The sequence below is a fragment of the Hyperolius riggenbachi genome, chromosome 2, assembly GCF_040937935.1.
Source record: "Hyperolius riggenbachi isolate aHypRig1 chromosome 2, aHypRig1.pri, whole genome shotgun sequence".
NCBI lineage: Eukaryota > Metazoa > Chordata > Amphibia > Anura > Hyperoliidae > Hyperolius > Hyperolius riggenbachi.
In genome coordinates, this window is record NC_090647.1 from 131,330,007 (window position 1) to 131,474,185 (window position 144,179).

A 144,179-nucleotide genomic window follows, 5' to 3' on the forward strand; every position below is an offset into this window, starting at 1 on the left:
TCTGCCTCTGAAATCTCTGGCTAGTAACTGCCTCCTCCTCCTGCCCAGGCTGAGCTCCCATAAGCCCTTGCTACATGGAGCGCCAAGGCACTTTGAGCTGTGGGCGAGGCTTGTTTATTTTATAGGGAATTAGAGTATAAAAAAATAAGTACCGTATTTGGCTTGAGGAATGTCCTATAAACTATATGTAAGGAACACAATTATGCAATGAGTAAAAATTTATCTTGGATCCACTTTAAGGAACCATGAATGCCAACATGTATGGTGACATACTGAAGAAGGGCAGAATCCCCTTTCTTTGGAACACACCTCCAAGACAGCCGCTGCCTTGTTAAAGAAACTGAGGGTAAAGTTGTTTGACTGGCTAAGTGTAACAAATAGCGGACCCGCTGCCTGTATGCACGTGGCAGCGGGCTACGCATTGCAAGCGGATACCTCCGCGTCCTTACCAGCGGGTGGGGCTGTGCGGCTGGCGGAGTCCGCAAGTCCGGCGGGCTCCGTCGCAAGGTCGCCATCCGTGGGGTCGGCCAGTCCCTCCGTGGCCCATAGTCTCCGCAATACGCGCGCACGCGCGAGGATACATGAACTTTATGCTTCCAGACGGGGAGTCAGCTGACCAGGTCGGTCAGCTCACTTCAGTAGGTCCTTGGATTGGCTGGGGCTCTGGGGCGATGCTGGGCAGCTCTCTGGCTACATATAGGGCTTGTGTGTCAGTAGCAGGTTGTCTGCTGTCGTGAATACTTCGGTGTTAGCACTCAGACCTTAGTCCAGTTTCCTAGGTGTTGATACCAAGGACGTCACACCTTAGATTAGGATTGTATCTGTATATTTACCTGTGTTTTGACTCTGGCTATCCCTGACTACTCTTTACTCTAATCGCTCTTGTACTTCTGCCTATCTGATTCAAGTTGCCGACCCTGCCTGATTACCGACTCTGAATCAGCCTTCCGTTTCTGTACTGCTGCCGCCTTTCTGTTGCCAAACCTCTGCTTGTCTGACCTTTCTCCCTCCAGTGGAACGTCTCCCACTGGTGGGTTACCTCTGAGGCTTGCCTCTCTGAGACGCCTGCCCTAGCAGACTGTTGCTGCCAGTAGCTGAGATTCCTCTTCTGGCCTTTTAGAGGATCTCACATACGGGGTTCCCATTCAGAGGTAACCACACCTCTGAGGAATCGCTGTGTGGTGGATATTTCCACGATATTGTTAATTGATACTGTCTTTATTGTCATTACTGTTTTAGGTGTCCAGAGGTTAGTTACACTTGTATTATTGGTGATTCTGCAGATCATCAATAATCAGGTTGCGTCTGTATTCTTGGTGATACTGCAGATCACCAGTAATCAGATCCTCTCTGTTCGCTGACACCTATCTTTACACTAAGCATGTCTTCAGGAATTTACCCTATTGAACATCTGTGGGGCATCCTCAAATGTAAGGCAGAGGAGCAGAAGGTTGCTAAAATCCACTAGCTTCGTGATGTCATCATGGAGAAGAGGAAGAGGATTCCAGTGGCAAATGGCAATGTGTGAACCTCTTGCGCACTTTATGCCCAAGAGAGTTGAAATTAACCTGAGGTGAAAATAAACTATTTAGATAAACAATTAGATCTGCCCTCCCACTCGTAACAAATGACAATTTTTTATATATATCTCATTGGGTTTTTTTTATGTATACACATTTACAAAGTACAGGAACAACTTCTTCCCCTCAGCTGTCAACTTGTTTAACTCTATGAACTCAGGAAATTAGTAGCACATGATTGCACTTCTGCACGCTGTACATACTCTATAGTCGAACTCCGTGTTAACGTTATTTTGAACTGTTGTTTAAATTGAAAGATTAATCCGATCTCTTCTTGTATCTTCTTGTTCTAGTCCACACTAGCCCTGCACATACCAAACCTAATTCTGGGCACAACCCAGATTCTGATTCTTATTCTGAGATTTCATGTTTTATTCTTTATTAATTTTATCTCTCCCCTGCTCTCAGAAGTTGTTCTGTGCAGTACAGATTTTCTCCCTCATCAGTGAGGGTTACTCTATAATCCCAGCAAGGTAGTGAGAGAAGCTGTCACATGCATGCCTGAAGTTTAACTTTTTCAGGTAGGAAAAGAAAAAAATAAATGTTATTAACTTGTTTGACACAGTACATACACATGTTTATCTCATCATGTCATCTCGGGTACATCAGTTAATGCAAAACGGATGTTTTAAAACAATCATTTTGCATGAAGGGAGGATGGTAGTGCACCTGCGGGTGACGCAGGATGGCGCACATGCAAACATGTATGCGCGCACATGTATGTGCAAGCGAGGCTGCTTTTCACTGCCAATGGGCTGGCGTTAAAGGAGTTCTGTGGGGGGTTGCGGAGGAGAAAAACAGACACTTACCTTGGGCTTCTATCAGCCCCGTGCAGTGGTAATGTCCCACGCCGTCCTCCTCCCATCTGCCGTTCTCCGCCGCCGGCCCCGGTCTAAGCGGCATGGGATCCATCTGCGGCTGTGCTATAGTGGCCGCGCACCCGCTCGCTTCCGCCTGCATCATCGGAAACTTACTGCGCAGGCGCAGTACAAGAAACCGTTGTACTGCGCCTGCGCAGTAAGCCTCAGATGACGCAAGCGGAGGCGCGGCAGCGCGCATTATTCGTCTGTGTGACAGACGAATAATAGCCCGGTGCCGGCTGCGGGGAACGGCGGATGGGAGCAGTACGGCGTGGGACATTACCGCTGCAGGGGGCTGATAAAAGCCCCAGGTAAGTGGCAGTTTTTCTCCTCAGAAACCCCCACAGAACCCCTTTAAGTGGTTAAGGCAGTGTTGGAAAATAATGGTGGGCACACAAAATATTGACACTTTGGCCAGAAGTTTGACATTCTTCACTTACGAGTGTTCTCACTTTTTTGCCGGCGCTTAATACATTAATGACTCTGTTGATGGGACAGCACATTTACACTGTAATACAAGCTGTACACTGACTACTTAAAGGGACACTTAAGTCAAACAAACAAAAAATGAGTTTTACTCACCTGGGGCTTCCAATAGCCCGCTGCAGCTGTCCGGTGCCCTCGTCATCACCCTCCGATCCTCCTGGCCCCGCCGCCAGCCACTTCCTGTTTCGGTGACAGGAGCTGACAGGCTGGAGACGCGAGTGATTCTTCGCGTTCCCAGACACATTAGCACCCTCTATTCTGCTATATGGTATATAATATATATAGTATCATAGATGGCGCTATTGTGGCCAGGAACGCGAAGAATCACTCGCGTCCCCAGCCTGTCAGCTCCTGTCACCGAAACAGGAAGTGGCTGACGGCGGGGCCAGGAGGATCAGAGGGAGATGGCGAGGGCACCGGACAGCTGCAGCGGGCTATTGGAAGCCCCAGGTGAGTAAAACTCATTTTTTTTGTTTGACTTAAAGGGAAGGTTCAGGGAGGGTGGGTAAAAAATCAAAATCAATTTTCACTTACCTGGGGCTTCCTCCAGCCCGTGGCAGGCAGGAGGTGCCCTCGCCGCCGCTCCGCAAGCTCCCGGTGGTCTCCGGTGGCGCGCCCGACCTGGCCAGGCCGGCTGCCAGGTTGGGCTCTTCTGCGCTCCAAGGCCCGGAACTTCTGCGTCCCACGCCGGCGCGCTGACGTCATCGGACGTCCTCCAGGCTCTACTGCGCAGGCGCAGAACTACTGCGCCTGTGCAGTAGAGCCCGGAGGACGTCCGATGGCGTCAGAGCGCCGGCGTGGGACGCAGAAGTTCCGGGCCTTGGAGCGCAGAAGAGCCCGACCTGGCAGCCGGCCTGGCCAGGTCGGGCGCGCCACCGGAGACCACCGGGAGCTTGCGGAGCGGCGGCGAGGGCACCTCCTGCCTGCCACGGGCTGGAGGAAGCCCCAGGTAAGTGGAAATTGATTTTGATTTTTTACCCACCCTCCCTGAACCTTCCCTTTAAGTGTCCCTTTAACATTGTATAAAAGTGTTTAACCCATTCGCGTTCCCTCGTTTTAACGTGAGAAATGTTCACCTCCCATTCATTAGCCTATAACTTTATCACTACTTATCACAATGCACTGATCTATATCTTGTTTTTTCCGCCACCAATTAGGCTTTCTTTGGGGGGTACATTTTGCTAAGAGCCACTTTACTGTAAATGCATTTTAACAGGAAGAATAAGAAAAAAATTGAAAAATTCATTATTTCTCAGTTTTCAGCCATTATAGTTTTAAAATAATACATGCCTCCATAATTAAAACTCACATATTGTATTTGCCCATATGTCCCGGTTGTTACACCGTTAAAATTATGTCCCTATCACAATGTATGGCGACAATATTTTATTTGGAAATAAAGGTGCATTTTTTCCATTTTGCATCTATCACTATTTACAAGTTTAAAATAAAAAAAAAATATACAAATATTTCATCTTTACATTGATATTTAAAAAGTTTAGACCCTTAGGTAAATATTTACATGTTTTTTTTTTATTGTAATGTTTTTTTTTTTATAGTAAACATTTTATTTGGGTAGTTTTGGGAGGGTGGGAGGTAAACAATAGATTTATAATGTAAATGTGTGTTAATTTTTTTTTATTTTATTTTTTCAGGTGTAGTATTACTTTTTGGCCACAAGATGGCGGCCATGAGTTTGTTTACATGACGTCACTCTAAGCGTAGCACGCGCTTAGAGTGACGCATCGGGAAGGAGACAGCCAGAAAAAGCACAGCTTCCGAGAGAAGCTGTCGCTTTTTCAGCGGGGGAGAGGAATCTGTGATCGGGCACCATAGCCCGATGCATTGATTCCTTGGCTACCGAATCCACGCACGATCGCGCATGGTTCCTGGACGTAGAAACTATGTCCAGGAACCAAAATAGGTTAAAGAGGAGCTGTAAGCCATACTATCTCAGAAAAAAACACATATATAAGTAGATAAATACTTGCTCTACTTACATAACATATGTATTGCTCTGTCCACGTTTTGTTTTTAGTGATTTTTGTACAGTAAAAAAAGAGAAAATCCTTCTGAGCATTTCCCATTTTAACTATGGCTATTTTTAAGCTAATCCGTATGTAATTTCCTCCCTTACTCTCCTCTGCCTGAATGTGTATGTATTGCCCGCCCTTTACTATAGAAAGTGCATTGTCTGAGCATGATAAATATTGGCCAATCAGAGAGGAACAGAAGTGTGGGAGGGGAAAACAGGTGAGAAAGAGGCTTCAGCCAATCAGGCTGCATTGGATATGTCTGAGGGGAAGTAGAAAAGCAAAAAAGGCTAACCCAGCATGCCCTGCAACTTCCTTTGTGTGTACCAAATGTTGTGTGTACCAAATAAGAGTCAGGTAAACTGGGGAATGATCATTTATCAACAAGAAAAGTAATAGTGATTTTAACTTTTGGATTTTCTGGTTAGCATCCTTATCACTTGTTTACCAGATAAAAATAAAGAATTGATTTTATGCCCAACAGTTACACTTTAAAAGTGTCATATCTTCAGTGTTGTTGCATGAAGTCCAATCAGCAGGATCAAAGAATTCAGATATTTCAGGGTAACCCTATAAACTAGCTTTAACTGTCTTTGGGCCATATGCAATTCTCTTTTTCACCCGAGTTTTCTCCTAGGAGATAATATTTAATCTTCTATTTAAAATAATTTGCCAGCACTTTTCAACTAAAAAAGTATCAAAAAGCAAATGAAAAAGTACTATGAAAATTATTTGGAGTATTTTCTTGCTTTCTGGTGGCTTAAAGAGACTCCGTAACAAAAATTGCATCCTGTTTTTTATCATCCTACAAGTTCCAAAAGCTATTCTAATGTGTTGTGGCTTACTGCAGCACTTTATACTATAACTGTCTCTGTAATAAATCAATGTATCTTTCCCCTGTCAGACTTGTCGGCCTGTGTCTGGAAGGCTGCCAAGTTCTTCAGTGTTGTGGTTCTGCTATGAACTCCCCCTTCCTGGCCCCTCTCTGCACACTGCCTGTGTGTTATTTAGGATTAGAGCAGCTTCTCTCTTATCTTTTACAAGCTGGATAAATCGTCCTCTGAGCTGGCTGGGCTTTCACATACTGAAGAATTACAGACAAGGGCAAAGCTGTTTGCAGGAAGAAAAGAGCAGCCTGAAACTTCAGTGCATGGGGGAAAGAAACACACAAATGATCTATTGAGATTCAAAAGGAATGCTGTATACAGCCTGCTTGTGTATGGATGTATTTTCTATGTGTGGACATACTGTACATCAACCTACTTCCTGTTTTGGTGGCCATTTTGTTTGTTTATAAACACACTTTTTAAAACTGTTTTTAACCACTTTAAATGCGGCGGGGAGCGGCGAAATTGTGACAGAGGGGAATAGGAGATGTCCCCTAACGCACTGGTATGTTTACTTTTGTGCGATTTTAACAATACAGATTCTCTTTAAAATGCATTTTATTGACAAGCTTAAAAATATCCCCTAGGAGAAAATTCAGGAGAAAAAGTGAATTCCATACGGGCCTTTGTGTTAGACAGCGAGATTCTATAAGTTATCATTGTAAGAATGGCATAGCTAATTTGCAGAAGTCTGTGCAGAGCTGTTTAAGGCTTAATTGTGATGTAAGTGCTGAGGACATTAAGCTATCCTTGGCTGCTGCCATGATGTGGGCAGCTTAGTCCGCTGCATGGAGAAATTAGTTAGATTTTGTGGCTGGCACCCAAGGTGCTGTTGTTATGGTTTTCTGAGGCATAATTTTTGTTAATCATTTGCTGTTTTTGTTTTTTAGTTTAAGAAAATGTTCTTGTGCGCAAACAGTATAGTAAAGGAGTTAGTAGTGGTGTCATTTTACTGCATGCAGTGCTTATTTTCTGTAAACCAAGTATCGGGAGGTTATAGGAAATCAAGCCAAATGGAAGGCAGCCAGTTTTTTTCTGAGCTGCTAGTTGAGATGTGGCGGCTGTGGGAGAAATCTCTTCTAATCTTCTTAGGAGGTTACACTGTTTAGAACTGCTCATAATTTAGAATTCTTTCCAGTGCTGCAGATTTCAGGACCGGTTACCAGCATTGAACATGGTGAGTTCTCCTTTCATTTTCCATATATGTTTAATTTGGATAGGGTAGATATGCCATAGACTCCAAAAACAGACTCAAATTTTGTGGATTAGCCGATCAACAGTTACTAGATCAATTTCATTTTTGGGATTTGCAGATTAACAGTTGCCAGGGGATTTTCATTTTCGGGATTTGCAGATTAATAGTTGCCAGATAACTTTCATTTTTCGGATTTGCAGATCAACAGGTACCAGATAACTTTCATTTTTGGGATTTACAGATTTAGGCATCATTCACACTAAAAGCGCAAAACTTGCGGGAGTGATTTTTTTCCGCGATTTAATGTGGAAAAATCACTGGACATTGCAGCGATTTTTCCGCGATCGTGTTTAGCTCTTCTATAGCACTGAAGCGTGATCGCCAGGAAATCGCTTGAAAATGGTGCAGGCTACACGTTTGCGTTTGGCAATTTGCATTAATCACCGTCGATTAACGCAAACCACCAAAGTAAGAACGGGCCCATAGGATATTATAGCACTAGCGCTTTAAAAAGCGCTAGTGCTTGAGCGTTTTGCCGAAATCGCCGGCAAAACGCTCTAGTGTGAATGGGGCCTAACAGTTGCCAGAGAATTTTCATTTTTGGGATTTGCAGATCAACAGTTGCCAGAGAATTTTCATTTTTGGGATTTGCAGATTAACAGTTGCCAGATAATTTTCATTTTTGGGATTTGCAGATTAACAGTTGCCAGAGACTTTGTATTCTTCGCATTTGCAGATTAACAGTTGCCAGATAATTTTCATTTCTGGGATTTGCAGATTAACAGTTGCCAGAGAATTTTCATTTTTGGGATTTGCAGATTAACAGTTGCCAGATAACTTTCATTTTTGGGATTTGCAGATTAACAGTTGCCAGAGAATTTTCATTTTTGGGATTTGCAGATTAACAGTTGCCAGATAATTTTCATTTTTGGGATTTGCAGATTAACAGTTGCCAGAGAATTTGCATTTTTCGCATTTGCAGATTAACAGTTGCCAGATAATTTTCATTTTTGGGATTTGCAGATCAGCAGTTGCCAGATAACTTTCATTTTCGGGATTTGCAGAATAACAGTCGCCAGATAACTTTCATTTTTGGGATTTGCAGATTAACAGTTGCCAGATAATTTTCATTTTTGGGATTTGCAGATCAGCAGTTGCCAGATAACTTTCATTTTCGGGATTTGCAGAATAACAGTCGCCAGATAACTTTCATTTTTGGGATTTGCAGATCAACAGTTGCCAGAGAATTTTCATTTTTGGGATTTGCAGATTAACAGTTGCCAGATAATTTTCATTTTTGGGATTTGCAGATTAACAGTTGCCAGAGAATTTGCATTTTTCGCATTTGCAGATTAACAGTTGCCAGATAATTTTCATTTCTGGGATTTGCAGATTAACAGTTGCCAGAGAATTTTCATTTTTGGGATTTGCAGATCAACAGTTGCCAGATAACTTTCATTTTTGGGATTTGCAGATTAACAGTTGCCAGAGAATTTTCATTTTTGGGATTTGCAGATTAACAGTTGCCAGATAATTTTCATTTTTGGGATTTGCAGATTAACAGTTGCCAGAGAATTAGCATTTTTCGCATTTGCAGATTAACAGTTGCCAGATAATTTTCATTTTTGGGATTTGCAGATCAGCAGTTGCCAGATAACTTTCATTTTCGGGATTTGCAGAATAACAGTCGCCAGATAACTTTCATTCTTGGGATTTGCAGATTAACCGTTGCCAGATTCATGCTGTCAATGGCAGGACCCACCTCACCATGATTACTTGGTGCTTTGATCAGCAGGCATGGACAGGGGTGATACTTGAATGTTGCCACTCATTGAGTCGCCTTCTACAATGAGGTGTTGCCACTCTTGCTCTGCCTTCACACTCTGCCCCAACACAGAGAGAGAGAGAGAAAGAGAGAGAGATAGAGAGAGCATTAGGGCCTTTGGCTCTCAATAATAGCACTATCTTGGCATATGTAAAGCGGTCTAACACCAAGCATTTCAACTTTGCTTTAAAAGATTGCTTACATCTTAGAAACTATTATGCCAGTTTTTTCTTAAGCAGAAATTCACTGAATGAGTTAAACATGACATTTTAGTTTTGCATTTAGCTAGAAATCCGCATCTGTGCAGAGGTTTAGCTACAAATGTATCTTTGTTTGGAATGCAAATAGACCTCTGAAAAGCCTGTCTGGGAAGCCCTCTGTGCTCTCTCAGAGAGGTGTTTGTTTATTTACATTGTAAATAGATACATTTGTATCTAAACCTCAGCACGGATGCAGATTTCTAGCTAAATGCAACACTAAAATGTCATGTTTAACCCATTCAGTGAATTTCTGCTAAACAAAAAATCTGGCATAATAGTTTCTAAGCTGTAGGCAATCTTTTAAAGCAAAGTTGAAATGCTGGGTGTTAGACCACTTTAACCTTGTTTGGGAACAGTGTCATACAGGCCTTTCTTGTAGCTGTATACTTGTATTTTGGTAGTTAGGCAGTCTTTGTGTTTTATCATGTGGCATGACTATTGTATAAGTACTTATACAATACATACATTCTACCTTTCTCTATACTTTTTGAGAACTTTAAAGCAACAGCCAACAACTGGAAAGCCACTGACATACCTGCTGTATACTCTATACTCTCCAATGTCAATGTTATGATTAAGAAGAGAGATAGTATCATAAAATGTTTAACATTTAGTGTGGGATGTTAAGGTTAGGTGATGGGTGGAAGGATTTCATTACAAAAGATTGGTTACTGTTAGCTGATCGACAGCAACAACAAAAGCGCAGCTGAGAATAGCGTTACAAAACAGAATCATCATGACTGCATCTAATGAACAGTGCTGAGATGACCGTTTTACAACACAATATATCATTTCATTACTTCTGAGTTTCCATAAATGGAACATAACTGCCTATTAATTGATTCAATAAAGTGATGCACGTATTCTTGAAAGAATTGTTTGCCCGTGGATGTTCCTGAGCGTGTAATAAATGTTTAACTTCTGTTTAACAGCTGTTAACTAGGTAACTAGTGGCTTCAGACCCCAGCACAGCTTGTTAGCAGCGGGAGTGTAAATTTCACATCTAGCAAGTCTAACAACTCTGACTTGTTCTTGGTTGCTGCCCTCAACAGGGTACAGTATGCTGCATATCCTTGTAAATCAATTTTTCAGTTATGTATTAATGTTTAAATGTGATAGATACCATAAAGGGAACATAGACATACCTGAAAAATGAATTTCTGAGCTTTCCTGGGGCTTCATCTGGCCACCTGTAGTCCTCTGGATTCCCTTTGTTCTCCCGCTGGCAGCTCCATTAACTGCGCAACTCGGCTTGTGTCCAATTGCGCATGCGCGGCTTGTCCGCGCGCCCATCTTGATCGACTCGAATGCACATGCGCAGTTCTCAAAAGTGTGAAGCACACATGCACAGAATGCTCCCGGCACCGGGGACCCTGTGTGGTCCACCAAAAAATTGTCATTTTGTGTTTGACACATGCACTAAAGAATAAACAGCTTAAACTTGCAAACGGTGTGTTAACTTTCTGAATCTGTTTGTAATTCGGAACACATTTCCTCCTCTGTCCTCTGTGCCTTTTCTGTGCCCCTTTTTCCTCCACTGTCCCCCTCTATACCACCTCTGTTCCCCTATGCCTGCTCTGTGTTACCAATGTTTCCCCCTGTGCCTTCAGTGTCCCTGTTGTCCCCTGTGCCACCTCTTTCCCACCCTGTGCCCCACCAGCTTAAGAGTGAGACACAGCAGAAGCAGTGTTGCTCTCACTTCCCCGCTGAATCCAACAGTGTGTATGTATCCACTCTGCTCATGGCTTTCTCTAGTGCTGATATCTTCTGCATGTTGTGTGACTACACGGATACAGGAAGAGATGCTGGGCATGATTAGATTGAGCTGGAGGCAAAAATGACATAATTGTGGCCAGGGGTCTAGTCCTGGGAAAAGAGGTGAGTGGACACACCCGAAAACCCCCTGCGCCGCGCATAGCGCAGCGTGCCAAAAATGGGTGTGCGTAAGCATATTGTGGGCGTGGATATGAGTGGGGCCAAATATACATGACCTTAGCAGTGATGTAAATGGTCTGCCGGGGAAGTTTGAGCTCTGCCGTAGTGTATCTCCCAAAATTAGATGCAATCTGACAGCATTTCACCAAAAAGACACGTAATCTGGCAGAAGTTTCTCCAAAATACAGATAATATGGCAGTGGTTCCCCCAAAATACACAATCTGGCAGCAGCAGTTCCCCCAACATACACACAATCTGGAAGCAGTTCCCCAAAATACGCCAAACATGGCAACCGATCACCCAAAATACACGTAACACCCAAAATAAATTTCATCTGGCAGCTGTGGTTCCCCAAACATACACAATCTGACAGCAGTTCCCCAAAATACGCGTAATCTGGCAGCAGCCGTTCCCCTAACATACACATAATCTGGCAGCTGTTCCCCAAAATACACTTAATCTGTTAACAGTGGTTCCTCAAAAATACAGATAATCTGAAAGCAGTTCCCCCAAAATAGGTACCCCCAGCATAGGTAGCTAGGTGTATTGGTGTCCCCAGTAAATGTAGCCAAGTCTACAGGTGCCCCCAGTATAGCCAGGTCTATAGGTGCCCCCAGAATAGGTAGCCAGATGTCCCCAAAAGGAGGGGAGGCAGCGCAGAGAAGAGGGATTGGTGGGCACAGCGGGGAACGTCTCTTCCTCCCCTCAGGGCTCCCCCTTCCTCCCTCTCCCCCTCCAAAACTAAAGTGTGCAGGTGGCTGGCAGCGGCAGGACTTACCTTCTTCCAAGCGCTGAGTAAGTAGTGATGTCCGGTTCATTTGAGCCGGTTCTTTCCTTTGAGTTAAGTGATCCGGCTCATCACACTGAACCGAATCAGTTCAGTGGATGAGACAGGAACTGAAGCTGCACACTGTGTTCAGCTGCAGTTCCTTTCTCATCCACTGAACTGATTCGGTTCAGTGTGATGAGCCGGATCACTCAACTCAAAGGAAAGAACTGGCTCAAATGAACCAGACATTACTACTTACCCAGCTCTTGGAACAAGATGGAGGTTGTCAGGACCCGGCCCCGCGGCAAGCCTGCAGATACGGTTCCCGAATGTGGGTTTCCAGACATTTCCCATCTCTCCATATTATATTTACACACATCAAAGACGTATACCTACTCCAAGTTGTAGGTGACACATTGGTGACAGTATTTCCTAGCAGATCAAAGGTAAGGATCTGACTGGCTATTGAATAATTAGCTATCTCCTTGCCAGAGGCTAGCAAATTCATTTAGCATTTCCTGCTCCTATCCAGACCAAAGGGAAGCTGATAACCTGTATAGGCTTCAAAACAACTGTCTGATTAAGTGTTTCCTAATTAGAAGCAGACAATGGTAGCTTCTCCTGCTGGACAATGAATGCAGAGTTAATTTACATTTACATACAGGAACTCGCATGAAGCCCGCTGGCAGACTGGCATACATACACATCTGACAGAATACCCAGCGGACATAAAAATGGGAAGATATGGGTTCTGTATTATCCCAACATCATAACTAGCTGCGATATCATGACACAGGTAAGTCCCGACTCCCGCCGCGTCTATTTGAAAAGGGCTCCTGAAAAAAAGGGCTCCTGGTGTAGCCCATATATACCAAATTCACAAACAAAAAGGGCGCCTGGTGTAGCCCATATGCCAACTTTAGCTACAAAGGGCACATGGTGTAGCTCATATATGCCAATTTCGGCTACAAAGGGCGCCTGGTGTAGCCCATATATGCCAAATCTGGCTACAAAGGGCACCTAGTGTAGCCAAAAAAGCTAGTTTTAGTTTATTTAAAAGGATGCTGTTACAGGCAAAATTTGTTGGGCTATAAAAGGTCACTAGATATAGCTAGGAAAAGTGATTATTATGACCTAACTGCTCCCTACTCTCACACAGAACCCTCCCCTGATGGTGCCTAACCATAACCCCCTAGGTGGTGCCTAACCCTAAGACAATGTCCCTCCGTGTAGATGGGGCTTAAGATGATCCTTTAATTCTTCCTCTACAACTAGCTGTTCAAACAGGCAAGGCTGCATTCTCCTCTGAAAATCCTGGGTGAGGGAAGCCAATTTAAACAATCCTCTAGTAAACCTTGAGCAGATTTAGAGATTTAAAACATCCATTACCAGAGCTGTAGCTACTGAACCACAGGGCCCAGATCAAATTTAACACTGAAACTGATAAAGTCTTATTTGTAGAACTGAAGGTTCCAAATAAAATACAATGCATGCACATCAGAATAGCAACCAAGTTGATGAAAGAGAATGCAAATTGTAGAAGCAACGAAACCCTATACATGGCAATGCACAATCACCTGCCCTGGAAGCTTGGTGAGCTTCATTTTTTTCTGCTTAAATTATCACTATAATAAAGAAACTGTACGATTCAAAATACAGTACATGTATACACACACATACTGTATAAGAGAAACATTTGTCTCAGAGTCAAAATTAACTGCAAATGTCCTGAGATTTCACTTACACTAGGAACTTTATTCTGAATCTCTTAACAGCAGGTTTTGGACTACTTAATTTCCTCATGGGGGATTCTCAAAATGTCCTTCATTTTTAAAGGGACGCCCTGAATGTCAGTGGCCCAATCCAACTGTCAGAATAATGGAGACTGATGCTGGGTACACACGTTGCGATTTCCCACTCGATCGGGATCGATCGATTATTTCCGACATGTTTGATCGGGTTTCGATCGATACAGCCATCGATTTTGCATGTTAAATATGCAAAATCGACGGCTGTATTGATCGAAACCCGATCGAACATGTCGGAAATAATTGAATTGATCCCACGGATTGATCGGGAAATCGCAACGTGTGTACCCAGCATGAGTAGGCAGACTGGCCTACATATTTGTAGAGGTCTTTTTCATGGAATCCTTTTGAAAAACATAAAAGCATTAATGGTTACAGTGAAGCATACTTTTAATTGACTGAATGCTTCTCTGTATGTTACGCAATATGATGAGGGTGACGTGCAGTGCCTCATTCTCAATCCATTGTATTACATTCCTGGAATGCAGCGGTCCTTGTGAATGTGGCCTGGAGGGATAGGGAGGACACAAGAGGTGGGGAAATGTAGAAGGTTTACATTCAGGGTTGTTGTGTCAATGAGTCATATTCAGAATGTAGCACAGCTTGTCTAAAGGCTGAAGGAGTGATGTCTTACATTAGATTGTATGCTTGTCTACAAAAATGTGTTTTTAGGGAGCACTTGAAGGTGGAAAGGTTTGGAGAGAGGCAGATGTGTTTTGGAAGTTAATTCCAGAGGAAGGAAGTGGCTCCAGAGAAATCCTGTATATGCGAATGGGAGGAGGTGATTCTATGATATGATAGCAGAAGATCACGTGCCGAGTGGAGATTATAATCAAGATGGTACTTGGAGACTAGAGCGGAGATGAATGGGGAGAAATATTATGGAGCGCTTTGTAGGTTACAGACACAAATGAGGTGTAACAAACTTATCTGGTATGGTCTCTGGAGGCTGTTCTGATAGTGTGGAGCAGCTGGAGGAAGCTTCCTCCTCCTCTTTGGTTAAACGCATGCCCGGCTCAACTGTAGATGTGAATCAGCATGATGGCATCCCCGGCTCCCCTGTAGATGTGGGTTGGCGTATTGTTTCTGGCAGGACGCGCGCAGCTCAGAGCTGCCTTTATAGGCTGAGAAGGAGTGTCTGATGGGGTGTCAGCTGTGATGTCATCAGCTGACACCTTTTTGCAGGAGGTGGGTATTTAAGGCCAGAGTATTCCCTTGCTAGTTGGCCTTGATACTAATCAGTTCGCTGGTTCTTGGCTCTAGCTAGTGAGCTATTGAGAGCTACATTTCATATATTACGCATCAGCATCATATATATGTATTCTAGTCTGTCAGTCTTATTATTTTGTAGTATTATATATTTGTAATATTATCATATCGTAATATTGTATATTATCTGTGTACCGACCTTTTGCCTGCCTCTTGACCTCGCTCTTGCCTAGCCCTTCTGTACCACTGCCATCTGATATATGTGAATGACTCGGCCTGTCCCTGACTTTGCTACTGTTTGATCATTCCAATACGACTGCCATCTGACTTATGTGTATGACCCTGGCTGTTAATTGACTACGATTTTGCTTAACTTTATTGTACTTCACTCATCTGCTCTTGTGAACAACTTCGGCCTGACCCTGACTATGCCTTTCTCACTAGAACTGATATTTACACTAGTTATGCTAGATCTCTTCACGTATCAGCGTGATATTATCAAGGCCCATAAAATGGATGAGTTGCGAGACCAGATTTTGACACTCGCAGGAGCTGTCAATCACCTCACTGAGCAGGTTGCCACTCAGCAAACACAGTTGACTCAACTGTCTAACACGCTTGCTCAGATGAATCTTTTTGCTAATGTCAATAATCCGCAGACTCCTCCAACTGCTCCTATTCCATCTATCATAGAGCCTAAAATGCCGTTAACAGAGAAATTTACGGGTTCACGATCTGATTTTAGTAATTTTCGCAATCGTGTATGTCATACTTTGAAGTCAGATCTAGATCTTCTGGAACAGAATCACAGAAGATTACTCTAAGACCTTACTGCAGGGTGACTCTCAAACCTGGGCCTATGGGTTGAGTTCTGATCATGTAGCTCTTCTACTAGTGAAGAGCCCATGCAGCTGGGCTTCTCCAAACTCTCACCAACTGAGAAACTCAGGAGAAGGCAGGAAGGGCTTTGTATGTATTGTGGTGAGAAGGGTCAATTTGCACAGCCATGTTCTGCAAAGAAGGCTCCGGAAAACTCCAGCGCCTAGGTGAAGTTGGGGAACTCCACTTGGGCGAGCCGTTACTTCCCCTTAAAATAAAAAAAAAATTGTTGCCAGTTACCATACATTGGGGCGATAAGTCGTTCCACTCTGAAGCTTTTGTTGATTCTGGTGCTGCTAGTAACTTTATTGATATGAACTTTGCCGCTAATCTAGGTATTCCTGCCATCTCTTTGCAGAACAAGCTCTACATCACAGCCATTGATGACACTCATTTACAAACTAAACAACCAATTTTTATTACACCTGAAGTCTCGTTGCAGGTTGGGGCTATGCACTTTCAGAAGATCCAGTTTTATATGCTCAGGATGCCATCCAGTCCATTGGTATTAGGCCTGCCTTGGTTGCATATTCACAACCCCCACATAGATTGGTGTTCAGGTCAACTAACCAGTTGGTCACATCACTGTCAGGGGATATGTTTAAGGAGTGTTCCTCTTCTAACTCTAGGGGTAAAACAGATTGACTTACCACAACCATATCTAGATTTCTCTGATGTTTTCTCTCCTCAGTCAGTTGATAAGTTACCACCTCATAGACCTTATGACTGCCCCATTGACTTGTTACCTGGCACCATGCCCTCGCAAGGTCATCTTTATAACCTCACTGGCCACGAAAAATTGGCAATGAAAGAGTCTTGAGGTTTTATTAGACCTTCCACATCTCCAGCCGGCGCCAGCTTTTTCTTTGTAGAGAAAAAAGATGGGGAACACAGCCCCTGTATTGATTACAGAGGGATAAATAAAATCACTGTAAAAAACAATACCCTTTACCTCTGATCCATGATCTTTTCTCTCAGGTCTCAGGAGCCAGAATGTTTTCTAAGTTAGATTTGCAGGTGCATACAACTTGAGGTGCATACAACTTGATTAAAATACGCCAGGGGACGAATGGAAGACAGCCTTTAACACCCAGGACGTACACTATGAATAGATAATAAATAAGATAATCAATATTGAGTGTTTGGTCTTTTTATGCAGGTATCAGCACTGGTAACAAAAAATGAAAACAAACCAAAGAGCACAAACCAGTATATGTTGCTCTAAAACTGCACTTTATTGAAGAAAAATTTGTTAAAAAGCACACACACTCACTATATTATAGAATGTCATTAGATCAACTGACATAAAGAATTATTGCAAATGCAATACAAAGTGCTGTGACTGTTGAAGACAGTAGAAAAATCCCATTAAGAATAGTATAAGTCCCTACATCTAGTATCTGCCAATATGTTTTATGGCGAATGCCATTGGTGACGCCTATATTTCATTTCCGTGAGAAGACCTACTATGTAAATTCAATAAGGTCATAACCACTCACGGGGAGTAAAAGTAGGCGTGACCAAGTTTATCGGGTAGTACTATAGCAATGGCCTACAAACAGTGCCTCCAAAATATACCAATATATAAGATTATGTACTTTGGTGACGCCTATACTATACTGTACTCACTCCCTCTGTGAGTTGTTATGATCTTATTAAATTCCTCTATTGGTCTCCTCACAGAAATACAGTATAGGCGTCACCAAAGTGACGCCTATACTGTCAGTTGATCTAATGACAGTTGATCTAATGACATTCTATAATATAGTGGGTGTGTGTGCTTTAATAAGGATGCAGTTTTAGAGCAGCGGGTACTATGAATACCTGGTGATGCCCTTTGGCCTGTGCAATGCCCCAGCTGTCTTCCAGGACTTTGTGAATGTTTTCAGGGATGTATTGGGTAAATTTGTGGTAGTTTACCTAGATGATATTTTAATTTACTCTAATACTTTGTCTGAGCATCGGAGCCATGTCAGATTTGTATTACAGAAACTGAGAGAGAATTCGTTGTTTGCTAAATTCGAAAAATGTCTTTTTGAGGTCACACAAGTTCCTTTCTTGGGTTATGTCATTTCAGACACAGGGTTATCTATGGATGAGAAGAAACTGTCAGCAGTTTTGGACTGGCCACCACCTAAAGGCCTCAAGGCTATTCAACGGTTCATAGACTTTGCCAATTACTATCGTAGATTTATTAAGAATTTTTCTTCCTTAGTTGCCCCCCTAACTGATTTAACTAAGAAGGATGTAGATCCTGTAACTTGGTCCTTGCAGGCTTATAAGGCTTTTCCTGATCTCAAAACAGCCTTCTGTTCTGCTCCTATCCTCACTCACCCTGATGTAAATTTACCTTTCATTGTTGAGGTTGACGCCTCTGAGTTGGGTGTGGGAGCCGTTCTCTCGCAGTTTTCTGGTTTAATAGATTGCGGAAAAGCCACCGCGCGGACTGGCAGCGAGGCAGCTGGTTCCGCATCCAGCTCAGTGGTTTACACACGGCGGCATGCGTCTGAGGTGGCTGGGCCTTCTAGTGCACACAGATTGAGGAATACGCGCACGCGCGCGCTGAGAGGCGGAACCTTTATGACAAACGGAGAGGGATCAGCTGACCAGGTTGGTCAGCTGATCTCAGAGCGGGCGGCTATTGGTTGATCAGCACTGGGTGGCGCCGGGGAGCGCCGCTCTATATATAGTTATTGCTTGTCAGTCTCAAGTTGTCTGCCGTTGCGAACATTTACGTGAAAGCACTCAGACCCCACAGTGTGTTAGAACCAGGAGGACCTGGGAATTCACACTGAGCCAGATTACTACTGTGTTATTTGCTGTGTTATACTTTAGACTAGTTCCAGGGTGTCGAGACCACGGACCTCACACCCCAGCTTAGGATTACTGTGTCATTACTGTGTTATACTTTAGATCAGTTCCAGGGTGTTGAGACCACGGACCTCACACCCCAGCTTAGGAACTCTGTGTCAATACTGTGTTATACCTTAGACTAGTTCCTGGGTGTTGAGACTACGTAGTAATAGCTGTACTTTATCTGCCCATGTGTTGCCGACCTAGCCTGCCCGACCTCGCGAGCTATCACTCTCTCTAGAGAGATTAGCCTTCAGTGCTACCTGGGAAGCCCACCTTCCAGGGGTCAGTTAGCCATAGGGCCTTCCTGATATTCAGCCTCGGGCTCCATCCCCTTGGAAGTCTCAGGCTGCTGGAAGGTCTTCATACTTCTCAGAGGGAGGTATTCCTCATACTGCCAAGGGCCGCCCGCTCCTCGGGTGGTCCTACTCAAAGTCATTACTGTTGCACCAAACACTCACACTATATAGGTGTCCAGAGGTTAGTCATATCTGTATTATTGGTGATTCTGCAGATCATCAATAATCAGGTATACATCTGTATTCTTGGTGATTCTGCAGATCACCAATAATCAGATTCTCTCTGTGTGCTGACACCGATCGTTACATCTGGCCGTCCTGAGCAGTTGCATCCATGTGCCTTCTTCTCCAAGAAATTCTCTCCAGCGGAGTGCAATTACGATATAGGGAATCGAGAACTTTTGGCTGTTAAGATGGCTTTTGAGGAGTGGAGGCACTGGTTGGAGGGGGCAATTCACCTGATTACAGTTTACACAGATCACAAAAACCTGGAATATATTGAGGGGGCTAAAAGGCTTAATCCCAGGAAGGCATGGTGGGCGCTGTTCTTTTCCCGATTCAATTTTGTGATCACGTACAAACCTGGGTCCAAGAATGTAAAGGCTGAAGCCTTATCCACAACCCTTGAGCCCGAAATACCTCAGGTAGTAACTCCTGAAATGATTGTACCCTCACATTGTGTTCTTGCAGCCACTCACACTCAAGAATTTCCTGACCTGTATGATTCTCTGCAGTCTTTTCAACAAGACAGTCCTCCTGGAAAGCCTCCTAACGTAAATTACGTACCTTTGCATCTTTGTCTCCAAATACTTCAAGTATTTCATGAGTCCAAACTGGCAGGGCATCCTGGGGAGACCAAGACCTTGGAACTCTTATCTCGTCATGTATGGTGGCCTTCTATAAATAAAGACTGTAAAGCTTTTGTGGCAGCCTGTGCCACTTGTGCCAGAAATAAGGTATCTCGGGTTGCTCCCCGAGGTCACCTTAGGCCTTTATCTATTCCGTGTAGACCTTGGTCTCATCTATTGATGGATTTTGTGGTGGACTTGCCCTACTCTGGGGGTAAAAAAGTAATTTGGCTCATTATTGACCGTTTCAGCAAAATGGCACATTTTGTACCCCTCTCTGGTCTGCCCTCAGCTCAAGAACTGGCAAAGTTGTTTATAATTAATGTGTTCCGCTTACATGGAATTCCTGAAAACATAGTGTCAGACCGGGGGGTCCAGTTTGTCTCTCGCTTCTGGCGTGCATTTAGTACTCTCTTGGGTATTAACCTGTCTTTTTCTTCTGGATTTCACCCTGAAACCAATGGACAAACAGAAAGGACTAATCAATCATTAGAGCAGTACCTCCATTGTTTTGCATCAGATTGTCAGGAATCATGGTTAGACTTCTTACCCTTTGCTGAGTTCGCCTTCAACAACCTTCCTAGTTCACCTACCAAGTTGTCTCCTTTCTGGATCGTTACTGGTAAAAATCCTAAATTCACTTTCTTTCCATCCTCTCCTTCTCCTTTTCCGGCTTTGGAGGATTGGAGTACTCACATCCAGCAAATTTGGCCCCAGGTTCAGCAAAATCTACAGAATGCTGTTTCTCATAAAAAATTCTATGCTGTTGCCCGACGTTCACCAGAATTTAAATTTTCTCCTGGAGATCTTGAGTTGGTTTCCACCCGTAATATTCCTTTATGTCAACCTTCTGTGAAGTTGGGTCCTAGGTTTATTGGCCCCTATCCCATTCAGGAAAAAATGAATGACGTTGTGTATCGGGTGACATTACCTCAGTCCATCAAAGGAGTCAATTCTTTCCACATCTCTCTTTTAAAACCCGCTGCTAATATAATTTCATCTTCGGTTCCTCCACCTCCTGTCGAGGTGGAGGGAGAGCCCAAATATGAAAAAGAGAATTCTTGACTCTAGGAAAGTTTGGGGTCCTTACAGTATTTGGTGGATTGGAAGGGATATGGCCCTGAAGAAAGATGCTGGGTTCCTGCACGGCAAATTCATGCCGATGAATTAATTCAGGAATTCCATTGTCAGCATCCTGGTAAGCCAGGTGGAGAGTGTCCGGAGTCCACCCCTCAGGGGGGGTAATGTAACAATCTTATCTGGTATGGTCTCTGGAGGCTGTTCTGATAGTGTGGAGCAGCTGGAGGAAGCTTCCTCTTCCTCTTTGGTCAAACGCACCCCCGGCTCCCCTGTAGACGTGAATCAGCATGATGGCATCCCCAGCTCCCCTGTATATGTGGGTCGGCCTGTTGTTTCTGGCAGGACGCATGCAGCTCAGAGCTGCCTTTATAGGCTGAGGAGGCGTGTCTGATGGGGTATCAGCTGTGATGTCATCAGCTGCCACCTTTTTGCAGGAGGTGCTGTCAATTCTGGGGGCTGGGGTTTTTGCTCTGCCTCCTGGGTATTTAAGGCCATAGTATTCACTTTCTCGTTGGCCTTGATACTAATCAGTTTGCTGGTTCTTGACCCTAGCTAGTGAGATATTGAGAGCTACATTTCATATTTGCGCATCAGCATGATATATATGTACTCTAGTCAGTCAGTCTTATTATTTTGTAGTATTATATATTTATAATATTAGCATATCGTAATATTGTATATTATCTGTGTACCAACGTTTTGCCTGCCTCTTGACCTCGCTCTTGCATAGCCCTTCTGTACCACTGCCATCTGATATCTGCGTATGACTCGACCTGTCCCTGACTTACCTACTGTTTGATCATTCCAATATGACTGACATCTGACTTATGTGTATGACCCTGGCTGTTAATTGACTACGATTTTGCCTAACTCTATTGTACTTCACTCATCTGCGCTTGTGAATGACTTCGGCCTGACCCTGACTACGCCTTTCTCACTAGAACTGAGATTTACACTAGTTACGCTAGATCTCTTCACGTATCAGCGTGATATGAGGGGTGAGTGGGTAGCTGGGGTGAGGAGAGGTGGGATGGGTATAGAAGTGGTGGATGGATTTAAGTGAGGGCTAGGAGAGGTGAGATAAGATAAGGGGGAAGGGGGAAGAATAAAAGAGGGTGGGTGAGGGCAGGGAAAGTGCATCACAGCAGAAGGTAAGGCACAGTTGACTTTACAGCGAGTCAGCACTGGTTTGGGAACCTGCAGTGCATCGCCCCATTGCTTTGCATTGTCAGGGTACCACAAGTTAACAAGTGTTTGTGTGTGTGTGTGTGTGTGTGTGTGTGTGTTTATGTGTGTGTGTGTGTGTGTGTGTGTGTGTGTGTGTGTGTGTGTGTATATATACACAGTGGGGTGCGAAAGTTTGGGCAACCTTGTTAATCGTCATGATTTTCCTGTAGAAATCATTGGTTGTTATGATAAAAAATGTCAGTTAAATATATCATATAGGAGACACACGCAGTGATATTTGAGAAGTGAAATGAAGTTTATTGGATTTACAGAAAGTGTACAATAATTGTTTAAATACAATTAGGCAGGTGCATAAATTTGGTCACTGTTGTCATTTTATTGATTCCAAAACCTTTAGAACTCATTATTGGAACTCAAATTGGCTTGGTAAGCTCAGTGACCCCTGACCTACATACACAGGTGAAGCTAATTATAAGAAAGAGTATTTAAGGGGGTCAATTGCAAGTTTCCCTCCTCTTTTAATTTTCTCTGAAGAGTAGTAACATGGGGGTCTCAAAACAACTCTCAAATGACCTGAAGACAAAGATTGTTCACCATCATGGTTCAGGGGAAGGATACAGAAAGCTGCCTCAGAGATTTCAGCTGTCTGTTTCCACAGTTAGGAACATATGGTGGAAATGGAAGACCACAGGCTCAATTCAAGTTAAGTCTCGAAGTGGCAGACCAAGAAAGATCTCGGATAGACAGAAGCGACAAATAGTGAGAACAGTCAGAGTCAACCCACAGACCAGCACAAAAGACCTGCAACATAATTTTGCTGCAGATTGAGTCACTGTGTATCATTCAACCATTTGACGCACTTTACACAAGGAGATGCTGTATGCGAGAGTGATGCAGAGGAAGCCTTTTCTCCACCCACAGCACAAACAGAGTCACTCGAGGTATGTTAAAGTGCATTTGGACAAGCCAGCTTCATTTATAAATAAGGTGCTGTGGGCTGATGAAATTAAAATTTAGTTATTTGGGCATAACAAGGGGCCTTATGCATGGAGGAAAAATAACACAGTATTCCAAGAAAAACACCTGCTACCTACAGTAAAATATGGTGGTGGTTCCATCATGCTGTTGGGCTGTGTGGCCAGTGCAGGGACTGAGAATCTTGTCAAAGTTGAGGGACGCATGGATTCCACTCAGTATCAGCAGATTCTGGAGACCAATGGCCAGGAATCAGTGACAAAGCTGAAGCTGCGCTGGGGCTGGATCTTTCAACAAGACAACGACCCTAAACACTGCTCAAAATCCACTAAACTGATAAAGTCTTATTTGTAGAACTGAAGGTTCCAAATAAAATACAATGCATGCACATCAGAATAGCAACCAAGTTGATGAAAGAGAATGCAAATTGTAGAAGCAACGAAACCCCTATACATGGCAATGCACAATCACCTGCCCTGGAAGCTTGGTGAGCTTCATTTTTTTCTGCTTAAATTATCACTATAATAAGGAAACTGTACGATTCAAAATACAGTACATGTATACACACACATACAGTGGTGTGAAAAACTATTTGCCCCCTTCCTGATTTCTTATTCTTTTGCATGTTTGTCACACTTAACCCTCCTGGCCGTTTGTTAAAAAATCGCCAGGGGGCAGCAAATCTTTTTTTTTTATTTTTTTTTTTCATGTAGCGAGACAAAGTCTCGCTACATGATAGCCGCTGCTCAGCGGCATCCCCCCAGGCCCTCCGATCGCCGCCGGCGATCGGCGATCAGGAGATCCCGTTCAAAGAACGGGATCTCCTGGAGGGCTTCCCCCGTCGCCATGGCGACGGGGCGGGATGACGTCACCGACGTCATCGACGTCGTGACGTCAAGGGGGATTCCTATCCACCCCATAGAGCTGCCTGGCACTGATTGGCCAGGCAGCGCACGGGGTCTGGGGGGGGGGGGCGGCTGCGGCGCGACGGATAGCGGCGGATCGGCGGGTAGCGGCGGCGATCGGGCACTGCACGCAGCTAGCAAAGTGCTAGCTGCGTGCAGCGAAAAAAAAAAGTTATGCAAATCGGCCCAGCGGGGCCTGAGCGGTGCCTTCCGGCGGCATAGCCCGAGCTCAGCTCGGGCTTACCGCCAGGAAGGTTAAATGTTTCTGCTCATCAAAAACCGTTAACTATTAGTCAAAGATAACATAATTGAACACAAAATGCAGTTTTAAATAATGTTTTTTATTATTTAGTGAGAAAAAAACGTCAAAACCTACAAGGCCCTGTGTGAAAAAGAAATTGCCCCCTGAACCTAATAACTGGTTGGGCCACCCTTAGCAGCAATAACGGCAATCAAGCATTTGCGATAACTTGCAACGAGTCTTTTACAGCGCTCTTGAGGAATTTTGGCCCACTCATCTTTGCAGAATTGTTGTAATTCAGCTTTATTTGAGGGTTTTCTAGCATGAACCGCCTTTTTAAGGTCATGCCACAACATCTCAATAGGATTCAGGTCAGGACTTTGACTAGGCCTCTCCAAAGTCTTCATTTTGTTTTTCTTCAGCCATTCAGAGGTGAATTTGCTGGTGTGTTTTGGGTCATTGTCCTGCTGCAGCACCCAAGATCGCTTCAGCTTGAGTTGACGAACAGATGGCCGGACATTCTCCTTCAGGATTTTTTGGCAGACAGTAGAATTCATGGTTCCATCTATCACAGCATGCCTTCCAGGTCCTGAAGCAGCAAAACAACCCCAGACCATCACACTACCACCACCATATTTTACTGTTGTTATGATGTTCTTCTGCTGAAATGCTGTGTTACTTCTACGCCAGATGTAACGGGACACGCACCTTCCAAAAAGTTCAACTTTTGTCTCGTCGGCCCATAAGGTATTTTCCTAAAAGTCTTGGCAATCATTGAGATGTTTTTTTAGCAAAAGTGGTTTTCGCCTTGGATATCTTCCATGCAGGCCGTTTTTGCCCAGTCTCTTTCTTATGGTGGAGTCGTGAACACTGACCTTAATTGAGACAAATGAGGCCTGCAGTTCTTTAGATGTTGTCCTGGGGTCTTTTGTGGCCTCTCGGATGAGTTTTCTCTGCGCTCTTGGGGTAATTTTGGTCGGCCGGCCACTCCTGGGAAGGTTCATCACGGTTCCATGTGTTTGCCATTTGTGGATAATGGCTCTCACTGTGGTTTGCTGGAGTCCCAAAGCTTTAGAAATGGCTTTATAACCTTTACCAGACTGATAGATTTCAATTACAGTACTTTTGTTCTCATTTGTTCCTGAATTTCTTTGGATCTTGGCATGATGTCTAGCTTTTGAGGTGCTTTTGGTCTACTTCTCTGTGTCAGATAGCTCCTATTTAAGTGATTTCTTGATTGAAACAGGTGTGGCAGTAATCAGGCCTGGGGGTGACTACAGAAATTGAACTCAGGTGTAATAAACCACCTCTAAGTTATTTTTTAACAAGGGGGGGCAATCACTTTTTCACACAGGGCCATGTAGATTTGGAGTTTTTTTTCTCACTAAATAATAAAAACCATCATTTAAAACTTCATTTTGTGTTCAATGATGTTATCTTTGACTAATAGTTAACGGTTTTTGATGAGCAGAAACATTTAAGTGTGACAAACATGCAAAAGAATAAGAAATCAGGAAGGGGGCAAATAGTTTTTCACACCACTGTATAAGAGAAACATTTGTCTCAGAGTCAAAATTAACTGCAAATGTCCTGAGATTTCACTTACACTAGGAACTTTATTCTGAATCTCTTAACAGCAGGTTTTGGACTACTTAATTTCCTCATGGGGGATTCTCAAAATGTCCTTCATTTTTAAAGGGACGCCCTGAATGTCAGTGGCCCAATCCAACTGTCAGAATAATGGAGACTGATGCTGGGTACACACGTTGCGATTTCCCACTCGATCGGGATCGATCGATTATTTCCGACATGTTTGATCGGGTTTCGATCGATACAGCCATCGATTTTGCATGTTAAATATGCAAAATCGACGGCTGTATTGATCGAAACCCGATCGAACATGTCGGAAATAATTGAATTGATCCCACGGATTGATCGGGAAATCGCAACGTGTGTACCCAGCATGAGTAGGCAGACTGGCCTACATATTTGTAGAGGTCTTTTTCATGGAATCCTTTTGAAAAACATAAAAGCATTAATGGTTACAGTGAAGCATACTTTTAATTGACTGAATGCTTCTCTGTATGTTACGCAATATGATGAGGGTGACGCACAGTGCCTCATTCTCAATCCATTGTATTACATTCCTGGAATGCAGCGGTCCTTGTGAATGTGGCCTGGAGGGATAGGGAGGACACAAGAGGTGGGGAAATGTAGAAGGTTTACATTCAGGGTTGTTGTGTCAATGAGTCATATTCAGAATGTAGCACAGCTTGTCTAAAGGCTGAAGGAGTGATGTCTTACATTAGATTGTATGCTTGTCTACAAAAATGTGTTTTTAGGGAGCACTTGAAGGTGGAAAGGTTTGGAGAGAGGCAGATGTGTTTTGGAAGTTAATTCCAGAGGAAGGAAGTGGCTCCAGAGAAATCCTGTATATGCGAATGGGAGGAGGTGATTCTATGATATGATAGCAGAAGGTCACGTGCCGAGTGGAGATTATAATCAAGATGGTACTTGGAGACTAGAGCGGAGATGAATAGGAGAAATATTATGGAGCGCTTTGTAGGTTACAGACACAAATGAGGTGTAACAAACTTATCTGGTATGGTCTCTGGAGGCTGTTCTGATAGTGTGGAGCAGCTGGAGGAAGCTTCCTCCTCCTCTTTGGTTAAACGCATGCCCGGCTCAACTGTAGATGTGAATCAGCATGATGGCATCCCCGGCTCCCCTGTAAATGTGGGTTGGCGTATTGTTTCTGGCAGGACACGCGCTGCTCAGAGCTGCCTTTATAGGCTGAGAAGGAGTGTCTGATGGGGTGTCAGCTGTGATGTCATCAGCTGACACCTTTTTGCAGGAGGTGGGTATTTAAGGCCAGAGTATTCCCTTGCTAGTTGGCCTTGATACTAATCAGTTCGCTGGTTCTTGGCTCTAGCTAGTGAGCTATTGAGAGCTACATTTCATATATTACGCATCAGCATCATATATATGTATTCTAGTCTGTCAATCTTATTATTTTGTAGTATTATATATTTGTAATATTATCATATCGTAATATTGTATATTATCTGTGTACCGACCTTTTGCCTGCCTCTTGACCTCGCTCTTGCCTAGCCCTTCTGTACCACTGCCATCTGATATATGTGTATGACTCGGCCTGTCCCTGACTTTGCTACTGTTTGATCATTCCAATACGACTGCCATCTGACTTATGTGTATGACCCTGGCTGTTAATTGACTACGATTTTGCTTAACTTTATTGTACTTCACTCATCTGCTCTTGTGAACAACTTCGGCCTGACCCTGACTATGCCTTTCTCACTAGAACTGATATTTACACTAGTTATGCTAGATCTCTTCACGTATCAGCGTGATATTATCAAGGCCCATAAAATGGATGAGTTGAGAGACCAGATTTTGACACTCGCAGGAGCTGTCAATCACCTCACTGAGCAGGTTGCCACTCAGCAAACACAGTTGACTCAACTGTCTAACACGCTTGCTCAGATGAATCTTTTTGCTAATGTCAATAATCCGCAGACTCCTCCAACTGCTCCTATTCCATCTATCATAGAGCCTAAAATGCCGTTAACAGAGAAATTTACGGGTTCACGATCTGATTTTAGTAATTTTCGCAATCGTGTATGTCATACTTTGAAGTCAGATCTAGATCTTCTGGAACAGAATCACAGAAGATTACTCTAAGACCTTACTGCAGGGTGACTCTCAAACCTGGGCCTATGGGTTGAGTTCTGATCATGTAGCTCTTCTACTAGTGAAGAGCCCATGCAGCTGGGATTCTCCAAACTCTCACCAACTGAGAAACTCAGGAGAAGGCAGGAAGGGCTTTGTATGTATTGTGGTGAGAAGGGTCAATTTGCACAGCCATGTTCTGCAAAGAAGGCTCCGGAAAACTCCAGCGCCTAGGTGAAGTTGGGGAACTCCACTTGGGCGAGCCGTTACTTCCCCTTAAAATAAAAAAAAAATGTTGCCAGTTACCATACATTGGGGCGATAAGTCGTTCCACTCTGAAGCTTTTGTTGATTCTGGTGCTGCTAGTAACTTTATTGATATGAACTTTGCCGCTAATCTAGGTATTCCTGCCATCTCTTTGCAGAACAAGCTCTACGTCACAGCCATTGATGACACTCATTTACAAACTAAACAACCAATTTTTATTACACCTGAAGTCTCGTTGCAGGTTGGGGCTATGCACTTTCAGAAGATCCAGTTTTATATGCTCAGGATGCCATCCAGTCCATTGGTATTAGGCCTGCCTTGGTTGCATATTCACAACCCCCACAAAGATTGGTGTTCAGGACAACTTACCAGTTGGTCACATCACTGTCAGGGGATATGTTTAAGGAGTGTTCCTCTTCTAACTCTAGGGGTAAAACAGATTGACTTACCACAACCATATCTAGATTTCTCTGATGTTTTCTCTCCTCAGTCAGTTGATAAGTTACCACCTCATAGACCTTATGACTGCCCCATTGACTTGTTACCTGGCACCATGCCCTCACAAGGTCATCTTTATAACCTCACTGGCCACGAAAAATTGGCAATGAAAGAGTCTTGAGGTTTTATTAGATCTTCCACATCTCCAGCCGGCGCCAGCTTTTTCTTTGTAGAGAAAAAAGATGGGGAACACAGCCCCTGTATTGATTACAGAGGGATAAATAAAATCACTGTAAAAAACAATACCCTTTACCTCTGATCCATGATCTTTTCTCTCAGGTCTCAGGAGCCAGAATGTTTTCTAAGTTAGACTTGCAGGTGCATACAACTTGAGGTGCATACAACTTGATTAAAATACGCCAGGGGACGAATGGAAGACAGCCTTTAACACCCAGGACGTACACTATGAATAGATAATAAATAAGATAATCAATATTGAGTGTTTGGTCTTTTTATGCAGGTACCAGCACTGGTAACAAAAAATGAAAACAAACCAAAGAGCACAAACCAGTATATGTTGCTCTAAAACTGCACTTTATTGAAGAAAAATTTGTTAAAAAGCACACACACGCACTATATTATAGAATGTCATTAGATCAACTGACATAAAGAATTATTGCAAATGCAATACAAAGTGCTGTGACTGTTGAAGACAGTAGAAAAATCCCATTAAGAATAGTATAAGTCCCTACATCTAGTATCTGCCAATATGTTTTATGGCGAATGCCATTGGTGACGCCTATATTTCATTTCCGTGAGAAGACCTACTATGTAAATTCAATAAGGTCGTAACCACTCACGGGGAGTAAAAGTAGGCGTGACCAAGTTTATCGGGTAGTACTATAGCAATGGCCTACAAACAGTGCCTCCAAAATATACCAATATATAAGATTATGTACTTTGGTGACGCCTATACTATACTGTACTCACTCCCTCTGTGAGTGGTTATGATCTTATTAAATTCCTCTATTGGTCTCCTCACAGAAATACAGTATAGGCGTCACCAAAGTGACGCCTATACTGTCAGTTGATCTAATGACAGTTGATCTAATGACATTCTATAATATAGTGGGTGTGTGTGCTTTAATAAGGATGCAGTTTTAGAGCAGCGGGTACTATGAATACCTGGTGATGCCCTTTGGCCTGTGCAATGCCCCAGCTGTCTTCCAGGACTTTGTGAATGTTTTCAGGGATGTATTGGGTAAATTTGTGGTAGTTTACCTAGATGATATTGTAACTGTCCTCGGATCCTTGAAAGACTTTAAGAACATACCGCTGGTACAAAAATAACTTTCTTTATTGGTAACATCATCAGGGTAGGGAATCAGGAATAAAGATGATCACAGTTTTAGTAATATTGGTGGCTGAACATGGTAGAATGTGATCTTAGCAGTTTCAAGTGGTAGAAAGCGATTTCAAGCATAGAAAGCGTAGAAAGCGGTAGAACTAGGGGCAAACATACAAAAACAGTATTCAGTATAGACTCTAACATATAACCACTAACATTGTCATTAGCAGCATGAATCAGTACACATAAAACAAGATAGCTCACCTATTTTGGCCTCATAGGATCTTAAGGGCAGTTTCTCTGCTCTGTCTCTCTCATAAGCTCTGAAGATTCTGTCTGTAAGATGGCTGCTGGCATGTCTGGATAGAAGATTCTAGAAGATCTCAGAGTGAGGCTGGGTTCTGATTGGACTAGAGTGTCAGGTGACTGGAGTACTCAGATTAACCCTGAAATGTCCTGTGCTTAGCTAGCTATATTATAGCTGATGCTGCAGACTGTTACTCTACACACAAATAAACTTTAACAGCAGGCTAACTTTTCTGCTTATCATACAACAGACCTATATAGGTATATATGTATTGTTCTGTACAGAAAACTAGCACTAAATTGCTATAAACCTCTCTTATTAGCAGTGACTATGAATTATGCTGTTCAGATGTTTGATTGGCTTGGGCAGGCAGCTACACTCCCACCAAATTACCTCTAATTTATGCTTTAATTGTTGAGTTGGGTTGCATAAATTAAGGGAATTTTACTTCTTCCTTCTTGCTAGGCATTTTGGAATGTCCTTTATTATTCTCGATAAGTACAACCAGTTTTTGGATAGGACGTTCTAGTATGAGTGGAGTGGTGAGACGTTCTCCTCTCTTACTTAATTTGGAATCTCCCATCTGTAATTTCACTCTTCTCACCATTCCATCTTTGTCTTTCTGGACTTCAAGAACTTTAGCAATTCTCCATCGATTTCTGGGTATGTCCTCTTCTTTGACCATCACTATGTCGTTTACTTGAACATTTCTCCTAGGAGTATGCCATTTTTGTCTGAGTGTGAGATTAGCTAGATACTCCTTTTTCCATCTGTTCCAAAACTGTTCGGTCAGATATTGTACACGTCTCCATCTCTTTCTGGCATACAAATCTTCCTCCAGGAACTTGCCAGGCGGTGGCTGTATGGGGGTGGACTTTAGGTGAAGCAGATGATTTGGAGTCAAGGGATCCAAACTTGTTGGGTCATTGATATTATCAACTGTCAGTGGACGACTGTTCACGATTGACATAGCCTCATAGAATACAGTCCTCAGAGAGGCATCATCAATTCTTCCAGCACTCTGCTTCAGTACTGAACTCAGAACATTCCTTACAGTTCTTATCTGACGCTCCCAAACACCTCCTGTATGGCTTGCATCTGGAACATTCATGCAAAAGTCACATTGTCTCTCTGCCAGAAATATGGCTATCCTTTCTTCATCTACTTCTTCTAAAGCTTTTCTCAACTCATTCTTAGCTCCAACGAAGTTAGAACCTTGGTCAGATCTGATTTCTCTTACGGCACCTCTAATGGCTATGAAGCATCGAAGGGCGTTGATGAACACATCAGTAGACATATTCTCTAACATCTCTATGTGGATTGCTCTGGAGCTTAGACACGTGAAAAGTAAACCATATCTTTTGTGCTCCTTACGGTCTTGCTTGGTGTAGAAGGGACCAAAACAATCCATGCCACAATAAGAGAAGGGTGGCGATGGTTCCACACGATCAATGGGTAAATTTGCCATTCTTTGGTCTTCTGTCGGCCTTCGAGTCTTCCGACACACTACACACTGTTTTATGTGTTTAGCTACAGTTTTACTGCCATTCACAATCCAGTAACCACCATCTCTCAAAAAGCTCAATGTTAGACCTCTGCCTTGATGTGATGACCTTGTGTGATGATGATCAATTATTAGGCTTGTAAGAGTAGAATCCTTTGGAAGAATCACTGGATGCTTGACTCTGAAAGCCAAAGATGCATTTTCCAACCTTCCTCCTACTCTTATTATACCATCCTGTAGGATAAGATTAAGTTGATGCAAAGGGTGGTTGTTGGGAAGCCTTCCAGGTTCTTGACTGAGCATCTTCAATTCTTCCTTGTAAAATCTCTTATGAATGAGTTTTATGACTGTATCCTCAGCTCTCATTCTCTCTTCAACGTTCAAGGGTTCGACCTTCTTAGTTCGTCTTGCCAAACGCTGAATTCGTGCAACTACATTTACTACTGTAGTCCATTTAGAGAATCGGGATAGTCTTTCGAGCATGTCATCTTGGCACTTGGCTGTTGTGTTTAAGGCTTGAATGACTTTCACTTCAGGATCACACATTGATAGCTCTAGGAAACCTTTCTTGGGTACTATTTTCCTTTCCCATAGGAACTTTGGGCCTGTGAACCAGTTTGAGTCCTTCATTTCTGAAACTTTAAGACCTCTTGAAGCATGATCAGCTGGGTTCTTTTCTGACTCAATGTAGTACCACTGGTCTGGATTAGTAATTTCTCTAATTCTTTGAACTCTGTTCGCCACAAAGACATGAAATCTTCGAGCTTCATTATTTATGTAGCCTAGAACCACCTGTGAGTCTGTCCAAAAGTACTCTTCATCTATTTTGAACTCTAATTCATCTCTCAGGAACTTGCTCATTGAAGCAGAAACTACAGCAGCTGCTAGTTCCAGTCTTGGTATTGTGAGAACATTGGTAGGTGCAACTCTGGTCTTGGCCATGACAAGGGAGCAATGTACCTTTTCATCTCTTATCACCCTGATGTAGGAACATTGGCCATAACCGTAAGTACTAGCATCTGAGAAGTGATGCAGTTCAATTCTGTCATACTTTCCAAAGTTGTAGGGTGCGAAGCACCTCGGTATTCTGACCCCTTCAAGATCTGGCAAATCCTTAATCCAACTCTCCCACCTTGGCCTCAGTTCTTCTGTTATAGAGTCATCCCAACCTAGCTTCTGCCTGCACAGCTCTTGGAGTATTCCTTTTCCTCTGAGGATCACTGGGGCTAAGAATCCCAATGGATCATACACAGAAGCTACCATGGAGAGAATATTACGTCTTGTTGCTGGTTTCTCTTCAATAGAGACCTTAAAGAAGAACTCATCCTTTTCAACATCCCACCTCAGGCCAAGTGCATTCTGGACTGGAAGATCATCATAGTTGAGGTCTACATTTTCCATTGCTGATGCACGTTCAGATTCGCAAATGGATTCCAACACTTCTCTGTTGTTTGAGATGAATTTGTGAAGGTGCAGATTTCCCTTTGCACACAACTCTTGGGTTTCTTTCACTAATTTGATTGCTGAGTCAGCAGATTCCAGGCTTATAAGTCCATCGTCGACATAAAAGTTTTTCTTAATGAAGTTTGCTGCAGATGGATAACTTCTTTCGTTTTGACTGGCAAGGTGTTTCATACCATAATTGGCACAACCTGGGGATGATGCTGCTCCAAACAAATGGACTCTCATACGATATTCTACAGGCTCTGCATTAGTATTTCCATTCTCCCACCATAGGAACCTCAGGAAATCTCTATCTTCCTCTTTCACATGAAACCTGTGGAACATCTTTTCTATGTCACACATGACAGCAATGGGGTATTTACGAAATCTACAGAGAACTCCAGACAGTGTATTCGTGAGGTCTGGTCCTGTTAGCAGATAATCGTTCAATGCAACACCTTCATGCCTTGCTGAACAGTCAAATACCACTCTGATCTTGTCTGGTTTCTTCGAGTGATAGACACCTTGATGTGGGATGTACCAAACCTTTCCCAGGTCTGGTTGATTGTCAGCTCTTTCTGCATCTCCGTCTTGGATGATGCCTTCCATAAACTTTAAATAGTCGTTTTTGAATTTTGGCTCTCTTCCCAGCTTCCTTTCCAAACGTCTTAGTCGTACTAAGGCAAGATTCCTATTGTCTGGAAGATATGGGCGTTTTTTGAAAGGTAAGGGCATCTCTAGATTGCCTTCCTGATTTTGCCGAATGCCTCCTTCCAAGATGTGTAGGAATTTTACATCTTCTTGAGATATGCTCCTTTCCTTTGAGCTGGTGTCTGCAAAGTCAGACTCAAAAATCTTGATTACTGTAGCAGGACTTGGAGTTAGTGACATCTTGACAGAGATGCGATGACATAATCCGGTTATTTGTGTTGAGCTTGCAGCCTGTTGTGACCCTCCAACAATGCTCCATCCTAAATCCGTTTTGATGGCATATGGTTCATCATCCCCTCCTGCGATTATTTGTCGTGGCATCAGTGCTTTAGAACAGTCATAACCTATCAGGAGCCCAACACCATACTCCTTCAGAGGGGGTATTTTATGAGAGATTACTGATAGGTGCTTCCACTTTTTAGCTGTTTCACAGGTAGGTATGTGTTCACGATCAAGGGGTATGAAGTCTCTTGTATAGACCGGAGGTAGATCTATTCTGACATCTGAGCAAAGTCCCTTGACTTTTAGTCCTGTGACTCTTTGACCATCTTCCAATGAGTCTTTTCCCATAATTGTTGAGAGCTTAAGCTTCACTGGCTCCATGGCTACTTGCAATTTCTGACAGACCTCTTGGTCAATAAAAGTGTTACTGCTTTGTGTGTCTAGTAGTGCATAAGCAAGTACTTCCTTACTTTCTGTACCCGGAGATGAGATACACACTGGGATGATCATTGAAGTATTCTTGCTCTCACTTTCAACCATACAGCAGGATAGTGTGGATACGCTTTCTCCCTCAATTGGAGTACTGGGTGTTGAAGCTTTATCCTTCTTTGGGTGCTCCTCATGTAATGGGGTTGGGTGATGTCCTTTACAAATGCCACAGGTGGCTCTTCTCTTACAGTCCTTGGCACTGTGTCCCTTTCGTAGGCACCCAAAACAGAGCTGGTTATCCAGTATGAATTTTTTCTTCTCCTCTACAGACCTTTCCTTCATTTGTTGGCATTTGTAGATGGAGTGGTTCTCTCCACAGAACATGCATTGAAGAGATGTGTGACTATCCGTCTGTACTTTCTCTCTGTTCTTCACATCAGTGACCTTAGGCTTACTCTCCTTGGTATCATTGCCTTTATCCACTGCATTGACTGCAAATGAAGTTGCCTTTGCACACTTTACCTCTCTTGTTGGCTTTCCTTCCAAAGGTTTCAGAATGTGGAGGGATGACACTGGATTGCATGCTATGCGTGCTTCTGTATTGACAAACAAAGAAAACTCTGCAAAGCTGGGATACTCCTTGCCTTGGTCTAACTGTTTGGTTACATGACGATTCCATCTTGAGGTCAACCAGTCAGGTAGCTTAAGTAACATTTTCTGATTTTCTTCACAGTCATTCAGTACTTGCAAACCCTTTACGTATGGAATGGCGTTGCTACATGCTTGCAGGAAGTCACCGTACTCTCTAAGCTTAACATACTCTTTAGCGCCTATCTTTGGCCAACTGTTAAGTCTCTCTCTGAAGGCTCGCTGTACTACAAAGGTATGACCATACCTTGCATTCAGTTTTTCCCATGCTTGTTTGTAGGCTTCTTCATCTTTCCTGTAGAAGCTACCTTCAAGAGCACTCTTTGCTTCTCCACTAACATACTTCTGTAGGTAGAACAACTTGTCTGCTGAATTGGGGCAGCGACGTGCAATAAGTGCTTCAAAGCTTGTACTCCACTCTATGAACTTCAGTGGGTCTCCTGAGAATACAGTGGGTTCAGGAGTTGGAAGTCTTGTAAGAACCATTGTCTCATGTATTGCTTGAGCAATAGCTGCAACATTTTCTTGGTCACTATGATGACTTGTGGGGATAGAACGACAGGAATCTGTTCTCTCACTGCACACGGATTTAGATTTCTTTCTATTTTCCTCAGTGAGGACAGAATGACAGGGATCTGTTCTCTCATGTAGTGCTGCTCTGGATCCATCACCATTTTCTTTTATTTCCTCTTCAGCATATACTCTAAGTTTAGCTTCCATGACCTCAATGTCTCTTTGGTTTTTCAACTTTTTTAATTGTAGACGTTGTGCATCAATTGCAGCTTCCATCTCAATCTCAGCTCTTTTAGCAGCAAGTTGTGCAGATGCTTCTACCCTTTTGGCTGAGGTACTTGTGCACTTAGATAAGTGGCTAGAATGCTTGCTAGAAGAGGTTACTCTTGAAACTGTTGATCCATATACAGACTTGGCATAATCCCTTTTATAAAGCTGTAGTAGCCTTGTCTTCTCTGTCTCTGCATCAAAGTCGGTTTCAATTGATCGTATTCTCATAAGCCCTAATAAATCTGCAGTTATTGCAGTGCAGGTGTCGATCTTCCTCTTAATGTCCTGGGAGGGTGCTGTGTGTGACCTTAGCTCATCATATATTGTCTTCATATCTAACTCATGCTTCTGTACAGCATCCATCATGTTGGATAATTCATCCTCTGCACACTCTAGTTTTAGCTTCATGCGAACCTCATTGGTGTGCGTCTTCCATTTCATGTACATTTGGTTGAATTTCCTTTCTCTTTGTGCAGCCTCTTGTTGCATATATTCTAGCATTTTTGGGGTAGGTCTTCTCTCATGAGATGACTGTCTCAACTGGCCTATCTGTTCTAAGACTGCCTGAGACTCCCTAAGCTCAACTTCTAAATTCTCTATCTTAGACAGGTACTCTTTTAGGTCACAATTTATCCTTTCTATCTCTTCAGGATCTGTCTCTGCCTCTAAGGTTTCCCTCAACTCTAATACCTTCTGCTGTAGGGAATATCTCTCACTATTTAACTCTTCACCCTCTAACAATGGCATTGAAATACTATAAACAGACATTTTGACCTGAAATAGTTAAATAGCAGTTAAACACAAAGGAATAATAACTTTGTTCAAATACACATAAAGTCCTTATAATGCAAATGTCTCTTGATGTGCCAAATTCAGCACATAATCATCAATAAGGAATAAACAGGAAACTCTGACCCAGTGGCGTACCTAGGGCATTTGGCACCCGGTGCTGGGTATTAAAAGACACCCCCCCCTCCTAAAAAATGGGCGTGGCCACAACCTGCGGCGTGCTTCGCAGCAAAAAAATGGGCGTGGTCATGACCAGATGAGGGCGGAGCTAACTGTATTTTAACGTATTAGCTAGTATAGTTGCCCCCAGTATAGCTAGTAGTTTCCCCCAGTATAGCTGCCCCCAGTGGAGCTAGTACAGTTTCCCCCAGTATAGCTGCCCCCAGTGGAGCTAGTATAGTTGCCCCCAGTATAGCTAGTATATTTGCCCCCAGTGTAGCTGCCCCCAGTATAGCTAGTATAGCTGCCCCCAGTATAGCTAGTTTAGTTGCCCCCAGTATAGCTAGTTTAGTTGCCCCCAGTATAGCTAGTTTAGTTGCCCCCAGTATAGCTAGTTTAGTTGCCCCCAGTATAGCTAGTTTAGTTGCCCCCAGTATAGCTAGTATAGCTGCCCCCAGTATCGCTAGTATAGCTGCCCCCAGTATAGCTGGCCCCAGTATAGCTGCCCCCAGTATAGCTAGTATAGCTGCCCCCCAGTATAGCTAGTATAGCTGCCCCCCCTCCCCAGTATAGCTAGTATAGCTGCCCCCCAGTATCGCTAGTATAGCTGCCCCCAGTATAGCTGGCCCCAGTATAGCTAGTATAGCTGGCCCCAGTATAGCTAGTATAGCTGCCCCCAGTATAGCTAGTATAGCTGCCCCTCAGTATAGCTAGTATAGCTGCCCCCAGGTATAGCTAGTATAGCTGCCCCCAGTATAGATAGTTTAGTTGCCCCCAGTATAGCTAGTATATCTGCCCCCAGTATAGCTGCCCCCAGTATAGCTAGTATAGCTGCCCCCCAGTATAGCTGCCCCCAGTGTAGCTAGTATAGCTGCCCCCAGTGTAGCTAGTATAGCTGCCCCCAGTGTAGCTAGTTTAGTTGCCCCCAGTATAGCTAGTTTAGTTGCCCCCAGTATAGCTAGTTTAGTTGCCCCCAGTATAGCTAGTATAGCTGCCCCCAGTATCGCTAGTATAGCTGCCCCCAGTATAGCTGGCCCCAGTATAGCTGCCCCCAGTATAGCTAGTATAGCTGCCCCCCAGTATAGCTAGTATAGCTGCCCCCCCTCCCCAGTATAGCTAGTATAGCTGCCCCCCAGTATCGCTAGTATAGCTGCCCCCAGTATAGCTGGCCCCAGTATAGCTAGTATAGCTGGCCCCAGTATAGCTAGTATAGCTGCCCCCAGTATAGCTAGTATAGCTGCCCCTCAGTATAGCTAGTATAGCTGCCCCCAGGTATAGCTAGTATAGCTGCCCCCAGTATAGATAGTTTAGTTGCCCCCAGTATAGCTAGTATATCTGCCCCCAGTATAGCTGCCCCCAGTATAGCTAGTATAGCTGCCCCCCAGTATAGCTGCCCCCAGTGTAGCTAGTATAGCTGCCCCCAGTGTAGCTAGTATAGCTGCCCCCAGTGTAGCTAGTATAGCTGCCCCCAGTGTAGCTAGTATAGCTGCCCCCAGTATAGCTAGTTTAGTTGCCCCCAGTATAGCTGCCCCCAGTATAGCTGCCCCCAGTATAGCTAGTATAGATGCCCCCCAGTATAGCTAGTATAGCTGCCCCCCAGTATAGCTGCCCCCAGTATAGCTAGTATAGCTGCCCCCAGTATAGCTAGTTTAGTTGCCCCCAGTATAGCTAGTTTAGTTGCCCCCAGTATAGCTGCCCCCAGTATAGCTAGTATAGCTGCCCCCCAGTATAGCTGCCCCCAGTATAGCTAGTATAGTTGCCCCCAGTATAGCTAGTTTAGTTGCCCCCAGTACAGCTGCCCCCAGTATAGCTAGTATAGCTGCCCCCCAGTATAGCTGCCCCCCAGTATAGCTAGTATAGTTGCCCCCAGTATAGCTAGTATAGTTGCCCCCAGTACAGCTGCCCCCAGTATAGCTAGTATAGCTGCCCCCAGTGTAGCTGCCCCCAGTATAGCTGCCCCTCAGTATAGCTAGTATAGCTGCCCCCAGGTATAGCTAGTATAGCTGCCCCCAGGTATAGCTAGTTTAGTTGCCCCCAGTATAGCTGCCCCCAGTATAGCTAGTATAGCTGCCCCCAGTATAGCTGCCCCCAGTATAGCTAGTATAGCTGCCCCCCAGTATAGCTAGTATAGCTGCCCCCCAGTATAGCTAGTATAGCTGCCCCCCAGTATAGCTAGTATAGCTGCCCCCCACCCAGTATAGCTGCCCCCCAGTATAGCTAGTATAGCTGCCCCCCACCCAGTATAGCTAGTATAGCTGCCCCCCAGTATAGCTAGTATAGCTGCCCCCAGTATAGCTAGTATAGCTGCCCCCAGTATAGCTAGTATAGCTGCCCCCAGTATAGCTGGTATAGCTGCCCCCAGTATAGCTAGTTTAGTTGCCCCCAGTATAGCTGCCCCCAGTATAGCTAGTATAGCTGCCCCCCAGTATTGCTGCCCCCAGTATAGCTAGTTTAGTTGCCCCCAGTATAGCTAGTTTAGTTGCCCCCAGTATAGCTGCCCCCAGTATAGCTGCCCCCCAGTATAGCTGCCCCCAGTATAGCTAGTTTAGTTGCCCCCAGTATAGCTAGTTTAGTTGCCCCCAGTATAGCTAGTTTATTTGCCCCCAGTATAGCTGCCCCCAGTATAGCTGCCCCCCAGTATAGCTGCCCCCAGTATAGCTAGTATAGTTGCCCAGAGTATAGCTAGTTTAGTTGCCCCCAGTACAGCTGCCCCCAGTATAGCTGCCCCCAGTATAGCTAGTATAGTTGCCCCCAGTATAGCTAGTTTAGTTGCCCCCAGTACAGCTGCCCCCAGTATAGCTAGTATAGCTGCCCCCAGTGTAGCTGCCCCCAGTATAGCTGCCCCCCAGTATAGCTAGTATAGCTGCCCCCCAGTGTAGCTGCCCCCAGTATAGCTGCCCCCAGTATAGCTAGTATAGTTGCCCCCAGTATAGCTAGTTTAGTTGCCCCCAGTACAGCTGCCCCCAGTATAGCTAGTATAGCTGCCCCCAGTGTAGCTGCCCCCAGTATAGCTGCCCCCCAGTATAGCTAGTATAGCTGCCCCCCAGTGTAGCTGCCCCCAGTATAGCTAGTTTAGGTGCCCCCAGTATAGCTAATTTAGTTGCCCCCAGAATAGCTAGTACAATTGCCCCCAGTGTGAGGAAAGCCTGGAAGGAGGGGTGGCGGGGAGGGGGGCCGGACCCCCCACCTCCCTCACCTGGGTCCCCTCCTTCTGGCGCTTCCCTCGGAACTAGTCTACTTTAGGGGACCCACCGTAAATCCCCATAGAGAATTGGAGCTGTGCTGAAAACGGAACAAATTTTCCGCTTTCAGCTCTTTTAAACTCCCACAAGTTATACATGTATGGAAAGCTCAGAATCTGCTCTAACGAATGATGCCACTTTCGGTGAGAAGAAACTTAAAGTCACCGTGAACGAGGCGCCGAAAGGCCGCAATCGCGGCTCCGTCAGCCATCTTACATCTGTGCTGGCTCATATTGTTCTCTCTCCTCATTGGAGGGATTGTTAGCTGGGGGCGTGCCAGAGAAAAAAAAAAAAAACGTCAGTAGCTAGTTCTGCGTTTGTCTTGTCCGGGGAGAAGGGAGAGCAGTTTCTGACACGCCCCCAGCTAACAATCCCTCCAATGAGAAGGGAGAAAAATGAGCAGCACAGAAGTAAGATGGCCGACAGAGCCGCGATCGCGGCCGTTCCGGCGCTTCCTACATGGTGAGTTGCACCTTTTGCTCACCGAAAGTAGCATCATCCGTTAGAGCAGATTCTAACCTTTCCAAAGATCTATAGCTTGTGGGGATTTAAAAGAGCTGAAAGCGGAAAATTTGTTCCGTTTTCAGCACAGCTCCAATTCTCTATGGGGATTTACGGTGGGTCCCCTAAAGTAGACTAGCTACCTTCCCTCTCCTAATTAACAGCAGCGGGCAGGAGCGGCGAAGAAGACTCACTCACCTGCTCCTGGCGATAGCGGCGGCGCATAGCGTCATCCTCACGCGACGCTGGTCTCCGACCTCTCTGTCGCTCACTGTGCTTCCGCCAATCAGGAAGCACAGTGAGCGGTGGAGAAGGCGGAGACTAGCGTCATGTGACGATGACGCTATTTGCCATCGCCTGGAACGCAGGAAGGTGAGTCTCTTGCCTGCTGCTGCCCGCTGCGACTAATTAGGAGGGGGAAGCGCCGGAAGGAGGGGACCCAGGTGAGGGAGGTGGGGGGTCCGGCCCCCCTCCCCGCCGCTTTCCCCGCCACCCCTCCTTTCCGTGCTGCTTCCCCTCCTGTCTTGCACAGGCCTCTGTGGGAGGCCTTGATGACACCCCCTGGGGCGCCCGACACCCGGTGCGGGGCGCCCCTTGCCGCCCTATGGTAGGGACGCTACTGCTCTGACCTTATTATGAAGAGCAGGATACAGTGACTTGACTGCTGATTTAATATTAGTGTCTTTTGAAACAGAAGTTAGGAATCACTCAGGATCAGTCTTTGCAGATGTAGATGCAAGGTGAGGGACTTTGACTTGCTTGTAGTTGCTTACAGGATGCAGACTGTCTGTGTCTTTACTTGCAGAGATGCAGCTGTGAGTGTCTGTGTCTTTACTTGCAGAGATGCAGCTGTGAGTGTCTGTGTCTTCACTTGCAGAGATGCAGCAGTGAGGAGTGTTGCTCTGATTGTGTGCGGTTGCTCGAGGTGAATTGCAGCATGTGGTTGTTTCACTCTGTGCGTTGGTGCGCCTGTCGATATGTGCACTCTCACTGTGGCAATGTTGTGACTCTGAAGGCCGCAGGAAAGGCATACATCTACTTGGGTGCAATACTTGGCTCTATTTCTGCTTCTACTGTGGTGTTTTGTGAACTCTGTGGCCACAGGGAAGGCAGGTTAGCTTTAAAGTGCTTTTTGACCTTTTGTGCGCTGTCACTTTAAGGGCTTTGCAATTACACTCTGAGGCACACTTGGTATGGCTTCTGCTCTAGCTCTGATGAGGTGCGTCTTCTCGCCTCCTCAGAGGGTAATAGTTCTACTGTAACTGTCCTCGGATCCTTGAAAGACTTTAAGAACATACCGCTGGTACAAAAATAACTTTCTTTATTGGTAACATCATCAGGGTAGGGAATCAGGAATAAAGATGATCACAGTTTTAGTAATATTGGTGGCTGAACATGGTAGAATGTGATCTTAGCAGTTTCAAGTGGTAGAAAGCGATTTCAAGCATAGAAAGCGTAGAAAGCGGTAGAACTAGGGGCAAACATACAAAAACAGTATTCAGTATAGACTCTAACATATAACCACTAACATTGTCATTAGCAGCATGAATCAGTACACATAAAACAAGATAGCTCACCTATTTTGGCCTCATAGGATCTTAAGGGCAGTTTCTCTGCTCTGTCTCTCTCATAAGCTCTGAAGATTCTGTCTGTAAGATGGCTGCTGGCATGTCTGGATAGAAGATTCTAGAAGATCTCAGAGTGAGGCTGGGTTCTGATTGGACTAGAGTGTCAGGTGACTGGAGTACTCAGATTAACCCTGAAATGTCCTGTGCTTAGCTAGCTATATTATAGCTGATGCTGCAGACTGTTACTCTACACACAAATAAACTTTAACAGCAGGCTAACTTTTCTGCTTATCATACAACAGACCTATATAGGTATATATGTATTGTTCTGTACAGAAAACTAGCACTAAATTGCTATAAACCTCTCTTATTAGCAGTGACTATGAATTATGCTGTTCAGATGTTTGATTGGCTTGGGCAGGCAGCTACAGATATTTTAATTTACTCTAATACTTTGTCTGAGCATCGGAGCCATGTCAGATTTGTATTACAGAAACTGAGAGAGAATTCGTTGTTTGCTAAATTCGAAAAATGTCTTTTTGAGGTCATACAAGTTCCTTTCTTGGGTTATGTCATTTCAGACACAGGGTTATCTATGGATGAGAAGAAACTGTCAGCAGTTTTGGACTGGCCACCACCTAAAGGCCTCAAGGCTATTCAACGGTTCATAGGCTTTGCCAATTACTATCGTAGATTTATTAAGAATTTTTCTTCCTTAGTTGCCCCCCTAACTGATTTAACTAAGAAGGATGTAGATCCTGTAACTTGGTCCTTGCAGGCTTATAAGGCTTTTCCTGATCTCAAAACAGCCTTCTGTTCTGCTCCTATCCTCACTCACCCTGATGTAAATTTACCTTTCATTGTTGAGGTTGACGCCTCTGAGTTGGGTGTGGGAGCCGTTCTCTCACAGTTTTCTGGTGTAATAGATTGCGGAAAAGCCACCGCGCGGACTGGCAGCGAGGCAGCTGGTTCCGCATCCAGCTCAGTGGTTTACACACTGCGGCATGCGTCTGAGGTGGCTGGGCCTTCTAGTGCACACAGATTGAGGAATACGCGCGCGCGCGCTGAGAGGCGGAACCTTTATGACAAACGGAGAGGGATCAGCTGACCAAGTTGGTCAGCTGATCTCAGAGCGGGCGGCTATTGGTTGATCAGCGCTGGGTGGCGCCGGGGAGCGCCGCTCTATATATAGTTATTGCTTGTCAGTCTCAAGTTGTCTGCCGTTGCGAACATTTACGTGAAAGCACTCAGACCCCACAGTGTGTTAGAACCAGGAGGACCTGGGAATTCACACTGAGCCAGATTACTACTGTGTTATTTGCTGTGTTATACTTTAGACTAATTCCAGGGTGTCGAGACCACGGACCTCACAACCCAGCTTAGGATTACTGTGTCATTACTGTGTTATACTTTAGATCAGTTCCAGGGTGTTGAGACCACGGACCTCACACCCCAGCTTAGGAACTCTGTGTCAATACTGTGTTATACCTTAGACTAGTTCCTGGGTGTTGAGACTACGTAGTAATAGCTGTACTTTATCTGCCCATGTGTTGCCGACCTAGCCTGCCCGACCTCGCGAGCTATCACTCTCTCTAGAGAGATTAGCCTTCAGTGCTACCTGGGAAGCCCACCTTCCAGGGGTCAGTTAGCCATAGGGCCTTCCTGATATTCAGCCTCGGGCTCCATCCCCTTGGAAGTCTCAGGCTGCTGGAAGGCAGGGCCGGCCTTTGACCTGAGCGACCGGTGCGATTGCTCAGGGCGCCGGCTTCCAGGGGGCGCTCCTGTCCCCTGGCCGAATGTTTTCATTTGTATGCTCCCGCTCTGCCCCCTGGTGCCGCTGCTGGGGGTGATGGGGGCAAACATGTCCGTGCGACGTGATGGAGGGGGGAGCCGCAGCGCGAGGAGGGCAGCCCGACCTCTCCCTCCCATCCTCTCCGGGCTGCCCTCCGTGCTCCCCCCTCCGATTCAGACTGCAGCAGAGATAACTCACCTCCCTGGTTCCGATCGCCGGCGCCTCTCACTTGCAGTTGCCGCTGGTCTACTCTCTTCTACATAGTTACTGATGCACACTAAACTTCCTGCTTAACAGGAAGTTTAGTGTGCATCAGTAATTATGTAGAAGAGAGTAGACCAGTCCAGCGGCAACTGCAAGTGAGAGGCGCCGGCGATCGGAACCAGGGAGGTGAGTTATCTCTGCTGCAGTCTGAGGGGGGAGCACGGAGGGCAGCCCTGGGAGAGGAAGGGAGGGAGAGGTCGGGCTGCCCTCCTCGCGCTGCGGCTCCCCCCTCCACTATGAGGGGGGGCGGGCACCTACCTACCTACCTTATACTGGGGGCACCTACCTATCTAACCTATACTGGGGGGGCAGCTACCTATCTAACCTATACTGGGGGGCAGCTACCTATCTAACCTATACTGGGGGGCAGCTACCTATCTAACCTATACTGGGGGGCAGCTACCTATCTAACCTATACTGGGGGGCAGCTACCTATCTAATCTATACTGGGGCAGCTACCTATGTAACCTATCTAACCTATATTGCAGGTACCTACCTATCTAACCTGTACTGGGGGCACCTACCTATCTACCTACGCACTACTAAGCCCCCCCCATTAGTGTATGTGTGTGCTGCGCTCACACGTGAAGAGGATGAATGGGGGGGGGCACCAAAGTCTGGTTACGCTCAGGGCGCTGTGAAACCTAAGGCCGGCCCTGCTGGAAGGTCTTCATACTTCTCAGAGGGAGGTATTCCTCATACTGCCAAGGGCCGCCCGCTCCTCGGGTGGCCCTACTCAAAGTCATTACTGTTGCACCAAACACTCACACTATATAGGTGTCCAGAGGTTAGTCATATCTGTATTATTGGTGATTCTGCAGATCATCAATAATCAGGTATACATCTGTATTCTTGGTGATTCTGCAGATCACCAATAATCAGATTCTCTCTGTGTGCTGACACCGATCGTTACATCTGGCCGTCCTGAGCAGTTGCATCCATGTGCCTTCTTCTCCAAGAAATTCTCTCCAGCGGAGTGCAACTACGATATAGGGAATCGAGAACTTTTGGCTGTTAAGATGGCTTTTGAGGAGTGGAGGCACTGGTTGGAGGGGGCAATTCACCTGATTACAGTTTACACAGATCACAAAAACCTGGAATATATTGAGGGGGCTAAAAGGCTTAATCCCAGGCAGGCATGGTGGGCGCTGTTCTTTTCCCGATTCAATTTTGTGATCACGTACAAACCTGGGTCCAAGAATGTAAAGGCTGAAGCCTTATCCACAACCCTTGAGCCCGAAATACCTCAGGTAGTAACTCCTAAAATGATTGTACCCTCACATTGTGTTCTTGCAGCCACTCACACTCAAGAATTTCCTGACCTGTATGATTCTCTGCAGTCTTTTCAACAAGACAGTCCTCCTGGAAAGCCTCCTAACGTAAATTACGTACCTTTGCATCTTTGTCTCCAAATACTTCAAGTATTTCATGAGTCCAAACTGGCAGGGCATCCTGGGGAGACCAAGAACTCTTATCTCGTCATGTATGGTGGCCTTCTATAAATAAAGACTGTAAAGCTTTTGTGGCAGCCTGTGCCACTTGTGCCAGAAATAAGGTATCTCGGGTTGCTCCCCGAGGTCACCTTAGGCCTTTACCTATTCCGTGTAGACCTTGGTCTCATCTATTGATGGATTTTGTGGTGGACTTGCCCTACTCTGGGGGTAAAAAAGTAATTTGGCTCATTATTGACCGTTTCAGCAAAATGGCACATTTTGTACCCCTCTCTGGTCTGCCCTCAGCTCAAGAACTGGCAAAGTTGTTTATAATTAATGTGTTCCGTTTACATGGAATTCCTGAAAACATAGTGTCAGACTGGGGGGTCCAGTTTGTCTCTCGCTTCTGGCGTGCATTTAGTACTCTCTTGGGTATTAACCTGTCTTTTTCTTCTGGATTTCACCCTGAAACCAATGGACAAACAGAAAGGACTAATCAATCATTAGAGCAGTACCTCCATTGTTTTGCATCAGATTGTCAGGAATCATGGTTAGACTTCTTACCCTTTGCTGAGTTCGCCTTCAACAACCTTCCTAGTTCACCTACCAAGTTGTCTTCTTTCTGGATCGTTACTGGTAAAAATCCTAAATTCACTTTCTTTCCATCCTCTCCTTCTCCTTTTCCGGCTTTGGAGGATTGGAGTACTCACATCCAGCAAATTTGGCCCCAGGTTCAGCAAAATCTACAGAATGCTGTTTCTCATAAAAAATTCTATGCTGTTGCCCGACGTTCACCAGAATTTAAATTTTCTCCTGGAGATCTTGTGTTGGTTTCCACCCGTAATATTCCTTTATGTCAACCTTCTGTGAAGTTGGGTCCTAGGTTTATTGGCCCCTATCCCATTCAGGAAAAAATGAATGACGTCGTGTATCGGGTGACATTACCTCAGTCCATCAAAGGAGTCAATTCTTTCCACATCTCTCTTTTAAAACCCGCTGCTAATATAATTTCATCTTCGGTTCCTCCACCTCCTGTCGAGGTGGAGGGAGAGCCCGAATATGAAAAAGAGAATTCTTGACTCTAGGAAAGTTTGGGGTTCCTTACAGTATTTGGTGGATTGGAAGGGATATGGCCCTGAAGAAAGATGCTGGGTTCCTGCACGGCAAATTCATGCCGATGAATTAATTCAGGAATTCCATTGTCAGCATCCTGGTAAGCCAGGTGGAGAGTGTCCGGAGTCCACCCCTCAGGGGGGGTAATGTAACAATCTTATCTGGTATGGTCTCTGGAGGCTGTACTGATAGTGTGGAGCAGCTGGAGGAAGCTTCCTCTTCCTCTTTGGTCAAACGCACCCCCGGCTCCCCTGTAGACGTGAATCAGCATGATGGCATCCCCAGCTCCCCTGTATATGTGGGTCGGCCTGTTGTTTCTGGCAGGACGCATGCAGCTCAGAGCTGCCTTTATAGGCTGAGGAGGCGTGTCTGAGGGGGTATCAGCTGTGATGTCATCAGCTGCCACCTTTTTGCAGGAGGTGCTGTCAATTCTGGGGGCTGGGGTTTTTGCTCTGCCTCCTGGGTATTTAAGGCCATAGTATTCACTTGCTCGTTGGCCTTGATACTAATCAGTTCGCTGGTTCTTGACCCTAGCTAGTGAGATATTGAGAGCTACATTTCATATTTGCGCATCAGCATGATATATATGTACTCTAGTCAGTCAGTCTTATTATTTTGTAGTATTATATATTTGTAATATTAGCATATCGTAATATTGTATATTATCTGTGTACCAACGTTTTGCCTGCCTCTTGACCTCGCTCTTGCATAGCCCTTCTGTACCACTGCCATCTGATATCTGCGTATGACTCGACCTGTCCCTGACTTACCTACTGTTTGATCCTTCCAATATGACTGACATCTGACTTATGTGTATGACCCTGGCTGTTAATTGACTACGATTTTGCCTAACTCTATTGTACTTCACTCATCTGCGCTTGTGAATGACTGCGGCCTGACCCTGACTACGCCTTTCTCACTAGAACTGAGATTTACACTAGTTACGCTAGATCTCTTCACGTATCAGCGTGATATGAGGGGTGAGTGGGTAGCTGGGGTGAGGAGAGGTGGGATGGGTATAGAAGTGGTGGATGCATTTAAGTGAGGGTTAGGAGAGGTGAGATAAGATAAGGGGGAAGGGGGAAGAATAAAAGAGGGTGGGTGAGGGCAGGGAAAGTGCATCACAGCAGAAGGTAAGGCACAGTTGACTTTATAGCGAGTCAGCACTGGTTTGGGAACCTGCAGTGCATCGCCCCACTGCTTTGCATTGTCAGGGTACCACAAGTTAACAAGTGTGTGTGTGTGTGTGTGTGTGTGTGTTTATGTGTGTGTGTGTGTGTATATATATATATATATATATATATATATATATATACACAGTGGGGTGCGAAAGTTTGGGCAACCTTGTTAATCGTCATGATTTTCCTGTAGAAATCATTGGTTGTTATGATAAAAAATGTCAGTTAAATATATCATATAGGAGACACACGCAGTGATATTTGAGAAGTGAAATGAAGTTTATTGGATTTACAGAAAGTGTACAATAATTGTTTAAAGAGACTCTGTAACAAATTTTTCAGCCTTAGTTCTTCTATCCTATAAGTTCCTATGCCTGTTCTAATCTGCTCTGTCTTATTGCATTCTTTCCTAACTGCACTGTCTCTGTAATAAATCAATGTATCTTTCCTCTGTCCTGTTTGTCGGGCTAAGGCTTGATTGTGTGGAATGTGCAGGGCTGCTTGTGATTGGTAGAAGCGATACACACCCTCTGCAGGCCCCCTGCACACTCTGAATGACTCACACACTATGCTTAGCTGAGCCTATTAGAAGCTGGTTAGTTTGTTTGTAAACACTGCCTAAAACTGTTAATTACAAGCCAGGATTGCAGCAGAGAGTGGCAGAAACAGCACAGAGGGGCACAGGAGAAAATAATGAATAGAATGGCATGCTTTTTATTGTAAGAATATTAGAGTACAGATTCTCTTTAAATACAATTAGGCAGGTGCATAAATTTGGTCACTGTTGTCATTTTATTGATTCCAAAACCTTTAGAACTCATTATTGGAACTCAAATTGGCTTGGTAAGCTCAGTGACCCCTGACCTACATACACAGGTGAATCTAATTATAAGAAAGAGTATTTAAGGGGGTCAATTGCAAGTTTCCCTCCTCTTTTAATTTTCTCTGAAGAGTAGCAACATGGGGGTCTCAAAACAACTCTCAAATGACCTGAAGACAAAGATTGTTCACCATCATGGTTCAGGGAAAGGATACAGAAAGCTGCCTCAGAGATTTCAGCTGTCTGTTTCCACAGTTAGGAACATATGGTGGAAATGGAAGACCACAGGCTCAATTCAAGTTAAGTCTCGAAGTGGCAGACCAAGAAAGATCTCGGATAGACAGAAGCGACAAATAGTGAGAACAGTCAGAGTCAACCCACAGACCAGCACAAAAGACCTGCAATATCATTTTGCTGCAGATTGAGTCACTGTGTATCATTCAACCATTTGACGCACTTTACACAAGGAGATGCTGTATGCGAGAGTGATGCAGAGGAAGCCTTTTCTCCACCCACAGCACAATCAGAGTCACTCGAGGTATGTTAAAGTGCATTTGGACAAGCCAGCTTCATTTATAAAAAGGTGCTGTGGGCTGATGAAATTAAAATTTAGTTATTTGGGCATAACAAGGGGCGTTATGCATGGAGGAAAAATAACACAGTATTCCAAGAAAAACACCTGCTACCTACAGTAAAATATGGTGGTGGTTCCATCATGCTGTTGGGCTGTGTGGCCAGTGCAGGGACTGAGAATCTTGTCAAAGTTGAGGGACGCATGGATTCCACTCAGTATGACCAGATTCTGGAGACCAATGGCCAGGAATCAGTGACAAAGCTGAAGCTGCGCTGGGGCTGGATCTTTCAACAAGACAACGACCCTAAACACTGCTCAAAATCCACTAAAGCATTCATGCAGAGGAACAAGTACAACATTCTGGAATGGCCATCTCAGTCCCCAGACCTGAATATAATTGAAATCTGTAGTGTGAGTTAAAGAGAGCTGTCCATGCTCGGAAGCCATCAAACCTGAATGAACTAGAGATGTTTTGTAAAGAGGAATAGCCAAAAATACCCTCAACCAGAATCCAGACTCTCATTGGAATCTACAGGAAGCGTGTAGAGGCTGTAATTTCTGCAAAAGGAGGCTCTACTAAATATTGATTTCATTTCTTTTTTGTGGTGTCCAAATTTTTGCACCTGTCTTATGTTGTTTAAACAATTATTGCACCCTTTCTGTAAATCAAATAAACTTTATTTCACTTCTCAAATATCACTGTGTGTCTTCTATTTGATATATTTAGCTGACATTTTTTATTGTAACAACCAACGACTTATAAAGGAAAATCATGACGATTAACAAGGTTGCCCAAACTTTCGCACCCCACTGTGTATGTGTGTGTGTATATATATATAGATAGATAGATAGATAGATAGATAGATATCTTTTCTGAGCATTGTAGGTTGTATATAGTTATTTAAAATGAATATGTAATGCTTCTGGCACTGGCAGCTTATTTATCAGTGTATGCCTGATCAATGTTTACCTTTTCCCAGAAAATTAAGTATATAAAAAAAACACAAAAGGATACACTTTAGAGTGTGCATCTGTCATTGTGACACTAAAATGTTTGTTAAACAAACAGACATCCCTCACGGTTACAGGACTTGTCATCTCACTCTAATGATAATGCATGCATTGCAGAACTAAGTTTTACTGATGGCAACTGTATGATGAAGAAAGCCATTGTAATCAGCTTGCTTTTTTGACTTGTGTTAGCCAAAAAATACTATTATTCCAAAGATTTTGGCATTCGCTAATGGCTAATAAGTTACAATACTTAATTGCTTCTGATGGCAACTGTAACCAAAACAGTAAAAGGAGCATGTTGTCTATTGTTCATAGTTTGCTTAAATAGGTGGTTTTTCCTAATCACCTCAAACAGCAAACACCGGGCAGGCGAAGCGGTCACTATCTCCATTCTCTGCTGTGCTGTGATTAATAGTGGTGAGTAGCCAGAATTCATTCATCATTTGCTTTACTTTTACTAGCAACTTTACCAGTTTCTCTGCTCAGTTACAGTAAAAATATTTTGTTGCAATAAAGTTCTATATCAATATTTTATAAAAAAATGTAATGTAATGTGGTTATCCTCAGCAGTGGATCATATTAGTTATCTCATTGCATTATTTGTAGATGTGTACTTTTTAATTGTTCTGTGATGATCACTTTCCCAAATATAATGCTAGGTACACACCATAAAATTTTCTGTTAGATTTACCTGCCAGATAGATTTTTTTTTCAGCATGTTGGAAAAAAAATCTATCTGGCAGGTCAATCTAACAGTAAATTGTATGATGTGTACCTAGCATAAGTGCTGTCTGCCTGGCTGCCATGCTGATCTTTTGTCTTTGTGTTCTTGATGGGGAACATGTATAATGCTGAGAATACACCACGCGTTTATGAGGCAGATAGATGGTTCGACAGATAATTTCCGACATGTCCGATTTCACTTTAGATCGTTTTACTGCTCAATTTCTGATAGAAGTGAATGGAAATTGATAAGAAAAGATAAGATAATCGAGCAGGAAATCGAGCGGAAAAACAATTCAAAACACGATTGAATGGCAAATCGACTGCAAAAACGCATGGTGTATTCCCAGCATAATGCTGGGTGTCACAGTGAAGGCAGGTCAATGGTCTTCCTTTTCTTTCTGGCTAAAGGCTTTACTTTGCATTGATGTTAATGTCCCTTCCTTCCTCCCTCCCACTGGTCACCATGTGAGTTAAGTCTAATGATTAAAAATGCTCATAAGTATGTTTAGAATAAAAAAAAAACAACAACAACCAAAATGTTGCAGGCACATGATTTAGAGATGGATTGAGATGTAATGGGGCCCTAGGCAAGGTAGCAGATTTGGGGTCCCTTGTGGTCCTTTTGTTAGATGAAGTGTAGAGAGGTAAAGAAGGTAGCAGGTGGGCCCCTGGACACCCAGCAGGCCCCAAGCACTTACCTAGGTTGCCTGGTGGATAATCCTGCTCTGACTTGATTGCCTCTGCAAGATTGACTCTTTGGTCTGAGTTTTTCCAAGCTGCACTGCCTGGTGGCAGGTGAGGCATGACCAAGATGCTGCTCACCACAGCTCCCACAGTGGATATAGAAGGAAAGGGATGTCCAGCTTGCCACTCAACCACCCTCCCACAGGTAGTCAATAGAGGGGGCATGTCCACTGCAAAAGGGGGGGGGGGTGAGAGGGAGGAGTTTGGATCACAAGCTTTCACTATCTGCAAACAAGACTCCTCATCATTGGAGGACAACAAGGATCAGCAACTGTCACGTGAAGCCACCGCTATGAGAGGAGAGTATCAGATAAATAAAAGTGAAGTTGGACAGGAGCTTCATGTAGGTGATCACTGAGTGGCAAATGATTCTGACTTATTCAAATTTTGTTGCAGTTTGTGTACAGCTCGGAAATGGACAAATTCAAATTGACAACATTTCATTGGTTTATTTTCAAGCTGCATATCAGAAATATTAGCATCTTACTGATCTCTAGTTTTACTATGCATGTGGTGAGAGAGAGATAAAACATGCCATTGCTGGCCTTGTAAAAAGAAATAAATGCTGGTGGCTTCACTACTCTTCCTGGCAGGCTACCTATGGCTTTTCTTTTTAAATGATTCACCTGGAATAAGCATACAGATTAGGGGTCTGATTCAAATACAATTCCTAGTACAGAGTGTACTCTTGTTGTCTGAAGTAGTGTGTTTTAAGGTGCGCTTTTCGAGACATGGAGCTTGATGGACCATATGTAAGAGTTCCAAAGGAGGGTTGAGAGAAGTCTTCGATAAGAGAGGGAAATGAAAAGACCAGGGTGGGGCATAGGAAGTTTCATGTGCACAGATCAGGTAACATTCTTAAAAGGAATTCCTCTGAATGGAATTCATTTCATAACTTATTAGTTGGCACCCACCAAAAACTGGCACCATTGTATGTGGGAACATATAAGCTCCTCAGGGCAGGTTCTGAAGGGAATACGTAAATATGCTCTGAAAAGAGTTACACAAAAAGTAACAGTGTTACATAAATTAGAGTGACCAGATATCCCGGATTGCCCGGGACACGTCCCGGATTCGGGGTCCGCTGTCCCAGGCTGCATGAGGTCCCGGGAAACGTCCCGCTTTCAGCAGCGGGACGTCCCGGCCTTGGGACTCTGGCCACTCTATCCTTATGAACTGGCAGCGGCGTCTATAGACGCCTTGCCAGTTCATTGCACGCAGCCCCACTTCAGCCTCGTCTTCCGGTGTCTGTTCCGACACCGGCAGGTGAGCAGGGCTACGGCAAGATGGCTGCCGAAGCCCTGTACTGGAGACTATTTGTGTCTCCAGTACAGGGCTTCGGGCGCCATCTTGCCGTAGCCCTGTCAGCGTGGGAGACGAGCAGGAGGAGGAAGGTGGTCCCGGGAGCAGCGCGCCAGAGGCCGGAGACTTCTGCCAGGTGAGTAAATGCTTTCTTTTCCAGGTTAAATGTTTGCCCTGCATTGCGTTTCTTTTCCAGGTGAAATGTTTGCCCGCATTGCGTTTCTTTTTCAGGTGAAATGTTTGCCCGTATTGCATTTCTTTTCTGGTGAAATGTTTGCCCGCATTGCATTTCTTTTCTGGTGAAATTTTTGCCCGCATTGCGTTTACTTTCTAGTAAAATGTTTGCCCGCATTGCGTTTCTTTTCTGGGGAAATGTTTGCCCGCATTGCGTTTCTTTTCTGGTGAAATGTTTGCCCGCATTGCGTTTCTTTTCTGGTGAAATGTTTGCCCGCATTGCGTTTCTTTTCTGGTGAAATGTTTGCCCGCATTGCGTTTCTTTTCTGGTGAAATGTTTGCCCGCATTGCGTTTCTTTTCTGGTGAAATGTTTGCCCGCATTGCGTTTCTTTTCTGGTGAAATGTTTGCCCGCATTGCGTTTACTTTCTAGTGAAATGTTTGCCCGCATTGCGTTTCTTTTCTGGGGAAATGTTTGCCCGCATTGCGTTTCTTTTCTGATGAAATGTTTGCCCGCATTGCGTTAATTTTCTGGTGAAATGTTTGCCCGCATTGCAGTAATTTTCTGGTGAAATGTTTGCCCGCATTGCAGAAATTTTCTGGTGAAATGTTTGCCCGCATTGCGTTTATTTTGTACTGACATGTTGCCCGCATTGCGTTTATTTTGTACTGACATGTTTGCCCGCATTGCGTTTTTATTTTTTACTGAGAAGTTGCCCGCATTGCGTTTATTTTGTACTGACATGGTTGCCCGCATTGCGTTTATTTTGTACTGACATGTTGCCCGCATTGCGTTTATTTTGTACTGACATGTTTGCCCGCATTGCGTTTATTTTGTACTGACATGTTGCCCGCATTGCATTTATTTTATACTGACATGTTGCCCGCATTGCGTTTATTTTGTGCTGACATGTTGCCCATTGCATTTAGTTTCTGGTGTCCGGGGTAACTGTTACTGCATTTATTATTTAATGGTCATAGATGGCTATGTTTGCTGCTTTGTGGTTACGGTATACTATTAGCATCACACAGTTTCTGCACACCCATGATGCAAAGTCTCGTTTGTCCACATCATGGCGTAAACACTGCTTTCTTATGCCTCGCTGTTACATCATTACGTTAGCTCCGCCCATGCAATGTCATGGCCACGCCCATTTTTCGCCAGCCCCCCCCCCGGTCTTCATCGCTGTGCGCTCCTCAGTCCTCCCCACTTTTCGCCACTCAACACTCCCCACTCAACAACAACAACCCCGCGCCCACTCTCCCTGTCCCAGGTTGGACCCACAAAAATCTGGTCACTCTACATAAATGAATAATGGGTCTTAATACACTATCAATCCTTAAGCCCTACACTTCACCTCTTCTCCGCTTCCCACTCCTCCATTTGCGCTTCACATGCTGCTGGCATTTACCATGCCTGACATCACACATGCGCCACACAATATATGCTGGTGACATGTGAGCCACACAAAGAAGCTGAAGACGGATGGACACCATGCGGTAAATGACACAGGACAGGTAATGTATAAATGCACACATGGGGGCACATTTATACACATGGGGAACAGCGCCAGTGGTTTTGTCGCATCCAATACTCGCACCACTTTACAAAGTACATAGTCATGTCACTGACTGTCCTCTGATGAGCTCACTTTCTAATCTCTGCCATAGTCATAGTCTAATGTCCTACCATATTATTATTACGTATTTATATAGCACTGACATCTTTTGCAGCACTAGAGTACATAGTCATGTCACTGACTGTCCTCAGAGGAGCTCACAATCTAATCCTACCATAGTTATAGTCTATTGTCCTACCATACTATAATTATGTATTTATATACACTGACATCTTCTGCAGCACTTTACAGATTACATAGTCATGCCACTGACTGTCCTCAAAGGAGCTCACAATCTAATCTCTGCCATAGTCATAATTTAATCTTCTACCATATTATTATTGTGTATTTATATAGTACTGACATCTTCTGCAGCACTTTACAGAGTACATAGTCATGTCACTGATTGTCCTCATAGGAGCACACAATCTATTCCTACCATAGTCATAGTCTAGTGTCCTACCATATTATGTATTTATATAGCTCTGACATCCTCTGCAGCACTTTACAGAGTACATAGTCATATCACTGACTGTCCTTAGAGGAGCTATAATCCTGTCACAGTCTAACACACTACCATATTATTATTATGCATTTATATAGCAATGACATCTTCTGCAGCACTTTACAGAGTACATAGTCACGTCACTGGCTGTCCTCAGATGGGCTCACAATCTAAGACTACAATAGCCATTGTCTAATATATTATTATGTATTTATATAGCACTGACATCTTCTTCAACACTTTGTAGTGTACATAGTCATGTCACTCTCTGTCCTCAAGTGAGCTCACTATCTAATCTCTGCCATAGTCATAATCTAATGTGCTACCATATTATTATTATGATTATGTATTTATATAGCATTGACATCTTCTGCAGCACTTTACAGGGTACATAGGGCTCTATTCACAAAGCGGTGCTAACCCAGTTAGAGACTTTAGGCGTGATAACCATTGCACCACGCTGGTGAAAAGCCAGTTTAGGTGTGATAAGTTTAGGTGTGATAAGTTTAGGTGTGATAAGTTTAGGCATGCTAAGTTTAGATAAGTGTAGATAGCGTGCAAAGTCCCGCACGCAAAGCAGCGCCATTAAACTCTATGCGAAGTGCACCAGACTTTGCTAGCGCAAAACCTTTTATCAGCTATGCACTGCGGTGCTAACGCAGTTGGTGCTTAAACTTATCATGCCTAAACTTATCACACCTAAACTTATCATGCCTAAACTTATCACACCTAAACTTATCACACCTAAACTTATCATGCCTAAACTGAGTTTAGGCATGATAAAGGGCTTTTCACCAGCGTGCTAACTGTTAGCACCGCTTTGTGAATCAGGCCCATACTGTAGTTATGTCACTGACTGTCTCCAGAGTAGCTCATAGTATAATCGCTACCATAGCTATAGACTAATATTTTCACTATAGGATTGTTTTGGGGGAAACCAATTGACTTATTAGTATGTTTTGAAGATGTAGGAGAATAGGAAGTGTCTAAATGAAATCTGGGGGCACTTATACCTAGCTTCCTATATTGGGGGAACGTATACCTGGTTTCCTATACTGGGGGCCCCTATACCTGGATACCTAAAACCCCATAGCAACAAAAAGATGTCAAGTGATCTCTACCAGGGCTTTTCAACCTTTTCAGAAATTGTACCACTTTTATCGCATGAACATTTTCAAGTACCACCAGTGTTTTTCAAGACGTCAACAACTCAATAAGTGAAAGAAATGATAAAGTGTGCACACATTATTGTATTTATAAAGCATCAACATATTACATAGTGCTGCCCCCAGCATAGGTACAAAGTTGCCCCAGTATAGATAGTATGCTGCCCCAGTATAGGTAGTATGCTACCCCCAGTATACTGTAGTTAGAATATTTCCCCCATTATAGGTAGTATGCTGCCCCCATTATAGGTAGTATGCTGCCCCAAGTATAGGTAGTATGCTGTCCCCATTATAGGTAGTATGCTGCCCCCATTATAGGTAGTATGCTGCCCCATTATATGTAGTATGCTGCCCCCATTATAGGTAATATGCTGCCCCTATTATAGGTAGTATGCTGCCCCCAATATAGGTAGTATGTTGCCCCCATATAGGTAATATGCTGCCCCCATTATTGGTAGTATGCTGCCCCCATTATAGGTAGAAAATTGCCCCCAGTACATGTAGCTCACCTGGCTCTTCAGACCTGCAGATCAGCATGGCGACCATCAGACCTGCAGATCAGCACGGGACCCAAGCGGCATCCAGCAGCCGCGCAAATCGCGTCAAGCCAAAGAAGTGATGTCACTTAACATCTGAAGTGCGACGTAACTGTGTGCCGCTCGGGTCCCATGCTGATCTGTGGGTCTGAAGGAGAGGGGCGGCAGGCTGTGGAGATCGGTGCTGGCACGTACCACCTGGCCAGCTGCAAAGAACCACTGGTGGTACGCATACCACCAGTTGAAAAGCCCTGATCTCTATTACTGATGATTACTGTATGCGTGCCAAATGCAGTCCTATGGAATAGCTCACTATATACACCACCCGGTAAAGAGGAACAGTAACAGGGAGAGACTGGCCACTAATCCATTTCAGCGACATAGTTGTGGCCGATGGGGGGGAGGGGGGCAGCTCAGCCTCTGTTGGTGGTGGACCTTGTCCCGGCCCTGCCTGGGCACTACCATCCCCAGCGATCTCAGCTGGAAGCCACGTGTCACTGTGAAGGCTCATCAGAGACTTTTCTTCCTCTGCCAACTGAGGAAGTTTGGCATGGCCCAAGAGATCCTGACAAACTTCTACTCCGCCACCTGTCATGGAACAGTTGTGAGAAATGCAAGCGAATTGGGAAGATTTGCGCAGTCAATTTTCTGATCGCTTCCCGGTTAGATTTGTGCAGTCAGTGCAGCGATCAGAATGACATTTTTTCTTTTCCTGAAGTATGTTTGTTGACCAGTGTAGTTAATGTTTGTGTAATTAGCTGGTTTAAAAAAAACTTACAGCTGAGTGTGTTTCAGCACAATTTGGCCTAACCTACTTTAGAAAGCAGAGAGCCCAGAAGACAGTTCACACGTACCAGTCACAACTCTCACCAGGCAATTAACCTCCTCACAGTTACATGTAAACCACAGCATACACAGGAATAGTCAGGAAAACCCACAGTAGGGGCCCTATTCAGAAATTGCAGTCCCATAGACAGAACGGCAGCAACACAGCATGACTTCGTCGTATGGACAGCCCAAAAGTGAAAATATAGCCAGTCATTTTTTGGTAAGATTGTAGCAGAATGCCGCTGACTATCTCTACTAAAATAACACATTTAGGCGCAGTTGAAATTGTGCACGTTTTGAGAGATCGTGGGAGTTCGTAGTCCATTCCTAAGCAGAGTTATTCATTTTGGTGCAACCACTTGGGCTAGACTCAGGATTCTTGGTCTCTCTATGTTTCCCTGAATTCACTGTGTATTAATCTATTATCAGCGCAAATGTGGCATGGCATTTATCGGTTTTGAATTACAGCATTTTATAAGTTTAAACCTAAATCTCTCTCCAAGGACTTGAACTGTCAACCAGAGGGGTGAGCTTGGTCCCACCCCAAAACTAGCTTCCATAAAACCAGGATGCATACAAGGAGGGTCTGTCCTCCCCTGTGTACCATCACCTGATCAAGCCAGCCAGAGGACCATGTGGCTGGTGGCCATTTGCCTGAACTGAAACAAAGAACTGCACCTGTTTTCCCAGAAAGGAAATATTTCACCTGACCTTATGTATACGTTTTCTTCCATTTTTATTTTCATACTGCGCTACTAATGTCTCCATAATTGTTGATTTTAATGATTTTCTGTATATATTAATTATTTATATTGCATTTATAATAAAGACTTTATAAAAAGTCATATTATTTGTTCGGCTACACCTGCTATTCAGCCGCACAAACTGAACTCTAGCTTCTGAAGAGTCGCTACTATTGTTGATAGCTAGATAAAATAGAGTGTGTTTAACCGTTTTATTTGCAGGTATTAGTATCAGTATAGTTAGGACTCCTACCCTTCTGGAGGAGTGGTGGCAGTTATACCCTGAAATAGTGTGTAGTTTGTGTTACCATAACTCACAAGCTCCCTAGTCTGTCTGCTGCCAAAATTCCAGTGGTTTCTGCGCACCGATTGCAACCACAGATTTGCATGGTCTGTGTGCTGAAACCGATTGGAAGGCATTGTGCGGTCCGGCCACTAGGGGGCTTGTGACCACCATCGAATCAATCATCTGTTCATCCATCTTGGTCTAGTATGCCAGCACATCTGCCAGTGACAGGCACAAACTACATAGGGCCATCAGGTCGGCAGAGAAGATCATTAGACGACCCCTCCCCTCACTTGCCCACTTATATAACACAAGACTGGGATCTAAGGCACTAAGGATCACCAACGATCCCTCTCACCCAGGCCACCACTACTTTAGTTTGCTTCCATTGGGCAGGACGTTACAGGCAATCTCCACTAAGACCGCTAGACACAGGAACTCTTTCCCTTCGGCCGTCAGCCTCTTAAATTCTCTCCATATAGTTCCATCAGGGCACCCGCCCTAATGAGCTGTGGCCCAAGGTTATGTCAGGGATAACAAGTCATCTGGCCCACAAGTCTAAACTGATTAACTGAATAACTGACCGGCCTTCTATTTTCCTATACTTTTTTATCATTATTATTATATTAATATTATTATGTTCCTAATTGTTTTTAATGTTCTTACATATCTATGCTGATGCAAAATGTTGCTCCTGCTGTTCTCCACTGTAACTGCATGCTTGTGCACCTGTCCATCTGTATACATCTTCTTCTTGAGCTATGCATTGTGCCAAACCCAATTCCGGGCATGACCCTGACATGCTTGGCAAAATAAATGTTTCTGACTCTGAGATGATCACTGAAACTATGTTATAAAATAATTAATTCTAATATGTGTTAAACTATTCTCTAGGTAAACAGTAAACCCCATATCTAGATGTAAGAATCCCTAGGCAGCTTATGATTTTGTCAGCTTTGTTTAAGCTACACACTACATTATTCTTGCCTGACATGGCTGATAAAGACCGCCTCAGGTGAGAATCGTTCATGTATCTAGTGTGTCTACAGTGGCCATCTGATATCACCTCAAGATCCAGCATGCTGGGTACTTATCGAACCCAAATGGCAGAGCCACTACAGAGCCCAATCTACCCCTCCCCCCCCCCCCTCCAGTCTGTGTGGAGCCACTCCATCATGTACTGCTGGTTGCCCCTCCCCCACTCTCCATAACAACAAACACTATAGGCTATTTACACATTTGTATAGAACTCGCCCACAAACTGTCACCTAAGGGATCAATCCCGATCCCTGCCAGGCGACAGAAATTGAAGGTCTGATATTCTCCTTCTGTGGAATCTCCCATATAGACTTTGGAGGTTCCAGCCTGTTATGTGTCATTTATATAATTGTTACTATATCTTTCTGAGCACCTTGTTTGCTGTCACGGTATCAATAACAGCAATACCATGCCTATGAATCAATGACAACAAGATGCTTTCTGACTTATGAGCCAAAAGTCAGCACAACAATGTCATATTGCCTGTTCATCCATTTATGGTTGTGCAAAGGAACCCTAGAACTTTATTTGCACTACTGCAATATTACATGATTTATCTGTAGTCAACATAAAAACCACCTCAGTGACCTCACCTCTAAATATAACAGAACATATTACAAATAACAAATATAATATTAGGAACAAAGGATAATATGAGCTAAGATTAATATTGTTTTGATATTCTCTTTTTCAGACATGTCCAAGTATGCAATGTAAATTAAACTGTTTCAGCATCTTAAACTCAAGGATTAAGTTTACTTTTGGCATCTTTGTTGGATTCATCCTATATTATGTTGTTTATAACTCCCTAAGATGGAACTTGCAGCAGCTACAATACCCAGCATTCGTGGAACACAAAAACATTCTAAAGCCATATTGGCAGAAGGGATCCAAGTTTTTTGAAGGTATCCTTTATTGTAATATCTAGAAGCATTGCAACAAATATCCTGTTTAGTGCATAGTATTTATTTACACATATATATTGCTTAGATATGAAACAGCATAACCCTAAAACTGCCATTTCAGAATAAATAAAAGTCTGCTTAAACTTCCAAACCTAGTACAAGCATCACAATAGTACCAATATCCTCATCTTCTTATGGCTCTTAAAGTGGAGCTGTCAGCCATACTATCTCAGAAAACAAAAAAAATGTACTTGCTCTACTTACATAACATATGTATTGCCCTGTCCACATTTTGATTTTAGTGATTTTTCTATAGGGGAAAAAAAATCCTTTTTAGAATTTTACACTTTGTCTGTGTCTATCCTGAAGCCAATCCTGACATCATTTCCTCCCTTACTCTGTCTGTGTATCATTGCCTGCACCACTCCCAGTCTTCAGACACTCCCACCCAGGTCTGCAGTAGAAAATGCATTGAGAAATATTGGCCAATCAGAGAGTAACGGAGGTGTGGGAGGAGAAAACAGGAGGGAAAAAGGCTTCAGCCAATCAGGCTGAATTAGTTATGTCTGAGGGGAAAGTAAAGAAGAAAAAAAGAAAACCCAGAATGCCTGCAACTTCCTTTGTGCGGCAGTAATACCAAATAGAAGCCAGGGAAACTGGGGAATTATGTTTTATGGAGAAGAACAATAAAAGGGATTTCTTAACTTTTGGATTGCCTGGTTAGCATCAGGGGCGTTGCTAGGATCCTAAGAGATCCGGGGCTCTTTTGGGCATTGCAGCAGCCCAAAAATGTGTGTGGGTGTGGTTATATGTGGAGCCAAATTTGCATAAATTTAACAGCGGTCTAAGTAGGCCTGCCCAGCAAAATGTTGAATGAAGCCTCCCTCTCCATTAAAACATTAAATAAATACAGTGGGTTGCAAAAGTATTCGGCCTCCTTGACGTTTTCCACATTTTGTCAAATTACCGCCACAAACATGCAGCAATTTTATTGGAAGTCCACGTGAAAGACCAATACAAAGTGGTGTACACTTGAGAAGTGGATCGAAAATCATACATCACTCCAAACATTTTTTTACAAATCAATAACTGCAAAGTGGGGTGTGCGTAATTATTCGGCCCCCTGAGTCAATACTTTGTAGAACCACCTTTTGCTGCAATTACAGGTGCCAGTCTTTTAGGGTATGTCTCTACCAGCTTTGCACATCTAGAGACTCAAATCCTTGCCCATTCTTCTTTGCAAAACAGCTCCAGCTCAGTCAGATTAGATGGACAGCGTTTGTGAACAGCTGTTTTCAGATCTTGCCACAGATTCTCGATTGGATTTAGATCTGGACTTTGACTGGGCCATTCTAACACATATATATATTTTGTTTTAAACCATTCCATTGTTGCCTGGCTTTATTTTTAGGGTCATTGTCCTGCTGGAAGGTGAACCTACGCCCCAGTCTCAAGTCTTTTGCAGTCTCCAAGAGGTTTTCTTCCAAGTTTGCCCTGTATTTGGCTCCATCCATCTTCCCATCAACTCTGACCAGCTTTCCTGTCCCTGCTGAAGAGATGCACCCCCCGAGCATGATGCTGCCACCACCATATTTGACAGTGGGGATGGTGTGTTCAGAGTGATGTGCAGTGTTAGTTTTCCGCCACACATAGCGTTTTGCATTTTGGCCAAAAAGTTCCATTTTGGTCTCATCTGACCAGAGCACCTTCTTCCACATGGTTGCTGTGTCCCCCACATAGCTTGTGGCAAACTGCAAACGGGACTTCTTATGCTTTCTGTTAACAATGCCTTTCTTCTTGCCACTCTTCCATAAGGGCCAACTTTGTACAGTGCATGACTAATAGTTGTCCCATGGACAGAGTCTCCCACCTGAGCTGTAAATCTCTGCAGCTCGTCCAGAGTCACCATGGGCCTCTTGACTGCATTTCTGATTCTCCTTGTTCGGCCTGTGAGTTTAGGTGGACGGCTTTGTCTTGGTAGGTTTACAGTTGTGCAATAAACCTTCCATTTCTGAATGATCGCTTGAACAGTGCTCCATGGGATGTTCAAGGCTTTGGAAATCTTTTTGTAGCCTAAGCCTGCTTTAATTTTCTCAATAACTTTTTCCCTGACCTGTCCTGTGTGTTCTTTGGACTTCACGGTGTTGTTGCTCCCAATATTCTCTTAGACAGCCTCTGAGGCCCTCACAGAACAGCTGTATTTGTACTGACATTAGATTATACACAGGTGCACTCTATTTAGTCATTAGCACTCATCAGGCAATGTCTATAGGCAACTGACTGCACTCAGATCAAAGGGGGCCAAATAATTATGCACACACCACTTTGCAGTTATTGATTTGTAAAAAATGTTTGGAATCATGTATGATTTTCGTTCCACTTCTCATGTGTACACCACTTGGTGTCGGTCTTTCATGTGGAATTCCAATAAAATTGATTCATGTTTGTGGCAGTAATATGACAAAATGTGGAAAACTTCAAGGGGCCAAATACTTTTGCAACCCACTGTAAATGCAGTATATGACATAACTAGGCAGTGTCACTTAAACATAACTAGGCAGAGTTACTTTGACCTTCTAGTGGACTCCCTCCCATGCTCCCACAGGCCTCTCATTGAGCCACAAAAACTCCCAGCATGCCCCCATAAAAGAACCACAGCTCTCGGCACGCCCCCATAAAGGCATCACATCACCCAGCATGGCACCACTGCACTCAGCATGCCCCCATAGAGGCACCAATGCACCCAGCATTCCCCCCATTGATGCATCACAGCCCTCAGCATTCTCCCATAGAGGCTCCACAGCTCTGACTCTGCCTAGGAGACATCCGGGGCACCCCATAATAGAGCCGTAGCACGTGCCACTGATCTTTGGGGTTAGCAACGCCACTGGTTAGCATCCTTATTACTTGTTTACCAGGTAAAAATAAAGAATAGATTTTTGATTTTATGCCCATCAGTTACTTTTTAAAGAGGGCCTATTCTACAGTATATTAGCATTAGGTTTAGGGTCTGAAACAGGGAGCTGCCACTGTTAAGCCTTTGATTGACTAGTTGTCCATTTAACTTTTTCTAATAAAGAAACAGCTTTTACACTGGTGATGCCAGCCTCCTTGCTAAGTTTTCCCTAATTACCAAGCAAACATTCATATGAGATGTAACAAATTAAAATATGATATATTTTAATTAGGAAGGCATATCCCCACACAATAATAATATCATGTTACCCCAAAACACATAACTCAACAGTGTTTGCACCTAAACAGCATCCCAAACCCAAATCCTCATTAGGCAAAGTCTCTTCCAAATCAGGCAGAGCCTCTTCCACTATAATTAGACAGTATCCCATAAACCATAATCAGCCAAAGTCCCATCCCGAAACACAATTAGGCAGTTTCCCCTGCTAAATCATAAATAGGTAGAGTTTCTCTCCCTGAAATCATGCAGAGTCCTGTCCAATCATAATTAGGCACCCTTTATTAAATAACAAAGTAGCCCCCTAAATCATAATTAGGCAGTGTCTCTCCAAATCATAACTAAGCAGAGTACTATCCAAATCATGCGCCACCAGCTGATCTCCTGTTCTGGCCGTTATCGGGCCAGCCTATAATAAAGTCCAAGGTGATGCAGCTGTAGAACATATTATTCCACATCACCTGAGACAAACACTATAAACAGCCTCAGTGTGTGGATAATCGATCCACTGCCTATCTGTTTTCTGCCCAGCCTTTGCCACACATATGAGATATGGATCCGGCCTATGTAGTCCTGTGGAAGGATCTGGGACACACTGCTAAATATTTGCGGCATGGGCAACAAGTGTTTAACACCAATGCTGGCACTGGAGATAGCCCTAGGTGAAGTCGCCTGATGTAAACACAAAGGGAGATTTCTTTCAAATTAAATATGTGACTTTCTAGCAAAATAAATGAATAAATACAGGTGAAACTCGAAAAATTAGACTATATTGTGCAAAAGTCCATTTATTTCAGTAATTCAACTTACAAGGTGAAACTAATGTATGAAATAGGAAGCAGGTGTTTTGTATTAATTAACTGATAAGAGTCTGACACTTTGAGCCGAGAATATTAAAGATCTTCATAATATTCTAATGGTCTGAGATTTAGATTTGGGGGTTCTCATAAGCTGTAAGCCATAATCATCAAAACAAATAGAGGCTTGAAATATCTCACTTTGCATGTAAAGAGTCATTTCTTACATTATATTATATTAGTTTCACCTTTTAAGATGAATTACTGAAATACATGGACTTTTGGATGACATTCAAATTTTTCGAGTTTCACCTGTAAATATTTAGTATCTATTACAATATAAATGCCAAAAGCAAAATTTAAGCAAACACAGGTGCCGGTTTAAGCATCCAGGATCATTTGGCAAAATAAGCAGGACATGGGGTTAAAGGATCACTATCGCGAAAATCTTAAAATGTAAAATGTATGTAATCACATAGGGGTCGATTCATAAAGCATTACCGCATTCGCTGACTTTGCTGAGCTTGTGGCTCACAAGCAGAAGCAGTGAGATCCCCCCCCCAGGCAGCAGCAGAGCTATGGGAACAAGCCAGGCTTCCCCTGAATACCTTAGTCTGTGTGTGGCTGTTTAACCACTTGAGGACCATGGTGTTAAACCCCCCTAGTGACCAGGCCATTTTTTCCTAAAGAGGCCACTGCAGCTTTAGGGGCTTGCTGCAGGGCCGCACAACTCAGCACACAAGGGATCCCCCCCCCCCCTTTTCTCCCCACCAACAGAGTAAATATTGTTCTAATTTTTTATTAATAAAAATTACTATTTTTTTTTACCTCCCTCCCTCCCACTGTCAGCCTATCACAGCGATCAGCTGTGATTATCACTGCCGATCGCTTCTGTGTTCTCCAGGGGGACAGCTGTGTCACACGGCTGTCCCCTGTACAGCGCTGCCTTAGATCGCAGCGCTGTACAACCCTATTAGATGGCGAAACAGTTTCGCCGTCTAACAGTCTCCGAGGGGCAATCGCCGCTGGGAGACTGAAGCGGAGATGAACGTGCATCGGCTCTACTGCTAGCCCCATAGAAGACCGTTCATGCCAATCAGCGTGGAGTGGTCCTGGGGCTGCCACCGCGTTCACGCCAATTGGTGTGGAGCAGTCGGCAAGGAGTTAAACTCTTGGGTTCCTGTTTTTAAGATGTGTATTTGCTGGAGGTGAACACCACAAAGCCTGCCATGTGTAAAGTTTCTTGAAGTTCTTCTAAGCTGTGGCAATTAAATAGATTTTTAAGAAAGACTAATAGAAAGATTCAGAGCAGATTCAGGGAAGCAGAGGCAGTATAACAAAACTTGCACATCTAAAGGGAAGTTGGGGATGCCTCTTATATTGTAATTCTGTCTCTGCATGGAGAACAGCCAAATGTAACAACTCAAGTAGCTACTCTTCTCATGTTACCGACATTTTACTTCGGTAAATCACTGCACTTTTATCGCAGCTGTGAAACATTTTATAAATTACTAAACAAAAGTCTAAAATACCGAATGCAGCATTTTCCCAACCAAATTGTTTACCACACAGCCTTTTATGAATTGACCCCATACAAATAAGAAGTACATTTCTTCCTGAGTAAACTCCTATGTTGCTGTCACCAGTACATAGTAGAAGCTGACATTACCAACAGGTTTTGGGCTAGTCCATCTCTCCATAGGGGATTCTCAGCATGGCTTTTATTCTTTATAAAGACACTCCCTGAAAAAGATTTATACAAAGATACTGACCAGCCTGCCTGCTCACCGTACACTTTTTTTTGGCAGTTGGACAGAGCAACTGCCATTCACTAAGTGCTTTTGAAAGTAAAGAAAACCCTGACAACCCTCCTATGAGGAGATGGGCTAGTCCAAAACCTGTTGGTTCTGTACTGTAAGTGACAGCAACATAAGAGAAAAGTAATTTATGGCTCATTTTCCTGTAAGAAACATATTCATCTATGTATATAAATATTTTACAGTTTGATTTTTGCGAATAACATCCTATTTGGGCTGCGAATATTCCAATGATGACGATGATCATAATTTGAAATTAATTGTGCTATAATGTTTAAAAGACCACTATTGCAAAAATCGTAAAATTTAAAATATATGTAAACATATACAAATAAGAAGTATGTTTCTTCCAGAGTTACTGTAAATAAGCGATAATTTACTTTTCTCCTATGTTGCTGTCACCAGGGCCGGCACTACCATAGAGGCAAAAAGGGGAAAAGGCCCCGGGGCCTCTGACCTCTGCTGGGCCCCCCAGGTGGTCTTTCAGACTTTTCCCATATGCCTGCATGTTCAGCTCAGCTGTAGTGGCAGGCAGACCCACTCTGGCCAGGGGGGAAGGGGGGCCATCTCCCCCCAGGCCACCTTTCATTCAGTGATTTAGGGATGGTCTGGTGTCTGGTGTATTCAGGTTTGTTGTTGTAAGGCAATGTGAAACACAAGGCTAGCTGATAAAAGTGCAATTAGAGGGCAGGCAAGCTGGTAAATATACACAGCATGATGCAGAGCTTGCCTGGAGGGTCTGTGGGCAAACATCTGTCTTGTCTCTCCCCATTGTTATAATGACTGCATGTGTGGATAAGGTGTTAAACAAGTTTAAACGTTTTTGACAGTCCCTAGACTCCAGGAGGGCTGCTTTCTGACTTGTGTGAGAGACCGACAGGGGCAGGAATCCTATTACAGGCAAGTAGAGATGGCCCGAACCGTTCGCTGGGTGAATCTCTATGGGCCTTGTACTACTTCCGGGTCGCTATGACCCGGAGTAGTACGCCTGTGCTGGCCCAGCGGTACGTGTCCTAGATCGCGCTCCTGTTGCCGGGCACTCTCTGCGCATGAGCGTGACGTCACTCATGACGTCACGCGCATGCGCAGAAAGTGCCCAGCAACAGGAGCGCGATCTAGGACGCGCACCACCGGGCCGGCGCAGGCGTACTACTCCGGGTCATAGTGACCTGGAAGTAGTACAAAGCCCATAGAGATGTTCGCCAGCGAACGGTTCGGGAACGGTTCGGGAACCGTTCGCAACATCTCTACAGGCAAGTAGCCTCTGTGTGATGTGAGACTGCAATACAGATTAGCTCTCTGCTCCATCTCAGGCTATTCTCAATTTCTCTCCACTCCTCCTCTTTCTGGGCTAGTGCACGCCAAAATCACAATAGCAATCGCTAGCAATTTGTGAGTGCGATTTTATGAAACGATTTTCAGAGCAATTTTTGAATGAATCGCTCAAAAAAATGCTACATGCAGTGTGGTTGTGATTTTGAAAAAATCACAACGCTGCTGTGAGAACACAGTCATAGGGTAACATTAGCCAAGTGCTTTCCAAATCACTTTTGATTTGAAAAACGCTCAGAAGCCCTCTTGGTTGGCACCTGCCCTCTCTCGTTCACCTTTGTTTCCCTCTTCCCCTAGTGCTGGGTGTTTGTGTATTCTTGTTAAACAGGAAAGCTAAATAAAAGTGCAATCCTGGTGATTTTTTTTAAATGTCTGAATAGTTGACTGAATAGCTTGTTGGAACATGGCATACGTAGCTTTGTGGGACATTCTTGGGCGACACTCGTATTTTCTTTACTGATTGATTCTGCTGGTATGTCTCTGTTCTGGTCCAAGGGGGGTGTCCAACAAATCTCTGCAGAGGGGCCTGATGTAGTTACACCCCTACCCAGCTGCCTTGTAATAACTCACCTGTCCCTGCAGCAGCTCCATCCTGTACTCCCTCTTCAGCCACGCTGCCTGCCCCTATGACCCTGTGCATGTTATTTACACATAACCTGTGCCGAATGGAGGAGATGCAGGCAGCAGGGCTGAAGGCAAAGCACAGAATGGAGCAGCTGATACAGGCGAGTTATTACAAGGCAGCTGAGCTACACAATGTGCGGGGGTCATGGGAGAAGTCTATGCGATACCACGAGGGGCAGCAGTTGGTTCGGGGGCTGACTTCGCTGGGGGGGGGGGGATGTAGGGGGGCCCCAAGTTACTTTTGCCCAAGGGCCCCCGTGTGGCTTAAACCGGCCCGGGCTGTCACTTACAATAGGTAGTCGAAATCTGACATTACCAATAGGTTTTGGACTAGCCCATCTACTCATGGGAGATTGTCAGGGTTTTGTTTATTTTCAAAAGCAATTAGTGAATGTCATTTGCTCTGTCCAACTGGCAAAAAAAGTTTGCAGAGAGCAGAGAGGCTGGCTAGCATATTTATTTTAATCCTTTTCAGAAAAGGGGCACATTTTACAAATGCGTGCTAACACAGTTAGCACGCCAAAAAGCTTTGCATGTGCAAACTAGGGTGCTAAGTAGTTTGGACGGCAAAGCTGTTACTGTTCGCGTGCTATTTTAGAGCACGTAAAAGTTTGCACGCGTAAACTTTTGTGCGCACAGCTTCACGTGCAAAATCAGCTGCTTTGCGTGTAAAGTATGCTTATCACGCTACTTAGCACGCGAAGCAGCTGATTTTGCACATGAAGCGGTGCGCACATAACTTTACGCACGGAAACTCTTACGCGCATATTAGCGTGCGCAGAGCTAGTTTGCACGTGCTGAGTGGCTTTTCACTGGCATGCTAACACTTAGCACGCTTTTGTGAATCAAGCCCAAGGCCTTTATAAAGAATAAGCGCCTTGCTGAGAATCCCCCATGAAGAGATGTAGTAGTCTAAAACCTGTCGGTTCTGTCAGATTTCTACTACCTACTGTAAGTGACAGCAACGTAGGAGAAAAGTAATTTATGGCTCATTTTACTCTGGAAGAAATGTACTTGTTATTTGTATATGTTTACATGTATTTTAAATTTGACGATTTTCGCGATAGTGGTCCTTTAAAGAAGATATATTTTTTTCAATAGACAGCCAAATATACAGTATTATAACATTACGTTTTAAAAATATAAGCATTAATGCTCATGGAAAATGTTGTCTACCCTCTTCCAGTTAATAGCAGCTTAAGTGATAAACTTTCAAGTAAGGTCAACTTACTCTGCTGGATTATGACTGCACCGAAAAACCTGCTCACTAAAGCCATCCATGTGAAGTACACCTGGGCACGTCACTGTGATACTGTCCTGTTCCTAAGCTCGACTACTGACAAGAACTTCCCCACAGTGGGCTTGGGGACCAAGGAAGGAAGAAAACAGTTATACTGGAAGACAATAAAAGCCTTCCACTATGTGTACAATTACTACTTAGATAAAGCTGACTGGTTCCTTAAAGCAGATGATGACACTTATGTTGTGGTGGAGAACTTGCGCTGGATGCTTTCTAATTATACACCAGATGAGCCCATCTACTTTGGGAGGAGATTTAAGCCATATGTCAAGCAGGGCTTTATGAGTGGTGGAGCTGGCTATGTACTTAGCAGGAAAGCAGTCAAGCATTTTGTAGAAGGGTTCCATTCTGGAGTTTGCCAACACAAAACATCAATTGAAGATGTGGAATTAGGCAAGTGCATGGAGAAGACTGGCATCAGAGCCGGAGATACACGGGACACTTTGAAAAGAGAGACCTTCCATCCAATGCTTCCCGAGATACATCTTACAGATCATTTTGATGAGGAATTTTGGTTTACACGTTACAGCTATTACCCAATTGTAGAGGTGAGTGAACACAAATAATATTATGACCCTTCTTTAACGTGCAAATGAAGCAAAAAAAAAAAAAAAAGATACTTCAGTAGTGTGAAGCCTCTGGATGGTCCAGTGGCTTCCAGTATTGTCCAACAGCCCATCGTTCCACCACAGGGTCCTTCTATACCTATTAGACTTCTGGCCCATGAGGATTGTGTATGTCCAGTAGAATGTAACGCTCGCGTATGAAAGAAAAACATATGCGTGAGTGGCTTTCTTCTACTGGGCATGTGCAGACGTTACTCATGCATTCACTCTTCTATGGCTGCGAGCATAACCAGATGATGAAGATAACCCATTCAGGGGTGTCCAATTACTGAATTAAGTATCCAACTTTTTATTTTTTTATAAATTGAAGTGTGCTTTAAAAAACAATGGGCCTGATTCACAAAGCGGTGCAAACACTTTGCACGCCTGTGAAAAGCCCTTTGAAAAGGAATTCGCGCGAACTCCCGCGCGCAAAGTTTTGCGCGCGTAGTGCGGTGCGCTACGCGCGCAGCGCACCGTGCTTCGCGCTACGCGCGCAGCGCACCGTGCTTCGCGCGAAGTGCCCATTAAGCCCTATGGGACTTTGCGCGCGCGGAAACTTCGCGCGAGTTAGAGCACAAAGCGGTGATAACTTTGCTGGTGCAAAGGTTATCACGCCTAAAGTCTTTTAGGCGTGATAACTGAGTTATCACCGCTTTGTGAATCGAGCCCAATTAGTCTTAAAGGACAACTGAAGCCAGAGGGATATGAAGGCTGCCATATGAATTTCGTTTTAAGCAATACCAGTTGCCTGGCTGTCCTGCTGATCCTCTGCCTCGAATACTTTTAGCCATAGAACAAGCATGCAGCAGATCAGGTGTTTCTGACATTATTGTCAGATCTGACAAGATTAGCTGCATGCTTGTTTCTGGCGTTATTCAGCCACTACTGCAGCCAAATAGACCAGCTGCCAGGCAACTGGTATTGTTTAAAAGGAAATAAATATAACAGCCTCCATATTCTTCTCACTTCAGCTGCCCTTTAACAATACCACCAGCACAACATAAACTTACACCCTCTGCTGGCAGTCTCTTGCACACAGCAATGGCTAATAGATTGCAGGCAGACACATCAACAACAGCCTGGAAAATCAATCGCTTGACCTAAATAACATCATGTGGAGGTCATGGACCTTATCACAATTACTGAAGCCTAGCACTTGAGGCATTTGCCTTTTAAAGCTTTAGCAGCAAACAGTGGCATTATTGAGGAAAGCAGGAATTTTGGACACCCGTTAGCAGCGGAAATTTGGGCAAAACCATTGGAGCCGTTAGCAGCGGAAATTTGGACGCAACTATTGGAGCCTATTGAATTATTGGTAAGAGGAAATTTGGGCGCCCACAGCACCCGATAAATATCGGGGCCTCAGGGTGCCCAAATTTCCCGTTGGAAGGTTAAGGTTAGCCTTAGGGGGTGGTCAATACCTACTGAATACATTCAATAGTGCATTTTGGCCTCAATTCACTAAGCTTATCTCCTGTCTTTAATAACTCTTCTAGAGTTGTTACCATGGTGATAAGGCATGTAGTATTCAGGAAACATTTTACCTCAGGCAAGCCTAAAGATAACTCTTCTGTCTTTAAATTAACTCTCCAATCCTTAAAATAACTCCAGAGTTAAAGACAGGCTGTTAATTAACTGCGTGTGAAAATAACTACAGAGGAGGTAAATTAACTACAGAGGAGGTAAATTAACTACAGGAGAGGTAACTTAAGGAATGAAGAGGTAAGATAACTCTCTCACGTGTGGAGGTAAGTTTTCTCTTGCTTTATTATCTCTAGCATGATCTTAGTGAATTGAGGCCTTTGAGTCCTATGGCAGAAAAAGGCTTTACAAATGTTATTGTATCGTATTGTATTATAAGAGCACAGCTACATAATAGCATTCATAATTGTCTCCTCTTTAGGGTCCGCAATGCTGCTCAGACCTGTCTATATCCTTTCACTATGTTGATCCTCCAATGATGTACATGTTGGAGTATTTTGTCTACTACCTGAGGGCATATGGATACCAGTATCGTTACCAACCCTCATTACCTGCAGGTGCTGACAGCCTACCATTACAGCATGAGCTACAACAGGAGGAGGAGGAAAAAGCCTGATAATATCACATTGCCATGACACCACAAGGAACAGCAACAAATGATGTTCAACGTTGAAGTCATGGTCCTCTGCCATTCTCAGTGCACCTTGTATACCATTTATTAGAAAGCTAAAAGGATACCTTAGCCCTAATTTAAATTTAAAAATGAAAGATGCCCTGTTTGTGTGTAGTAGGGAGGTGCGCATAGGCTTTACCGCACCTCCTGTGGCACGGCGTCTTCTATGGTTCGCCCGCTGTGCCTCCCATTCCTCATTTACTGGTCGACGTGGTTGGTGCCCTTTGACCTGGACATACTGCACTGTGCAGTATGACCTATTGGGCTTCCTGTGATGGTGCTCGCTGGTGGAGAGCGAGCACGCCAAATATGTCCTCACATTGGGGTGTGCACCCTCCACTGGCAAGCCTCGTCACAGGAACGCTGCTTGAGCCAACCAGGAAATAAGGAAGGGGAGGCACAGCAGGCAAACCATAGAAGACACCGGGCAACGGGAGGTTCGGTAAGCCTATACGCACCTACCCACTAGTGTTGATCGAACAGTGCTCGGCACTGTTCGTTATTCCCCGAACATCGGGGTGTTTGTGTTCAGTTCGAGCACAGCCGAGCACTGCATGGTGCTCGGCCGAGCTGTTCGGTATCCTCCCCTCGCTTATTGGCGCCTTTGCAGGCAGCCAATAAGCGGCGACAATGCTTTTTCCACAGCTATGGTCACAAAGCCTAGCTGGCTGTGACCATAGCTGTGATTGGCCGAGCGGGTCACGTGGTTCGGGTATATAAATACCCGAATGCGTGCTCGCTCTGCCATTCACATGGAGGTTTAGCTTGGGGTAGGTAGGAGACAGAGCTAGTGGTTAGGTGCCAACACTAGCTTGGGGTAGGTAGGAGACAGAGCTAGCGGTTAGGTGCCAACACTAGCTTGGGGTAGGTAGGAGACAGAGCTAGCGGTTAGGTGCCAGCACTGCCAGCCACAGTGCCCCAGCCTCACCACCACTGCCAGTAGCAGTCACAGTGCCCCAGCCTCACCACTGCCAGCAGCAGCCACAGAGCCCCAGCCTCACCCACTGCCAGCAGCAGCCACAGAGCCCCTGCCTCACCACTGCCAGGCATTGGCACTAGCCAGCAGCCACAGTGCCACAGCCTCACCACTGGCAGGAGCCACAGTGCCCCTGCCTCACCACTGCAAGCAGGCACTGCCAGCCCACTGCCTGCAGCCACTGTGCCCATTTTTTTTTGGTTGCCAGGCCAGCCACAGTGCACCTGCCTCACCACTGCCAGCCCAGTTGTGCCCATAAAAAAACTCAGTTTATTGAATTTTACTGTTGCTTATTGTTGAGGAAAAAAAAGTACTTTCAGTGCCAGCTGGAAACAGTTGTGCCCCTAAAAAACACAGTTTATTGAATTTTACTGTTGCTTGTTGTTGAGAAAAAAAAGTTATTTTAAGTGCCAGCTGGGAACAGTTGTGCCCATAAAAAACACAGTTTATTGAATTTTACTGTTGCTTAATGTTTAAAAAAAACTTACTTTCAGTGCCAGCTGGGAACAGTTGTGCCCATAAAAAACACAGTTTATTGAATCTTACTGTTGCTTAGTGTTTAAAAAAAACAGTACTTTCAGTGCCAGCTGGGAACAGTTGTGCCCCTAAAAAAAACACAGTTTATTACATTTTACTGTTGCTTGTTGTTGAGGAAAAAAAAGTACTTTCAGTGCCAGCTGGGGACAGTTGTGCCCATAAAAAAACCTGTTTATTCAATGTTACTGTTGCTTATTGTTGAGAAAAAAAAGAACTTTCAGTGCCAGCTGGAAACAGTTGTGCCCATAAAAAAACAGTTTATTGAATTTTACTGTTGTTTATTGTTAAAAAAAAAGTACTTTCAGTGCCAGCTGGGAACAGTTGTGCCCATAAAAAACACAGTTTATTTAATTTTACTGTTGCTTAGTGTTGAGGGGGGGGGGGGGAGTACTTTCAGTGCCAGTTGGGAACAGTTGTGCCCCTAAAAAAACACAGTTTATTGAATTCTACTGTTGCTTAGTGTTGAGAAAAAAAAGTACTTTCAGTGCCAGCTGGGAACAGTTGTGCCCCTAAAAAAACACAGTTTTTTGAATTTTACTATTGCTTATTATTGTTAAAAAAAAAAGTACTTTCAGTGCCAGCTGGGAACAGTTGTGCCCATAAAAAAACCAAAAAGTTTTTTTCATTTTTCTTTGTGACAAGTAACGACTACTATGAAGAAATCCAGTGAAAGAGGGAGGGGCAGGGGAAGTGGTGTTTCCGCTGACGGTTCACGTAGAGGCCATGTTTGCGCACCAAAGAAAACCCACTCAATACCGCCCGTCTTGTACGGGCAGAAAACAACCCTCAATAACCCACAAGAATGGGACCAGATAGTTGATTAGTTGACCTCTCAAGCATCCAGCAGCGGGTTAAGCACCAGCCCATCCTTGTCAGGCACAAGGTCCTCTGCCAGTTACAAGGAGCCAGGGGGCACAAACGTGACACAACCGGCAGCTACACCATGCACACACACAAACGGGCCACATACCGAGTCCGACCAATTGTTCCATGACACAATGGGATATTCGCAGGAGCTATTCCCCCCCCCCCCCAGATGTGCAACCTTGCATCTGGGAAAGGTCAATGGAACAGCCACAAATGTTGTGTCTGGATTCACAAGCAGTGGATGCTGAAAATGCACCAATTACTGAAAGGCAAAGCGAGGACGAAGACACCCAAATCTCGCAATGTGCGCAGGAATTTGAATCGCAGGAGGTCTGCCAAGATGAGGAAGAGATGGGATTGAGGTGCGCAGAGGTTGTTCTGAGGAGCTCTAGTCCAGTGCACACACATGAGATGGAAGAGGAGGTTACGGACGATGAGTTCACAGACCCAACATGGGAAGCAGGCCATCACCCTCGGGATAGCACTACAGATGAGTCATCTGAAGAACCCACTGCTGCAAGAGTTCGCGTTGTGCCACAAAGTATTCAGGGAACATTGACCACAACAAGCGCACAAGTGTGTTATGATCATGTCTGCAGCATGTACTGCTGGCTGCAGTTTTACTAAAGACAAGCAGTTTTTGATGTCATTACATGCATTTGCTTGCATAGTTTGGTTTGCACTCAAACTAGTTGCTGATTCCATCTGCAGTGGCTCTGCAGCTCTGGCCAGCTCAGGATTGAATAATTACCATTCACCTGTGTGGGAATCTGCATGTCTGCTCCCATTGGATCACCACTGTATAAAGATTTGCTTCCTGCAGGGCTCCACGGGCTATCATAGTTTCAGATCAGTCTGTTACTCTGCCTGGCCCCCCTTCGCTCCTAGATCTCGTGTGGACTGCACTGACTCCTGCAAAGGGGTCAGTGAGTCCTTCTAAGTCCTGTTCTGCTTATTCAGTAATTGCTACTTGCTAGTCTTGCATCATATATCGGTTCATCGCCAATATATACGCAAACTAACGTGTTTGTTATTTTCCTTGTATTCGTGTTACGTTAATATATCAGTGTCGCTGATATATACGTACACGAACTGTTTATATCCGGTGTTCAGTCAGTCAGCTTTCAGCACGTTTTGTTAGGTTGCGCGTATCGTGATCACCCGTGGTTAGCTAGTCAGTCCTGTTCCTGTTGCCTTGCGTGAATTGCGCTCGCTTCTGCGTAGAAGTAGTGAATCCTTCCTAGCCTTGGAGATAAGCACCACACAGGTGCTGAAATTTGGAAGGGAATACAGGAACAGACCCAGTTGTGGCTGGCACCACTGGAACTGGAACCAGGCCTGGTTGTGTGTGATAATGGGAGCAATCTCATGGGCGCATTACAGTTGGCAAAGCTGAGACACATCCCATGCCTGGCCCAAGGTCTGAACCTAGTGGTTCAGAAGTTCCTGAGGACATACGCAGAAGGTCTTCTTCTGCAAAGCATTTTCGCACATCCAGTACCGCTTCGGCCGCAATCACCAAGTTGCAGCAGCGATTCAGTCTACCCAACCATCGCTTGGTGTGTGATGTGCCCACATGCTGGAATTCGACCCTGCACATGTTAGCACGCCTTTGCGAGCAGAAGAGTGCAGTAGTCCAGTACCTGATGGAGCAGTACTGAGACACTCAGCTGCCAAACTTTTGTGGTTCAGAATGGGCCACCATGTTGGATCTCTGCGAAGTCCTCCAAAATTTTGAGCAATCCACGTTGCTTGTGAGCGGTGATAACTCATTAGTCAGCATTACAATACCACTGCTGTGTTTACTGAAGAAATCAATGTGGAAGATAAAGGAAGAGGCAATCAGGATGGAAGAGGAGGAATTCAGAGAGGACACCGCACAGCGTGATATTATCCAAATCAGGCAATCTGCCTCAGGAACTGCTGGTCCCTTGTATGATGAAGAGGACGAGGAACAGCTGGAGTTGGATCAGGACATGGATGCCTCCACTGCCGAGGCACATGGCCATGCATGTTTGACTTCCACAATTCAGCGGGAATGGGCAGGAGAAGATGAGGAAGAAGGTGGGCATGATGCTGGTGATGGTGCATCACAAGCAAGTACAGAACATGATGATGATGATGAGCAACCTGTTGGCAGGGCCGGGACAAGGTCCACCATCAACAGAGGCTGAGCTGCCCAAGTGCACCCCCCCCCCCCCCCCCCAGTAAAGTTGCAGAGTAGACAGCCTGCCACTTTACTGAACATTTCTCCTGGGCATTCCCATAAACACAGACAGGTCAGAACATATTTATGGGACAAACTATATACAATAGGCTGACCATGCGTCCTCTTTTGCCCGGACAGGTCCACTTTTTCAGACCTGTCCGGGCTGTCCTCCCGGATTTTTGAAATGTCCGGTGAAGTGAAGAGAGCCGAACACACTTGCAGAGATCCATTGAGGCTGAGATGAGCCGAACACTGTGAGCCAGCGACAGAAGAACCGCTTGCAGAGGTCCACTGAGGCTGAGATGAGCCGAACACTGTGAGCCAGCTACAGAAGAACCGCTTGCAGAAATCCACTGAGGCTGAGATGAGCCGAATACTGCGAGCCCAAGCAGCAGAAGAACCGCTTGCAGAGAATCTCTGCAAATGGTTCTTCTGCCTTGGGCTCGCAGTATTCGGCTCATCTCAGCCTCAGTGGATATCTGCAAGGGGTTCTTCTGCCGCTTGGGCTGCAGTGTTGCAGGAGAACCGAGCTAGGAAGTGCCGACAGCTAGGGGGAGGAGGCGGAAACAAGCCAGCGGCAATAACACACACGCTGTGTGTGATAGTGATAGGTCGTACGGTGGTGGGTGGGGTGGGGGTTGGCTAGAGTAAGCCCCGGGTATGTTAAAGTCTTTTTTTTTTCAGTTCAGGGTCTCTTTAAATGTTCAGAAGATGGCTAAATGATAAATCGTGTTTCACTGTCGTAATGATGTTGGGACAAGTGCCATTAGACATAAATTCAAGATACTCTGCTTTACTATCCAGCAGAGGCACATCCACTAGCTAATAGCTAAAATTGTCCTAGGATTCAACTGCAGCAAGAACTGTCTGCCTGATTTACTTTCACCAGAAAGTGTCACTTCACGTGATGCAGCAGAATACACACCTAGGCAGACAGTGCAAGATGAAAGTGAGTCTGCCACACACAATTACTAACTGGACTGTCCCTCTGCTAGTGACAAAAGCACATATGTTTTATAGCCTCATTAATCAGTGTGCTGTGCAACAGAACACTTATGTGACACAGGTATTTATCATACAGGAACTGCTCTATACGCACTCTGCTGACTCCAGCTAGCTGCCAGAGCTGCAGTCTGACCCCATAACATGCAGGGGCGAGCCTGGGCGGGTGCTGCGGGTGCAAGGCACCCAGGCGCCTGCCTCTGAGAGGCGCTGCCCGGCTGCCGCTCTCCCCCTGTGGCCGCCGCTCTCCCCCTGTGGCCGAAGCTCGCTCGCTCCCTATAGGCCGCCGGCGCCGCCGCGTCAGACCTCGATCAGGCGGGGGCGGGCGCTAGGACCTAGCACGCCGCACTGATATGCGGAAGTGACATCACTTCCGCATATAGAGCGGGTGCGTCCAGCGCCCTCTTACTGGTCGGGTCGCCCGCTGATTGAGGTCTGAAGCTGCGGCAAGGTGAGGGGGGAGCGGCGGCAGCGGCTAGAGGGGAGGGGAGCGCTCCTGTCACTAACTACCTAAACAGGGACCCTATACCCCCTGGCTACCTAGACTGGGCACATATACCCCCTGGCTACCTAGACTGGGCACATATACCCCCTGGCTACTTAGACTGGGCACATATACCCCCTGGCTACCTAGACTGGGCACATATACCCCCTGGCTACCTAGACTGGGCACATATACCCCCTGGCTACCTAGACTGGGCACATATACCCCCTGGCTACCTAGACTGGGCACATATACCCTCTGGCTACCTAGACTGGGCACATATACCCCCTGGCTACGTATGCTGGGCACATATACCCCCTGGCTACATATGCTGGGCACATATACCCCCTGGCTACCTAGACTGGGCACATATACCCCCTTGCTACCTAGACTGGGCACATATACCCCCTGGCTACCTAGACTGGGCACATATACCCCCTGGCTACCTAGACTGGGCACATATACCCCCTGGCTACATATGCTGGGCACATATACCCCCTGGCTACATATGCTGGGCACATATACCCCCTGGCTACCTAGACTGGGCACATATACCCCCTGGCTACCTAGACTGGGCACATATACCCCCTGGCTACCTAGACTGGGCACATATACCCCCTGGCTACCTAGACTGGGCACATATACCCCCTGGCTACCTATGCTGGGCACATATACCCCCTGGCTACCTATGCTGGGCACATATACCCCCTGGCTACCTATGCTGGGCACATATACCCCCTGGCTACCTATGCTGGGCACATATACCCCCTGGCTACCTATGCTGGGCACATATACCCCCTGGATACCTATGCTGGGCACATATACCCCATGGCTACCTATGCTGGGCACATATACCCCCTGGTTACCTATGCTGGGCACATATACCCCCTGGCTACCTATGCTGGGCACATATACCCCCTGGCTACCTATGCTGGGCACATATACCCCCTGGCTACCTATGCTGGGCACATATACCCCCTGGCTACCTATGCTGGGCACATATACCCCCTGGCCACCTATGCTGGGCACATATACCCCCTGGCTACCTATGCTGGGCACATATACCCCCTGGCTACCTATGCTGGGCACATATACCCCCTGGCTACCTAGACTGGGCACATATACCCCCTGGCTACATATGCTGGGCACATATACCCCCTGGCTACATATGCTGGGCACATATAACCCCTGGCTACTTATGCTGGGCACAAATACGACATGGCTACATATGCTGGGCACATATACCCCCTGGCTACATATGCTGGGCACATATACCCCTGGCTACATATGCTGGGCACATATACCCCCTGGCTACATATGCTGGGCACATATACCCCCTGGCTACATATGCTGGGCACATATACCCCCTGTCTACATATGCTGGACACATATACCCCCTGGCTACATATGCTGGGCACATATACCCCCTGTCTACATATGCTGGGCACATATATCCCCTGGCTACATATGCTGGGCACATATACCCCCTGGCTACATATGCTGGGCACATATACCCCCTGGCTACATATGCTGGGCACATATACCCCCTGGCTACATATGCTGGGCACATATACCCCCTGGCTACATATGCTGGGCACATATACCCCCTAGCTACATATGCTGGGACATATACCCCTGCCTTCATATGCTGGGACATATACACCTGCCTACATATGCTGGGACATATACACCTGCCTACATATACTGGGGACATATACCCCTGCCTACATATACTGGGCACATATATCCCTGGCTATATATTCTGGGGACACTGGCTGTTTGTCATTATGTGCATTTACTGGTGAAATTCTGTCTCTTATGTACATTTGCTGGTGAAAAGCTGTCTTATTATGTGCATTTGCTGGTGAAAAGCTGTCTCTTATTATGTGCATTTGCTGGTGAAAAGCTGTCTCTTATTACGTGCATTTGCTGGTGAAAAGCTGTCTCTTGTTATGTGCATTTACTGGTGAAAAGCAGTCTCTTATGTGCATTTACTGGTGAAAAGCAGTCTCTTGTTATGTGCATTTACTGGTGAAAAGCGGTCTCTTGTTATGTGCATTTACTGGTGAAAAGCGGTCTCTTATTATGTGCATTTACTGGTGAAAAGCGGTCTCTTGTTATGTGCATTTACTAATGAAAAGCGGTCTCTTGTTATGTGCATTTACTGGTGAAAAGCGGTCTGTTGTTATGTGCATTTACTGGTGAAAAGCGGTCTCTTGTTATGTGCATTTACTGGTGAAAAGCGGTCTCTTGTTATGTGCATTTACTGGTGAAAAGCGGTCTCTTGTTATGTGCATTTACTGGTGAAAAGCGGTCTCTTGTTATGTGCATTTACTGGTGAAAAGCAGTCTCTTATGTGCATTTAGTGGGGCAATTTTGTCAGTAAAAATAATCTTTTGTCAGTAAATTTTTAGGTATTTGTCAGTAAAAAATAACATGAAAGGGTGGCAACACTGGCAGGCTGCGTGGCGCAACGGGAAAGATACAGGCAGCCCACCTTGGGCTTGGCAGGGGGGAGGAGCCGACGTCAGCGAGCGAGAGTAGGGTGGCCGCAGGCAGCCATAAATACGCAGTGTGTGACTGCGTCGCACTCGCAGAGCCTCTCAGCCTGAGTCGGTCCAGAGACTAGCAGACTCGCAGGCAGCCAAAGCCAGCCAGGAGCAAGTCCATGGAAGAGGGGTAGGAATGGGGTATCACATGCATGCGTAAAGAGGTGGAAGGTGTGGGTGTGATTAGGCAGGACATGGGTGTGGTTATGTGGTTGGGCGCGGTTAATTTAACCACTCCCATAGGCGCCAGAGAAAATCTTGCACCCAGGTGCCAGGCACCCCAGGCTCACCCCTGATAACATGGCTCCAGTCCATGCTCATTATATCTTTATACATGCACTTACTTTTTATTTTAACTAAGGCCGCACGCTGGGCCCGCAGGGAACAGTTGAATCCATCACCACTCCTGCCTGCCTGACCCCTGGGACAAGAGACGCTGAGAGGCACGTTCAGCCGGTGGGCGGGACTCAGACAGGCTGATGCACGCTGGCTTGCTCTCCTCACAACCGATAGAGGCACTGGCGGCGGTATCGCATCACGTCCGTGACCATGGCAACCAGCCCCACATCTTCACTCTGCTCCGACTTCATCCCCGGCAGCCAGCCCTGCTGGTAAAGTGAGTGAGTGGTGAGCTGCGCAGGTGCGGGGGGCGGTGCGGCGGGAGGCACCCAGCCAGTAAGCCATGTACAACACAGGCACAATACAGACCTGTAACCTGTTCCTTGCGCCCACTCCAGACTGCAGTGACCTGCGCCCAGAGGCTCCAGCCTCGTGAGCCTCTGTGTCGGCACGGCCCTGCCTGTTGGGACTCTGGCACACATGGCACAGTTCATGCTAGGCTGCATTGAACGCGACCCGCACATTGTCCAAATTCTGGCGGACGTGGAGTACTGGGTTTATACCCTTCTGGATTCACGGTACAAAGATAATTTTCCAACACTGATTGAAAAAAGTGTCAGACAGGTAAAAATGCAAGAGTACCAGAAGGCCCTTGTGGAGAAATTGGTGAGGAGATTTGCATCCTCCTCCAGCCATGCCGACAGACTGACTTCCGCTAACCCAGGACTAGGAGGGGAGTAAAGAACAACACAAGCTGCAGCTAGTGCCCACAAGGAAATGGTATCGGCAGTGTCCAAGGTGTGGCAAAGTTTTTTTGACACCCAGGCAGCAGCCCACAGAACAGCATTCGCGCAGTTCCACCTCCAACACCGCTCGCCTGCAGAGGATGGTCAAGGACTACATGTCAGATGGCGTAGCCGTGTTCAACGATCCATCAGTCCCCTTTAATTATTGGGTCTCTAAGCTAGACACCTGGCACGAACTGGCACTGTACGCAATAGAGGTGCTGGCTTGCCCGGCCACCAGCGTCATGTCCGAACGTTGTGTCAGTGCCGCTGGAGGCATCGTTACAGATAGGCGTATCCTCCTCTCCACAGCAAATGCAGACCGTCTGACACAAATAAAAATGAATAAATCGTGGATTGGAACCGACTTCGCAACACCCCCCGACCAAGCAGCACCATGAACATCTGTGCTGGGTTAGCGTTGCCGTTCCCAGATAGGAATAGGACTGCTTTTTTAAGGAATATCTCCTTTGTATAATATTTATCAATGCATGGTGTCAAAATGCATTGGTTTAAAGTGAACCTGAGGTGAGAATGAGATGGAGGTTGCCATATTTATTTTCTTTTAAACTATACCAGTTACCTGGCAACCATAATGATCTATTTGGATGCAGTGGTGTGTGAATTAAACCAGAAAAAGGTATGTAGGTAATCTTGCTAGGTCGGACATTATTGTCAAACACCTGAATTGCTGCATGCTTGTTCAGGGTCTATGCCTGAACGTATTAGAGGCAGAGAATCTGCAGGACAACCAGGCAACTGATGTTGCTTAAAAGGAGATAAATATGGCAGCCTCCATGTCACTCTCACCTCGGGTTCACTTTAAGCCTGCATTTTGTCCTCATGCAAGGCCTGGGTTGTGTCACAAAGCGTGGCCTTGCTCTTCTGTACCTCCTCTTCCATCCTGTGTGCTGGGTTAGCGTTGCCGGTCCCATTGGTAGGACTGCTTCTCAGGAATATCTCATTTCTATTATATTTATCGATGCATGGCGACAAAATGCATTGCTTTAAGCCTGCAATTTGTCCTCATGCAAGGCCTGGGTTGTGTCACAAAGCGTGGCCTTGTTCTCCTGTACCTCCTCTTCCATCATGTGTGCTGGGTTAGCGTTGCCGGTCCCATTGGTACTAGGACAGCTTTTCAGGATCTCATTTGTATAAAATGTATAAATGCATGGCGATAAACTGCATTGGCCTTAAGCATGCAGTTTTCCCCCATACACGTATGCCTTTATTTGGGAGTTTTATTTGTTTTATTGGCAGTCAAGTATAATTGGCGAACTGCTCTGCAAACATTAGTCCCTGATTTTATTCTGAGCCTAAGATCTATGTGTAAAATGCCCCTCCCCCCCCCCCCCCCCCCCCACACACACACACTATTTCCAACCCATCTTGCAGAAGTTTCCCTCATTTTGCAAGTTTTTTCAGGCCTGGGTCCCGATTGACTTCAATTAGGCTCGGTGTTCGGCCGAATATCCCGAATATCCGGACCATGTTCGGCCGAGCCGACCCGAGCCTGAATATCTGGGTGTTCGATCAACACCACTACTCACACACACAGGCCATCATAATTAGATTAGGGCTAAAGTATCCTTTACGAAGTTCTTGCTTTCTTAATGTGTATGAATTGTTGTACATCAGTGGTGACTGTCTCTGAGAAAGCTGGAAAAAAGGGGCTTAAATCCCAAATAAAAAGTTTTTATTTTTAAAATTAGCTTTTTCTTTATACCTCGAGTACAGTGTATGTGTGTATAAATATATCTGTGCTTTTGGATTGTCTAAGTAATTATTAATATTTATTGTATTTATAAAGCGCCAACATATTATGCAACTCTGCACAATAGATAACTGGGTTAACATACAAGGCAGGATATACAAGGAACTCACAACAAAGCAAGATCATGCAAATGTCTTTGATAACAGAAGTTCAGTGTCTTTGGTAAAAATAGTGTCCGTTCTAGTCCGCTAGAGGGGTGTCAAACAGTGGCATTACATAATCAAGATGAAAACACTGGGAGGGGGGGGGGGGAGGAATGGGGGGGGGGGTTGCCAGAGGCTTAAACCTAAAGGGTGGAGCAGAGACGATAGGTGTGTCTGTTGAGAGGGTGCCCAGTAGAACTTGCTATGGTACAGATGGGGGGGGGGGGGGGGAAGGGGGAGGGAAGGGAAGCATGAAAAGCTGAGTCTTGAGGGCTTGTTTGAAGGTATTAATGGTGGGGGTGAGTCTTATGGTTGTGGGAAGTTCCATAGAGTGTGAAGTAAGCATATTGTGTAAAGCTAGGTACACGCATTGGGATTATTGTCACTTGCAGGTATCGGAAATCGATCCCTTTAGTGGTAATTTGGGGCCCCTATGTTGTACAAGTGCATTGCTAGCATGCTAGTGATGCATTCTGTTACTAGGGAGGGAGGCAGAGAATGTTGTATGGTGCATGAAGAAGTGCGTGGGGTAATGAGAGAGAAGATTGGTTTCAGGCAATGTTTGGCCTAGGTGATCCAGCAGGCTGGATCTCTTGCTGATGCATCCTGGAGTGTCAGGGGCTATGACAGCCCCTGACACTCCAGGATGCATCAGCAAGAGATCCAGCCTGCTAGCCACTTCACCTCAAAGGCGTTTTTACCCTAACGGACAAGAGTGATTTTCACCTTTCATTGCTCATCCCTTTCATTTGCCTATAGCTTAAAGAGAACCCGAGGTGGGTTTGAAGATTATTATCTGCATACAGAGGCTGGATCTGCCTATACAGCCCAGCCTCTGTTGCTATCCCAAACCCCCCTAAGGTCCCCCTGCACTCTGCAATCCCTCATAAATCACAGCCACGCTGCTGACAAACAACTTGTCAGAGCTGGCTGTGTTTATCTCTATAGTGTCAGTCTGCTGCTCTCCCCCGCCTCCTGCAGAACTCCAGTCCCCGTCTGCATCCCTTCCCTCCCTGCTGATTGGAGGGAAGGGACGGGGGGCAGGGACCGGAGCTATGCAGGAGGCGGGGGAGCAGCTGAGACTGACACTACAGATGTAAACACAGCCTCACACCATGGCTGTGATTTATAAGGGATTGCAGAGTGCAGGGGGACCTTAGTGGGGTTTGGGATAGCAACAGAGGCTGGGCTGTATAGGCAGATCCAGCCTCTGTATGCAGATAACATTCTTTAAACACACCTCGGGTTCTCTTTAATCACTACTAATCACAATGAAATGATATATATCTTGTTTTTTTCAGCATCAATTGGGCTTTTTGGGGTTGATATTTGTTTTCAGTAACTACTTTATTTTCTATGCATTTTAAAGGAAAACAAGGATAAAATTAAAAAATACACTATTTCTCCAATTTCATCCCCTATAGTTTTAATATAAACATTGCTACTGTACATAAAACCCACACATTTTTTCTGCCTATATCTGTTTTAGGAAAGCAAACTTTTGTTTTTCTTAACATCTTAGTAAGGGGGCTTTTAGGACCATTGTAGTCCCTTACACACTCCAATGAGTTCTGGGTCACCATGAGCTTGCTGGTTAGTCTACTCTGTACCTCTCGGATTTACAAGCCCTACTCCATAGAGCCAAATTAATCCATGCCATGCACTGATGAGGATCAAACAATCCGAAACAGTCTGTATGCATGTTGGATTATTATGGCTCTGTACAAATTAACAAGCTGACACATCATTGCATTCCAGCGGTTCTGGAGGTGTGTTTAGCTTCTAAGGGTACAATGGTTAATTTGCATATATTCAGCAGTGTTGCACTGGGAGACATCTCAAGCTCACTCCAACCTGAATTATCACAAATTCTTTCTGTTTTAGGAAAGCAAACTTTTGTTTTTCTTAACATCTTAGTAAGGGGGCTTTTAGGAGCATTGTAGTCCCTGACACAATCCAATGAGTCCTGGGTCACCACGAGCTTGCTGGTTAGTCTGTATCTGCCTATTTGTTCTGGTTATCACAACATTTTAATTATGTCCCTGGTACAAAGTATGGTGACAATATAGTATTTGATAATAAAGGCTACTCATGCACGTTTTGTGGGGGTGCTTTAGGGCACTCACGCTTTTTCCGTGCATGGGGCTAATAGCCTTGCTTACCCGGGACTCCTGTTGCCTGCAACAGGAGCCAAGAAAGCTTAAAAAAAAAATTGAAAATAAAGGTGTATATTTTCTTTGGTGGTTTTTTTCCCCACTATTTTGTATGTGCACAGGGATGCATGTGCACGTGCAGGAGCGTGCATGTGCGCATGTGCACTCGCACAGTGACAGCATCACTGCCTGACATATAAAAACGTCCTAGAGCTATTAAGAGGCTCTAACAGGACATTTTTTATAAGTCAGCTTGTCATTAAGTGGCTAGACTAGATGATTCTCATCTTTAGTGGCTGCCTTAGCCGAGTTTAATCTAGTGTGTATGAACCTTTAGAGAAAATTATAAAAGTTCTACATATGTTACTGACTCTTAATAACCGTCAGTGTACGCTTGATGTACCTATTGGGTGGAACAGTGATGTAGTGGATAGCATTTTTGTCTTGCAGCACTGGGTCCCTGGTTTGAATCTGGGCAAGGACACTATCTGCTTTGAGTTTGTATGTCCTCCCTGTGTTTGCATGGGTTTCCTACCACATCCTAGCCCCTATGGCTGCTCTGAATGCAGTCAGTGACAATGCTTTATACGCTATAAAGTGCTGTGGAAGATGTCAGTGCTATATAAATAGCTAGTAATCTAATATTTACAATACAAAATGTCAGTTTATTATAACCCAGAACCAGTTCTATATTTCTTAGACATATCTCAGAACATAGCCATTTACTCTATTAGGCTACTTTCCCACCAAGATGTTGCGTTTTAGGGGACGTTATGGTCGCATAATGTGTCCCTAACGCAACGTATGGTAGTGTTGAAGTTGGACGTCAGATTGAGCTGCGTTATGCAGCTCTCAAAGCAGCCGCTCCAGGTTAGTGATAGGAAGTGCAGATCTTTTTAAGGATTCGGATTATTTGAATTAGATCATTGAAAAGATCCGGATCTTTGAACCAAATCCCCCTTCCTTCCCACCCCCCGTGGACTCACGAACCCTTACTCTTTAGGGACAGTCACACAGTCACAGGTCACAAGTAGATCTGCCTACTTACTAGTGACCAGCTGCTCATCCAGGAGCAAGCAGGGACCGGGAAAACACATGGGTGCCGTGCACTGACAGCCTGTAGTACTGCTACAGGACATCAGGTATCATTACGCAGTGGTGATGTGATGATGACTTGACGTCTGACGTAGGCAGCCTAGGAGGAGTCAACGAAGGTGATAGTGTTGATAATCTTCTTCCATTTGGCTGCACTGCACATCACCAGCTCCCTAGCGATTATGTTCTTCTGCCTGCGCCCCCCTTCTTCTACTTGCCAGTCTCCACCCAGGGCAGTCGCCCTGCTCGCACTGCCCAAGAAACGGCCCTGGTTACAATGTAACGCAACTTGTGCACTGTGAACAGCACAATTGATTTTACAGTGCTGTGAGTTAGGCTGCGTTACTGGCTGCTGTAACGTGGGACTTCAACGTCCCACTGTGAAACCAGCCTAAATGCACAATTTTACTGGGAACCGCATTATAAAGTGCTGTCCTGATCCCAACTTAAAATGTGTTTAAAAACCATTTAAGAAAGTTGGTTCTGGGATTACATGTGTTTAGAATTGTAAATGTAAAATTTTCCAGTAATACTGAAAAATAACAATTTGGCAAGGACAGTAGTAAGTTTTCTTTTTCACAGCTTTGCATTGTGTGTATGAAGACATTTATATGTCAGCCACTTTAGTTTAACATTTGCTGGGAACATTTGCTGTAGTTATGAATGTGTACACAGCAGACACCCTATTTCCTGTGTGTGCATAACCTTATCTGTAGCCGCTCCTCCTCTGTACTACAAACCTGGCACTATACCCACCTGACAATCTTACCACCTCCATTGCTGCTATTGAGAGAGACAGACATCCTTTCAGCATAGTCACCCTGCACACTGGACCTGTTTGCTGCCAGTACAGCTACTTTTGCAAAGCTTAATTTTAGTATACTGAACTCTGTGGACTTTTACCCCATCTTGCACACTGTTTAATTTGACAGAGCATTAAAAAGCTAGACAACGTCAATTTAAAATAACCACTTCCCCAACACAGGTTATATCCCCTTAAAAACCACAGTAATGTTCACATATCACGCTCCTCCCGTTCATTCGCCAATAATTTTAGCGCCACTTATCACACCAAAATATATTTGGCATTTTTTTTGCTACAACTGAGGCTTTCTTTGGGTGGTACTCCTTTGCCAAGAATTATTTTTCTTTATATGCATTTTAAAGGTAATACGAAGAAAAAAAAAAAGAAAAAAAAATAATTATTTCTCAGATTTCAGCCATTATAGTTTTAAAATTAAATATGCTACTGTAGGTAAAACTGACACATTTTATTTGCCCATTTGTCTCGTTTATTGCAACATTTCAATTATGTCCCTAGTACAATGTATGGTGACAATATCTTATTTATTATGGCTTATTTATTATGGCTAAAGCCTATGACAGCCGATCACCTTGATTGGCTGGCGTGGGGAGGGAGGGAGAGGGGAATAGAAATAAAAAAGGCATTTTTATTAAAAAAAAAATATATATATTTATAAAAAAAAAATAAACAACTGTGGAGCGATCAGACCCCACCAACAGAGAGCTCTGTTGGTGGGGGAAAAGGGGGGGAATCACTCGTGTGCTGTGTTGTGCGGCCCTGCAGCTTGGCCTTAAGGGCTCGTTTCCACTAGTGCGGCGTGCGTCTCGTAGACGCACACCGGCACTGAGCGGGTGGGCGGGATCGCAGGCGACTCCCATGAGCCGTGCCATGCACGGCTATGGGAATCGCAGCCTCCGCCGCGAATTCTGTAGGGGGTTCCGGCCGAATCGCTACTGCAAGCGATTCGGCCGGCGCCGCCGTTATCCCCTATGGCAGAGTTTCCCCGCGCGATTTGCCTGCGGGGAAACTCTGCGGAATCGCGTCTGTTTCTGCGAGAGTGGAAACGGGCCCTAAAGGGAACCTGAAGCGAGTAAAATTATTTAAAATAAACACATGACGTAGCTGCAAATTAATATTACATACTAACATTACTGCCAGTTCCTCTCAGAAGCTCACCATTTTCTTCTTACAGTGATCCCTTCCATTTCTGACAATATTTTGTCAGAACTGAAATATGCCAGTTGCTGTCAGTTACAACTGAATGTGCAAGGTAATGTCAGTGTTTCCCTATGGCTCAAGTGGGTGATATGACAGTTTAACAGTGTGCTGACCAGGAAGCTGTTATGGGGTAATGGCCATTTTTAAAATGGAGGACGGAGAATTCCATTGATCACAGTGGACAAATGGGACGCAGGAGAGGAAAAAGAGATTGAGGAGTAGACTACACAGGAGGCAAGTATGACCTGTGTATGGTTATTTTGACTTTTTATTTTCAGTTCAGGTTCTCTTTAAAGCTGCAGTGGCCAATTAAGTAAAAAATGGCCTGGTCTTTAGGGGGATTTAACACTGCGGTCCTCAAGTGGTTAATAAAAGCAGATATTTGCATGTACATATGTATGTATGTTAAGGTATAGGGGAATGACAAACATTATGTTGTAAGCCTTCAGGGGCCCATACACTTGTCAATTTTAGCCATCGATTGATCGATCGATTCTATGGAATCAATCGATCGTTCAGAAATCGATTCTATCAAATATAACGATCGATTTGCAGCTGATTTCGATCAATTTGACAGGATGGACAATGTAGTTCGATCTGCTGCCAGCAGCAGATCGATGGCCCATACAGTTGCATTGGATCTAATAGTCCAATAATGCATTTAGATTGATTATTTGATGGACAAATCTGCTGCAAATCTATAAGTGTATGGCCACCTTTACACTAGCATGCTAAATGCAGGATGTCAATTGCAATAGATAACTATGCTGGAGACTCACATGGGTGGGTGCGTCAGTCATTGCTTTCTGGAGGTGAACAACAGCCTCTGTTTCTCCCTGCAATGCACATCTGACAATGACTACATTAGTGTAGGGCCCACAGGAGGCTTGTCACGCTTCCATGGCATAATGTGTATTTGCAAATATGTGGAACTAATCTTGTTTTTAATGACAATTTTTGGCCGGCATGCTGGAGGCGTCAGAGCTTTCCTCCTTTCTTGCTTCACTATTATCCTAATAACTTCTCTGGGTGTCACCCTCAGCATCGGTCATAAGCGTGTTCAGAGAATCACTGTGTTTAGGGGAATAATTCCTGTTTTGTGCACGTTATTATACATGTGCTTTATAATACATGTTATTTACGTAGCCTCTATGCAGTAATCCCTCTAAATGCAATAGTGTTTGTTTTTTACAGCAGCCATAACCTGTAACATTGAGAATATGTTAGACAATTAAACACACCAGTACACACAATATATAGACAATTTAAAGTGTACCTGAACTGAAATTTTAGTCTTAAATTAAACAATGAATGGTGTTCTTAGAAGTGTGTGGAAGCTGTAGCTGCATTCTGTGCCTTCCTCAGTTTCTCCTGTTCTTAGCTCTAATAGCGATTTTAATAAAGTTTACCTGAGATGGGGGGGGGGGGATTTATACATACCTTCTTCCAGCCCCCCCCCCCCCCCCCCAGGCTGATCGTTCCCTTGCAGTTCTCCTGTGCCATTTGGATCCTCTGCAATTCACCCCGGAAAGTCCTCCAGTCGTGACCAGTTGGGGCATGCGCAGTCCGGCCAAGTGCTCTCCCATGGCCAGGAGCAGAACGCAGTAGCAGTAGTGCTGCGCAGGCACAGAACGCTCCAGGGGATGGGAGCATGACAGGGGGCACATGTGCTGCCATGCCACACATGCACAGTATGCCCAAACTTTATTCTAGAAGAGCCCATGACGGTGAAAAAGAGCCTTTCCACTGTAAATGAACGAGCTCACAAACCATGTATTCCCAGTTAAAGCAATTGCCCATGCATCTTTTCTTTTCTTTTTCTTTAGGTTAAGCAGGTCCTTTTACGGGGCATACATGGTTGGAAAACTCTTGCATGTGAAGGGAAATGAGCTCATTCACTGCTGCAAGCTCTTCCAGAATAAAGGATTTGACTGCCTGGCAGTCAAATAATTAAAGCAGTTGTCAGAGAAAGCCAGAGCATCCACACACAAAAAAATTGAGAAGGAGGAGCGCTCCTAGTGTAACATCGCTTTATTAAAACAATTGCGCAAATAAAAATTCACTTACTAGATGTAAGTTAAATGCAAGCATATAAAAACCTTAAAATCCTTCCTTGGCGGTTGCACCTCAAACTGCCGTGGCCATCGGAGTTGAGAGGATCTGGTGGAAAGTGACCCTGAATGCTCCCCCAAGGGAAAACGTGTGCTGGCTGCGTTATTATGCGTTTCGGCGTTCCACGCCTTTGTATCTGACCTCCCAACAATCATCCTTGGGGACGCCAACATTCACATGGACAATCCCTACTCCCCTGCTGCATCTCAGCTACTCTCCCCCACCAACTCCCTTGGCCTTTCCCAACACATTAACTCTCCCACCCACCAGCCATAGTCAAGATCTTTTTCTCTCTAAATCCCCCCCCCCCCCCCCCAAAAAAGAAAAAAAAAATACTGAACATTACACCCTTCCCGCTCACTGACCACCATCTCCTCACCTTCACCATCTCCCCATCCGGCCCCCCACTCTCCTCCCCCCTCTGGCCAGTAGCAGAAAGATCTGCATAACTTTGACCCAACTGTTCTAGCCAACCCCCTCAACTCCCTTGCATCCACCCTCTCCAACCTAACCTGCCCGAACTAGACTGTCGTCCAACTTCTGCCCCATTCAGCCGTGCAACCCTCAACCCTGGCACAGCACCGACACTCACAACCTCCAAAAACAGACTTTTGACTTACAAGCAAGGCCAGATTTACCATAAGGCACTGTAGGCACATGCCTACAGGACCTGATGATGGAAAGGCGGCTCACTTCCCTCCCCAAGTGTCTCCCTCTTGCCTTACAGCAGAATGTAAATGAGAGGTTAGTCACTGGGTCTCGGCCTTCCACTGATGAGATCTCCCTTCAGTCAGGGGCACCTATAGCTACCTAATACTTGGGGGCACTTCTAGATACTTAATATTAAGGGTACTTAATTTTGCTACCTAATACTAAAGGGCACCTGTAGCTATCTATGATGGCAAGGGAACTAAGGGAGAAGTGACAGCTGGGACAGCCAGCACACTTGCGGTGCTGTTCGGCAGGAGTTTGTAGGGTCATAAGGGTAAAGTGTAGGGTGCCAGGCCCCCTTTGCCTATAGGCTCCTGTGACGTAAATCCAGGCCTGCTTAAAAAGTCAACCAGCAGATATTTTATTCTGCATTTTCTTATGCCAAACAAAAATACTTTGCCATGCTAACTACAATCAGAGAAAAAGCATGTGTGCATCAACCAAGTGAACCTGACAAATCTGGCTTTGCAAATTTGGCCTATTGGCTAATCACGAGACATTGCTCATGCAAATAAGCATTTGCTTTCGCATGCCTAAATATGCAGGGTCAAAACCAAAAACCGCAAAACAATCGCCCTGCGGGAATTAGTTCATGCTATACAGCACTATCCAGGGGCGCCACGAGGAGGCTTCCCATTGCCCCCATACAACCGGGGGGCCGCGGGGGTCCCAGGCACTCTCACCGCCTGGAACCCACACAGCGGCACCCCGGAGGTGGAGGCTGGGGGGTGCAGGCGATCTCCCCAGCGTGGCCAGCGCCGGGGAGAGCCGCCCGCACACACCTCCCACGATTAAAAACAGGCACTTACCTCAACGTCCATTGCGTTCTGCTGTATGTGCATAACCTGGGCGCGACACATAAGGGGCGGGCAGGCGCAAATAGCCTGCTCCAGGGCTCTCACCTCCTAAAACAAGCCACTCACTACCTGCCCTCAGAAAGAAGAAATGCAATGCTAACTACAATCAGAGAAAAAGCATGTGTGCATCAACCAAGTGAACCTGACAAATCTGGCTTTGCAAATTTGGCCTATTGGCTAATCACGAGACATTGCTCATGCAAATAAGCATTTGCTTTCGCATGCCTAAATATGCAGGGTCAAAACCAAAAACCGCAAAACAATCGCCCTGCGGGAATTAGTTCATGCTATACAGCACTATCCAGGGGCGCCACGAGGAGGCTTCCCATTGCCCCCGTGGGCAGGCGCAAATAGCCTGCTCCAGGGCTCTCACCTCCTAAAACAAGCCACTCACTACCTGCCCTCAGAAAGAAGAAATGCAATGCTAACTACAATCAGAGAAAAAGCATGTGTGCCTCAACCAAGTGAACCTGACAAATCTGGCTTTGCAAATTTGGCCTATTGGCTAATCACGAGACATTGCTCATGCAAATAAGCATTTACTTTCGCATGCCTAAATATGCAGGGTCAAAACCAAAAACCGCAAAACAATCGCCCTGCGGGAATTAGTTCATGCTATACAGCACTATCCAGGGGCGCCACGAGGAGGTTGCACCCAAGCTATGCTCAGCAGCAGAACGCAATGGCGTTAAGGTAAGTGCCTGTTTTTAAATACTGGGAGGTGAAAGGTGCGGATGGCTCTCCCCGGCGCTGGCCACGCTTGGGGGGGGGGTAGTCGCCTGCGCCGCCCGGCCTCCCCCTCCAGGGTGCTGCTGTGGTTCCCAGGCAGTGAGAGCGCCTGGGACCCCACGGTCCCTCGGCTGTATGGGGGCATTGGGAAGCCTCCTCGTGGCGCTCCTGGATAGTGCTATTGAAGCATGAACTAATTCCCGCAGGGCAACCGCTTTGCGGCATTGGTTCAATGGACCCTGCATTAGTTGGCATGCGAAAGCAAATGCATATTTGCATGAGCATTGCCTCATGAATAGCCAATTAGGCCAAATTTGCTCAGCCAGTTATGTCAGGTGTTCACTTGGTGTTTAATGCACACATTTAATTCTCTGTGCAGTGAAAAATACTTTGCCGCCATGATTGGATTGCAAGCCTGCAACCCACAGAACCTCTTTGTCACCTTTAACTCCCTCCTTAACCCCACCACTCTCCCCCTACCTCCGCCTTTTCAGCCACTGACCTGTCCACCCACTTTACTGACAAAATACCCAACATCTTGGCTCTCCTCTAGGCCACCAACTACCTGTTTCCCTGAAAATAAGACGGGTATTATATTCATTTTTTTCTCCAAGAGATAGGTTGGGATTCATTTTCAATGGATCTCTCCACAAATGACAATCCACATTTATTCCTGAACAAAACAAAAAGTATTCAAATATAATCATTTTAACACTTTCTAGATCACAATTCCAAGCCCCCTGAATTCCACCATGAATTTCCTTTTCCATTTACGATTATCTTCATTTTCAGAGAGACTGGCACTGGCCAACCCTTCAAGGGATCCAAGCAGCTTTCTCTTTCTGCAGTTTATCCTAGCTTCTAATAGCTGTAGGAGCTGCCATCTGTACTGTGCCCCCCCCCCCCCCCTCCCTAGCACTCTGCTGTCCCCCATTAAAAAACCCGCCATGCTAGCGACATCTGCCTCCTCTATAGTGCCGCTCCCCACCTGCGCCCCTTCCCTCCAATCAGCTTATGGAGGCGGGGAGGGAAGGGACGCAGGTGGGGAGCCGTGATATAGAGGAGGCGGGGGAGCAGCGGTGACTGGTAGCATTAAGGTAAACAGCCAGCTAGCGACAAGGTGCATGTTGCTAGCATGGTGGCTTTTTTATGGGGGACAGCAGAGCGCAGGGGGACCTGGGGGGAACACAGTACAGACACAGAGGCTGGGCATTGTATGCAGAACAAGCCTCTGTGTCCTAATAGCATTCTTCAAACCCACCTCGGGTTCTCTTTAATAGGTCACTCTTTTGGAGGACTTTGATCACTGTTGCAATTTTTTTTTAATTATTACTATTATTTAAAAAATGCAAGGCTTTCCCTTCTTCCCTCCTCCTTCCCTGTCCTAAATCGCCATAGGACGGCAATCGACACTGTTCCCCACCTCTCATAAGCATCAGTCTATGAGAGGAAGACACATTAGAGCCGCTCTGAGGGACAGCCGAGTGTCCCCCGTACATCGCTGCAAGAGATCACAGAGCTGTACAAATGTAAACAAAGGGGATTTCTTTCAATTGCGGCTAGCAAGCTGATCATGGAGCATCGGCAGGGAACGATCGCGCATGTGCGAGTGCGTTCCCTGGTAAACTGCAGCTCCAGGACTTGATGCTAATCGGTGTTAGGCAGTCCTGGGGCTGCCGCCGCGGTCCCGGCCATCGGCGTGACGCGGTCATCAGGTAGTTAAACCTTTTGAAGTACATTGTCCTTTTGTTTGCTTATTGCTACTGCTAATTACTGCAATTCTTATCTGCCTGCTCTTTCCTCTTTCTGCAGACGGATGTAGGGAAATACTTAACATTTAAATGTAAAAAGAGGTAGAATAGAATTTTTTTTACTAAAAAAAACAACACATTGTTAATATGCATTTTTAATGTGCTAATGAGGTACCCTGGGTGCTAAAAATGTTGCTCGGTTCACTTTAATGTCTTGGGTCTCATGGAGTCTTTTGAGTGCTATTCTTTTGAGGGTTTCTGCTTTCCTTAGTGAGAGGTTTTTCTATACTGCTACATACTACTACCAATTGATTTTACTTTTTTACATGTATACCATAGCCGCCTGAATACTATTTAAATTGACTTTGTTAATGACCTGTAACTAGGGCTTATTATATTTTGAGCATTCAAAAAATACTGAAAAATCAACCTACTGTAGCTCTGCTGTTACAGTATTGATGACAAAGAAATTTTGGATTATGTAAGTGCTACAATTGTTAGTACCACTAGATGGCAGTCAAAGACAAATCAATGCATTATACTGTAGTTGTAGCCAGAGTAAGCAAAGAAAAAAAAAATTACAGAAATTCTGCAACTAGAAATAAACAAAATTAAAGAGACACTGTAAAAAAGTTCCCCTGGGGGGTACTCACCTCGGGAGGGGGAAGCCTCAGGGTTAGAATGAGGCTTCCCACGCCGTCCTCTGTCCCACGGCGGTCTCGCTGCAGCCCTCCGAACAGCGGCCCGACAGATCCGACAGCTTGTTCAATATTTACCTTTCCAGGCTCCAGAGGGGGCGCTGTTGTGGCTTTCGGCTCCGAAGTAGACGGAAATACCCGATTTCAGTCGGGTCCGCTCTACTGCGCAGGCGCCGGAGACTTGCGCCTGTGCAGTAGAGCGGGCCCGACAGCGATCGGGTATTTCCGCCTATTTCTTAGCCGAGAGCCGCCACAGCACCTGCGCAGGAGCCGGGAAGGTAAATATTTACATTGCTTTCTCCCCTGATGATGCAAGACTGCGAAACCGGTCGGGAAGGCGACAGGCGGCACCATTTTATTTGAGGTCTTCTATTGACCATTTTATGCGCGCTACTTTTTCGGGGTTCCCAGTGCACGGGCCCCGTATGTGAGTTTCTTTTATCCTTGTTTTTAAATTGTTTTACTTGTTATGTAATAAAGACGGTTTACACTTAGATGTGCCGTACATCTCTTTCATGTCACTATCCTACTGGACTCTCCTTTGGCGAGTCTCTGCGACCTCAGGACATCTACTATATTCCGGAGGAAGTTGTGGTGTGCAACATCGCTGGTGAAACGACACCATTTGAAAGCTCTGCAGACCATCTATCAATCTCGTTTACAACCTTATAATGAGGGTTGTTGGAATCTGGTAAGCCTTGCTTTTTTACCCTTTTGTTCGAAGATTCTGTATACCAGAAAATGACGAAAGCTGTATTACTATAGACCTGCGCTGACTTTATATATATATAAATATTTACATCGCCACTGTTCAGAGGGCTGCAGCGAGACCCCCGAGGGACGGAGGACGGCGTGGGAAGCCTCATTGGGACCCTGAGGCTTCCCCCTCCCGAGGTGAGTACCCCCCAGGGGAACTTTTTGATGTTACAGGTTTTCTTTAAATAAAACAAATAAAAACCACAAAAAATACCTATTGCACGCCTTGCCTAGTCAGTGAGTTTCTGTGTTTCACTTACTCTTATCCGATTTGAAGTAGTGCCATATTTTTTTCTATATTTCTATTATTATTATTATTGATTTATAAAGCACCAACATATGCCATAGCTCTGTACAAAGTAAGAAACGAACATAGGGTACATAATAATACAGACAATAGTGTAAACCAATATACAAGATACATAATTAGTGACAAAATACAAAAATGATACAAAATACAGAATATAGAATTGGTAATGACAGTAATAAAAGTAACATGATAAATAAAATGTATAATGATTTTAAGGCTCTCTAAGCCTTTGTAAGCTTACAATCTAAAGGGAATGGGGGGGAAACAAGAGGAGGGGTTGAATACAACAAATATATAGAGGCAGCGTGTTTTAGGATACCTAGTAGTGTGTGAGAAGTAGTGAGAAAACGCGGAGAAGCCGCCACGAGTACTGGCGGCAGGGGGGCTGATTCCGCGTCCAGCGCAGCGGTTTCCGCGCAGCAACGCATGTCTGGGTCGGCTGGGATCTCTAGTGCACCTGGATGGAGAGCTACGCACGCGCGCGCCAGAAGTCAGGACCTTTATGCCAGCAGGAGATGTGTCAGCTGATCAGGATGATCAGCTGATTCCTGCTGGACTCCTGATTGGCTGAGTGGTTCAGGCGGGGCGGCAGAGTCCTGCAACTATATATACAGCTTGCATGTCAGTTGCTGGTTGTCTGCCGCTGCGAACACTTACGTGGAAGAACTCAGACCATAGTCAGATCCAACAGTGTGTTTGAACCAGGAGGACCTAGGAATTCACACTGAGCCAGATTACTTCTGTTTGTTATTGTATTATAATTCTGTTATACATCAGACTAGTTCCAGGGTGTCGAGACCACGGACCTCACACCCAAGACTAGGGACTTGTGTTATCATTCTGTTATACCTCAGACTAGTTCCAGGGTGTCGAGACCACGGACCTCACACGCAAGACTAGGGACTTGTGTTACCATTTTGTTATACCTCAGACTAGTTCCAGGGTGTCGAGACCACGGACCTCACACCCAAGACTAGGGAGTTGTGTTACCATTCTGTTATACTTCAGACTAGTTCCAGGGTGTAGAGACCACGGACCTCACACCCAAGACTAGGCATTGTTGTTATCTGTTATGACCTGTTGCATTTCTGACTTTCCCTCTGCTTTCTGATTCAGTACCTCGCACTTCTGATTACCTGTTGCCAGACCGAATCAGTCTTCTGTCTTTTTACCTTATCTGTCTGTGTGTTGCCGACCTGGCTTGCCCGACCTCAAGAGCTATCTCTCTCGTTAAGAGATAGTCTCCTGACCTGGTAGTGACTACCACCTTCAGGTGTCACTCACTCACAGGTTCAGCCTACCTTACCCTGAAACTCCACCCCTTTGGAGTTCTCAGGCTACTGGAAGGTCTCTGTTCCTCTCTAAAGGCAGTATCGCCCGTACTGCCAAAGACCACCCGCTCCCCGGATGGTCTTACTCAAAGTTATTATTGTCGCATCAAACACTCACACTATAAGGTGTCCAGAGGTTAGTTATACTTGGATTATCGGTGATTCTGCAGATCATCAATAATCAGGTATAATCTGTATTCTTGGTGATACTGCAGATCACCAATAATCAGATTCTCTCTGTGTGCTGACACCGATCGTTGCAGAGTGCAATTTGTTCTTTGGACAAAGGGAAGTGGCCTAAGGTAGCACATATGCTTGTCAGAACAAATGAGTTTTTAGAGAGCGTTTAAAGGTAACAAAGGTTGGCAAGTGATGGATGTGTTGGGCGAGGGCATTCCAGAGGAGGGTTGAAGCGCGTGCAAAATCTTGTAAATGTGAATGTGAGGAGGTAATTCTAGAGGAGGACAACAGATTATCATGTGCAGATCTGAGATTGCGATTGGGTTGGTATCTGGAAATTAGTGAGGATATGTACCGGGGAGAGAGATTGTGGAGAGTTTGAACTGGATCCTCTGATTAATTGGCACCAGTAAAGAGCTTGACAAAGAGGGGCAGCAGAGGAAGATCAAGAAGAAAGATGAATGAGAAGAGCAGCTGAGTTCAGTACCGACTGGAGTGGGGCCAGTCTGCTAGAAGGTAGTCCACAAAGTAGTATGTTACAGTAGTCCAGACAAGATATTATAAGAGCATATATTAACATTTTAGTTGTGTCTTGAGTGTGAAAAGGTTGGATGCGAGATATGTTTTTGAGTTGGAGATGACAGGAGCTGGTTAGGGAGTGAACATGAGGAATAAAAGAGAGAGATGGGTCGAATATTACCCCCAAGCACCATGCTTTGGGAACTGAAGTTATGGGAGTGTTATTAACATTTATTGTTACTTCAGGCAGACAGGTGGACAGAGACGGTGGAAAAATGATTAGTTCCTATTTTACTCATATTAAGTTTTAAGTAACGAGAGGACATGAAGGAGGATATAGCAGACAAGCAGTCAGGAACACATGTGAGGAGGGAGTTAAGGTCTGGGGCCGAGAGGTACAGATGTGTATTGTCTGCATACAGGTGGTTTTGAAACCCAAATGAGTCATCTGTTCTAGGACTTTCAGACAGCCTGGTGTGGGTAATTCACTATTTAGTCCATCCAGTTGTCATCCATATTTTACAAAATGTGTTGTCTCAGTTGGGAAGTTTATTGGGGCCAAAAGAAACTGCTTTGCTTTGGCATTCTTGAAAGCACACATTTTTGAGTACGGAAGTACAAAATGCGTAGGATGAAGCTAAAGGACTTGTGGGAGTCAGCATAGTGCAAAGATTTACGCTTTAAAAGCATATTTTACTCTGACTCACTCAAGTAAAAAGTATTAGACTTTTATGGTAATAAAGATTTTACATTAAATATTGCAATGTCCATCTTTAAGTTGTCTCAAGGATAGTATGTAAGGAGAAAGCAGTGGCATTTGTAAGGATGGAACCAGAGCCTGAGGGACAGTGCTGTTGGACTCTTATGATGGAAGGAAACAGAAACAGTTGGTGGATCTAAAGGTTCCCATCAATTATACAGTCTTTAGTTGTTCAATTTTACCCCATTTATGCTGTAGAAGGGTAAACTGGGAGAATATTCTTTAATTGGATACTTTAGGTAGTCCCTCATATTACTTAGAAGTGGTAAGATTGTACAGTCAAGATAGTTATAAGGAACCTGCCTGTTTCTGTTGATGTTTCCGCTGAGACCCGGGCGGAATCCGTTGCTTCCCGGATCTCTGCGCATGTTCCTCGCTGATGACGCTGCTGCTGAGACACAGGCTGAGCCATAAATTACTTTTCTCCTATGTTGCTGTCACTTACAGTAGGTTGTAGAAATCTGACAGAAGTGACAGGTTTTGGACTAGTCCATCTCTTTATAGGGGATTCTCAAAGATATATTTATTTTCAAAAGCACTTAGTGAATGGCAGTTGCTCTGTCCAATTGCCAAAAAACTGTGTAGCCAGCAGGAAGGCTGGACAGCATCATTGTTTAAATCATTTTTAGGGAATATCTTTATAAAGAATAAAAGCCTTGCTGAGAATCCTCTATGAAGAGATGGACTAGTCCAAAACCTGTCACTTCTGTCAGATTTCTATTACCTACTGTAAGTGACAGCAACATAGCAGAAAAGTAATTTATGGCTCATTTTACTCTGGAAAAAGTGTACTTCTTATTTTTATATGTTTGCACATATTTTAAATTTTATAATTTTTCGCTGTAGTGCCCCTTTAAAGTGGACCTGAACAAAGTAAAATTATTTAAAATAAACACATGATGTACCTGAAAATAAATATGACATACTTACCTCATTGTCAGTTCCTCTCAGAAGCTCACTATTTTCTTCTCACAACAATTCTTTCCATTTCCGACAACAACGGAAATATATCAGTTGCTGTCAGTTATATATCAGTTACTGTCAGTTATAACTGAAAAGACCACTGATGAGTAAGGTAATGTCCATGTTTCACTGTGGCCCAAGTGGGTGATATTACAGTTTAACAGTGTGCTGACCAGGAAGCTGTTATGGGGGTAATGCCTATTTTCATAATGGAGGACGGAGAATTCCATTGATCAAAGTGGACAAACAGAATGCAGGAGAAGAGAAAGAGATTGATGAGTAGACTACACAGGAGGTAAGTATGACGTGTGTATGTTTATTTTGACTTTAAAAGTCAAGGATGTCCTAGCGCACAATCAATTCTAATGACTGTTGTTGTGATACTATAAATCCAGAATATCAGTTGTAACCTGTTTGCTCACTTTATCTAAATAATGCTTGACTCGCACTAGTGCACTCTGAAAAGCAATGCAAATAGAAGATACTCAATAGGCAATTTACTGGCTCCATCACTTCAGCACACAGAAAACCTTGTAAAATGCTAATTTTAATAAAAAAAAATAAAAATACATGAAGACAAGATCTCTGCACAACAGATTGTATGTCACCTTCTTCTAGAGGCAGATTTCTAAGCTATCACTTATTTACTGGGAAATCCACTAGCTATTTATTTATTTAAAAAAAAATGTTGGACATTTCAGTGGCTGATACATTGGGTCTTGGTACCCACATCTGGGCAATGCGGTGGCGCAGTGGTTAGCCCTCTCCTAACTAACCTTTTTTTCTTGTATTATTTGGACTCTAGATGTGGGCAGTAAAAACGTATCCTCTTATTAGGACTTCCCTATCTTATCTACCCTGACTCTAAAGGTGGCCACACATCAGACAACTTGGCGGCTGATCGACCATCCAATTTGATTATTATTATCCAATTGGATGAAAATCGGTGCAAGTGCATGCTCGACCGGCAATGCGACCAATTTCGGGATGATAATTGGTCGCACTTTCAATCGTGCATGCTGCAAGATGTTAGGCTGACTTGCTTGATTGTGTGTGGGGCGGGAACGGTGTGCAATTTTGCGACGATCAACGAACGCGATGAAACCCCCAACGCTGTTTCCTAATGTAAAATGTCTCACTGGTGCCCAGTGTAATGTATACATAACATGTCCACGGCCTGCGCTTGTCCCTCCACTGCTCTGGGCACATTCCCATCTCCGTACACGCACACGCCACGGGGTTTCCTAGTAAGGGCGCGCGTGGGACGTCACACGGGAGGAAACCCGGAAGCCAGCGGGGGGCAAGTGAAGGCCGGGGACAGGTAATGTATACTTTACACTCGACACCGGGGGGACATTTTACATTAGAGGAGAGCATCTGGGAGGCAAGGTTTCAGCATGATTTGTCTCTTGGTCGAATTTGCCATACATTGCTAGATGTATGGCTACCTTCATCCTTAACAGACCCAAACTCCAACCTTGGCTTCTGACTAATCCATTATGCTGGGTACACACTATGAGATTTTATGGTTGATTTACTGTCAGATCGATTATTTCCATCATGTCCGATTTGCTTTCTGATCAATGTCCGAGCATTTTCCGATCTATTTTCTATTGAGGTTAATGGAAATCGATCGGAAAGCAAATCGGACATGTTGGAAAAAATCGATCTGACAGTAAATTGGCCATAAAATCTCATAGTGTGTACCCAGCATTAGAGACTAATAAGCTGTGCCTTAGACCATCCCCCCTTTGACCTAAGGCCAAGTTGTACTTCTTACTAGATAACCTAAAAACATACTGCCTCTAGTTATGATTATTGTACACTACCCCACCTCTTGTCTCCCCCCCCCCCCCCCCTTCCTTTAGATTGTAAACTCGCAAGACAGGGCTCCCTCACCCTTTTGTGTCTTGGAGTTTGTTACACATTTTATTCATCATGTTACTTTCGTCACTGTTATTACAAATTCTGTATTTTGTACCAATTCTGTATTTTGTACCTTTTCTGTAGGTTATATAGTGGTGTATACCATTGCCTGTATTATTATGCATCCCATGTTTGTTTCTTACTTTGTACAGCACCACAGAATATGTTGGTGCTTTATAAATCAATAATAATAATAATAAGCCCACAAACGCAGTTATGTCCGCTTCTGCACGCTTTTCAGCATCTGTAACATTCATGTGTTACTGAAAAACTGACATAACTGCGTTAATGGGCTCAGGCCCTTAGAGCTCGTTCACCCAGTTGCCCTGGAGCTCAGGCATCAATCAGCCAAAGAATGAGCAGTATTCAGTTCCTCTGTGCCAAATGATGGCATTTGCCTCCCAGTATATGCCAGCAGCTGACCCACAGTATGATTAATCTGAACCTGCGTTGAGTTACCCTTTCTTAACGCAGGGTGCCGCGAGGGCAATGTAAGTCAATGGAGTCTTGCAGAGTTAATGCGCTCTGGTGCTATGCGCCGTATGCATCGGAAGTAAAGTCTGCAGCTGAAATCGCTAGTAAAACTCTCCATTGTGAGTGAGTCTGTAACTGCACTTCCACAGAACTCTCTCAGTTGTGGGAGCACGACGGGGGATGTGCGTGGCCCGGAACATGGATTCCACAGCAGCAGAACAGAGGGGACCAGTTGGACCCGGAGAGAGCTAACGCACCAAGGGCTGGAGGAAGTTTCAGGTGAGTATAAATCTTTGTGCTATCTTTGTCTCAGGTTTACTTTAAGGTTGAGTTCCTATTTGTGTGATTCCTGTCTGATTCCCCGCACACGGATTTGGATGCAATATTACACCCCGTTGAAATCAATAGGCTGCATCCGGATGTGCATTCAGGGTAAAAAAAGGACAGTCTGCAGCATTTTTTTTCTTTTTTTGCATTACATATGCGAATCCCATAGCTGTACATGGCACTGTTAGATGGATTCGGGTGCATTCTCGCATTGCAGCAAGTGCCAGCGTGGGTCTTGGAAACTCCCACCAGCAATGGTGGAAATAGGCCCTAAGTCTAATCCCACAGGGTTTATATATAACATATAAACAGCATGGGCAGCATGGTGGCATAGTGGTTAGCTCTCTTGAATTGCAGTGCTGGGTCCCAGGCCAGCCAGGGCACAACCTGCATGAAGTTTGTATGATCTCCCCGTCTCTATGTGGGTTTCCTCTGAGCACTCCAGTTTCCTCCCACATCCCAAAACCATAAGTTAATTGGCTTCCCCCTAAAAAATTGGCCCTAGATTACGATACATACATATGACTATGGTAGTGATTAGATTGTGAGCTCCTCTGAGGGAGTGTTAAGTGACAAGACAGTATATACTGTACAGCGCTGCGGAAGATCTCACAGCTATATACAGTGGCTTGAAAAAGTATTCGCCTCCCTTGAAGTTTTCCACATTTTGTCACATTACTGCCACAAACATGAACCAATTTTATTGAAATTCCACGTGAAAGACCAATACAAAGTGGTGTACACATGAGAAGTGGAACGAAAATCATACCTGATTCCAAATTTTTTTTACAAATCAATAACTGCAAAGTGGGGTGTGCGTAATTATTGTAATTATTCAGCCCCCTTTGGTCTGAGTGCAGTCAGTTGCCCATAGACATTGCCTTATGAATGCTAATGACTAAATAGAGTGCACCTGTGTGTAATGTAATGTCAGTACAAATACAGCTGCTCTGTGATGGCCTCAGAGGTTGTCTAAGAGAATATTGGGAACAACACCATGAAGTCCAAAGAACACACCAGACAGGTCAGGGATAAAGTTGTTGAGAAATTTAAAGCAGGCTTAGGCTACAAAAAGATTTCCAAAGCCTTGAACATCCCACAGAGCACTGTTCAAGCGATCATTCAGAAATAGAAGGAGTATGGCACAACTGTAAACCTACCAAGACAAGGCCGTGTACCTAAACTCACAGGCCGAACAAAGAGAGCGCTGATCAGAAATGCAGTCAAGAGGCCCATGGTGACTTTGGACGAGCTGCAGAGATCTACAGCTCAGGTGGGGGAATCTGTCCATTGGACAACTATTAGTCGTGCACTGCACAAAGTTGCCTCTTATGGAAGAGTGACAAGAAGAAAGCCATTGTTAACAGAAAAGCATAAGAAGTCCCGTTTGCAGTTTGCCACATGCCATGTGGGGGGACAGCAAACATGTGGAAGAAGGTGCTCTGGTTGGATGAGACCAAAATGGAACTTTTTGGCCAAAATGCAAAACGCTATATGTGGCAGAAAACTAACACTGCACATCACTCAGAGCACATCATCCCCACTGTCAAATATGGTGGTGGCAGCATCATGCTCTGGGGTTGCTTCTCTTCAGCAGGGACAGGGAAGCTTATCAAAGTTGATGGGAAGATGGATGGAGCCAAATACAGGGCAATCTTGGAAAAAAACCTCTTGGAGTCTGCAAAAGACTTGAGATTGGGGCAGAGGTTCACCTTCCAGCAGGACAACGACTCTAAACATAAAGCCAGGGCAACAATGGAATGGTTTAAAACAAAACATATCCATGTGTTAGAATGACCCAGTGAAAGTCCAGATCTAAATCTAATCGAGAATCTGTGGCAAGATCTGAAAACTGCTGTTCACAAACGCTGTCCATCTAATCTGACTGAGCTGGAGCTATTTTGCAAAGAAGAATGGGCAAGGATTTCAGTCTCTAGATGTGCAAAGCTGGTAGAGACATACCCTAAAAGACTGGCAGCTGTAATTGCAGCAAAAGGTGGTTGTACAAAGTATTGAGTCAGGGGGCCGAATAATTACGCACAGGCCCGCCATCAGGGGGGACATCCGTGACTCCCGTCACGGGCCCCGGCCCTGCAGGGGGGCCCCATCCACGCCGCGGCCCTGGCGGGTGCCGCCCGGCCGCCGCTCAACCCCCCCTGACCGCTGCTCTCTCCCTCCATCCCTCTAGCCACCGCCTCCGCCTAGTCAGACCCCGATCAGGCGGCGACAATAGTGCGGGCGCTAGGACCCAGCGCCCGCACTGATATGCGGAAGTGACGTCACTTCCGCATATAGAGCGGGTGCGTCCAGCGCCCGCTCTTACTGGTCGGGTCACCGCTGATCTTGAGGTCTGACGCTGGGCAGCACTGGCAAGGTAGGGGAGGCAGCGGCGGCGGCTGGGGGGGGGGCTCCCTGTCACTCGCTCACTAGCTCACTAGCTAAAGGGCCTCCCTGTCACTCACTCACTACTTAAAGGGCCTCCCTGTCACTCACTCACTACTTAAAGGGCCTCCCTGTCACTCACTCACTACCTAAAGGGCCTCCCTGTCACTCACTCCCTAAAGGGCCTCCCTGTCACTCACTCACTACCTAAAGGGCCTCCCTGTCACTCACTCACTACTTAAAGGGCCTCCCTGTCACTCACTCACTACTTAAAGGGGCCTCCCTGTCACTCACTCACTACCTAAAGGGCATCCCTGTCACTCACTCCCTAGAGGGCCTCCCTGTCACTCACTCACTACCTAAAGGGCCTCCCTGTCACTCACTCACTACTTAAAGGGCCTCCCTGTCACTCACTCCCTAAAGGGCCTCCCTGTCACTCACTCACTACCTAAAGGGCCTCCCTGTCACTCACTCACTACCTAAAGGGCCTCCCTGTCACTCACTCCCTAAAGGGGCTCCCTCTCACTCACTCACTGCCTAAAGGGGCTCCCTGTCACTCACTCCCTAAAGGGGCTCCCTGTCACTCACTCACTAGCTAAAGGGCCTCCCTGTCACTCACTCACTAGCTAAAGGGGCTCCCTGTCACTCACTCACTAGATAAAGTGCCTCCCTGTCACTCACTCACTCCCTAAAGGGCCTCCCTGTCACTCACTCCCTAAAGGGGCTCCCTCTCACTCACTCACTGCCTAAAGGGGCTCCCTGTCACTCACTCCCTAAAGGGGCTCCCTGTCACTCACTCACTACCTAAAGGGCCTCACTGTCACTCACTCACTCCCTAAAGGGGCTCCCTGGCACTCACTCACTGCCTAAAGGGCCTCCCTGTCACTCACTCACTAGCTAAAGGGCCTCCCTGTCACTCACTCACTAGCTAAAGGGGCTCCCTGGCACTCACTCACTGCCTAAAGGGGCTCCCTGGCACTCACTCACTGCCTAAAGGGGCTCCCTGTCACTCACTCACTGCCTAAAGGGGCTCCCTGTCACTCACTCACTGCCTAAAGGGGCTTCCTGTCACTCACTCACTAGCTAAAGGGCCTCCCTGTCACTCACTCACTACCTAAAGGGCCTCCCTGTCACTCACTCACTAGCTAAAGGGGCTCCCTGTCACTCACTCACTACTTAAAGGGCCTCCCTGTCACTCACTCACTAGCTAAAGGGGCTTCCTGTCACTCACTCACTAGCTAAAAGGCCTCCCTGTCACTCACTCACTACCTAAAGGGCCTCACTGTCACTCACTCACTCCCTAAAGGGGCTCCCTGGCACTCACTCACTGCCTAAAGGGCCTCCCTGTCACTCACTCCCTAAAGGGCCTCCCTGTCACTCACTCACTAGCTAAAGGGCCTCCCTGTCACTCACTCACTCACTAGCTAAAGGGGCTCCCTGTCACTCACTCACTAGCTAAAGGGGCTCCCTGGCACTCACTCACTGCCTAAAGGGGCTCCCTGGCACTCACTCACTGCCTAAAGGGGCTCCCTGTCACTCACTCACTGCCTAAAGGGGCTCCCTGTCACTCACTCACTGCCTAAAGGGGCTCCCTGTCACTCACTCACTAGCTAAAGGGCCTCCCTGTCACTCACTCACTAGCTAAAGGGGCTCCCTGTCACTCACTCACTAGCTAAAGGGGCTCCCTGGCACTCACTTACTGCCTAAAGGGGCTCCCTGGCACTCACTCACTGCCTAAAGGGGCTCCCTGTCACTCACTCACTGCCTAAAGGGGCTCGATGTCACTCACTCACTGCCTAAAGGGGCTCCCTGTCACTCACTCACTAGCTAAAGGGGCTCCCTGTCACTCACTCACTCACCACTTAAAGGGCCTCCCTGTCACTCACTCACTCACTCCCTAAAGGGGCTCCATGTCACTCACTCACTAGCTAAAGGGCCTCCCTGTCACTCACTCACTAGCTAAAGGGGCTCCCTGTCACTCACTCACTAGCTAAAGGGGCTCCCTGTCACTCACTCACTACCTAAAGGGGCTCCCTGTCACTCACTCACTACCTAAAAGGGCTCCCTGTCACTCACTGCCTAAAGGGCTCCATGTCACTAACTACCTAACCTGGGGGTCCCTGTCAGAATCCAGGTGAGAGGTGTCTACCATAATAAGGGGGCATTCTGCCTATTTATGTGAAATGCTGTCTATTTATGTGCCTCATGACTGCTGAATTTGTCTTGTTGGGGGCCTAATGATTGAATTTTTACTTGTTGGGGGCCTCATGATTTGTTGGGAGCCTCAAGATTGCTGAATTTGTCTTGTTGGGGGCCTCATGATTTGTTGGGGTCCTCATGATTGCTGAATTTGTCTTGTTGGGGGTCTCACGATTGCTGAATTTGTCTTGTTTTGGGCCTCATGATTGCTGAATGTGTCTTGTTGGGGGCCTCATGATTGCTGAATTTATCTTGTTGGGGGCCTCATGATTGCTGAATTTGTCTTGTTAAGGGCCTCATGGTTTGTTGGGGGCCTCATGATTGCTAACTGCGAGACTATGGGAAAAGCTGAATCATTACCATATGAGACAATAGCATTAAACCTACTTTTTTAGCTTTTTTAAACAGAAAATAAAACTGGGAGGTTCTAAAAAAAATGATGGAGCACTTCCTCCTTCCGGCTTGAAGGAGGAAGTGCTCGATATCGAGGCTTGCAACGCGTCCATTCGGACACTTGCACTTTGTTGAAACGCTGGGCGGAGAGCGGCGTTCTGGGTAATTAACCCCGCCGCATCTAGCCGCTCAGCTGTGACAATTAGAGCTAACTTGAATCACGAGTATCCACCGTGGTTATTCGTGATTAATTTGTGGACAGCAAGCCTCCAACTAGCTCTGCCAACATGTAATGGCTACGCACATTTCTCAGTTTGTGGGGGGGGGGCCGGACTGATGATTTGTGAGGGGCCCCAAAATTTCTGGTGGCGGCCCTGAAATTTACGCACACCCCACTTTGCAGTTATTTATTTGTAAAAAATGTTTGGAATGATGTATGATTTTCGATCCACTTCTCACATGTACACCACTTTGTATTGGTCCTTCACATGGAATTCCAATAACATTGATTCATGTTTGTGGCAGTAATGTGACAAAATGTGGAAAATTTCAAGGGGGCCGAATACTTTTGAAAGCCACTGCAAATAGCAAATAATAAAGCATTGATGGCTGAACCTTCCATTCACGTGAAGCAGCATATTCTTCATGCTAGTGTAATTTAATATTCTCTGCACTAAACCAAATCACGCTGAAGTTAATAAGTAGTTGGAAAATAAATAACTTTGGAACTTCTATCTAAAGAACTGAGGCTGAGATAACCGAGGCTTTGCTGATAAGTCATGAAACAAGCAGTGTTCAGCAGCACTGTATCTATTCATGGTATGAATCGCCTCCTTTACTGTGCAAATTGACATTAGACAAGCTCCATGGTCTGCCAGTGTATAAGGCTATTCTTCCGGAGTCCAGCTGCCTTCCTGCAAAATCTAACTCTTCAGAAAGTTATTCAGGCCAGTTTACTATTTTATTCTCCGAAAGTATTTTTCTGTACTATAGAAGGGACAATTTTACCATTCAGTTGAGTATTGTATGGAGCGCTGTGATTGCACATCCTCAGCAGAATTGCTGATTGCCAGGAATTTCCTTTTTTTTTTTTTTTTCAAAAATGTAAAAGTGGAACTCTGCACCAAAATTCTCAAGACTCAAAGGAAAAGAGATACTGACTTTTACAGGAAGACTGCAGCTGGTATCACCGTGGCACCCGCTATTTTTATAGCTGCCATATTTATAGCCGCAGTTTCTATAGTGGGCAGGCCCATCGCTCGCTTTTTTATCGTTTGACTCTGGCGCCCACATTTACTGTTATAATCGACAATAGCGACGCTCTACATGGGTGCCTATAGCAGCACCCAAATTTATCAGGTGTACTGTGCCCAAATTTACATGACCCCTCCCACAGCAGCTCCTATCACCTCAGACCACAGATCTAAGGTAACACAGAACTGCTGTGAGAGAGGCACAGTTAGGGAGAGGCCACACTTTCGTCTACAGAAAACACAGGCGGTTTCCCGTGAACAATTTTCGTAGTCTTTGTGCGTGCGCATCGTACACTATAGACTGCCAGCACCTGATGCCAGTCTATGGGAATCATGCATGCTTTATCAGTTTTTGTTACATGGGCGGAGGCCGGAAAAGTAAGGTGTGCGCTGTCATTATGTGCGATTTTGGTCTGCCAAAATTGCACGTGTATTTCAGCAAGGCCTTACTATTTACCTAACATTGTTACTTGTATGTATGAATGATTACTGTAACAGTCATCATCATCCAAGTACAAGATAAGTACCCTTGTGAAGATGGATCGGGGTTCAGCAGTGACCAGTGATCATGTCCAAACTCACAACCGCGGTAACGATGCTGCAAACAATTGTTTAAATAAATGACTGTAGTAAAATTATAAAATCACAGAAAGCAATGGTACTCCTCAGGAAGTACTCCTGGGTCACGGCTTAGCTTCCAATTTGAGGAAGCTAACGGAGGCAGGGAGCCATGTAAAGGAGGAGACACTGAGTGACAAGCTGCAGGTAAACAGAAGGCTAGCGATAAGCAAATTGTCGCCAGCCTGGCACTATTTTCAGGGGGGCGGCAGAGCCGGGGGGGGGGGGGGGACTGGTGGTGGCAGCAGAAGGGCACAGAGGAATGTCATTGTGCACAGAACATGTTAAAAATCCACCTCGGGTCCATTATTCTCCCAGTCTACAGCGTCAGCATCAGCATATGGGGCTAGCCAATGTTGTACACGCAGAAAAGCCAAGAACTAAGCCCCAGACAAACGGTACGATGGATAAAACCAGAACTGCAAAATTGTATATACATATCCCTTTATCTTTGATAGTGACCAAGACAATGATGTTTTAGAAGTGTGTGAGAGGATTTTCCTCTTCTCTTTTTAAGGTACCTCTGATGTTAAGAACCAGGTGGGCTCTCCATTTTCTGGCTCAGCCTTTGTGGTTGATATCAGCCAGTGGGGATACAGGGTTATTAATAAAGGGAACCATAACCAAGTAAAAAAAAAGTGTTACTTACCTGGGGCTTCCCGTAGCCTTCTGCAAGCATCCTGTGCCCGCGCCGTCACTCACCGATCATCCGGTCCCCCGCCGTGGCTCAGTTTCCTTTTCAGCAGTGCACGTCCTTGATTGCGCTCCCGTCCTTGTGACCGCCTTGCACCTGCGCAGTATGTGTAATACGTACAAACGTACGCATAATACTATATATACTGTGCAGGTGCAAGACAGCTACAGGGACGGGAGTCTGATCGAGGATGCATGTGGCCAGAGCTGTGCAGGCGGACTGCCAAAGACGAAACTGAGCCACAGCGGGGGACAGGGTGATCGGTGAGTGACGGCGCGATCACATGATATCTTCAGGGGGCTGGGGCAAGCCCCAGGTAACTGAATTCTTTTTTGTTACTCAGTTAAGGTTCCCTTTAAGTGGGGGAACCACTGCTTTAAATAAAAACCACGGGATCCTCTGGGGTTACTGGAGTAATATAATGTTTGAGATCACACTTTTCAATGACTCCCAGGAACATTCAGTTGGCTGCGGAACACTGCAAAGGCACCAGGGAAAATTCACCTGGCTGAAGGACACTGAATTGGCACCTACAAAAATCAAATTGCATGATGTTACCATCAGAATTAAAGGGAATCTATGGGGAAAATCCTACCTGATATGGAAATTTCTGCCAAGTTTTCAATTCCGTGGAAACAAACTGCTCATGTCATCTGATGGCAATGGAGCATCATATAGATAACTGTGTCAGTGCTGGAAAAACTGTTGTACTTTTACGTTAAAGCGAGCCTGGACTCAGTACTTCCTCTCTGCTCTAAAAGATTCGCAACAGCATAATAACCTTTAAGGTGAAAATAAACTGATGAGAAAAACAATAGTATCTATCCTCCTTCTCCTAAAAATGACTTTTTTGGATATCCCACAGTCTTATTTTATATTTAAATCTAGTTTTTAAATTATTACTGCTTCATTTTCTCTGCTCAACAACACCTTCATTGAAGTATGCCAGAGCTCAAATCTATAAACTATTAACCCTACTGATCTCTTTCCTGCTCTCAGAAGCCATTTACTGACCGGAAAGTGTTTTATGGCTGTAATTACTTATCAATGAAGGTTATGCTATAGTCTGACCCAGTCCAATTCGGTCACTTCCTACATAAAAAACTGTCACATGCATACCTGATTTTTAACTCTTTAAGGCAGAAAAAGAAAAAAGGAACACAGCCTAGTTATTTGTGTGCTTGGCACTGTACATACACATCTATCTCATCATGTCACGTCACCTCAGTTGTCCTTTTTAAACAAAAACATTTCTTTGTTACAGCTGATACAAATCTTGCAATAAATCTGCAGTGTGTCTGCAGATGAGTAGCTCTGCCATGGCAGAGGAAATTCCTGAGCTGACACAGCTGAGAGATCAAATTACGGTGGTGATTAGTCATAGATTAGGGGGAATTAAACAGGCTAAACTCTCTAAATACATACAGGGTGCATTTCTCTATTGTCTCCTTCTGTCCTGTGCAAAAGTTCATCTCCATTTTAAGCTGTTGCTCTAAGCTGTCAGTTATGTGTATAAAATAATTGTTGTGTTCCAATTAAAGTTTTTAGAAGGTTTTTGAATTATTTAGTGAAACTGAAATTGATTTTTTCTGCTACTGCATAATTTGGTCTATAGGTTACTACATCATCTTTCTGGCAGCACTGCTAATGCACCAATGTAAATATACCCTTATAATATAATACCACCTTTCTCAGGTTTAACAGAAAGTCTCCAGGATGCATCTCACACTGAAGACAGAGTCCTTAGCAGAAGAACCTGGCGGTATGGGCATCTGAAAGACAGAAGTAATCACAGGTAATGGAGGTGGAGCTGAAATAGGTTGCATGCCCAGAAACGGTCAGTGCGGAGCTAAAAATTCCAGCCTACATGCAAATGTAACACAGCCTGTACTCAGCTTGGCATTGGGCCAATTAAATACATTCCTTGCTGATTTGCACTAGCCTCATTCCAAGCTGCATACATATTTCACTGACTATCTGTATCAGCATGGAGTCAGTGCTGGTGGAATTATGGCAGCAGATATCTAAAGAATAGTGTAAAGCTAGGGGAGATAAGCAGACAGTATATGAAATACATATGGAAGATTATAGGGTCAGAGGGAAAGGACATGTACACTCAGGAGCCAATAAGAACCATTATTTGTCATCAGGAGAAGAACGCCTATGGGGGCCAGTTCTGACTAGATCTAGTCAGACTTGTCTCTCCAGAAGCTGAAAGCCTTGGGGCCCTTTTCCACTGTATCAGTTGCTGTCAGTTATAACTGAAAGGACAAATAATGTGCAAGGTAATGTCCATGTTTCCCTGTGGATCAAGCAATTTTACTGGTTAACCTCCCTGGTGATATGGAGGCGATCTCACCCGTGTGAGCCAGAGCCTCCGAGGATTGGAAGAAGAATGGCGGCCAGCGTCTGGGGGGAGGTGAATTGAAACTCCGCCACGCTGCACTGTCTCTGCATATCTCACAGTGGCTACCCCGAGTCAAGCCCGGGATTATCGCTCCTGGCTTCTTTTTTCTACTACAAGCCTGACTCGGTGTTACAGCCAAGGAGGTTAGTGGAGTGCTGACCTGAAAGCTGTTATGGGGTCATTGCCATTTTTAAAATGGAGAACAAAGAATTCCATCAATAACAATGGACAAACAGGACGCAAGAGAGGAGAAAGAGATTGATGAGCAGACTACACAGGAGGTAAGTATGACGTGTGTATGTTTATTTTGACTTTTATTTTTCAGTTCAGGTTTGCTTTAAGGTAAGATAAGTACTTTGCCGGTTCCTGCCTCCATCCCCTGACTTTATCTGTTTCCCTCCCCCCCAACAAAAACATGGTGACCCTATATGAACAGGAGGCTGGCCATTACACCAAAGCTTACTGACACTGTAATCTGTCCTAATGGTCAGTATGCCTGTTGTTATTAACTGTGCATCTCATACAGTTTTCAGGTGTATTTCATTACACATGGAAAGACTCAGTATAAAGTACAGTAAGGCCCGGTTCACATTACCGTTCGCTATCCGGATTTTCCGGATCTGATCCGGACCGCATACTGTACAAACGGAACGCACGTTCCGCATAGCAATGTAAAGTCTATGCGGACGTTCACACGCGTCCGTTCCGTACAGTACGGAGCCGGATCGGATCCGGACTCCGGACTCTTTTCCAACATGCGCTATTTTTTGGGTCCGGATCTCCGGCCCACGCACCCGGACCGGGGCCGGACCTGAGCCTGACAGCACCATCAGAAACACAGAAACCAATGGGGAACGGAAGGCACAGAACACACTGCCTACAAAAACCTGACGTTCTACCCCACTTCCTATGCGTACACAAACGCCCATTTCGGATGGGGACACATGGGCCAAGCATGTCTGGAGTGGAGCAGCAGTGACAGACGTGCTGGAGCTGTTTGGCAGAATGTCAGAGGTGGAGGTGAGGCCTACAGCGGAGGAACCTGATTCTACACGTGCACCAGGTGCACCTTTTGCTGACCCCAACATTTTTTTTTTTAAATTTCGCTATTTTTTGCCCACGGATCCGGATGGCAGCCTGATGCATGCCTGATACAAACGGACCGGATTCAGATCCGAACCGTACGGTTCTGATCAGGATCAGGTCAGGATCCGGTCCGTTTATTTGCCAAAACGCAAGTGTGAACGGGGCCTAACACAGCTACAGTCAGGTTATGCTGTTTGCTGAATGGAGAAGGAGGAGAATACTAACGGCTATTTACTCCAGATCCAGTGTAGCGCAATGCGAAACACATGCAGAGCGCACACTAATGCATGTCAATGGCAACACGCAATACATGCTAATTGAAACCCAAAACAAGCAGACGGCAGATTCAGTGTTACAAGGCTGATCCCGGATCGATTTCAGCATGAAATTTATTGGGAATCGGCCTGCAGTGTGTGGGCTTGGGCAGCCGACAGATCTTTCTCTAATCAGACTCGATTAGAGAGGGATTGGTCTCCTGGTCAAATCTGCCCATCATCTCTAGATGTATGGCTACCTTTACTCATTACCTGATAGGCCTGGTGCACACCAAAAAACGCTAGCAGATCCGCAAAGTGCTAGCAGATTATGAAACGCTTTTGTTTCTTTTTCTGTAGCGTTTCAGCTAGCATTTTGCGGTTTTGTGAAGCGTTTTTGGTGTAGTAGATTCCATGTATTGTTACAGTACAGTTGTTACTGAACAGCTACTGTAACAAAAAACGCCTGGCAAACCGCTCTGAAGTGCTGTTTTTCAGGGCGGTTTGCATTTTTCCTATACTTAACATTGAGGCAGAAACGCATCCGCAATCCAAAATCTGCAGCAGCCCGGGAGTATGCGTTTCTGCAAAACGCCTCCCGCTCTGGTGTGCACCAGCCCATTGAAATACATTACCCTAGCGGATCAGCACCCGCAAGCGGATCGCAAACCGCAGCAGAACCGCTCTGGTGTGCACTAGGCCATATATAGCAGTGCCAGAAACACACAGTGAGTAATTTGGGTGCCGTCAAAAGACGGAGCTCAAATTACTTTTAAAACACTGTAATTCAGCTGCCAGCAATAGCTGGAAGCCAGATTACATCATTCTCTACCGTCCACTGCGACCTGGAGGGGAAATAGTAATTAACGCCGCCGGGACTTGTGCAGGAGCAGGGTAAGCCATATATCGGCTTTACCCTGCGCCCAAATCTCCCGGCATGCATATACAGGTATACCTCTACTTACTCATTTCTCATTTTCCTGTAGCAGCCAAACAGTTAAACAGAGTGCCTGCTAATGAGCTACACAAACACCTGTTTGACCTAATTATCCATCCAAGCTGCCTGAGGGAAGATGTGTGCACCTGTTCTCTGGTGGTGCTGCCTGGTACTTCCTGTCCACAGCAGTTCCACAAAACAGCAATCTATTCCCCAGCAATGCATCCCATACAATATATGGATGTGAGACGCATTTCTGTGATCTGTACATATATTTCTCCAGAGACTTATTCCTCACTGATGCTGATTAATTCTGCTCATCAAATGAGTCCCTCCAGATTGTATCGCTCCTCTCACATGCACACAACTGAAGAAGCAGTTCCTGAAATGTGTGCTACATTGATATATATATATATATATATATATATATATATATATATATATATATATATATATATATTTTATTTATTTCCCCATCGGTGGGCCCCGGCCGCTCCGCCTCCTGGGGGCCCCAGAGCTGAGAAGGAGGGGGGCACAGCACAGGAAGGGGGGAAATTGTGCACAGAGCAGCGGGGAGGGGGGGAAGCCTCACCCCCTCACCTAGGGGCCCTCCTTCCGCGCTCCCCCCTCTCCCAAAATTGCAGCTAGCCAGCCAGTGGCAGCAGCAGCGGGAATAGCGTACCGGCATGAGATCCATAGCTCTGCGTGCCGCTGGCTGGTCTATAGAGTTGGGCCGAACGGTTCGCCTGCGAACGGTTCCATGCGAACTTCCGTGGTTCGCGTTCGCGTCTCGCAGGCGAACTTTTGCGGAAGTTCGGTTCGCCCCATAATGCACAATGAGGGTCAACTTTGACCCTCTACATCAGTCAGCAGGCCCAGTGTAGCCAATTAGGCTACACTAGCCCCTGGAGCCACTCCCCCCTACTAAAAGGCAGGCAGCGGCGACCATTACAGTCACTCGTGTGCCTGCATTAGTGAGAGTAGGGCGAGCTGCTGCACACTCTCTCTCATAGGGAAAGATTAGTTAGGCTTAGCTTGTCCCTGGCTGCATACCTGTTCTGTGAACCCACCACTGCATACCTGTACTGTGAACCCACCACTGCATACCTGTTCTGTGAACCCACCACTGCATACCTGTTCTGTGAACCCACCACTGCCTACCTGTTCTGTGAACCCACCACTGTATACCTGTTCTGTGAACCCACCACTGCATACCTGTTCAGTGAACCTGCCACTGCATACCTGTTCTGTTCAGTGAACCCGCCACTGCATACCTGTTCTGTTCAGTGAACCCGCCACTGTATACCTGTTCTGTTCAGTGAACCCGCCACTGCATACCTGTTCTGTTCAGTGAACCCGCCACTGTATACCTGTTCTGTTCAGTGAACCCGCCACTGTATACCTGTTCTGTTCAGTGAACAGTTTGGTGTGTCAGTGTGAAGCAGTACCTTAATTACACTACCTGATTGATGTATACACATGCAAGATGTTTTAAAGCACTTTAGGCCTGTCATTTAGCATTCAATATGATTTCTGGCCTTAAAACGCTGCTTTGCGTCAAATCCAGATTTTTCCCGGGGACTTTTGGCGTGTATCCCACTCCGCCATGCCTCCCTCCAGGTGTTAGACCCCTTGAAACATCTTTTCCATCACTTTTGTGGCCAGCATAATTTTTTTTTTTCAAAGTTCGCATCCCCATTGAAGTCTATTGCGGTTCGCGAACTTTAACATGAACCGAACCTTCCGCGAAAGTTCGCGAACCCAGTTCGCGAAACTAAAATCGGAGGTTCGGCCCAACTCTACTGGTCTAATCTCCTGCACTGACGCTATTCAATCACGCTCTCACAGTACTTCCTGTGAGAGCATGATTGGTCAGTGCAGTGCAGGAGACCAGATCAGCCAGCGGCACGCAGAGCTATGGATCTGATCATCCCAGTAAGTGATTCCCCGCTGCTCCCGCTGGCTGGCTAGCTGCAATTTTGGAGGAGGGGGGAGCGCGGAAATGGGGGCCCCTGGGTGAGGGAGGGGGGGAGGCTTCCCCCCTCCCCGCTGCTCTGTGCACAATTTCCTCCTTTCCTGCGCTGTGCCCCCCTCCTTCTCAGCTCTGGGGCCCCCACTAACTGGCCGCCAATCGATTTGCATTTTGTGGGGATATCTGCCGCCAATCTGATTGTATTTTGTTGGGAAATCTGCCGCCAAGCTGATTGCATTTTGTGGGGATATCTGCTGCCAATCTGATTGTATTTTGTTGGGAAATCTGACGCCAATCTAATTGCATTTTATGGGGATATCTGCCGCCAATCTAATTGCATTTTGTGGGGATATCTGCCGCCAATCTGATTGTATTTTGTGGGGAAATCTGCCGCTAATCTGATTGCATTTTGTGGGGAAATCTGCCGCCAATCTAATTGCATTTTGTCGGGAAATCTTCTGCCATTTGACTACTTGATGAATTATCATGAGGCATGTAACTACTTGATTATTTTATCTAAAATGTATCTGGTCAGACCTAATGTCTGTGAATAACACCGCTACTTATTTTGTGCTTTTTTTTATTTTAAAGTCTGCCCATGACTCATCATGACCACGCCCATGTTCCAGTGCGTGGTGACACTCGCTCCGCATGTGGGCATATCCCTATTAGAGACTGTCCTCAGAAGTGCTCACAATCTATTCCCTACCATAAAATTATGCAAAATTTCTAGAGTACATGTGTATGTGAGCCCAAAACATGGGAGGGGGAGAAGGAGAGGGGATGGGGGGGGGGGGGGGGGAAAGGAGAGGGGGGGGGAGAGGGGGGGAGAGGGGGCGGGCCCTAGGCTGAAATTTCCTTGGTGGGCCCTTAGTGTCCCAGTCTGACCCTGCTCTGGCATAGATATTTTCTAAGAAATGCCATCTGAGGTTCTCACGAAAGTATGTAGTAAGCATTAGGCAGGACTAGTTCTAACATGACTTGGAATGACTGTATTGCAGGAGCACTGACTTGTTGTGTCAAGCCTCCCATTTGCAATACAGTTTAGTGTACATCTGTGTGTAGGAAATGTACTGAGAAATGACTGACTGCAAGGCACTAACATTTGTTCAATTTTCATCATTGTCTGTCAAATATTTTCACTTTCATTTTTTTAAGGCTGCTCATACGACTCTATGGGAGTGTTCACATCACATCTCTGCCTTGCAAAGGACCACAATATCCAAATGCACGTTTTCGCACACGTCATTCACAAACGCAGTGTAGAAAGTGCAAGCAACATAGCGCTCTTTGTGTAATGATAAGTGAAATGTATAACATGCAGAGTGTGTGTTGCATTATGCCTGCGTATATTTGATGAAGGAAATCATATCCAAGGCCGGCGTTTCCATTAAGGCAAGTGGGGCAATTGCCTCAGGGCCCCTGAGAACTGCCAGACCCCCCACACTGCCTGACCCCCGACATCCCCCATAACTCTTCTGTGCTCCACGGGGCGCCTGTACATAGCAGCATTGTATCATTACACGTTATATCACTTCGCTCTGTGTCGGGGATATGATGTTAAAGGATTACTATCAGTTAACCAAAATTCTAAATGCCACATATATTTCCAGTAAATACTAGCAAATAGCAATACAAAGTCAATGTAAAACTTGCGCCGGGACCCATAGCTCCTTAGACAGGCTAAACTCTCTAAATACATACAGGGTGCATTTTTCTCTGTTTTCCTTCTGTCCTATGCAAGAGTTCAGGTCCACTTTAAGAAGATGGAACCTTTAGGCATAGTTCACATTAGACTTTGCAAAAGCTTTTGTAAGTGCGTTCCCTGCACTTTCAGAGCGATTTGCGCGTTTCTAAGCACTTTTGTTTGGCAATTTTTTTTTTGCTAACGACAATCACGAAGTGAACTCTTTGACCTGGAACTTTATACATACAATGTATTTATTTTTAAAAGTGCTCACTAAATTGCTTTTCAAAACGCTTTTTATTGACGTGCAGATGATAAGGAAATGTTGCAGGAGTCGCGTTTGGGATTGGAAAGAAAGCTTATCGCTTATGTGAGAATACATAGTGTGAACAAGCCCTTAGTTCACAGTGCTCAGTTGCATTGCAGAACAATTCTGCATGTCAACAAACTACCTATACAATTTTATGGGCCTGTTCACAGTACTACTACAGTAGTAGTCACCAAGCGTCCAGGAGGACACAAAACGGCCGTCGCCGGTCCCACCGTTTGTCCCGACACCCCACCTCCCCTTCCACCACTCATCATGCTATACTTAAGATATGTAATCCTGACGCATCCCATCTTGGATTGTATGCCACGACATTGTTGCCAATAAAGCACTTGGGACGGGTGGTCCACGCCACTTTGTCTGTTTCTTCACATCCCTGTTCTCAATACTGCATTGTAATGGATCACTGCAAGCTTTGTGTTAAACTCTATGCCCAGTCTCCATTGCAGTTCACACTCATTATAACGCATGCGTTTTGCAATGGACCACTGTGGCCCTAGCCTTACAGAGCAGATTCTGCAGTTCTGGCCAACAAGACGAGTTGACACTGTGCAATAATGAAAACCTGAAATATAGGCATGTAAGACCTAGGCTCCTGTAGTGGAAGGACACGCGGCCAGGGCAGGGCAGGCGCAGTGGCCAGCGACATTAAAGTCACAAAAAGACGGAGCTCAAATTACTTTTAAAATACTGTAATTCAGCTGCCAGCAATAGCTGGAAGCCAGATTACATCATTCTCTACCGTCCACTGCGACCTGGAGGGGGAATAGTAATTAACGCCGCCGGGACTTGTGCAGGAGCAGAGTAAGCCATATATCGACTTTACCCTGCGCCCAAATCTCCCGGCATGCATATACAGTTATACCTTTATATGCATATACAGTTACTCATTTCTCATTTTCCTGTAGCAACCAAACAGTTAAACAGAGTGCCTGCTAATGAGCTACACAAACACCTGTTTGACCTAATTATCCATCCAAGCAGCCTGAGGGAAGATGTGTGCACCTGTTCTCTGGTGGTGCTGCCTGGTACTTCCTGTCCACAGCAGTTCCACAAAACAGCAATCTATTCCCCAGCAATGCATCCCATACAATATATGGATGTGAGACGCATTTCTGTGATCTGTAAATATATTTCTCCAGAGACCTATTCCTCACTGATGCTGATTAATTCTGCTCATCAAATGAGTCCCTCCAGATTGTATCACTCCTCTCACATGCACACAACTGAAGAAGCAGTTCCTGAAATGTGTGCTACATTGATATATATATATATATTGTTTTTTCCCCCATGGGTGGGCCCTGGCCGCTCCGCCTCCTGGGGGCCCCAGAGCAGGGAAGGAGGGGGGCACAGCACAGGAAGGGGGAAATTGTGCACAGAGCAGCGGGAAGCCTCCCCCCCTCACCTAGGGGCCCCTCCTTCCGCGCTCCCCCCTCCTCCAAAATTGCAGCTAGCCAGCCAGTGGCAGCAGCAGCGGGGAATAGCTTACGGGCATGAGATCCATAGCTCTGCCTGCCGCTGGCTGGTCTGGTCTCCTGCACTGACGCTATCCAATTACGCTCTCACAGTACTTCCTGTGAGAGCATGATTGGTCAGTGCAGTGCAGGAGACCAGATCAGCCAGCGGCACGCAGAGCTATGGATCTGATCATCCCGGTAAGTGATTCCCCGCTGCTGCCACTGGCTGGCTAGCTGCAATTTTGGAGGAGGTGAGAGCGTGGAATTAGGGGGGCCCTAGGTGAGGGAGGGGGGGAGGCTTCCCCCCTCCCCGCTGCTCTGTGCACAATTTCCCCCTTTCCTGCGCTGTGCCCCCCTCCTTCTCAGCTCTGGGGCCCCCACTAACTGACTGCCAATCTATTTGCATTTTGTGGGGATATCTGCTTCCAATGTAATTGCAATTTGTGGGGCTGTCTGCCGCCAATCTGATTGTATTTTGTTGGGAAATCTGCCGCCAATCTAATTGCATTTTGTTGAGAAATCTGCCGCCAATCTATTTGCATTTTGTGGGGATATCTGCCGCCAATCTATTTGCATTTTGTGGGGATATCTGCCGCCAATCTAAATCTAATTGCATTTTGTGGGGATATCTGCTGCCAATCTGATTTTTTATTTTTTTTATTTTAAAGTCTGCCCATGACTCATCATGACCACGTCCATGTTCCAGTGCGTGGTGACCCTTGCGCCGCATGTGGACATATCCCTATTGGAGACTGTCCTCAGAAGTGCTCACAATCTATTCCCTACCATAAAATTATGCAAAATTTCTAGCGTACATGTGTATGTGAGCCCAAAATGGGGGGGGGGGGGGGGAGAAGGAGAGGGGGCAGGCTGAAATTTCCTTGGTTAGCCCTTAGTGTCCCAGTCTGACCCTGCTCTGGCATAGATATTTTCTAAGAAATGCCATTTGAGGTTCTCACGAAAGTATGTAGTAAGCATTAGGCAGGACTAGTTCTAACATGACTTGGAATGACTGTATTGCAGGAGCACTGCCTTGTTGTGTCAAGCCTCCCATTTGCAATACCGTTTAGTGTACATCTGTGTGTAGGAAATGTACTGAGAAATGACTGACTGCAAGGCACTAACATTTGTTCAATTTTCATTATTGTCTGTTAAATATTTTCACTTTCATTTTTTTAAGGCTGCTCATACGACTCTATGGGAGTGTTCACATCACATCTCTGCCTTGCAAAGGACCTCAATATCCAAATGCACGTTTTCGCACACGTCATTCACAAACGCAGTGTAGAAAGTGCAAGCAACATAGCGCTCTTTGTGTAATGATAAGTGAAATGTGTAACATGCAGAGTGTGTGTTGCATTATGCCTGCGTATATTTGATGAAGGAAATCATATCCAAGGCCGGCGTTTCCATTAGGGCCCCTGAGAACTGCCAGACCACCCACACTGCCTGACCCCAGACATCCCCCATAACTCTTCTGTGCTCCACGGAGCACCTGTACATAGCAGCATTGTATCATTACACGTTATATCACTTCGCTCTGTGTCAGGCTATGATGTTAAAGGATAACTATCAGTTAACTAAAATTCTAAATGCCACATATATTTCCAGTAAATACTAGCAAATAGCAATACAAAGTCAATGTAAAACTTGCGCCGGGACCCATAGCTCCTTAGACAGGCTAAACTCTCTAAATACATACAGGGTGCATTTTTCTCTGTTTTCCTTCTGTCCTATGCAAGAGTTCAGGTCCACTTTAAGAAGATGGAACCTTTAGGCATAGTTCACATTAGACTCTGCAAGCGCTTTTGTAAGTGCGCTTCCCTGCGATTTGCGCTTTTCTAAGCACTTTTGTTTGGCATTTTTTTTTCTTCCTAACGACAATCACGAAGTGAACTCTTTGACCTGGAACTTGATACATACAATGTATTTATTTTTAAAAGCGCTCACTAAATTGCTTTTCAAAGCGCTTTTTATTGACATGCAAACGCTCAGGAAATGGTGCAGGAGTCGCGTTTGGGATTGGAAAGAAAGCGTATCGCTTATGTGAGAATACTCACATTGAGAAACGTTGCTCAAGCGCCTTTAAAGCGCTTTTAAAAATCGCCAGCGCTTTTAAAAAACGAAAAGTGCTCATAGTGTGAACAAGCCCTTAGTTCACAGTGCTCAGTTGCAGTGCAGAATAATGCATGTCAACAAACTACCTATACAATTCTATGGGCCTGTTCACAGTACTACTACAGTAGTATTTGGGAATGCAGCGTCACCAAGCGTCCAGGAGGACACAAAACGGCCGCCGCCGGTCCCACCGTTTGTCCCGACACCCCACCTCCCCTTCTACCGCTCATCATGCTATACTTCAGATATGTAATCCTGACGCATCCCATCTTGGATTGTATGCCACGACATTGTTGCCAATAAAGCACTTGGATTAGGATGGGTGGTGCACGCCACTTTGTCTGTTTCTTCACATCCCTGTTCTCAATACTGCATTGTAATGGATCACTGCAAGCTTTGTATAAGGGCTCGTTTCCACTATTGCGGTGCGGAATAGCCTGGATTCCACCGCTGATGAAATCGCATGCGGATGCGATTCCGCATGCGTTTTTTGCCGCGAATTCGCATAGGTGAGGGTATATGCGATTTTAACCATGTCACTGCCTGTGTGAATTTACATTGGTACCTATGCGAATTCGCGGCAAAAAACGCATGGGGAAAACACATGCGATTTCCCTAATAAATAAATTGTGTGCGATTCGCCTGCATTCCACACGCAGGTGAATTCTGCAGGGTGTTCCGTGCAGATTTTCTCCGCACAATAAAACGCTCCCGCAGACGCATAAGTGGAAACAGGCCCATTCACTTATATTGTCTATGCGAATCCGCATACGCAAGACGCATGCGGATTCGCGATAGTGGAAACGGGGCCTAAAACTCTATGTCCAGTCTCCATTGCAGTTCACACTCATTATAACGCATGCGTTATGCAATGGACCACTGTGGCCCTAGCCTTACAGAGCAGATTCTGCAGTTCTGGCCAGCAAGACGAGTTGACGCTGTGCAATAATGAAAACCTGAAATATAGCTACCTATGTATACCTATGTATGTAAGACCTAGGCTCCTGTAGTGCAAGGACACGCGGCCAGGGCAGCGCAGGCGCAGTGGCCAGCGACATTAAAGTCATAAAAAATGGAAGTGAGGCGCGGCAGGGGACCAGAAGATTGTCTTGTCCCGCCACGGGACGTCTGTGGGAGCTGGTAGAAGACCCAGGTAAGTTAAACTCTGTTTTTTTTTTTCTTAACGCTTACAGTTTTCTTTTAATTTGTACCTGAGGCGATATATGACATGAGATATACATGTGTTTGTACTTCTATGAAATGTCCTTTCTGGGCCCTATTAACAAGGATTATTCAGCTATTTGTTAGGGGCATTTTCCACTCCAGGTGATTCAATTAAAATCGCAAATTGCTAGCAATTTTGAAATTGTTAGGGTTACTAATTTAACATAAGAATCGCGAAAAGTAGTTGCCCACCAGGAGGGGGGAGTTATTACTTCCTTCCAGGCTATAGGGGGTTGTTAATCGTATAGCAAAGGTGGGGGTGGAAGGTTAAGACTTTCCTAAAGGGAGGTTTATTAGTTGCCCGTAGGGGGGGGGGGGGGGTATTACTTTCCTCCAGGGGGGTTATTAGTTGCCCAGCAGAGGAGAGTTCTGTGTGAGAAAAGGGTCAGGTTGGGTTGCAATTTCTGATAGTAATAGCTATAAATTATTGCAACCGCTTGCAAATTATAAAGTTGCTTTTCTCAGATGTTACACACAATCCCAGAGGTCTCCAGAAAACCAAGTAGACCCCTAGGAAAACATTACTGGATTTTTGCAATGTGACAAAACGCCTGCGATTTGACCAGGTGTGAATTGTGCTGCTCATTTCCCACTTGTACGAGTCGTTTTTTCCTGAATCGCAATCGTTGGACAGCGTGATTCTTGCAAGGATCGCTTTACAGTCGTTGGTAGTGTAAATTGTGGGTTGTGCGATTGCAACACAGTGCGATTGTGGTTGCGATTGTGTTTCCCAGTGGATAGGGTCCTGAGGGGTTCTCTTCCACTGGAAAGCGCAACCCTCACTCTTCCAATGCAATTACTTGAAAGGAAATATATTTCTATGTAAAACCTATAATTTCCCAGTTCCATAACCTTTGAAATCATATAGCAAACAATCCAAACGGTTTCTCTCTGTTGCAATCATTTTCCAATGCTGACTCACACTGCCGTTGAAATTTACATTACGTTTTGTGTGTCTCTTTACCGCAGCAGCTTCCAGATGATTTCCATAATACAAGACCCTCCTTTTTCTATGTGGCTGCAGGCTAGATGTATTTTATATCAGTGACCACCAGGGGCAGTATACACATGCATCATTTTGACAGGATTTTCCGAGCACGGGAGGGAGAAAACCCATAGGCATTAATGATATGCAGTGGAGGGATTAGAGGAGACGGGACGGTCTGGCTATTTTCTAAGGTAAGCGCTGGGGTAAAATCATATATGAAATGCCCATTGCTGGTGCTAATTGCCCGGCCAGGTCACTGTGCGGGAATGAATGACACGTGTCCTCCGTGCTGGGATGTGTCCGTGGGGAAGAAGCGGCTATTGTGTGTGTGCCTTCTGCTGGCGCTGGAATCAGTGCATTGTGTAGCGGGCTTGTCCTTGCTGATAGGGAGGATCAGAGTGGAGTCTATGGGGGATGGATGTATGAGGCGCCATAGACTGCAGCTCGGTGCTTTCCAATGACGGATTCATGTGTGGTTCAGGGCAGGAAGGATTTGTACATTTTTGGGGAGTGATCACGTGATACTTCCAGCACTGTCACTGACAGCTGGCATGTGATGGAGGCATAAGGCCAGTGATGGTATATTGCAATGCTCTTCGTAGATCTGTGTGTTGTATAGTATGTGCTTTGTACATCCTGTGTGTGAGCCTGCTGATGTCCTGGGCAGTCCCAGGTCAGGGATGATATTGTCCCTGGCTTTCAAGCATCATTTGGGCCATGTACTACACAGAGATGGATTAAGATGCAGTGGGGGCCCTAGACAAGGTAGTAGATTTGTGGTCCTTTTGGTAAGCTGAAGTAAAGAGAGGTCAAAGAAGGTGGCAGGTGGGCCCCTGGACAGCAACTAGACCCCAGCACCTGCCTAGCTTGCCTGGTGGATGATCCTGCTCTAGTACTACTGGTACACCTAAGGACTCAAACCCACTAGAACGATTTTGTGAGCGATTCAAAACTCTAGCGATTTCCCTAAACTCTCAGCTAATGTTAATGGATGGGCCAAATGCCACTGAAGGAATTGCGATGACCAAAATCGCAAATGCAGGACATGCAACATTTTTAGCGTTAGCGTTTCTGCAATGTAAAGTGTATGTATGTATGTATGTATGTGTATATATATATATATATATATATATATATATATATATATATATATATATATATATATATATATATATATATATATATATATATATATATATACATACGCTGGCGTAATCGCTCGTCAATACCTACACAACGATTTTGCTAGCATTTTGAAATTACTGCACACTGATCCTTTCAATTAATTTAATTTTTTTACAATCAGAATTAAAAACGCTAATCGCTACACAATCGCTGGCAAAACACTGACACTTTTTAAAATCTCTAACCAAATTGCCAGAAAACGCTCATGAAATCGCTTACAAAACGCTAGCGAATAGCTATTTGTAGTGGGTTCCAGGCCTGATGCTACGTACACACATGCGACAACGATCGTTCGTTGTAAACGACGAACAAACTTTTAATTGACGAAAGAACGACCTAAGTAAAGGTAGTTTTTAAAGGTGTGTAACGATCTGATCGTTAGAACAAACATTAATCACGCAAAGCAACTATTGCGCTTGCGCATAAAAATGAGAAGTTTCATGGAGAGAGAGCGAAATGCGCATGTCAAGCCTAGTTCGAACGACCGTTTCCAACGATGTACTGCTTTTGCAAACGATCGTCGTTGGGAAAAATCCGCCAAGTTAGATCGTTCGTTTTTAATGATCTAGCTCGTCCGTGTTAGACTTAATGGTCGTTGGCTGCTTTGGTCGTTGGCTGAACGATCGTTTCAAACGACTATAGTTGCATGTGTGTACGCACCTTGAGTCCTGGCCTTGTTTTTGCATGTTTGCAGAAAAGCATTTTTTGGCTTTCAGTGACCCTACCTGGCGTGCGTCATCTTTCACTCCTGCAGCGGGACACAGGAGAGCGATGGTAAACAATCCTAGAAGCAACCTGTTGTGTCCAGGATCAGCTGCGCGCCGGGACCGGAAAGTCAGGATAGAAATGCGACATTTGCGCAAACTACCGTAAACAATGGTAAGTGATTGTAATTACGGCTGTCCATTCATTTAAATAAACCGCGTTTAAATGTTTAACCCCGCAGACGTTGTTTACCGCCAAGTAACCGTCTGTGTAAACCAAGCCTTATTTAGGCTTCTTTCACACTGCTTGCTTTGAATTGCGCGATACTGTGTCGGCGCAATGCATTCAGTGAGGTATACAGTAGTGTTGTCCGGATCATGAACGATTCGGATCTTTGATCCGAATCTATTTTATGAGTCGATCATCCGAATCATCAAAATGAACGATTCGGATCGCAAAATGGGCGGGGCCAGGAGCGACACGCCCCCTCTCAGCGGGCAGCAGGGTCCTGGAAGCAGGGATCGCTCTGTTGGATGGGAGCCAGCCTTGCAGGGAGACAGGTAGATGAGAGAGAGGGGACATGGGTGCCACTGCCAGATATGTGTAGAGCACACATACTGGCTGCAATGTGCTGCCCATTATAGGCTGGCTGTTCCGTAGTGCTGCACAGTGATCACATTGGAAGCTTTTGGCTCAGCATAGCTCAGTAACTTTGCAGGCACTGTGATTGCAGCGTAATATGATCCTGATCCTCCTGCACTCGGCACTAAACAGCTGCACTTATCTTCTGGGAATGCTTTCTTTCACTGTGCGACCTTTTCTTTCAAAGTGTACAGATGAACATATAGGTGAAATATATGTAAAGCATATGACTTCAGCATGTGGGTATTACGTGCAAACATTTCTGCTCTCTGCTCGTCCCTCCTCCCTTCTCTGTCCACTCCCTGCCCTCTGTCCATCTTCTCCCCTTCTCTGTGTGTCCACTCCCTCCCCTTCTCCTGTCCACAGACCTGTCCTGCTGTTCATTTCACCCCCGAATGCTTCCGGTAGTAAAATGATCCGAGATTCGGATCAAAGATCCGGATCTCTTCAATGATCCGATTCGAATCATCCGGATCATTGAAAAGATCCGAACTTCCCATCTCTAGTATACAGTACCATGAAAGTATGCCTCACCACCACTGGAAAGGTGCACGTTGCCGTTTAAGGGCCTATTTCCACTACACCTGAACTGAAAATTAAAAATCAAAATTAACATACACGCCATACTTCTCCCACATAGACCTCCCATGTAGTCTACTTTCCAATATCTTTCTCCTCTTCTGTTTGTCCACTGCGATCGATGGAATTCTCCATACTTCATTTTGAAAATGGCCATTACCCTATGACAGTTTGCTGATCAGCACACTGTTTAAACGGTAATATCACCCACTTAAGCTATAGGGAAACATGGACATTACCTTGCTCATCAGTTGTCCTTTCAGTTATAACTGACAGCAAGTGATCTATTTCAGTTCTGACAAAGGCCTCAATTCATGAAGTGTTTTTGAACGTTTTTATCAAATGTTTGGTAAATAAACTCATTAGGCTTAAGGCCTTGTTTCCATCTGTGTGCTTCTGTCCGCTTTTCAGCAACATGTATCAATCTGTAAGGCCTCGTTCACATCATACACGCTTCCGTGCGGATATGCAAGCGCATATGATGTGCTGAAACGCAGAAGGGCATAGACAGCCTTTCTACCATTCACATCTACTGCGCTGCGCAGCGGTATGATGCGCTGGGAAGCGCTTGCGTACTGCTGTCTGCATTTTGCCCGCAAGCGCAGAGCTGATCCCATCACTGTCAATGGATGGGATCAGCAGCGCAGATGGCGTGCGATCGAATGCACTGCGTTCGAATCGCATGGCCATCTGCGCTCCTCAGATGGGAACGAGGCCTTGATGTGCTGATAAAAAACGGATAGAAGCGCACAGATCGAAACAAGGCCTAAGGCCTTGTTCACATCTAGGGCGCTTTTAAGCGCTGCTGCGCAACGCTGACACCCTGCGTACCGCTTCTACCGTTCACATCTACTGCACTGCGCAGCAGTACGATGCGCTGGGAAGCGCTTGCGTACTGCTGCCTGCATTTTGCCAGGTAGCGCAGAGCTGATCCCATCACTGTCAATGGGTGGGATCAGCAGCGCAGCGGCACAGATGGCATGCGATCGTACGCGCTGCGTTCGGATCGCACAGCCATCTGCGTTAGCGAGGTGTAAACGAGACCTACGTTTGCATTTATGAACGTTACAGAATGGTTATCAACAATTTTAACAGTTTGATACGTTGACGTTAAAAAGTGTGAAGTTTGCATTCATGAAGTAAAAAGTGGGTGTGGTTTAGCGTTGATTACCGAACAGAATATCTCCTGCAGTCTCTTGTTGTTGTTCTTGTTAGGAGGGAGTGAAACTGAAAATGGAGCCTTTTGAACTACTTATGTACGAGTTGAGGGTTATTATGCAAAGGCGTAGGAGGGATAGAAATAGGGTCAGGCTGATTTCAGTGTGTAAATTTAGACCCCGTATCTAGACGAATACACTGAAATTGAAATAATTCATAAATGTCCTCTTTCAAGAGAGATGATTTTAAGTTTGCCCAAAAATGTGGCGATAAACTTGAAAGTACCCGTCAAAGGAGTGCTGCAATACCTGGTCTGACAAAATTCTTCATTTCTTAGGTAAAGACCTCGATTCATAAAAGCGGTGCGATTAAAAAAAATCTGGGAGGCAAAATACAGCATTCGGCATTTTAGACTTCTGTCTGCTAATTCATAAACCTTTTCACAGCTGTAGAAATGAGGGAAATTACCTAACTGAGCTGTCAGGGCTGGTGCACACCGAGCGGCTTCTTCAGCGTTTCTGCAGCCGCTTGCGGCTGCGGATCCGCTTGGTCAATGTATCTCAATGGGGTGGTGCACACCAGAGTGGGAGGCGTTTTGCAGAAACGAATCCTCCCGGGGTGAGGCATTTTTTTTTTATTTCGGATGCGTTTCTGCTTCAATGTTAAGTATAGGAAAAACGCAAACCGCTCTGAAAAACGCCTGTTCAGAGCGGTTTTGCCGGCGTTTTTGTTACAGTAGCTGTTCAGTAACAGCTTTACTGTAGCAATATATAAAATCTACTACACCAAAACCGCTACACAAAACCGCAAAACGCTAGCTGAAACGCTACAGAAAAATAAGAAAAAGCGTTTCAAAATCTGTTAGCATTTTGCGGATCTGATAGCAGGTTTTGGTGTGCACCAGGCCTCAGAGTTGTTACATTAATGAGTGGCTAGCTGATTTGTTACATTCCTGTTCTCCCACAGAGGCAGCATTACATTAAGAGGCATCCCCAACTTCCCTTTAGATGTGCATTTTTTAGTTAAACTGCTTCTGATAGCCCTGAATCTGCGCTGAATATGTCTATTAGTCTTTCTAAACAATCTATTTTAATTGCCACAGCTTAAAGGGGAACGGAAGAGAGAGGTATATGGAGGCTGTCATGTTTATTTCCTTTTAATCAATACCAGTTGCCTGGCAGCCCTGCTGGTCTATTTCTCTGCAGTAGTATCTGATTAAAACCAGAAACAAGCATGCAGCTAGTCTTGTCAGATCAGACTTATAAGTCTGAACCACTGAAACACCTGATCTGCTGCATGCTTGTTCAGGGGCTATGGCTAATAGTATTAGAGGCAGAGGATCAGCAGGGCTGCCAGGCAACTGGTATTGTCTAAAAGGAAATAAACATGACAGCCTCCATATACCTCTCTCTTCAGTTCCCCTTTAAGAACTTCAAGAAACTTTACACATGCAGGCTTTGTGATGTGAAATAGAAATGAAAACGGGTACCCAAGAGGTTAAATACACAGCCTGGGGTATTCAGGAAAGCATTATTTGTTCTGATCGCTCTGCTGCTGGATTTTACAGACCCCAGCTCTTATCACACTGTTATCACCTCGTTATCACCTCTTCACAGCAAGCGGTATTCTCCGTCCCAATACCGCCTACTCCAATCTTTATGAATTAACATTTAATGACGTGTTGAGATAATCATCGCACAAGGCGGTAATTTACCTCACTGCTTGGAAATTTCAGCTTTTCATGCGGAAACAGCTTTTATGAATTGACATTTTGCTAAGTGCTCTGTAAAGTTAGCTGTTTTCTGCATTTCTGCATGCGGTAATGCTTCATGAATGATAGCCAAAGAATCATATCAAGCTGTTGCGGGGGAGGTAGTTGGAATGTCCCAAGTGACATTCTCACATATTCTTGTACTGGGTGTTATACGTACTCTAGCACCAAAATATATTCATTTGCCGAATACCAGCCTTAATTACGCATAATGCTACAGGTTCCGCCCTTCTGATCGGTAAAATACCTCACACGTTGATAAATAACAAACTGTTATCAAAGGCTTACAGCACCGATACCGAACGGTTATCAAAGGCTTTCGGAAAAATAGCTGTACGGACCTAGAGTGAGTCACATTCAACACTTAGATACATTTATGTAAACAAAATGTATCTATGTCAGCTTCGGATGTGTCTGCAGAAATCTCCAGGAATTTTAAAGCTCTGTGTAACCCTTCCAATGCTGGTCTAGTAAAAAAAAAGCTGGTTGCATATAATATACTGTAAATAATGTTTTAGAGCAAAGTTGAAATGCAGGGTTATATTCCGCTTTAAGTATGTAATATTCATTTGCAGTTACATCATGTCTTTATTTTAAATCATTTTACTTGGTTCAGGTTCACTTTAAAGAGAATCTGTATTGTTAAAATCGCACAAAAGTAAACATACCAGTGCGTTAGGGGACATCTCCTATTACCCTCTGTCACAATTTCGCCGCTCCTCGCCGCATTAAAAGTGGTTAAAAACAGTTTTAAAAAGTTTGTTTATAAACAAACAAAATGGCCACCAAAACAGGAAGTAGGTTGATGTACAGTATGTCCACACATAGAAAATACATTCATACACAATCAGGCTGTATACAGCTTTCCTTTTTAATCTCAAGAGATCATTTGTGTGTTTCTTTCCCCCTGCAGCTATCTTCCACTGAAGTGTCAGGCTTTTTCTTCCTGCAGAGTGCAGACAGCTCTTCCTGTATGTAATTCCTCAGTATGTGAAAGCCCAGCCAGCTCAGAGGAGGATTTATCCAGATTGTAAAAGATAATAGAGCAGAGAGAACCTGCCATAATCTAAATAACACACTGGCAGTGTGCAGAGAGGGGCCTGGAGGGGGAGATGCATCACAGAACCACAACACTGAAGAACTTGGCAGCCTTCCAGACACAGGCTGACAAGTCTGACAAGAGAGAGATAAGTTGATTTATTACAGAGATGGTGATAGTAGAACGTGCTGCAGTAAGCCAGAACACATTAGAATAGCTTTTGGAACTTGTAGGATGATAAAAAACAGGATGCAATTTTTGTTACGGAGTCTCTTTAAGGCCGTTTCACGCCCATACACGGTACAATTTTTCATTTTTCTTCGATTAGATAATTTAGTTTGATTATTCCGTTAGATCGAAAATATTTTTCCAGCATGTCCGATCAGATTTTTCTCAAAAAAACGGGTTAACCGTTCAAATTTCTTGTTTGAAAAAATTTTCAACTTTCATTCAATTCAATCATTTAAATCGAATAAACGGGAAAATTGAACGTTTTTATTGTATCTTGTATGGGCACTATTAGTCTTTTGTGTTGTAGTGTAGTGGACAATATTGCCAAATAACATTGCGATGCAATGATATTCTTATGGGGCTTGCACATGAAAGCAGTATAAAACCCTGGCATAATATCCAATTAAAACCTGTTTTCCTACTTTTTATATGCCATATGGTTTTCATATTTTGCTTTTGTGCATAAGTATTGTTATTCATTTAGAAACTACAAGTTCCCAAAGTACACTTTTTTGCTTTGAGATCTGACTTTGCATTTTATTCATAACTGTTTTTTTTTTTTTTTTTTTTTTTCATGCTGAAATATAAGCAGAAATACTTTCAGACTCTTTGTTCAGGAGACACTGCAGTGTCGGAGAAGTGTTTTGTTTACATTTCTCACTTAATACAATTAAACACAAGATAACATTATCTCTACTTCAGATTGTCCAAATTTCCTGGCATTGAGATTTTCGGTCCTGTGTTTAACCCTTTGAGGGCTGGTGCACACCGAGCGGCTTTTTGGGTGTTTTCAGATCCGCTTGCGGCTGCGGATCTGCTTGGTCATTGTATCTCAATGGGGTGGTGCACACCAGAGCGGCAGGCGTTTTGCAGAAACGAAAAATGCCTGGGTGAGGCATTTTTTGGATTGCGGATGCGTTTCTGCCTCAATGTAAAGTATAGGAAAAACGCAAACCGCTCTGAAAAACGGCACTTCAGAGCGGTTTTGCAGGCGTTTTTGTTACAGAAGCTGTCCAGTAACAGCTTTACTGTAACAATATATGAAATCTACTATACTGAAAACCGCAGCAGCAATCCGCAAAACGCTAGCAAAACGCCTCATAAAAATAAAAAAAAGCGTTTAAAAATCTGCTAGCGTTTTGCGGATCTGCTAGCGGGTTTTGGTGTGCACCAGCCCTGAATGCTGTTCTAGTAAAAAAATAATAATAATAAAAAAAAAATATAATAAAATTGCTGGTAGTATATAATATGCTGTAAATAATGTTTTAGAGCAAATAATTGCTGGGTTTCATTCCGCTATAAGTGCAGTGTGGCAGGTTCAGACTCTGTAATACACAGCATGCAGTGCGTTAACCAGGTAATTTGTGCCTTTAGGCCTCTTTCACAGTGGGACGTTGCGTTTGATGCAACGTTAAAGTCGCACAACGTGCCCCTAACGCAGCGCATGTAGATTATGAAATTGGACGTTATTTTGCACTGCGTCATGTGTCTCTTGGCACGCCGTCTTCGTTGCATACTGATGGAACGAAAACGGCGCATGCGTTACATTTAAAAGAAAACATTACTGAGCATGTGCAACGCACATAACGCAGCAGATACATTGCTAAACGCACAGCATGCAGCACTTTTTAATAACGCTACACGTTACACACTAGTGCAACGTGTGCACTGTGAATGTTGCACAGACTTTGCATTGCTGTGCGTTACTCTGCGTTAAAGTATTTTATAACGTGCGACTTTAACGTCGCACTGTGAAAGAGCCCTTACAGTGGTAGCAAGGCATGCTTTCATTGTACTGTATGCCTCATTGTATGGTTGTACAGCAATGCAAGTTTTGGCTCAGTTGCTTTACAATCTTATCGCCACACAACTTACATAGTGTGAAAGAGTGCTTAGGCTGGCACCACACTTGTCATAATTGCACTCTTCTGCATGCAAAATTACATAAGAACTTCGCATGCAAGATAAAAACATACTTCTTGAAACATAATATCGCACATCGTGTGTGTGTTTTCTGATTGACAATCACTAGCTACTGTGGCATAACACACACATTTAAACCCAGACAAATAGGCATACTGTGCAAAAATTCAACAAATTTAGTCCTTGCCTTACAGTAAATAACCACATGTATCGATTGAGTCCGTTTAAAGTGGATCCGCGATGAAAACTAACTATAACAAGTAACTTGTCTATTTATCTAATGTAACGTTTAGATAGTTTACACAGCAAATCTAGCTGCAAACAGCTTCAACAGTTTATGATTATTTCTTCCTGTGATACAATAAGAGCAGCCATGTTCTGTTTGTCACATTAAACATAGTCAAGCTGATCTGCATCTCCAACCCTCAGCCTGTGACAAATTCACTCCGCTCTCCTCCTCCCTCCTCCCCTCTGCCTCTGAAATCTCTGGCTAATAACCTCCACCTCCTCCTGCCCAGACTGAGCTCCCATAAGCCCTTGCACTGGAGAAGCTGTGGGTGAGGCTTGTTTAGTTAATAGCGAATTAGAGTATTAAAACAAACAAAAAAAAAAAGTATTTGGCTTAAATGCCCTATAAACTATATTAAAGGAACAAAATGATGCAATCACTAACAGTTTATCTCGGATCTACTTTAAGCAAACATTTTAAAAATGTATTATAAAACTGGGTAAAAGGGAAATGGCTGCAGGAAGATTACAGCTGGTAAAAAGTTACTTTATAAAGAAATTAACAGTGTTGCAAAAGACAAAGGGTAGGAAACATTCAGGCCTCTTTCACATCTATGAACGCGTGCAGGAGCCGTTTCCTGCACGCGTTATATGCCCTTATGTGTTTGTCTCTCCGCCACCCCTTAGATTGTAAGCCTATTTGGCAGGGCCCTCCTCCCCATGTGCTCTTCTCCCCCACCATATAGACTTACTGACTCGTCTGTTATACTTATCCCTACGTTGCAATCTGTGCTCCATTGTTTGTTGTTACATCACTATCTTGTGTACCATTGCTTAACGCTGTAATGCCTGGTACACACTATGAGATTTTCTGGCAGATTTACTATTTCCAACATGTTCGACCCTTTTCTGGTCAGTTTCCAATAGAAGTAAACAGAAAAAAGTCAGAAATTGATCGAAAATCAGATCGGACATGTTGGAAATAATTGATCTGACAAAGAAAATCTCATAGTGTCTACCTAGCATTACATTGTTCGATGCTGCAATGTTTCCCCTATCTATCGTACAGTGCTGCATAATATGTTAGCGCTTTATAAATTAAGTTTAATAATAGAATACTATGGCGTTTGCTTTCCCAGCAGTAAAGTGACAAGCACTCTATAGGAAAACAAACCTATAACTGGCTAACTGAAATAGGCTTTGCTTTCAAAGTCTCGTCTCGTCTTGACTTGACAGGATCTATTTTAACACACATTGCTATGGCATTAAAACCCTTGAATACTGATTTAGAAAACCATTTATATCTAGACTATGCTAATTTTGGAAGTGAATAACATTAACACGAGAGGCTACACATTCACTTTCTCTGCAGGTTTCTTGTTAAAGGGAAACTCTAAGCAAAAAAAAGCCCCTATTGGGATACTTGCCTCAGGAGGGGGAAGCTGCTAGATCCTAATGAGGCTTCCCTTGTCCTCTTCATCCTCAGGGATCCAGCGCTGGCAGCCCCCCAAAATCCACCGACAAGCTTGTCTGCGGGTGGTGCAAGCGCAGTAGGGGGGTTCAGCGCGCGGCAATATTTACCTATCCACGCTCCTGCGCAGGCGCAGTACAAGCTTCCCCTTCGGCTCCAGCGGAAATAGCCGAGCCCAATCGGGTCCACTATAGGCTACTACTCCCTATCCTAGGACTGATGGTGAGTATGAGAGAAATTGCCGCCGGGAGACTTGGGCACAGGATACAGCCGGTATATGGCTTATCTCGTGCACACCTTCTCTATCTTAAAGGCCGCCCTAAGTGCCGGTGCTCGACTCCTGCAGGTACACCACTTCTGCCAAACCATGAACTATAGAACAGATGGAGATGCACACAAAAGGCTTCAGCAAGTGTATTGATAGCATACAGAGGCACACGACATGTTTCGGGCAGAGCCCTTCCTCAGGTGTGCCACACCCTCTATCAGCAACACTTCAATACCCCACCCCCAGGAATTCCATGTGATCACCTGACCACCAATAACCATGTGACAGTATAAACAACCAAAAGTGTAACAACATTACATAATATTCAGTCCAAGGAACTACATCTAAATGTCTACCTCGGCTAATCACTGAGGAATAGGTTATCCAGATCTATATGTTCAACACCGAATAACAATATATAAATGCATAATCCTTTACGATACCAAGCCTGGTTCATTCCTGTTTCAGATGCTCTGAGCATTCATTTCACCTAGAAGAGCGACATTACAAAAAGCATTTAAAACTCAGGTTCTCATTAAGACCATTGGGGTAAACACAGTTAAATTTACTTATACATTTTGCTTCACATTGTAGCAACATTTTTTCCTGTCCCCACCTCTATTTAATCTCTGCACTCCTTCCATCACAAACCACCGTAAATGACTGACTAGGTGTCAAAAGTTGTAACAAAATGCCTTGATACTGAGGTTTCATACTCTCGTCTTTTACCTTCTGCAAAATTTGCAATGTCTCTTTTTTAGCATTGGGCGTTTTCTCTCCATGTCTGATTGCAATGTCCGATTTGCATAACCAGTTCTTTATGGTCTTACCCCTGCGATAAGCAAACACTGGAGGTTCGACTAACAATTCACCAAACTTTCGATCTTGCCTAAATATAGGCCAAAATGTTTGCACTACGGAACGAATCCGTTCTGACAGATAGCCGTAGTCGCACACAAAGGGCAACCGATTGGACACCTCTTTTGTGACAGATCTCACCTCCTCACTCACCTTTCTAAGAGCATGTTCATCATATCCTTTCTCTATTTTGGCAATCAAATTTTCGGCAGCTTTCTCATAATCCGTTAATTTGGACAAAATTCTCCGGGCCCTAAAAAATTGGCCTTTCGGAGTGCCCTTTTTGACCGTGGCCGCATGAAATGCTTTCCATATGCCTCATAGTTGATGAACATGCTCCTTTTCCAGGTCAGTGACGAACAAATTAGCGAACAAGGGGGCTGCTGGAGAGCCCATGCTAGTGCCTTGACATTGGATGTAGAATGTACAAAAACTGAAAATAGTTGGAATGTAAAATTAGTTCCAGGGCATCTAAAATGAAAAATAATTTTTTTTCATTAGGAAGTGTTTCCAACAACTTGTCCTCAATCCTTTGCATCCCCTCCTCATGGCGGATCGAGGTGAAAAGGCTCTGTACATCCAATGTGCACAGCAGGAGGCCCTTGGCAGGGAGCCCAGTCTTTCCAGTCTGCACAACAGGTCCTTTGTGTCCACAGCCTGTATGTGGCTTATCCTGCTGCTGCACAAGTCCCGGTGGCGTTAATTACACATGGATTTCATGAATGATGTAATTCGGCTTCCAGCTATTGCTGTCGGCCGAATTACAGAGTTTTAAAAGTAACTTCAGCTCCATCTTCTGATGGTGCCAAAGTTACTCACTGTGCGCCACTATAGCCGTAATTCCTATGACGGTCGATGGTGGTGGCGGCTGCACCCAAATCTCCTGCTCTGGATTCCTTGTTCGCTGATGGGCAGATCAGTATAAACCTATGTATTTCTCTTTGACTAAAATGTGTTTCTGTGACTAAACAACTTTATTTCTATTCTCTAAATTGATATACAGCTAATTTGCAGATGCTAACATAAAAGAAAATAACCTGATAGAAAGAGGTAGACTCCCTTTATAGTAAACTTCAAGGGACCTGGCCAAGTAGTTTATTATATCAGATGTAGACTGTCAGGTTTGGTCATACATTGTAAATACTAAAGCCAGAGGTTTGCTATTTCAAAGTTTACTATAATATCATTCTACTGAAGTAATTAAAAAAAATACAAAAACTAAAAAGTTTAAATGGAGGATAAGTGGTGGACTTTTTTAGTTTCTTAAAAAATTACCACTCCAGGTCCCAAAAAGGGGTATGTTTTTATTAATTCATGATAACACGTTTTATGGACCAACTGTCCACTTTCTCAGCTCAGTCAGGCGTATCGAGGCTGTTTGTCTCTGTTGTAGGTGTAATTAGGGATGTCACAGGGACTTGGCTGGGGTGTGGCAGAGGCATGTCTTTACTGTGTGTAACTGTAATGTTGCCCTTATTCTGCATGGGTGTGGCTGGATAATGTACTGGTCAAGGGCTCTGCCTTTGACATGGGAAACCAACATTTGAATCCTGGCTAGGGTCAGTACCTATTCAGTAAGAAGTCCTTGGGCAAGACTCCAGAACACTGCAGGGTGGCCCCTTAAGCGCGCCCTTAATGGCTGCAGCTCTGGAGTGCTTTGAGTCCAACAGGAAAAAAAAAGCTATACAAATGTTAGGATTATGTAAAGTTTAATAAGGTCTCTCTGTGTCTCTCTGTGCCCCCTCTGTCCCCCAAGCTGCGGCAGTGCTGGACATACCTTCCAGCACGAATCCAGCAATACCAGTCTATCCTCTTCGCATCCTGCATGCACGGCATACTTCCTGTATGTGACATACAGAAACCAGGTAGTATGCCGTGCACAAGAGCCGGCAGACGGCGAGAGAGGGCGGACAGCGTTGGACTCGCGTTAGAAGGTATGTCCAACATTGCCGATGCTGCAGGCTGCACCATGTGGTAAAGTCATTGCGGAAATCGCCGCTTTGACAATTACGAAATCGTGATCTTGGTGATCGTGATTTTGGTTTGAATTATCGTTCAGGCCTTGTACAGAGATTGACTAAAGCATACCTGAACTGACAGGGATATGGAGGCTGACATTTATTTCCTTTTAAACAATGCACATTGCTGTCCTGCTCACCTGCCTCTGAGAGTCTTTTCACACTTGATACAATGAGACTTGCCAGCGGCAAAATGGCTACTGCAACGCATCACACCCAGGCCGGTTCTACACTTTCTGCTGCCTGAAGAAAACTTTGGAGGATGCACCAGGGTTGGGAAGTCCTGCTGTAAGTGACTATGAAGAAGATAGCAATATTTCTTTGTAGAAGTGCACCAGAAGGCAGAGAGGGCATAGTGTGGTGTGCAAATTACAGTAAATTCAGCACTAGAGACGAGGAAAAGGACATTTCTGTTCTCATTTTTTTCAGTAGTAGGGGAACACACAAAAAGAGAGAGAGAGAGAGAGAGAGAGAGAGAGAGAAAGCACTCCACGATTATGTTCTGCTTCGTATACACGTATTTACTGTATTATGTCATGCTTGGTATATGAAGGTAAATACTTTCTTTAGAGCTGTGTAGTTTGCCTTTTCTCACAAATCTGAGTTTATTTCATTACGTGTGAAAGAGTGGAAGGATCACGTTAAAGTCTGGTGCGTTTCACACACCTTTACCCATTAGGCTCTATTCACACTAGGGGCTCGATTCTCAAAAACGTGATAACTGCTATCACAGCATTTATCATGCGCTCTGCCGCTCAGAGCTTTTCACGCGAACATCGTTAGTTCACATAATAAGCGAAGGTTTCTGCGTGATCACGTGTGCGTTTCACGTGATCGTGTGGAAACCTTTGCTTACTGCTGTGATAGCAGTTATCACGCTTTTGAGAATCGAGCCCTATATGCGTTGCGCTGTGCATCTTGAAAAATAGGATGAAAAGTTATATTGCAGCCTACCGCTGCAATGCAAGTTGTGCAACCCATACAGAGCAGCATACAGTCCATAGATTTATGCTTGCATCGGCCCAAATAACAATTAGGCGGATGATTCCCACTCTAAAAGTGTAATCGGGCAGCAGAATGTCCCTCAAAAATTAATGAGACCTTGAGCACAACTTTAAAAATGGAATATGATCTTACCTGGGGCTTCCTCGAGCCCCCAGTAGTCCATGAGATCCCTTGGCGTCTGTGAGATTTCTGCGCACAAGCAGTCCTTTCTTTCGAGAACTGCACGTGTGCAGAAAGCTCAGGTCAACGGGTGTGCAAGCAAGACAGGTTTTGCGGAGGGGCCGAGCATGCGCACGACTCCTGGCAAAGTCCCGTGGCTAGCGGAGCCACCAGCGGAACAGAGGGAGTCCAGAGGACGACAAGGGACCTCACGGACTATGAGGGGCTGGAGGAAGCCCCAGGTAAGTTCATATTTCATTTTGTGTTCAGGGTCCCTTTAAAGACTACCCCCACCCCAACAGACCTCCAGATATAGCTTACCTTTCTTCATGCTGTCCAGAATTTAGTTACCTGACTTTGCTCTGTTTCCTGCCCTCCCACCTCAATTGACGCCAAAGAGCAGAGCTGCTGCCGAGCCCTGCCAGCTGCTTAATCTCTTTAACCTCCTTAGCGGTTATGAGTCCAGCTCGGGGTGGAAAAAACAAGCTGGGAGTGGTTATCCCGAGCTAAACTCATGGGAAGCCGCCAGGACTCGGGAGGTCTATGCAGAGCAATACGTGCAATGGGCAATTTTACTCACCTCCTGGGTGATCCTGATGCTGGCCGCCATTCTTCTTCCTCTCCTCCGAGGCTTTGCTTCCCCCTGGTGAGATCGCCGTCTGTCGTTCTGACAACAGACGGCAATCTCTTTATAGGATTACTGTGCCACCCGGAGGACAGAGGGAGAACTACAGTGCTGGATCAGGGGGAGGTGAGGGAGTTTTGGGGTTGCTGCAGATCTCTCTGCGGTGAGATTTTTTTTGTTCCAGGCTTTAGGGTCTAAAAGCATGCTAAAAAATTGCACCGCTTTTAGAGCCTAAAATCCGGAAAGAATCAGACCGCCAAAGGGGGTAAAAGTAAGAGGAGCCCATGACATGTGCCACCCCTCTAGATGCATCTTTCTTTAACCTTAGTGCCTGGAGATGCTCGAGATCTCTGACTATAGCGAAACCCTTCATCAGGAAAGAGGTTGTTTGTATTCTTCCAAATGTACATGGAGTACAAGCACAGTAGGCCTTTCCTTGTGTCTGGTCACCCCTAAGTGGTACTCACCATCTGTTATTACCATTAGTTACCCAGAAATGGGCATTCAGAAGGACTACTGCTGCTTTGAATGAAGGCATGGAATGGTGATTGTTACTGAGCAATCTGCATAGCAGTGTGTGTGTGTGTGTGTGTGTGTGTGTGTGTGTGTGTGACTCAACCAGAGTAGTCAAACAATCTGCATTATTGATAAAAAGGGAATAAAGTTGGCAGCTTTTTACATTCTTCTCACTTCAGGTTCTGTTTAAATACTGATAAAGAGAATTAAGACGGCTGATAAAATGGCGACAATTCAAACATTTTCTAACGTCGATATGGTCATTAAAGTGCTATATATCTGTGTTGGACAGAAGTCATATCTGTGCTGTTCCATTTGTTTTGAAAGCATGGAATAGGACTTCTATTGAAATCTCATTACTCATCATGAGTAACTATGTCAATGTACACACCTTAGTAACCAGGACATCATACAGCAGTTGGTACTGCGCAGTCCAAGTCCCCAGCTAACAATTTACATTTTTTAGCTTGAATTTTTTTTTTTTTTTAAACTACAAGGGCTTTTTGAAAAATTTGTACCTGTTCTTGCAAAACCAAATTCCACATTTTCAGGCTGTTTTCATGTTTGGGTCATTCGAAAGTCGGGTGTTAGTAAGTTGGGGACTACCTGTATATATTTACTTACACTGACAGTACTTGTTTACAGCATTGCTTGAGAAGGTTACTTTTTTTTCGAAGTAGTAAGGGCCGGTTCACACAGGTGACTTCCGGCAGTGCTTTGAGACGATGCAGAAAAGCGTTTGGCATTGGTTCCCACTGTTGCTTTGTCAAGTTGCATTTTGAGCCCTGGGCACTACACGCAAAGTCCCAGGAATTTCAATAAACCGCAACATTCTCGCAATTCATGGTAAACGCACACCATTAATGTCAATCAACATACATCGAAGAGAAGAGAATCCGGGCACCAGCTGAGCTTGCTTGTCACCTTTTATTATTATGCTCCCAACACCCAACACACCCTGCTTCTTCAGAGGCAACAGATTTATATAATCTGTTGCCTCTGAAGAAGCAGGGTTACCCTGTGAAACAGCTGTAAGGCTAGGATTGTTGCATTTATGTTGTGAAGGTGTTGGGAGCATAATAATAAAAGGTGACAAGCAAGCTCAGCTGGTGCCCGGATTCTCTTCTCTTCAATGTATGTTGGATGTTAAGCCTTTATCTGGTGGCACAGCTGTTCGCACCTATTGCTTCCCAGCTGCTAGTTTGGCATCTGGTGCCGATTTCTGCCTCTCTTGATATTCCATTAATGTCAATGCAGGGTGCATTCAATCCCAGTGCTAAACTACGAGGATGGACTTCGGCAGCCTGAACCAGCCCTTAGAGAGCAGTGGAGAAATTGGAGAGTATACGGTATATGAAATCAGTATAAAGGCCATGGATTGGTTTTAACCACACTTGTACCCCACAGAGCTGTAGACATGCGTCACTTGAAGATACCGTAATTCTTTGCTAGTAAGACAATGGCCAGTGAGCAGTTGTTTGATTCATTCCATTACTCCGAATGCGAGTGGCATGTACTGTGTATCACAGTGGTGTTCTTTATAGTGGAGCCAGCAAGGAAATTCCAAGCCCCCTACCACCTGTACGTTTCACTGGTCATGGTTATTCAACTTTTTCACTTTCGTTTTGAAAGCCATTACATACTGTATATGAGTTCTCTTATCACTCTCTGTGTTGGACTTTGTATGATTATGTGCAGATTGTAAATGTAT

At 44.9% G+C, this 144,179-nt stretch overlaps 2 protein-coding genes across 3 annotated transcripts in view; both read left to right on the forward strand.

The window, feature by feature from the left end:
• Positions 1-6,931: 6,931 nt before the first annotated feature.
• On the forward strand, positions 6,932-73,075 carry LOC137544084 (glycoprotein-N-acetylgalactosamine 3-beta-galactosyltransferase 1-like). Its single transcript, XM_068265147.1, has 4 exons — positions 6,932-7,023; positions 60,714-60,924; positions 69,874-70,535; positions 72,499-73,075. The coding sequence occupies exons 1-4, from the start codon at positions 7,021-7,023 to the stop codon at positions 72,691-72,693; spliced, it is 1,071 nt and encodes a 356-aa protein (XP_068121248.1). The 5' UTR covers positions 6,932-7,020; the 3' UTR covers positions 72,694-73,075.
• A 40,271-nt stretch (positions 73,076-113,346) lies between these two features.
• Positions 113,347-144,179, forward strand: part of B4GALNT1 (beta-1,4-N-acetyl-galactosaminyltransferase 1) — a 223,828-nt gene continuing 192,995 nt past the window's right edge. The window contains exon 1 of one of the 2 annotated variants that reach the window (XM_068267426.1): positions 113,347-113,424. The gene's annotated coding sequence lies outside the window, so the exon portion shown is untranslated. Of the gene's footprint in view, positions 113,425-126,174; positions 126,279-144,179 lie in introns of those variants that run through there. The other variant, XM_068267423.1, reaches the window with a different exon arrangement.

Bases quoted from the DNA above. Each gene is read 5' to 3' on its own strand.
- LOC137544084 (XM_068265147.1), top strand. The intron at 60,925-69,873 runs GTATCCTTTATT...ACCCTCTTCCAG, and splicing joins GGGATCCAAGTTTTTTGAAG to TTAATAGCAGCTTAAGTGAT. The intron at 70,536-72,498 runs GTGAGTGAACAC...TCTCCTCTTTAG, and splicing joins GCTATTACCCAATTGTAGAG to GGTCCGCAATGCTGCTCAGA.